This window comes from Grampus griseus, assembly GCF_964374135.1.
Source record: "Grampus griseus genome assembly, chromosome: 20".
Taxonomy (NCBI): domain Eukaryota; kingdom Metazoa; phylum Chordata; class Mammalia; order Artiodactyla; family Delphinidae; genus Grampus; species Grampus griseus.
The window spans coordinates 26,448,844-26,592,378 of record NC_139014.1 but is presented as its reverse complement, the minus strand read 5'-3'; the positions used below and the strand labels follow the sequence as shown (position 1 = coordinate 26,592,378).

The 143,535-nt window shown below is 44.5% G+C and overlaps 3 protein-coding genes across 5 annotated transcripts in view; 2 read left to right on the top strand and 1 right to left on the bottom strand.

The window, feature by feature from the left end:
• Positions 1 to 15,184: 15,184 nt before the first annotated feature.
• LHX1 (LIM homeobox 1) lies at positions 15,185 to 20,402 on the top strand (the record flags this gene model as incomplete). Its single annotated transcript, XM_082679090.1, has 5 exons — positions 15,185 to 15,354; positions 17,218 to 17,444; positions 17,541 to 17,818; positions 19,182 to 19,347; positions 19,743 to 20,402. The coding sequence occupies 5 exons, from the start codon at positions 15,185 to 15,187 to the stop codon at positions 20,120 to 20,122; spliced, it is 1,221 nt and encodes a 406-aa protein (XP_082535216.1). The 3' UTR covers positions 20,123 to 20,402.
• A 5,519-nt stretch (positions 20,403 to 25,921) lies between these two features.
• Positions 25,922 to 124,737, top strand: AATF (apoptosis antagonizing transcription factor). Of its 3 annotated transcripts, XM_082678956.1 has the most exons (13): positions 25,922 to 26,137; positions 27,154 to 27,345; positions 29,777 to 30,202; positions 30,656 to 30,793; positions 63,166 to 63,280; positions 64,828 to 65,032; positions 65,572 to 65,736; positions 67,754 to 67,837; positions 89,432 to 89,499; positions 91,731 to 91,811; positions 99,943 to 100,014; positions 111,302 to 111,351; positions 124,484 to 124,572. In XM_082678956.1, the coding sequence occupies exons 1-12, from the start codon at positions 26,047 to 26,049 to the stop codon at positions 111,330 to 111,332; spliced, it is 1,668 nt and encodes a 555-aa protein (XP_082535082.1). In that variant the 5' UTR covers positions 25,922 to 26,046; the 3' UTR covers positions 111,333 to 111,351; positions 124,484 to 124,572. The 3 variants fall into 3 exon arrangements, with proteins under 3 accessions (XP_082535082.1, XP_082535081.1, XP_082535080.1); XM_082678955.1 differs by lacking the exon at positions 111,302 to 111,351 and having other exon boundaries at positions 124,489 to 124,737; XM_082678954.1 differs by lacking the exon at positions 111,302 to 111,351 and having other exon boundaries at positions 124,484 to 124,737.
• Positions 124,738 to 142,421: 17,684 nt separating this feature from the next.
• Positions 142,422 to 143,535, bottom strand: part of ACACA (acetyl-CoA carboxylase alpha) — a 232,670-nt gene continuing 231,556 nt past the window's right edge. The window contains 1 exon segment of the mRNA XM_082678994.1: positions 142,422 to 143,535. This exon segment is cut by the window's right edge and continues 1,245 nt beyond it. The gene's annotated coding sequence lies outside the window, so the exon portion shown is untranslated.

The following is a 143,535-nucleotide window of genomic DNA, read 5'->3' as shown; positions in this document are numbered from 1 at the left end:
TCAGGTCTAATCCCAGTCTTACCACCAAATTGCTGTGTGACCTTGGGCAACCCAGCGCCCCTCTCTGAGCTTCAACTGCCTTATCTGCAAAATGGAGATAACATCTCTTTCAGAATTATTTTGAAGGTACTGGAAGAGCATCAAGCATAGCACCTGGTACATACTAGCTGCTCAAAAGGATGGTAGGAGCAGAATGGGAGGTGATTTTATTTCCTTTACCCGGAGCTGTGCCCATTCCCCGGAACAAGGGGCTCCAATGAGCATTCAAGCAACGGGTTCTTCCCACTGAGAGGGCAAATCCATCATGTTCAGCAACTAGAGGCCTCCCCCACCTGGTGTAAGGTTATTGGGGGGTCATGCCTCCACACCCTGTGTCCACTTTCTAGAAAGAGGCCCAAAGCCCGCCACCCTAGCCCTGTATGGCCCCTAGAGGCCTTTTGCTGAAAAAGGGGCCTTCTCTGACCTTCCCGATGGCCTATGTTCTTTCCAGCCAGAAAATTCTATGATCCTGTGACCCCTGAAAGCCCTGCCCTGCTAATGGTTTTATGATCTTCCCTATGGAATCCTCTCTTTGCCCTCCCTAACCCCCAGTCCCCTTTCAGTAGGTCCTAGTCAAAATAAACAACATTTATGACCAGAGCAGGATTCAAGGTCTGCACTGCAAACAAATGTGGAGCCCTTTGAAGGTGCCTGGGGAATCCATCACATCCTGGGGTGTGATGCTCCCCAGGCCCAATGGGAGGTGGGCCCTGGGAAGGGGCACAGGCGTGGGAAGCTGGGCTCTGGATCTAGATTTAGAATCCAAGGATCCTGAGCTGCGTCTGGGGCTCCCTCCTTGGCACCAAGTCCGGCCTCCCTGCGAGGGAAGGTGAGGAGAAGGGGGAAAGGACTGGGCAGGACCTGAGATGTCCACTGTGATCGGCAACATTTCTTGCCCTGTGTGCACGCCCCCCTTGGGGGCCGAGACCAGATTTGGTGTGTCGTCAGGGGAGAAAATGAAAGGAGACAAAATGAAGAAGACGGAAAAATCGAGGCAATTGAAAAAACAAGCATGAGCGGGTGAGAGGGTGAGAGCCCAAACCACAGGGCTCTCTGGGCCCATCACGGCCTCCAGTGCTCACCTGGACAGTAGAGCAACGGTAGGTGCATTGGGACAACTTTCCGGAGGAAGAAAACTAGTCCAAACGCCTTCAGGAGAAAGATCAACCCAGCCTGGCTTGCCTCCTGGGCCAGCCAGCAGAGCTACAGAGAGAGGGAGATTGTGGGAAAGAGCAAGAAGCAGAGAGTCTCTCCGGGAGACCCCTAACCCGGACTTGAGTGAACGACAGCACTGATGAAGGAGTAGGAGCTCTGCGTCCAGAATGAACACCTCCTCCTCCATCCCACCCAGGTGAAAGGCAGAGCCCCTCCCTTACGCTCTGTTAAGCATCCTCCAACTGAGAAAGGGGCCCACAGGCGGCAGCCCTTGTCGCCTCCTCTCTGCCTCCTGCTTGCCATGTGGCTGAGATGCCTCAGCTGGACTCCGCCTCTTCCAGCAGGTGTGGCTGTGAGCAGATTTGTTTTCGAGAGGGACTGGCTCTGCCTGGGGAGCTGTGGTTGCAGAATATTAAGGTAGGAGTCCCAAAGGCCCGAGTCTGAGAGCAGCTTTCTAGGACACGCAGCTCAAGGCTCAGCTAGCACACCAGCCTCCAGAACTGGGGCATGGGCCTAGGGGCTGGTGTTCTCTGACTCAGGGCTGGGGCAGGGGGACTTTCCCCAGGAGACCTGTGCCTCGTCACTTACCCTACTAAAAATACCATGCTACCTGACAGGTTGGGTGAGGAGCTAGACAGGAAATACGTGCAGTTAACAAGGTATCGATCACATTTATCAGGGACCCGCTTATACTATTTGCATCTATGGCAGATAATTAATATATGGAAGATTGGAACAAAGATGGAAGGGAACAAAGAGGGAGCTGGAAACGCAGTCCTGAGTTCTTCCAGCATAAATAGAATTTGTTCAAAAATTATCCTCTTCCTGGGCTTCCCTGGTGGTGCAGTGGTTGAGAGTCTGCCTGCCGATGCAGGGGACACGGGTTCGTGCACCGGTCCGGGAAGATCCCACGTGCCGCGGAGCGGCTACGCCCGTGAGCCATGGCCGCTGAGCCTGCGCATCCGGAGCCTGTGCTCCGCAACGGGAGAGGCCGCAACAGTGAGAGGCCCGCTTACCACAAAAAAAAAAAATTATCCTCTTCCTAAACAGAAAGAAGAATAATTTTAATGCCTTTTTATGATCTTATACAAGTGAATTAGAACTTTCGGCAGAGTACCCTGGTGCCCAGCACAGTGCTTTATAAATTAAATGGTCCTCCATGGCATAGAGTTTTAGGGCTAGAAGGACCTTGGAGAGCATCTAGGCCAGTGGATTCCAACATTGATTGAATATAGAATCACCTGGGGCACTTTTTTTTCTTTTTTTTTTTTCTGGCCGCACTGCTCGGCTTGTGGGATCTTAGTTCCCTGACCAGGGATTGAACCCGGGTCCCAGAAGCGAAAGCACCGAGTCCTAACCACTAGACCACCAGGGAATTCCCTGGGGTACTTTTTAAAAAATGAAATGCCAGGTACTCATCTCCGGAGATTCTGATCTAATTGGTCGGGGTGGAGCCCAGGTGTTTTATTTTGTAAACGCTCCCCAGATGTTTCTACTATGTAGGCAGGGTTGAGAACTACTGGTCTACGCCAATACTTCAATTAACAGATGTAGAAACTGAGGCCCAGCGAGCAGATTACCCAGGCTCACACAGATCACTGGCAGCAGAACCAGGACCACAGAAGCCAATCAGATATCTGCCTCATTTGTTAAATGAGCAAACAACAGATTGATCCTCTCTTGGAGGCATCTCTTTCTGCAGAGACCAGCTACCCAACCCCTTCATGCCAGCCCCACATTTTTGTATTATTTTCATCAGAGGCCGGGCGGGCTGGCATCTTAACCCTACTCCTCCTGGCCTCCCATCCTGAAGGCCTCAGGGCTCATCCAAGGCAAACACGCAATTCAGACAATGTCCACCAGGTCTGGAGAGGAACAGGGCAGCTGTGGCCCCTTGGCCATATGGAGTGTCAGTGTGTACCCAGGAGCAGGGGTGTGGGAGTGTGTGTGTGCAAATGTGCACATATACATAGATTCCCACTTATGTGGAGAGGACTCTCCTGCGTGCGGGCATGCGTCCTTCCAGGCATGTGTGCACTCTCACTGAGAACACTTGCATGTGGACATGTAACTATCCACGTGCGGGATGGTACACATGTTCACGTCAGCTTCTGTCTACGCAGCAGGGTGGTTGTGGGAGGAGATATGCGTAAACGTACCAGAGAGTCTAAAATGCTGGTGTATGTGTCTGTAATTGTGTACTAGTGTATAAAGCTGCATCTACGTTTACAGAACCTACATTTGCATTTCCTGGTGGAGGCCTGTCTATAACAATAGGTACGTGGCCAGCTGGCCATATGAGTATGTGTGACGGGCCGTCTGTGTGTTTGCGGTACAAGTTTATGTGGAGAGAAAAGGTTTCTGCTGTTTTCATCACAGTTCGCCTAAGGAATCACTGGGAAATGTATGTGTGGAAAAACTGTATCTTTCATGCTTAGATGTATCTGGCATATATAAACAAAACAGGATATTGTGCCAGCTGAGATGCTACACATTAACATCGTGAATCTATCATTGATAGAATTAAATAAGCCATGCAAAGCCCGGTAGCATTTCCTACAATTTTATTTAACACTGTTTCGGCCAAGCAGGTTTGGCAAACGCCACGTACACATTGTAGATTACCGCCACAAATTCATAATTTGTAGGATATAATATACAACATATGAGAAGTGTAACAGAGGGGCATCATCGAAGAATTCCAACAGTCCCCATCTTTCTTTGGGCTCAACTTAGTCCCCTTCCTTCCCCAAACCTGATTAAAACCCATCCCTTCACACTTCCCTAGGAGGTCTCTGCATTTGTGGTGAAGAGAGATAAAATGAAGGGTGAGGATTTGGGGTGGGGGAAGAGATAACACTCTAAGACCTGGTCTCTGGAATGTTTCTACTCCTCCCCAGTCTGTCAGAGGCAGGCTCAAGCCCCAGCATGTGTTAAAATAGGGAGGCCGAAGAAAGCATCTTTGTAGGTTTTGCAGCCCCTCGGGTGGACTGACGAAGTTATTCATTCAGAGTGAGTAAAAAGAGCATTGAACTTATCAAATTGGAAGTAAATCCTTCATTAAGAGATTCACAGAAGTGGTTCCCTGCTTCTCTCTCTTAAGGAGAAACAATATCCTCTCTTTAGCCCAAAGGAGAACAACCTTGCCCATAGTTACAGGCCCACCAGCTCCCCTTTAAAAACGTGGGCTGACTGATGGCCTAAAACGTCAGCTAAATTATGAATGGCCTGAGAGAAGAGAAAATCTCAAGAGCTGGGAAGGCTGGGGTCCAAACTAGAACATGAGCAAGAAAATGGGAGAACCACCACTGAGGAGCACCCAAGCGGGAAATGCTCCCTGCCCAGCCACTGGGCCATGAAAAGAGGTCAAGATCCCATGTGGAACCTCCAAGCCCTGTTCTCTGGGATCGCTTCTTACCCTCTGTGGGCTTCATTTTGGCTTGGCCCTACCAAGATTGAGACAAGGAACTCCCTACACCTGCCCTCCTGTGTTCTAAGTTTGTGTGACTTCCCTCCGACTGAGACTCCAGAGGCCTGTAAGGTAAAGACAAGTAGCCTAATTGGAACAGCGATTAGAACCGCCCCCCACCCCCCGCACTCCCCAAATCCTCTGCCACCTGCAGCAAAGCAGTCATCAGAACTATCTTTCCAGACAGCCCGCGGCCCCTCTCCGCCAGCAGTGATATCAGCCAACCTGCTTCAGTGCCAGCACCAAAGAGTACTGTATCATCTTCACACGCTGAAGTCTCCAGAGCCTGATGCTGTGGGCTGGCTCCTGAGTGAATATAGAAAAAAGAAAGTTTCCTAATGTTTGGATTAGAAGTAAGAATGGGGAAAAGCATCCATCAATGTGTGTGCCCCTCCACACACACACACACACACACACACACACGCACACACGTCCATGCAGACAAATCATGAATCATCTCCGTGGCTGAACACTTTAGCGTTTGGTAATATTCTCAGAGGCCCATGGTTTTCAGGCAAATCCCAGGTCTGTGCACAAGGATACCGCATAAATCCCTCCCCTTATGAAAGGCAAGTCTGAGCAGATGGGACCACTCTTAAGTACTGCAGAGCCCTCCCCATCTCTTGAGGAGCAGCAGGGGGCCAGCCCTACCAGCCCAGAGAGCAGAGATCAACAGAAGCTGCTCATTTTGAAGCTAATATTCACATCCCCAACTTATCTCTCTGAAGGAGGTGTCCTGTTTGACCACACAATCCTCCCTCCCCTCCCCCAAGGGGAAATCAGATCTTAAAGGGAGATTGGAGGAAACCACTGCAGACCAAGTGGTGGCCAGAGCTGGGAAAGCAAAGATGAGCATCAGAGAGCGATCCAGGGCTGGGAGGAGGTAAGAGGAAAAAGGGCCCCTCCAACCCAGTTTCTTTCCATGCTAAGTCTGGGGAAATAACCTCACAGCAACTCCACTTTCTGATAACCTGCCTCATTAATATTTATTCAACAACAGATATTTTTTTTAAGAAGAAGGAAGGGCCAGATAATTAAACACTCGGCAGAGGTCGAAGCTTCCACCCCGTTCTCTGCCCAGCGCCCCACCTGCAGCCTAGGCCAGATGTATATGCCACACCATCTACCACCCAGCCCCTACTCAGCTCCCCAGGTGTGTCAGAAAGAAAGAAGGCAGGTGGATGGAGAGAGAGAGACAGACCTGGGCACCCCAGGTGCTCCCCAGGAAATGCACGGACTGTGAAATTACACCAGGGCTGGACAACTTACCACCACCACGCTGGAACCCTTGGGGTACTGAAATAATTAACTTGCTAATCAGCTACACCTTGCTCTCCTTTCTTCCTGGAACAAACAATTGCAAATCGCCTTCACGTCAGGTTCCTATGTCAGTTACTTGGAGACAAAACTGATGCTTTGGAAGAAATACACTCTCTGCCTGCATTTAAACTGAAACGGGTCCTACCAAGGGAGGCCTCCTCTCCCTCCCCACCCCTTCCCACCAGGCCTGGGGGGTGGGAGTGCCTAGAGACAGAGGTTTTTTTTCTGTCCATGGCACAGAGCGTTTCCACCTCTGCTACGCGCTTTCTCGCTGTCGGTCCTCTTCAGCCTGCTTGCTGGCGCTAACCAGCCAAGATGCACGTGGAGAAAAGAGGATTGATTAGAATCGTAATAATAATCCCCGGCGTTCCTCCAGCTTTAGCGTTTACAAAATGTTTCCACACATTATCTCAGTGGGTCAGAGGAGGTCGGAGCTGGAAGGGACCTGAGCAATTATGTAGCCAAATTCCCTCGGATTACAGATGGGGAAACTGATGCCCCCAAAGGTTAAATGTATTCCCCAAAGGTCACGGCTAAGGACAGTGTGGCCAGATCCTCATGTTCACTGTCCAGAGACCCTGTGCTGCCCCTCCCATCCTCTGAAAAGAGGGAAATGGCATGATCACCTTTCTGCTCCACTGTGGATGTCAACCAAGAAAGCAAAACATTACAAGAGTAGGACATGAGAATGAGTAAAAGCTACTCTCACAAGAAATGGTCTGTGGAGGCTGGGAGTGGAGGAGACTAGTGAACATGCTTCCCCGCTGTCTTTGTCTCTTCGCTCCCCCTTCTCTCCAGGTTTACAAATATGAACATCATGCAGTTTGGCATCTAAGGCTTAATTCGGCCACAGGTCCCAGGGGAGGCGGCCGGGGTGGGAGGTGCTTTCCTTGGATTCATATCTGGTACCTACACTCCCAGGATTCACAGCACGGTGGGCTCATGTGTGCACACGTGTGTCCACTCAAGACATTGGATTTAGTGGTGAAAAACAGGCATCTTGATCCTTTCACAGATCAGATGATTTGCAAATTAATCGTTCTCCCCCCACTCCAGGCTCTGAGGAGGTGAAAAAAGATTTCTGGTGAAGGGAGAAACAAGAGTGGGAAAATATCAAATGGGACAAGGAAGCAAACCGACATTGGATTCTATAGGAGAATACTTCCCTGTGAATGGCACGTGTGTATTTCGACGTGGGTCCTGGCATTTCCACGGGGCTGCCTTGCCCCTGTTGGAAGGTAAGCGGTTCCTTTGTGTGTTCCGTTTATTACTAAGCCCAACTCTTTTCCCTCTAAGACTCCTTCTTTTCCCTGTTGAGCTGACCATGCTTCTGGATTTATGAAGAGAGATGTTTTAGCAGAAATCCCCCAGAGTGGCCCATCAGCCCTAAATCCCAGGCCCGCTCACCCCCACAAGACCCCATGACACACAGCATGCCAACACGGCTTCCTCTTGCTTATGCATCAGCCATCCATTGTGGCAACCTGACATCTCTCACACATAAAACCGTAAGAGAGAAATAAAATATCTGTCTCTTGGCGAAAATAAAGCTTTGCCTCCCTCCTGATGTATAGGATATAAAATAAAGCCACAGCTCCAATAGTGGCTTTTCCTTATGCCGGAGTTGCCTTTGCACACACGGAGACAATGAAGACGGATGGTTTGGGACTGAGGCCCAGCCTCCTGGGGCCGCCTTCACCCTGTTTTATTATCGTCTCTGCCCCCCACCTCTCTGTCTTTTTCTTTCTTCTTCACTTTCTTTCCTTTCTGCTCTGGATGTGCCTTTTATATGCCCTTCTCTTTCTTTCCTTTGGAACTTTATTCCTCTTGTTCACTTTCTTTCTAAAGCATGATGACAACAGGGAGAGAAGAGCCAAGTTTCTCACTTTCTCAACTACATGCCCGCCATCTCTCCCCACCTCCCTCTTCTCCAGACCCCCAACTCTCTCCGGACTGCCAGCCCCTAGAATGGATTTTGCTGTTACTGCTTGGGGATTTGCTTTGGTCAAATGTACAAATGTTCCCAAGGGACAATTAAAAATGTATTTAGTGGGGGGAGTGCATTTTTTTTCCCTGAGGAACAGCCCTCCCCCCTTTCCTCTCCCTAGACCGGGTGGTTTATGGATCTCAGCAATTATTTAGCCTCTAAGGAGCCAACAGAGCAAAGCTGCCACCCCGAAGGGGTGAGCGTTGACATTCACCTCCCACACCCAAGCCTCAAAGCTGCATCATCAGACAGACTGTGGGCCTCGGGCCCCTTCGGGCCAACTCAGCTACCAGAGGTCTCGTCCCAGTGCGACTCTCTCTCCCCTGCCTCTTTCCCCAGTCCTGAGAACTGAGGGTGCTGTGGGGAAAACAAGAGGGGCCCCCTCCCTGTGCTCACACAGAGAGACAGAACAGTCGCCCTCGTAGTCACAGACATGGTCACCTTCCTGCCCTCCCACACACTTGACACTCTCTCCCACGGTACATAGCGGCCACCTTTTTTCTCCTCTGTCCCCAGAGGCCCCACTCCTGCCAGGTGTGTGTCGCTCCCCTCTTGTGTCCCTCCACCCAAGTCTGAGTGGGTTTGTCCCCAGAAGCTTCTTACCATCCTTGCCCTGACTTCATCCCTCCTGCTGCTTCCTAACTCATTGGAAACCTCGCCTGCTCTGCTAGGGGCTGCAGGACACACCCCAGGTCGGGGAAGAGTAAGTAGTGACTGAAAGAAGGGGCTGCAGATCTGGGCTCCTGGGGGAACAACAGGGAGGGGGGAGCTTTGGTGTTGCCTGGAGGTAGGCGATGTCCAGCAGAGGGGCAGTGGGTGGTTTCAGCCTCTGAGACTGATGAAGGGGGTGTGTGTGTGTGTGTGTGTGTGTGTGTGTGTGTGTGTGTGTAGGGCTCCTGGGCACCCCTAATCTGAGGAGAGCTTTATTAATGCAAACATGGAGGAGCTGGTGAGGCAGCAACATCTATGGAACTCTGTCCCCCAAAAGGGGGGGCTTAGAGCTGCCAAGTCCAGAAAGAACTCAATCCCAGTCCCAAAGATGGTTAGCTTTGGGGTGTCTCTCTCTCTCTCTCCCCACCTGATGTCTCTCCAGATATCAGCAGTGACCACCACCATTAGGTAAGGGGAGAGAGTCAATTAGTGAGAGGATTAATTACTCGGCGGCACGAGCCCCGTTTGTCTTCCTTACCGGGTGTGAGTGTGTTCAGACAGAGGAACACGGGCACGCACCCAAATACACATTGTTGTCACGCTGTCTTAGACGTTTTATTTATTTGTTGGATTCCTGCCCAGAGCCGCTCACACGCTTTTCCACGGGCTCTGAGTCTCCCACCAAAAAGGCTGCCTCCTTTTCTCCTGCCCGCGATCCCGACTGTCACACACCAGACACCCTCCAGTCACTGCCAGGACCCGCCCGCAGCACCTGCTGGGTCCTGGGCTCTGAGCCTCTCCCCGCCGCCTTTTTTGTCGCTGGGTTTCTTTTCCTCCACTCCTCCACGCATTTCCCCCAGTATGTCTTTCCTCCTTTTATTTCCCGCTTACTTTTCCACAGTCCTTCTCTGTTTTCCTCTGGGTTTCTGCCCTTATTCGCTGTTCCCATCCCCCTGCCCTCACTTCTGTCTTTCTCTCTCTGTCCCGCCCAGACTCTCCGTCCCAGACTCTCCATGTCCTGTCTTTGCTCCGCGCGGCGGTGCTGACTTGCATCTGAGATCACCACGCTCGACCTGGCTCCCCCTTTCGTGCCCAGGGTGCCTCCAAGCCCTCGTGGGAAGCCTGGCGTTGTTTACCCAGCCCGAGCGCACACCGTGAAGGCCCGGCCGGATGCTGCCTTTTACCGGCCTCGAGGTCCCCCACCTCCCCCAACCCGGGCCTTGGAAACGTGGCCGGGCCAAGTACACAAAGGGGCAGGGTGACAAGACCCCCAAACTTCTCGCCTTCAGTAGCGCACTGACCCAGGAATCTCGGGCAAACCCCCTAACTTGGGTTTCTTCCCCGGGAGGGAGATAATACCGATCCCCCCTCTTACTATGTGATTCTGGGCAGGTTGCGATAAAAACTGTAAAGTGCTGCACGCAAGTAGATCATTTCCAGGAGAGAGTGTTGGAGTGAGATTAAGGCAACCCGAGGCAGGAGCAAATGAGAGAGGGCAAGGAGAGAGCGGGGAGAGGTCGGATCAGATCCCAGCTTCCTGCGTCGCACGTGTGGCGTCCTCACCGAGTCTGTGCGGAGTTTGCGTGGCCTCCGGTACTGCAAGGGTCCCGGACGCGCCCGGCTCGCTCCCACCTCCCTCTTCCTGGAAGGTGGCGGCTGGTTGCGCCCTATTGCTGCCGGCCCGGCGCAGGTACCCATCTAGAGCCCGCTCCGCCCCCAGGCGCCCCCTTTCGCGGCCTCACCGCCGGTTTCTGGAGGCCGCGGGCTGTACAGGAGCGCCCTGGGCGAGGAGGGAAGCGGCCGGGGCGGTGGGCGTTATCGGGACCAACAGCAGCCGACCTTGTCGGCAAGCTCGGGTCCTTGGGCCTCCCAAGCCACTCGTCGGGGAGGGTGGCCATGTAGGGCTCGGAATCAAGGAGGCGGCGGGAAGAAAGCGGGTGCAGGAGGGGGACCCTACAGCCCCCCAACTGCAGGGCGTCTGGGAAGAGCTGGCAGAACCCTCCCATGGCCCGTTTCCGGGCCAGGTCCCTCCTCTTGGGCTGATCCTCAAGGCGATTCTCATAGCAGAAACCTGTGATGTGAAAGCCGCTTCCAGGGCCCTCTGGGGTCTTTTCCAAGAGCGCCTGGGATGAGGTTCAGAGGATTCTGCGGCCACTGAGCGATGACTGGGCGGCAGATTGCCCCTCCCGGCACCCGGTGCAGGACTTACACCACCTGGCAGCCGGGCGCTGTGCGTGGTTGTGGGTGTGGGAGACGTGGAGAGCTCTGGGGAGAAAGCGCCTGCGGACTTCAGGACGCAGGCAGTAAGGGTGGCGGAGAGGGCGGGGAGGCAAGGCTGGTGCTCCTGGCTGAGCAGACATGGATTTAAAAGCAGAGCTGAGCTGAGAAGCTTCGGAGACGGTCAGTTTTCTCTCCATGTCTCTGCGACCAATTACATTTTAAAATAAAAGCTCAATGGAAATGGGGAAAAAAACATATTAATCTACTGTGCGGTCGCCTTGGAGGTGTTAAAATTGGACTCAAATTTCTAGAATCAGGAGCCAGGAGACGCACTTCGAGTTGCTCTCCCTGACGCCCTGCGAGACACCGGGGTTAGTTCCCGTGGACCCGTACACTGAGCCATCTGGACCTCGGAGCCCGATGGTCTAGAGTCCGCGTCCTGCCCTCGCCCTCAACTCCCTTACCGCGCTAGTCCGCCCGCAGGGGGGAACCCTCTTGTCCCCACATCGAGGTCCCCGCACCCCCAAACGGCTGCAGCAAACCTCCTCCAGCCCACTTGAAAGGAGGCGGCAGGCCTCGGGTTCAGGAAGGGCCGGCAGCCGGGTCCAGCTGTCGCCCCGTAAGTCCCCGCCGACTGCCCCCCACCCCCGCGGTCCCTCTGCTTTGCATGAGAAGGAGCCCAGCTGGGGCGGGGGCGGGGTGGAGCCACTCGGGACAGGGTCCGCTATAGATTCCAGAAAGGGGCGGTTGAGTTGAGGGCGCTGGCGGCGAGAACCAAGACAGCTGGGGGTGTGGGGGCGTGGTGGGGAGAGCGTGGAGACCGCTCACAGGACCACCCCCTTCTGCGGGCCTCACCCGGCGCGGCGGACTGGGGAGGTGCCTCCGGGTCAGGGTGGAGGAGGCGAGGACCCCGCGCCACGCAGCTCTTAGCGCCTCCCCGGGTCCTGGAGTGCGGGCTACGGGTCGGCTGGCTCCTGGAAATGCCGGGTCCGCGGGAGGAGCACAAAGCCAAGTCGCATCCTTCGAAGCCGGCCTGCTGGGTTGGAGAACCGCCCTCCGCATCCCCAGCTCTGCCCTGAGCCCCGGCCTGGGAGAGAGCCGCGTAGGGGGCTGTTGCAAGAGACAACCAGCCCCAACGCCGCCCTCCCCGCAGTGGGGAGCCAGAGGCCAGGTGTGTGTGGAGGGGGTGCGGAGAAGGCGAAAGGGCCCTCGCGCCCAGAGGTCAAGATGGGCGGAGCGCCAAAGAGCCTCACTGCCGGTCTTGGCTTCGGCTTCCAATGAAAAGGTGACGCGGGCGGCAAGGCGGGGGCTGCCGGCGGGCCTCGGGGGTGCAGGGCTGGGCGGGCGGAGGCTTAGAGGAGGGAAAAGCGTGTTGGCAGAGTCCTAAAATCCCAGTCCACGGAGCGCAAACCAAATTCGCTGTAGTGGCTAACCGGTTCGTTCGAAGAGGGTATTCCATTTTGCAAAGAACTGGCTTCCTTGCCCGCCACGTTCACAACAATTGCATTGCAGGGCGCATTTCCCCCAACTTAGCTCCGGCCCTGTGTGAGATGTCTGAACCCAGCACCGCGTGGGGGGTCAAAAGGCCATTCTCAAAATACCGGCTAGACCTTGCTGGCTGGCTGCCCATCCTTATTTCCTCCTACACTAGGGCCAAATGCGCCTTTCTAACACCCCTGTCCCCCCAAAACAAAAACAAGGAGCAAATGCGGGACTGCCCGGCCCTGCCACCTTCAGATTTCACTTGGGGAGAAGTCCCGGTTAGGCATAGAAATGGTGCTGTCGAAACGGAATTTGGTATTTGATGGGTGTGGGCCGCGGAACTAGAGTGACTCTTCGAGGCTAAGAGTCTCAGGACCCGGACCCGACCCTTACTTCTAGGAAAATCTGCCCCCGTGGGCAGTGGTCCCTAGTTTATACCCTGAGGAAAATTAGGGAAGTATAGGCTGCCTAAGACGTGAACTACCGGAGGTTGTTCTGCGCTTGTCCGGGGAAGCTGGTGCCAGCCCGGAGCCTGGAAAAGGGGACAGGGCGGCCAGGCCCGTACTCTGCACACCCCAATCCCCTGCAGCCTCGCCGTGGAGCCCCCAGGACGTCCCCGTTCCCACCGTCAGTAGCACCACCCCCCAGCCGCCGCTACTGCCCGCGGTTTCCCGCCTAGTCTTTTGTTTTTGTATGGAAAAGGTGTCTCCGGATCACAGTTTTCTCACAACTTCTCGCCGGGGTTGCAACTCCTCACCCGAGGCGCTTCCCCACCCACTCTTTTCCCCCGCCCCGGCGCCGCGCCTCCGGTCTCCCCCGCCCCACCAGGAAACCTCCGGAATCAACTTTCCAAGACTGCGCTGCGGGAAACAGACACCCAGATCTCCTAGAGACCCGGACCCTGTGGACTTTGGATGGATTGGAGGAGGGGGCACAGAAGGAGGGACCGGAGGAAGGAGATTCTGCTGCCAAACGCCCTCCCCCGCCCAACTCCCCCAAAGACAAGCGCTGCGCCCGGGGCAAACTTCTAGGCCAAGAAAGCAAGAGGAAAAAAAAAAAAAAAGCCAGCACCCGCTGAACTGCAAAGCCAAAGAGTGCACCTGGGCCGCCGAGGCTCCCGGACCCAGCTGCACCCCAACCTCCAACAAGGCTCGATCTTGGGTTACTGCCCCTCTCCAGCAGGCCTGCGCCTACTCCCGCGCGCTCTCAGTCTCTCCCACCGAAACCGACGCCTTACCGGAGCAGCAGGGGACCCGGGCACCTCGCTGCCCGCCGCCCGCACCGCGCCGGGCCGCGGTTGCCGCCGCCACTGATCCTCTAAACGCGGTCTCCCGGCACTCTCCCCAGCCGGGGGATGCAGAATGGTTTACAGAGGGACCGCGAGCCGCTGATTGGTCGCAGGCCGCCGTGACGTCGGCGGGCGCTGCATTAAGGCGAGGGGGCTTCCAGAGCCCAGCCAACAGCCAGGAGCAGTGACCGAGCCGCCGGAACTGGGGAGAGACGCGCCGGGGCGGCGGACTGGGCCAGGAGACCAGGGACAGAGGGACGCTTGTCCGGGGACAGCCTACAACGAACTGCGGCCCGGAAGGCGAGAGCGGCGGCCCGTGCCGAGCTGTTCCAGCCGCACAGAACTGTAGCCGCTGCACCAGGACGTTTTTTAAAAAGCTCTTCAAGCTACTCCCCTCCCCCCGACTCCTCCCGCTGCAAAAGAAAAGAAAAGAAAAAAAAAAAAGGAAGGAAGGAAAGAGGCTAGAAAGGAAACCCAGATTTGCCATCACAACGAAAAAAGAGGGGAAAAGGAAAAGAAAAGTCGAGAGACTGTGGGGTTGCACGCAGGCAGCTGGAGCGTGGGCCGAGCGATGTGGGGCTGCGCGCCCAGGCGGCCGCGAGTTGCTACTGGAGCCACGATGCACGGCCAGGCGCGGTGAGGAGCCAGACGGCACCCCCTCCCCGAAGGAGTCCAGGCGCAGGGAGGGCCGTCCCGAGGAGACGGAGGCCGCCAGGCAGGCCACGGGCCGAGGTGACGGGGCTGGGGCGGTGGGGAGCGGGCGCGCGCACCTGGCTGCGTCCGCCCGGAGTTGTCCCTCTCACTCTCGATTGACACAAACACTTCTCCAGAAGGGGGGAAACCTAAGCAACAACAACAATCAACAACGAGATCTTCCTCCTTTCCTCCCTCCCTCCCTTCCCCCGCGGCCTGCCCCCGCCCCCTCCCCCAGGCCCACCGCAGGCTCCCAGGGCGTCCCGCCCCGTTGCGCGAGGCCGACAGTTTAGGATCCAAAGCTTCCCTACTCGTTTGGTTCTTCTCTTTTTATGAAAAGAGGAGGGGAAATTCCGGTGACGGGCAGCCCTGCACACACACACACCCGCCCTCATACCCCGACAAAAGCAGATGCACTTTGACTTCTGACAGCTCTACCTCAAGCCCGAGAGAACTCAGCGGCGCTTTCCCTGCAAGCCGAGCTCGCCGTGTCGTCCTCTTCCTTCTCCGACTCCGTTTTATTTATTTGTTTCCGTTCCCGTCGCCGTTCTCGGTGACCTTCACTCCTTCGCGGGCTCTGGGCAGAAGAGTCGCTTTCTCGCCCGCCTGAGACTCTTTCCTCGCCCCAGGAGCGGCGGCGGCGCTGCTGTGCCCCGGGGCCCCGGGACTGTCGGGCTGCACACTCCACCGAGGCGCCCCCCGACCCCCATCAGCCTCCTCCCTCTCTCTGATTTTCCGGCGCGGGTTTCGGTTTGCACTGCCAAGTGTCTCTCCCCATTTTGGAGGGGCTGGGGAGTTCCTGCCGGTCGTCTTGGTGAATCATCCCCTCGGCTCTACCTGCGCTTCTCTCTCCGGGCCTCACCCGACCAAACCAAAGACCATGGTGCACTGTGCCGGCTGCAAAAGGCCCATCCTGGACCGCTTCCTCTTGAACGTGCTGGACAGGGCCTGGCACGTCAAGTGCGTCCAGTGCTGTGAATGTAAATGCAACCTGACCGAGAAGTGCTTCTCCCGGGAAGGCAAGCTCTACTGCAAAAACGACTTCTTCCGGTGAGTACTTACCTCGCGCGCCTCTGCTGCTCCTTCCCCGCGGGCCCTTCCCAGCCAGCTTCGGATCAGAGGTCAGCGTGGCCGCGGCGGCCGCGTTAGGAGCTGCCTTTGGAGAGGGCAGCCAAGTCCCGGGGGCTCCCGCCTCTTCACCAGCTGGCGCGCTGGGCTCCCCGGGACGCGGCCTGCTTTCGTCCTGGAAATTGTGGGTCCGGGCTTGGTTGCACGTGCCTGGGAAGAAAGGGTCTGAGCTCGCCTCTGAGCCAGAAGCCTCTCCAAGCTTGGAAAGAGGTAGCTCAGCCTCAGGAGGTGTAGCCCCGGCTCCTGCCTTTCCCCTCGCAGAGCTCTCCAGCGACTGCATCCTCCGGGCCTCCCGGCTTTGCTCGTCCTCCAGGCTGAGCTTAGAAGCCCAGGCTAGCTCCATGCCACTGTCTTTTCCGTCTTCGAGAAGTCTTGGCGGGAACCGCCGAGCCTTTTGCACGGAGTGTCTGAGTCGCCTGCGGTGGCAGCGGCAGGGAAGCGCTCGGCCATGGTGCCTATCCTGCACGCCCCAGAGTCTTCCTGAAATCCAGTTGGGCCTCCCAGCGCCGACCTGGGCACACTACTGCACGGTAGCCTAGACCTTGCCCGGCTGCCTGGGTTGGCGGGAGGTTCGGCCTCCGCCCAACGCCGACCTCAGCTCTGAGGCGCAGGCTCCGCTCGGAGCCCTCCCAGGCTCTGCCCGCCACAGCCCGCCACCTCCTTGCCGAAACCTGGGAAAAGCCGAGACCCGGGTCGTCGGTGCCGGGGGACTTCTCCCGACAACCCTCCTCCGTTTAGCATTTTAATTGAATCCTCTTAAAGTTACTATCTTGCCACCAAATCCACACAACACACAAGTCAACAGAGAACTGAAGCAAACTCGAATTGAAATTCCCTTGTGCCCGTTTGAAATCTCCCAGTTTACTTGGCTGACTTGGTCTCTGCTTTTCTCTGAGTTTGTGGTAACAGATCAAACTGGGGGACAGAGTGGGGGTTCGAAGCCACCCGGGTCGCTTTGCTCAGAGGCCTGGGACGCGCTGTCCCCAGCGCATCCCCGGGACGCGCGGCTCTGGTAGCGGCGGACCATGGAGCAAAGCTCTGTCCGCTGGTATTGCCGAGAGCAAGCGCAGGCTGAGCCTCTGGGCCTCGGCCGGTGCAGCCGGGCCTCCCGCTACTGGCGGGAGCCGAGCCAGGGAGCGGCGAACGGTGCCGACTGCCAGTGGGCCCCAGAAGCCTGGCTCCCGCGAAGCGCGGCCCGGCACCTAGAGCCCCCATGCGGTCTAGCTTGCGCCAACCTGCTGGGCTTTGGGCTTGAACGTGGCGACGGCCTGGCTGTGGCCATCCGGGCTCTCCGCGGCTGTTTGTTTACCCGCGGCTGGACCGGACCTTGCCAACCCCGAGCCCGTGTGCGCCTTCTTTTTCGACGAAGGAGAGGCAATATAGAGAAAAGCGGTGATCGAGACGCATTTGTATGGCGCTCTAATTTTGTTCTCTGAATCTAATCGGAAAATAGGTGCCTCCCTCTCCCTTCCCGTCGCCACCTTGCCGCCTTCGGCAGCGCTTTTTCCCTCTGGGACAACGTTGGGCGTGAGGCTAGGGGTGGAGGCAGCTTGAGCTCCTTACTCCATCATTCTAACCATGTGTATCTCCTCCCTGACTTTTCACTGGTGCCCCGCACTTTCTCCTGCCTTCTTGCCTGCTTAATCGGCATTCTGTCTCTCTTTTTGGCTCTCTCTCTCTTTCTACTTTTCCTCTTCCCTATTCTTCTTCCTCCACTTTCTTTCTCTATCGCCTTTCTCCCTGTTTCTGTCTTCCCTTGGCCCTCGCCAACCTGCCCGCCTGCAGGTGTTTCGGTACCAAATGCGCGGGCTGCGCGCAGGGCATCTCCCCTAGCGACCTGGTGCGGAGAGCCCGGAGCAAAGTGTTTCACCTGAACTGCTTCACCTGCATGATGTGTAACAAGCAGCTCTCCACCGGCGAGGAGCTCTACATCATCGATGAGAACAAGTTCGTCTGCAAAGAGGATTACCTAAGCAACAGCAGCGTCGCCAAAGAGAACAGCCTCCACTCAGGTGAGGCCCTAATTCCCGGCTCCTTAGGGGCGGGTGGGTCCTGGGGGAGGAAGGCCTGCCAAGGGTGCTGCTCACCTGTTCCTTCCCTCTCCCCAGCCACCACGGGCAGTGACCCCAGTTTGTCTCCGGACTCCCAAGACCCGTCGCAGGACGACGCCAAGGACTCGGAGAGCGCCAATGTGTCAGACAAGGAAGGCGGCAGCAATGAGAACGACGACCAGAACCTGGGGGCCAAGCGGAGAGGGCCGCGCACCACCATCAAAGCCAAGCAGCTGGAGACGCTGAAGGCCGCCTTTGCCGCTACACCCAAGCCCACGCGCCACATCCGCGAGCAGCTGGCTCAGGAGACTGGCCTCAACATGCGTGTCATTCAGGTCAGGGCCCGAGCGTGCCGCTCAGTTCTCTAGAGGCCCACACAGCTACTCCGTGCAGGCCGAGCTGGGGCCGGGGGCTGTTTTGAGGAGGAGAGTGAGTCCCTGTAGGCTGGCGGAGGGGGAGGGAGAGGCCCAGACACAACCCTACCCGGTTCGAACTTCAAAGCGTCGCCAGATGCGTAGAGCATCTGGAATTCCCTATACCTCCTCGTCTTCCTGGTCCAGCGCAGGTGAGAGTGGTGACGGTGGGGGAGGGACGGGGGAGCATGAGGCTGGAGGAGGGGACACTGTCGGACACTGCGACGGAGTTGGGACCTATCTGTCTGCACTGCCACTCCTGTTCGGGAGGAGCTAAGAGGTCACTGTGCCTCTCGGAATTAATCGGTTCCGCTGGCTTCTGCACAACGTGATCTCCCTCTGCGGGTCCCCACCCCCAACTTTGTGGGTCTCTTGCCCCAGTTAAACAAGCCCCAGAGCAGAGACTTCCCCTCCAAAGAGAGGTGGGCTGTCCAGGTTTGAAGGGAAGGTGGTCGGGGTGGGAGTCAGCTGTACCTCGGCCTGTCCAGAGTAGCATGGGATGGGAGGTGGCCATCCAGGCAGCTGCGCAGGTGCCCGCTGTGAGGTCTTGAGACTGCGTGTGAACCGGGCCCGAGTCTTGGGCCCAAGGTTAGGTGTCCGGTGCCTGGAGGCTCTGCGAGGGTATGGGTGGATGTGCCTGGGAGGCTGTGTGCATGGGCACACTATTCAGGCTGCCCTCCACGGGGGCCCTCTGCCTCTGAAAGGTTGTGCGATCTTGTGCGCAGGTGAAGGGGAGGCTGCATGTCTGTGCCACTACCAGTGAAAGGCTGTGGATAAGTACGTTTGGCACTGGGAGATTGTACGTGGGTGGGAAAGGAGACTGTGGGTTTTGGTGTCACTATCTTTGGGAGACTGAGTGTCAACAGGAGGCTGTTTGGATCTCTGTCACTATCATGCGGGGGAGGGGGCTGCCAGGGTCCCTGAAAGGGAAGCTATGTGTCTGATACTATTTGGGGAGGTTGAGCCTCGGTGTGTACAGCCCCCGGGAAACTGTAACTGTGTCGGTGGAATTATTAGAAACAACTCCAACTGCCTCATGTTGAGCAGGGCGGCTTGCCCAGTTCCTCTGACGGGAATCCTGTTCACCATGGGCTCAAGGGCCACCCTGCGCGGTCCTACTCAGAGACCGCGCCCCCCCCCGCCCCCATATACAACACACAGACACACCACACGGCCCGGAATCCGCGAGATAAGCGGTGAGGGGTCAGGTCCGGCCGCGCACCCGAAGTCGGAGGTGGAGGTGGCGTCTCCGGGGCCTCACCACCCCCCCGCGTGTGTGCTTCAGGTCTGGTTCCAGAACCGACGGTCCAAGGAACGGAGGATGAAGCAGCTAAGCGCGCTGGGCGCCAGGCGCCACGCCTTCTTCCGCAGTCCGCGCCGGATGCGGCCGCTCGTGGACCGCCTGGAGCCGGGCGAGCTCATCCCCAACGGGCCCTTCTCCTTCTATGGAGGTGGGTGCGCTGCCTAGGGGCAGGGCGCGGGCAGGGCGCGGGCGGGGCGGGCGGGTTTGGCTTCGTCGGAAGCGGGTGGCAGCGCGGAGGCGCTTCTGGCTTTCTATAAAGAAGTGGAGAGTAGGGAAGAGATGGGTGGAGGCTGGGGAGTAAATCGAGGGGGGGGTAGTGAGACCGGACCGAATTCCCGACCCTGAATGAGGCGAATGGGCAGGTAGGGAGCAGCTCCGGCGTTTGCACCCAGCCTTGTCCGTCCTTCCGGCCCGGCAGGGGAGCCGGGCGAGTGGCGACTTCCCCGAGTCGCCCTCCCCAGCCGGCTCGCAGGCACGCCTTCCCGCCCTGTCACCCTGCCCCACCCAGGGCCCCGCCCTGACAGCCTCCTCGCTGCTCCGCAGATTACCAGAGCGAGTACTACGCTCCCGGAGGCAACTACGACTTCTTCCCGCAAGGCCCCCCGTCCTCGCAGGCTCAGACGCCAGTAGACCTGCCCTTCGTGCCGTCGTCCGGGCCTTCCGGGACACCCCTGGGTGGCCTGGAGCACCCGCTGCCCGGCCACCACCCGTCGAGCGAGGCTCAGCGGTTCACCGACATCCTGGCGCATCCTCCCGGGGACTCGCCCAGCCCCGAGCCCAGCCTGCCCGGGCCTCTCCACTCAATGTCGGCCGAGGTCTTCGGGCCCAGCCCACCCTTCTCGTCGCTGTCGGTCAACGGCGGGGCGAGCTACGGAAACCACCTGTCTCACCCCCCCGAAATGAACGAGGCGGCCGTGTGGTAGCGGAGTCGCGCACGATACGCGGAGTTCGTGGTTGTACAGAAACGAACCTTTATTTAAGAAAAACAGAAAAAAAAAAGAAAAAAAACCATAAAAGCAAGTCATCCCCCCCACTTCCTCCAGCTTGGGGGGTCATTTTCCGTCTGGGGAGACCGGATGGGAAAAGGGAACACGAAATAGAATCCAAATCCGCCTGGAGGTAAAACTGGGATCCGTGCGCTGGCTGGCAAGGTGCAGAACTGGGGCTCCCGCAGGGAAACGCAGACCTCTCCCCACCTCCCACCTGGACCCGGATTCTTGGACAGACACCGCCGGCGTGAGCGAGAGCCCGGCGGGCTGCATAAAAACACCCACGGCAGCCGCGGGAGGCGGCCAGTCGGTGGTGACGCCAGGAGCCGCGGGGAGGGAGGCTGCGCCCGCAGCCGGTTGAGGACGGTGAAGCGGCCGGGGAGCTCCCGGGCCAGCCAGGAGGGTTCTGGCTCTGGGAAATTTATTAGTGTTGTCTCAGAGTTCAGCAACAGCGACAACAAACTTATAGCTTCAGAAACGCCGACCTGCTGTGCATCAGGTGGGACTATATATATATATATTTTTTGTCTCTCTGGGTTTTTTGGTTTTTTTGTTTTTGCCAAAATTGCAAAATTCTAAATGTAAAGCCCTCAGTATCAACTCTTCTACCTTCACAAAGCTCTACACACACACGCACACACACACACAATAGGATGGTCTCCAGCCAGACCTCTTAGTAAAATGACTTGAACATCAGCTGTACAAGAAAAGTATTCTACCTTCACACACACAAAATTAAAAAAAAAAAACTATTGAACTAAAAACAGTCAACTGTTTACGTATAACGTTAAATTCAGGAGTTCAGTGTTTTACTAATATATCCTGTTTTGAAACCTCTTGTTCAAAACAAAATGTTTTGAGCAATCAACCAAAATTGTTCATTTTCTTTTCCTGTAGATGTTCTGACAGATTTACAGGGCTTACAGCTCACTGTGCTAGTATGTAAAAAGGTGTTGTTTACACAAGGCAAAGAGAAAACGTGATATTCAGACACTTGCCAAATAGAGTAATTATAGCACAAATACTGTAAAGGTGCCTGGCACCGCAACCTGAAAAAGTGTTAAAAAAAAAAAAAAAGTGTTACAAGGTTTAAAAAAAAAACCATCTTTGCTAATTTTTAGTCCTGTTGAACATTCATGGAATTGTTAATATGACTTATATAGACCCACACAGGTTTTATTTTTGTGTCTTTAAAATAAAAGTCCAAAATATTTAAATTTTATGGTCAAATATGCAGTCAACAGCTGCTACTTTTTTCTTTATATATTAAATTTCTCGTATGTCTTTTATTGTTCTGATAAACCTAAGCTTGTGTGACCTCCAGTGCATATTAGACCATTCACTGTATGAAAGAAAACATGTTGAATAAATTTGTGAGTTTTTAATAAAAATAGAAAATCTGATGTTTAGATAACTGGTGTGTTATTTGATGTTTTAACAACTAGAATTGAGCTGTGACGGAGCCGAATGACCTCTCAGAAGCCAGGAGGAAGAGAGACAGGACTGGTGGATCTGTTTTTACCTTGGCTGTAGTTGAACCCCTTTGCTAATGCCAACCAAGCTTTTCTCTGTGCCTTCCTGCTGTTATTAACTACAGATTTGCATTCTGTGAATTTTAACGGATACAATTGAGGAGATGTTTGCTGATAAGTTAATATAGAACTGGAAATAGAAATCAAATTCATGGCTAAAAATGAGTGGTCCCAGTCTGTCATTAAGCATGAGACCCCATGCACTCTCTCCCTCTCCCCTCTAAACAGGCAAAACCAGATTTCTGAACGTCAGTTACCTATAAATAGGTAGTTAGAGGTGGTCCTTTTCTATTTCAGTTCATTTCCCATAGATAATCCTGCTTTCTAACTTGGTGGTTTGAAAGATAACATAAAATGAATGTACAGCACAGCTATAAATGAAATACTTTAATCCCTTTCACAGAACTGATGTGAAATAGTTGTTTTATAGTATTTGTTTCATTTGAAGTTTCCCAGAAGGAAAACGATTTTGCTTGGCACAAGATACATATTACTTTCTCTGAAAGAGGAGTAAAAATAACCAATATAGAAATCAGATTTCAACTGAGAGTTGCCATAAGGTTCTGAAAAGTAGTTCAGTCCCTTCCAAGTCTTCATTAAACATGGAAGGAATTTAAATATTTTATCTGCTGTGAAATACATGTGTGTGTTTTACTATCAGACACTACCACAGTTCCAGAATTTCTTTTCCATGTCACCTACATTTCAGTCTGGATTCTTTATTTCCTTTTTTTTTTTTTAAATCAAGGGTTTTACATGAAATGGTATGCAATTTCCAGTGTTGTTTTTATATTTTGTTAAGACACAACCAAGTGTATCTTTCTTGCTAAGAAGGGTTTAAAATAAATATTTCCCTGCATCCACATGACAGCTTATTCAATGGGGAGGACTATCGGGGTGGAATGTGACAGTGTTCTTTCAGAAATCCAAATTTATGAAATACTGGGGAGACTTTTGAAACTCCTAGCCTCTGCATGCAGCACATTTACCTGCTTTGTATGCAGATCGCCTTGTTTTTGCCCTTTTAGCATTTATATACGTTAAATCATAGCCAACTTATTCATTATAGCCAGCCTCCTTTAAAGACATTCATTTAACTGAACGTATGCTCATTGGGAAGCCACATTTTCCTATCAAGGCTGCTGAATTATTTAGCAGCCTTATTGTGGAATCCGGTACTTGATAAGCATTTTAGAGTTGGTTGCTCGGTGTGGACGCAGTTTTTCTCTCTGACTTCTCTCTGGCAGCAGCTCGGTCTTTCCCCTTGGAAGCTGTGTCCAGAGCCCTAACGAATCCCTGGACAGGTGGCAAACTTCAGCAGTCAAATGTGGAGTCGCCCGAGGCGGGGAGGTCTAGGGATGTCAGGGACTGTTCTTGTTCCCATCAGAGCTGTGCTGCCCACCTCTGGCCCTGAGGTACCGAGGAGCGCTGCACCATCGCACTGCGCCTGGGCGCTCCCCGGAGAGGCGTACGGGTGGGAGGGCAGCGCCCAGGCGGTCCCCTCCGACCCCCAACGCAGTCTCCTCTCCTGCCTGGGCTTGGCCGCCTGGTTTCTCCCCGCAGCCATCTCAAAGCTGCCACCTCTGTGCCTCTAGCCACCTGCCCTCAGGGTTCCAGCGACTGGGAGCTGCCATCTGCCCTGGACGAGGGAGGCATAGCTCACCCACCTCTCTTTTCCAGGATGGGGTAAAGTGGGAACTGCTTTAGGGCTAGACAAGGTGGGGGAGGGCGATGCGTGGAGAGCCAGGACAGGCATTGGAAAGGGCCTGGGACCCTTGATAGTATGTGAGAAGAGAGAAAGGTAAGAACATGGTTTCCCTAAACTCTTGAAACTCCTGGTCACCTGAACAGACAGGAGATTGGGACAATGGGGGGGGGGGTGGTATCCAATGTCACCCTTGCCTATCCTCTGCTCTTCCTACATCTGTGTGCCACTTTGCAGCCCTTAGGCAGAGGGACCATGAACTGGGAGACCTTCTGACCTTCTCTGGAGAGGACTGTTCTTTTCGGAGCATGCTCGCATTTATTCCCATCCCCCTCCTCATCTCATCTGCTCACATCACAAGGGCAGTCAGGGTTTACATTTCTTCTAAGAGGTAGAGTTTTTGAAATAGCCCCTCCCATAGTCCACCGTCCATCTCCACTCCCACTCCCATCAGGAAAACCCTCCTCCCTTCTCAAGAAACTAGAATCAAGTAGGGAGGACCCCCCAGAGAGGGGATTTAGGAGGTTGCTGCCTCCTGCCTCCACATCTCTGAGCTGCATCTTAAGTTCTAGAACTCTTTCTTCTTTCCTCCACTCCTGGAGGCCCCTCCCTACTCTCAGGATGGGGTGAGAAAGCCAGGGAAGCATTTTGGGGGCCCTGGGTTGTGTGCAACAGCAGTAGAGTGGTCTTGATTTCTTCCTCAAAAGGCTTCCCAAGTCAGTAGGTGCCTGGACAGAGACAGAAGAGTAGGGAAGCAGGCATTTTCTGCCCAGAATTATCCAGCAGTGTCCTGTTTGCATGACAGCTAGAGGTGCTCTCTGCCTTGCCTCACCTCCCGGCTCCTTTTCTCCCCTTTCTTTACCCCAAGGCTAGGTTCCTAAGCCTTATTAGTGTCCCAAATAGGAAGGGAAGAGGACCGGGGGAGGTAGTTTCCTAAATGTGGGGTGAGGGAAACATTTTTGTCCTTCAAAGCCCAGGGCCATGCCTGTCCCAGTCCGTGGAGCCTGCTTTTACTCTGGAGGCCCCAGACGGCAGGCACCAGACTGCAATTACAGGGGATATGGTTTGTTTCGTTTTGTTTTTGTTTTAAAGCTGTTTTCGACTGAATTCTATTGCAGGTGGTAAAAAGCAGTTTTCTTTGCCTCAGTGCCTTGCCTACGGTGCCACCATCCTAGCTGGAGTGCTTTCCCTTCCCAGTGTCTGTGGGCATCTACCCTGAGGGCTTCCTGCCGCCACCTAGGAAGGGGACATGGAACAAGTGGTCTCTTGTTGCTCTTGACGCTGGGGACGCGTATGGAGACTAGGGAATTCAGGGACCCTCATGTCCCTTGGGTTCCACAGGAGACACTGGAGAACTGAGGGTTCCCCAGGCTGTTCAACTGTGGTATCCAACTGGCCTGGGCTGTTCCCAGGAAGGGCACAGGGCACCCCTGACCCTGTTTCCTGGATCCATTTGAGGCAGTGTCCGTTTAGGGGCTTCTAGGTCTTTACAGGTGACCTCAAACAGATACTGGAAGGATAGACCACTTTCTGCTCTCCTGATCATCCCTTTTTGCAGTTTCTGTTCACATGTTTGTCTGCCCCCCTAGGCTGATCACTGCCAGAAGAGAATCTAACTTACTCATCTTTGTATCTCATTTAGCAGTGCCTGCCACATAGCAGGTAGTCAGGGAATGCTTGATGAAGGAAAGAGCATATAAAGGGATTGTATTTTTCTATGTGCCTGGGTGCAGTTAAATTGATCCTATTGGGTCTTTATATTTTGAGTCTACCTGTGCCCCTCTAACTGCAGACCTGAGTTTTCCCGCATTTGTGCACTACTTTCAAGTGTCTGAGTATGCCCTCATCCTTGAACAGCAAGGATATCAATACCGATGGGTGTGCAGTAGAGTAATCCCCACTCCACCTCTTTTCCCTGCACAGACAAAGCTACTTGCAGAAGCTACAGAATCGATCTTTATTTACGCACAGCTATAGCGCTTGCTAATTCCTATTAATAAAAATGCCAGCAGTGCACCACACACTTACACATGCCCATCCCTCAGGCACGATTTCCAAATCGTGGCCATCGCGGGGCCAGAGGCATGCGCCCGGCCCCAGACTCCTCCAAATTGTGAAATGCCAAACCTTCTTTTGGTCCCAGTCTGTGCGTGCCCTAAAGCACACGTAAGCTTCGAGACGCTTACCCTTTACTCCTCCTCCTTCCCAAATCAGCCACCACGGGTCACGGTTACACTACACTTTATTTCTAAGCAAATCTCGGACAAATCTTGTGACATACTTTATACAAGAGGACACAAGCTGCACGCAAGGATGTCTCGGTTCCGGGCCAGCGGCGATGCCGTGCCCTTGCGCGCTCCCGCGCTGCCCAACACACCCCCTCGGCGCACGCGCACGCGCACACGCGACAGCCTTCCGGGCGCTTCCGCCTTCATCTTAGCAACGCACGTAGGGACGCAAGCCCCGCCCCCTCCCGGGAGCCTCCCGGAAGTTGCCGGCCGGGAGCAGGGTGCACGGCTCCGGGCGTCCCTGGATGTGTTGGGGCTCAGTCTCTGGGCGAGAGGACTCGGAAGGGGGAGAGCGACATTCAGAAGCGCGGCGCAGGGCGAGACCTGGTGACCATGGCGGGGCCGCAGTCTTTAGCGCTGCAGCTAGAACAGTTGTTGAACCCGCGACCGCGCGAGGCGGATCCTGAGGCCGACCCGGAGGAGGGTGAGGCCTGTTGGGGGCAAGGCCACGTGCGGAGCCGTGGGCCGGGCCCAGTGCGGACCCGGGCGGTTTGTGAGGGGCCGGCAGCTGGGCCTCGCCGCCTAGCCTACTCTCCTTCCCCTTGCGCAGAGGAAAACTGCTTCCCGGGAGGGTGGCCCCCGGGGCAGGGGAGGAGGGCTTCGGAATCCTTCGGACGCGCGTTCTAGATTTGGTGCTCGGGTGGGCGGAGCGTCCGGAGGACTCAGGCTTGGGTTAACTGTTGATCCAGTGCTGTTGCGGGCAGCCAGAGTCTGGTAGCAGGTTGGAGGTTATCTTTCAGGATGCCCTTACTGGCATTGCGTTAGAAATGAGAAGAAAAATTCTCATCTTTTTTAAAAAAAACTCCGCCTGTCCCTGAGAACCTACTTGGAGGATGAAGGAAGAAGTAGGCTTCCATGGTGCCGTTTCAGCCTTTTCAGGCTTCAGCACACTTGCTTAGCGGCTGACGAATGATATTTCTGATCTGTAAGCTGATGTTCAAGGTCTAGTTGGGAGTAATCCTCCTTTAGGCTTGAGTCAGAGAAGTGTGAGGAAGGGAGAATACGGAGGAATAAATGTGAGTGTTGGACCGTTTCTTAGGAATAATTAGTTGAGGGAACTGGGGCTGTTTAGCCAGGATACGCAAAAAAAAAAAAAAAAAAAAAAAAACTCCCTGAGGGATGGGCTGGAGTGGGATAGAACATGATGATGGCTGACTTAAAATATTTGAGCTGACTGTCACACATGGAAGAGGGATTAGACTAGTTTTCTATGATCCAAGGCATGGAAATATATCCTTCTAGTAGATGCAGAGAGTCAGCTTTCTGTAGCAGCAAGGTAGCAAGTGGTCTGCCTTGGGAGGTGATGAGGTCCCTGTTCTTGGAAGTTGGTGGGTATTTTGTAGAGGACGTTCAAGCGTGAATTTAAAGGGCTGAACAGGGTTACCATTAAAGTATGTTCTAACCAGGAGATTCTGATTACTTTTCCCCCTCCCCCGACAGCCACTGCTGCCAAAGTGATTGACAGGTTTGATGAAGGGGAAGATGGGGAAGATGATTTCCTGGCGGTGGGTAGCATTAGAAAGCTGGCATCAGCCTCCCTCTTGGACACAGACAAGAGGTATTCTGGCAAGGCCACCTCTAGAAGAGCTTGGAAGGCAGACCATTGGGAGCAGACTCTGCCAGGTTCATCTGGTGAGTAGACGTATTTCCATGGTACTCTTTCTTTCCTGATTTTTTGGGGTAAAATTTTTTTTTTTTTTTTGATGCTCTCTGCAGAACTAGTCCAGATGCCCCACTTACTGTCTTAGGAGAAACCACTGATTTGACATTAGAAAGGGCCCTTTGAAGTACTGAATTTCACTTGGTAAGGAATCTGAAGTCTGGAGCTATTGAGTAGCTGTACTCCTAATGTTTGCACTAATGGCTCACCCTAAAATGGAGTGAGAGAAAAGGCCTTGCATATTTGGATTTTGGAGAGGGCTATGTGTTGAAAAAGCATTGTGTCTGATGAGCACGCTACTCATGGATTTTGACCCTTTTCCTTTGGTTTGTCAAGCCTTGCATCGAGTCACTGGATAATATTAATTTGTGACACTCATTTTTTTGCCACTGTAGAAATTTCATAGTCTTTCCCTGTTCCCTGCAACAGTTAGGAGGATGTGAGCTTATAGTTCTAAAGATTGTGAGTTTCTCAGAGTGGAAGAAGGGGCGGGGTATGGTGATTATTGAGTGGATGCTATTTGCTTTCCTTTAGAGAGGTCAGAGGGACCATGTTGAGAATCCACAGATAATATAAAAGAAACAATCACTCATGCTGTGATATCCATGGTTTAGTCCCTGATACAGTCCTTGGGGCTCCCAGATGATAAGCTCATTTCATATTCTTTGCTTAGAGAATGATAAACAGACCAGTCCTGGGACCAGTATAATATTTATTGAGCTCTCACCATGTGTCAGGCACTATGGTAAGTCCTTTAAATTCTAAGAGCCTGGTACATAGTAAGTCCTCAGAAAATGTTAACCACCATATCATTACATGTATTATCTCATTTAATCCTCCCAACAGCCCTGTGAGGTTGGTACTGTTTATCCCCATTTTACAGATAAGGAAATTGAGGGGCACATTGGTTAAGTAACTTGCTCAAGGTCATATATCAAGCAAGTGCAGGCTGGAACTCAAATAAGGCAGTCTGACTCTAAGATCTATACTTTAAACTACTACTCTGTGAATATTTCTTTATCTGAGAAATGGCATACATTTAAAGAACTTAAAGGATTATTTCTCTTTACTATTTGGCACTTAGTTTCTGTATATATGTTTTTGACAGCCTTCTCTGTCTTGAGTTTATATATTGTTACTTAAAGAAGTACTTAAGAGATCATGTTTTCATAAAAATCTTTATTTTATGAAGAAAGTTGTTGGTAACAGGTCCCTGTATGATTATGCTTCCTGTGTTCTACCATGAAAGAGATTGGATAATCACTAAAGACCTGTAAGTGTCAGGATACCCCAAGCATAAGTAAAATCAGGAGCCATAACTAATATTCCATTTACTGAAGGATCAAGTTCAGACTCCTCCCCGTGGAAGACAAGACCCCTCCTGATTTGGTCCCTGAGCAACTCTCTGGCCTCATATCCCAGCATTCTGTACCCCAGTGCACTTTTGTGTGCTGGACCTTTGCATCTGCTGCTTTTCCTTTCCTTCCCTCTTTTCTGTCTGATGACCTGTTACTTATGCTTAATAAGTAAAACTATAATGTGTCCTTCACATGAAGCCATCTCTCACCCTTCTCTATACACTGTACTAATGCTTTTGTAATGTAGTTATTGGTTATGCATATCCACCACTCCTAGCAGACTGTGAACCCGCCCCCACAGATATTACATTCTGTTTGTCAGTCTCTAGTTTTTATCCATGGCTGGTTCATAATAGGTACTTAATAAGTGTTTAATAGGCATCACTAGGGTGACAGAGATTGTGCATTTGGGACAGTTAGTGATAAACTCTGTTTTTTCAGATGCAGGTTTGGAGAAACCAGTAATTCCCTCACACCAGATGAAATTTGACCATTTTTCAAGGTCCAGGTCAAAGGCTGCCTTTTTCTTATAACCTTGCTTAAATTCACTTGCTCCACAGCTAAAATCTCTTCCTTCTCTTGATTACCAAAACTTTGTCAAAGTGCTTTTAATTCTTCTCTGTATTATAGTTTTTATGGGTCTGTCTTTCCCACTAGAGCCTTTCAGTAGGATAGGACCCATGTTTTTTTTTGTTTGTTTGTTTTTGTTTGTTTATTTTTTTTTGGCCGCGCCGTGTGGCACTCAGGATCTTAGTTCCCCAACCAGAGATCGAACCCGAGCCCCCTCCATTGGAAGCGCGGAGTCTTAACCACTGGACCGCCAGGGAAATCCCATAGGACCCATGTTTTATTCATTTTTGTTTCTCCCTTAGCATTTTAGAGATAGTAGATGTGTAATAAATATTTGTTGAGTTGCATTGAATACGGTAATACTTTTTTTTTTGGATAGGTGTCATGATACTTTAGTTAAAATGAAAGATATGGCCTAGTGTTTGTTTTAAGGTAACTTTTTTTTCTTTTTTTCCTTCTTCCCTCCCTTGTTTAGATAAAGAAATATCTGATGAGGAAGGGTCTGGAGATGGAGATTCAGAGGGTCTGGGCCTGGAGGAATCCGGTGAGGATGCCATGAGTGCTGAGGAACTGGAGTGTGCTGATGGTGACAGTAGCCTGGCCTGGAAAAAGAGGAGCAGAAGCCACTCCAGGAAGGCGTCAGGCTTCAGTGTCCAGAGCATCAGTGACTTTGAAAAGTTTACCGAGGGAATGGATGACCTCGGTAGCAGTGAGGACGAGGAAGACGAAGAGCAGGAGAGTGGTATGGAGGAAGGGGGTGGTGAGGAAGACTTTGAAGGTGAGAGTGAGGAAGACAAGGCCGAAGACAGGACCAGTGAGGACGACGGGGTGGTGATGACCTTCTCCGAGGTCAAAGTTTCCGAGGAAGTGGAGAAAGGCCAAGCTGTGAAGAACCAGATAGGTTTGTACACGGCTTGCTGTTTGCTTGTTTTGAGTGTCCACATTTGATCTCCTTTTTGTTTGTGGCTGTTTGCCGTCTCCTGTGTCCTTCCAATTAGTTGGTGACGTGCCCCACTTACCTAGAGGCCCAAAGCGCTGTTCCCCTGTGCTTGGCCTGCTGTTGCTTCACTCAGCTGCTTTGCTGGTTCTGCTCTAGTACTTCTGGCAGCTGTGGAAGGTTGAAGGGAAGGGCGGCGTCTCCTCTTGTTGGGCTGTAGCATTCTCTCTCTCATGTAGCAAGTCAATTTGCGTCCAGACACCGGATTTATTTCCTGTAATAAATAGAGTGTTTCCATGGCATGAAGCTGATAAAGGCATGCTGCTTAGGGACTGCTTTGATTTCCAGTCCCTCCCCCTCTCCCTGCCCCAGGAAGATTTTATTAACTGAGGAATGGAATTCTTTTTTCTTTCTCAGCACTGTGGGACCAGCTCTTGGAAGGAAGGATAAAGCTACAAAAAGCTCTGCTGACCACCAATCAGCTTCCTCAACCAGATGTTTTCCCTATTTTCAAGGACAAAGGTGGCCCAGAATTTGCCAGCGCCTTGAAAAACAGTAAGAATACTTATCGCGTATTGGGATGCTTAGAACCACTGGGGTTCATTGGGATATACTGGGATCGTATTCACAGCACCACAGAGTTGAGAAGACTTGGCTTTAGTCATAATATGGTATAAAATGGCGATTTTTAACTTAAAAAAAAATCGCAGTATAACCCTCTTATCAAATGAAGGCAACTTTGATCGAAACAGGTTGGGTGCTTGAGTCATGCCTGTTCCTCTTTTTTCCAGCCCTGCTCTCACTTTCCCCTCCCCCTCCTCTTGGCTTTCTGAGCTACTGCTTTAGTGCTCAGGGAAAAACCGCTGGCATAGAAGGAAAGGGAGACAGTGAATGACTAACCTCAGTTCGTTTAACTTGTATATCACGTGCTTAAAGGATGCCTTTCTTTGTTGGGTGGTTTCTAGAACAAAATGCTGAGATGACCTTACTCCTGTCTTCCTTTGGGTTACAGAGGGTGATGAAGGATGGTGACCGCAGAGGGAGGAAAAAGTTGTGAAAGAGAATTGCTGGGCTGTAAAGTCCAAGAATTTTAGAAGAGCAAAGGAATTTAGCAATTATTTGGCTCCCAACTCCCTCATTTTACAGAGGAGAGAGCCAAAGCCCAAAGAGAGTGAGTCGCCCAAAGTTAGAGAGCTCGATCATGCACGGCAGAGACAGCCTCCCCCAGCTTTTCTGCCTTACGATCTAGGGGCTGCCTCCTGGGTGCCCAGTGGCACCAGAGGACTGGGGCCGAGGAGAGAGATGCGGGGTGAGCGCACAGAGGCTGGAATCTCCATCCCTTACTTGCACGCTGAGACTTAGTGTTGTCATTTGCTCTTTCAAACTTGTTTTTATAATATCGTGGAGTTGGCCTGAGAAAGGGGCCTGAGGAGGACATCAGTCTGATTTGGCTCTGCCTCTTGGGTAGAATCACCTTAAACCACTTAAGATAAATGGGTAGGATTTCTAGGGTACGGAATTGTGTGAACCTTTCTTGACGGGGACTACTTGGTTTAATTAGGAATTACTTCCCAAGGGCCAGTCTTTAGGTTGTGTGTCTTGACACACTTGAAGTCAGGAACCCTGCAGTTACTGTGAGGGTGGGTCTTTTGTAGCCCCTCCTCCAGCTCTTCCCCGCTTCCTCCCTCAAATAAATGGTAGCTTGGTGGTTTTCAGCATTTTTGAGATTTTGGGGGCACTTCTCTGCTATTTTTAACGCCCTAGTGCCCTGATTTCCGGTATGCCTTTGGAATGAGACCTAGACCAAGACTACTCTAGATTAAATGTCTTAAATGTTTCACAATAAGGCCTTTTCCACTTTGTTACTCATTACTCTTCTTGCTTGAGCCAACCCTGTCCCCGCTTTTTTGGGGGTTCATCTCAAAATGTAGATATTTTAAGGTTTTATCAGTGCTCGGTATAAGGGACGCATTCTTACTCTTGGATACAGTTTAGTTATTTAGCTGTTTTAATGTTATTTAACTTTTATTTTGCAACAGTTCCGATCATTTTAAACACTTAAAAAAGAAACATTTTTATTTTATTTTATTTTTTTGACCGTGCCATGTGGCATGTGGGATCTTAGTTCTCCCACCAGGGATCTAACCCACGTGTCCTGCATTGGGAGCGCTGTGCCTTAACCACTGGACCGCCAGGGAATTCCCCCATCTCTTTTTGTACTTAACCAATTGCCTCTTTGCCTCGTTGATGAATTCCAGTTAATCTGACAGATGTCTCCTAATCTGACTAGGTGGGTTGCAGCGGAAGAGGGAGAAGAAAGGAATGTTTATTTGGTATCACATATTCTAAGGTGGGAGGGTGGAGAGTTTTCTTTTTTTTGAGATTTTTATTGGAGTATAGTTCATTTACAATGTTGTGTTAGTTTCAGGTGTACAGCAAAGTGAATCAGTTATACATATATCCATTCTTTTTTAGATTCTTTTTCCACATAGGCCATTGTGGAATTGAGTATTGAGTAGAGTTCCCTGTGCTATACAGTAGGTCCTTATTAGTTATCTAGGAGCGTTTTCTGGTTACCAGAATTTCTATGCATCTGAAGGGTAGCTAATTCTTGTTTCTACCTTTATGACAATATGATATAATATGTTGTGTATTTCCCTATCTTGGTGAGCAGAGTTTAAGAAAAACTTCTTGGTTACGTTACTGTGGATGAACAATTTATACTATGTTATATAGCTGGTGTGGAACATAGGCTGAATTTGTACTGACCCCAGAACAAACACTGGAACTTAATTTCTTTAATTAAATCTCTTTTCAGTGTGGTTGGTCTTACAGTAAGGTCAGACTGCCTGGGTTTAGATTCTATCTCAGCAGTGGATTAGCTGAGTGACCTGGAGCAAGTTACTTAACTTCACAGTAAGATGGGGATAATATGATTGTGAAGATTAAAGGACGTAATCGATATAAAGCATTAGCACAGTGTCTGGCACACTGCACACCACAAATGTTACGTACATGTGTTCTCCTCTTCTGCAGAAAGAGGCATTTGGCAGTGTTCAGCCCTGTGAATGACGGTCGTCACTGTAACTAACCACCGTTCCCACTGTCTCCAGTGTTTTTTGACTTTTTGTTAGTGTTCAGATTCCCTATATAATTTAAATTAACCATTTGTTCTGGAAAACGGGTAGTGTTATATTCTTTTATTATTATTATTTTAAAATAAATTTATTTGTTGACTTTTGGCTGCATTGGATCTTCATTGCTGTGCGCAGGCTTTCTTTAGGTGTGTTGAGCGGGGGCTACTCTTCATTGTGGTGCGCAGGCTTCTCGTTGCGGAGCATGGGCTCTAGGCATGTGGGCTTCAGTAGTTGTGGCATGCAGGCTCAGTAGTTGTGGCTCGCGGGCTCTAGAGCGCAGGCTCAGTAGTTGTGGTGCACGGGCTTAGTTGCTCCACGGGATGTGGGATCTTCCCGGACTAGGGCTCGCACCCGTGTCCTCTGCATTGGCAGGCGGGTTCTCAACGACTGCGCCACCAGGGAAGCCCAGTAGTGTTATATTCTAGTGTAATACTTAGAATTCAGCTTTGGCCTCTATGACTGTGAGAAGGTGATCAGAGATTTCCTTATTGCCAGACCCAGCTGCTGCCTCTGTGAAGCTTTCAACCTTTCCTTGAAAATTTTCCCTTAGATTTTGGCGCTACTGCATGTGATGTGTGGGTTCTCCTGCTTTTCTGACTCCTCTTTTATCCTCTCAGTGTCAGTTTCACTGCATTTAAGATCCTGTTCTCAGGCTGTGTTTTCTTGGCATATTCTCTCCTTGGCTCTGTCATTTACTCTCATAGTCCTAACAGTAGCCTCTAGAACAGAGCAGACTTCCAGCTGTATTTCAGCCACAGTTAAGTCCCGAGCAGCATGCCTTTGTACCCTAAGCACCTTAAACTCTACTTTTCAGAAACTAAACAAATATCTCCTTTCTTCCCCAACGCACTTAGTCCCCAAATCACCCTGATACTACATGTTGGATACCTCTCGATGTGAAATAATTTCAGAGGCATTTTTTGATATTTTAGTAGTTGCATAAGTGGTAAGTCATGAAGTAACCTTAGCAAAATTAAGGGATTTTCCATGCACAAAACCATTCCTCTGAAGAGATTAGCTTTTTCCTCTCTGATTTTCTTTTAAAAACTTCTGTAGTGTTAGGAGGCAGTTCTTTTATGTTGGTAGCAGCAGTATATAAGGAAAAAGGCATGTTATTTAAGGAAACCTCAGCATGAGTTGTTTAAAACTTTTCATTATGGAATATATCAAACCTATATAAAAGTAGAGAGAATTGTATAGTGAACCCATATACCTTTACCAGCTAAACACTTATCAAGTCACGGCGTATCTTATTTCATCTACTTATACTAACTCACCCCCTACTTCTGCTTTATTTTGAAGCAAACACCAGACATCCTATCATTTTATCAGTAAATCAGCATGGATCTCTAAGAGAAAAGCATTTAAAAAAAAATCACAATATCATCCCACACAAAAACACTAATAGTGATTTCTTAATAAACATAACTGGTTTGAATGGATGGGGAATTGAGGGAGCATTCCTGTAACAGGCGCTCTCTATTGTCTTTTCAGAGTTTGCTCTATAGCTTTAAATGAAATGATTAAAGGAAAGCCAAACTTCAGCCATAATAAGTTGACCTTTTAGTGAAGTGCATGTTATTAATGTATTTAATGAGATGCAGTACAGATTGCAGTGAGCACCATGTTTCATTATAGGTCTAAAATGCAATATCATTGAAGACCTTTAATAGAAACAATGGTTGACATTTTGATATTTCCTATAAGCAAAATCCCCCCAAGAACACAGTATAATGTAATATAAATATAGAGGAAATGTTGAGATTTTTTACTTGCTTAAGAGTATAAACACAAATTCCACTATTAAGAAGTTACGTTTTGTTTGTGCCCGCCCCCCATCTTCCCACTTCTAGTTCGAGTTCACCTTCTCATCCCTCTGTGGCCCTTCCCCCAGCCCCTCAACTATTTTGACTTGAATAGACTAAAAATTTTAATGCCAATTTGACCACAGCACTAATACACACCTTAAAGAACAACTTTTAAAATTTTGAGTAAGTCATGGCAATCGGAATCTTGATAGATAATGTTTCTGTTTTGTTTTTTAAATTTTATTTTTAAGTAGGCAGTGTATTCACATGGCTCAAAATTCAAAAGATGCTAATGACTCTGCAGAGAAAATCCTCCTTCCCACCCCGTACCCCTGCTACCCAGTCCCCTATCCCATAGGCAACCAATATTGTCAGGGAAATTCCCCCTTTGTTATTACTTAGTTGCCTTAGGTGACAAATCCATGAACATCTATTTCAGTGTTAGCTCGATTAACGCTTTGTGGGTTCATGACAGAGTTCTCACAAATGATCTGTAGAACCCTGGAATATCCGTAATTACTTGGGATAGGTTTAAGTATTGCTTGGGACGAAGGCACTTGCAAGCTTCTCCAAGTGTAGCATTGTGTAGGATTAAGGACTCTTATTACTGTAGACTTCATCTAGCCAGGATGGTGTGAGGAAGATTGATCTTTTTGTTTCAGCTGATGGCTATTATTTTTTTAAATAGCTTTACTCTTCTAATTATAAAATCATGTCATGCTTACTTCAGAAATTCAGAAAATACATAAGAGCATAAAGAAGAAAATAAGGATTACCTGTAATCTTACTACCCAGAGGTAACCAACAGTTGTCATTTTGATGAATATCCTTTCAGACCTTTTTCTGTGTTTACACACACATACACACACACACTTTTTTAAACAAACATGGACTCTTACAAGTATGTACTATTTTGTAAGCTTATTTTTTTCTACTTAACATATTTCATGTCAGTATATTTAGATGTACGTCAGCATTTTCAGTGGCTACAGAATATTCCATTTTATTGATTTACTGCAGTTTATTTAGCCAATCTGTATTGATGGATACTCAGGTTTATTTCAGCCTTTCACTTTTATAAAGCATGCTTTGATAAACACTCTTGTACATACATATTCGAGCATTTTGCCTAAAAGTAGCACTGTCCAGTATAAATATGGTTCAAGTCACATACGAATTTTAAATTTCCTAGTAATCAAATTTTTAGAAAATTGTAAAAAGAAACAGGTAAAATTAATTTTTGTAACATATTTTACTTAATGCAGTATATAAGAAATATTAAAAGTTTAACATATAGTCAATATTTAAATACTAATGAGATATCTTATGTATGTTTTTTCATGTCAAGTCTTTGAAATCCAGAGTGTATTCTACATTTACAGTTCATCTCGATTTGGGCTAACCACATTTCGAGTCCTCAGTAGCCACATGTGACTAGTGGATACTGAATTGGACAGCACAGATCTACGTTCCTGGAAATTCAGTTGCTGGGACAAAGGGATCGTACTTTTGTTTCTTTTTTAAGGCTTTTGGAAGATACTGCCAAGTTGGCCCTTAGAAGAATTATAACCATTTAATTCTCATCTGTAGCAGTTGTTTTCCTGGACTCCCACCACAGAGTATTATTGATCCTCTTATTTTTCCTAAACTGTAGGTGAGAAATGAAGGCAATCATTTCTTGATAACTTTCTGTTTGATATTTACATAATACCTCTTGACTTAGCTTTGAAATCTATGCTATGTTTGGTCAGCTTTGAAATCTATGCTATGTTTGGTCTGTTTCTTAGAGAATGAGTTCTATGTAGGAAGACTTTTGGTCCCTGTTGAGCTACTACCTAATTTGTCCAACAAATTTGTCCTAATTTGTGGTTAATTAGGCATTTATACTATGTAGAAAGTAAAGTAGGGTCAACAGAGCAAGTGCTTTTCCAAAGCAACTGAGTGGGGGACCCAGGAGGAGAGTGTCAGATTCTTTCACCCACTCTGAAAAGATGGGCCCTAGATGGCTCGCAGAGCTGTGGAAGCTTGAAAACTACCGCAGCCAGTCTCATCAGAACATTTGTTTTATTGTTTTGGGTTTCTTAGGAATTAAGGTTGTCTTCAGGCCTGAAACAATCTTTAATTGTGATGAGTTACATAAGGAAGCAACCTGGACTTGTAGTAGTACTAGTAGTAGGCAGTAGTAGTAGTAGGTAGTACTAGTAGTAAGTAGTAGTCGTCATCATCGTCGTAGTGGTAGTAGTAACATATGTAGTAGGATTGCCCTATCCGCTGGATTCACAGTGAAGTCATACACATCAGTGTATGTTGGAGTCTCTTTATATGGACATTTTATGAACTCACCTTTAACCATATATGCCTGGCCAAAAGAAAAAGAGGGAGAGAGAAACAGCTTAAGTAGCGCCAGTGATTCTGCCTGCCATCTTTTTCAGTGTGCTCATGCCCTGGAGTAAGCATGGGTGGCAGGTGGAATCTGTGGCTGCCGTAGTTATTCTTTGTTCCGGGTACCTCTCCAGTGAGCATCTCGTCAGACAGACTGCGAATCTAGTGGTTACAGTTACAGCCTGCAGTCTTTGTCCAGCACGGTCCCCAAATGTAATCATCTTGTGTTTAATCGACGAAGCGGCTGTAGTGTTTGAGGGGAGAAACTGACCATGTTGAACTGGCACGGAGACTGTGGTGCTGTAGTTTCTGGGCAATTTTCGGGATTTTTAAAGCAGTTTTGTGAGAACTTGATTTTTGCTTTATGCTCAGACTTTAGAACCTGACCACTGCAAAAAGATGCTACTCTATTATTGTTATTTGTGTCTTAACACTTATTCTTAAATCAATTTATTAAAATTATACATGAATATAAATAATACAGAAGCATTCAGGAAGACAACAGTCCTTTGCCTTACTTTCAGTCTCATTTTATTTCGTTTTCCTTTTATAATTTTAAATAATTTGTTTAGATCTCTATTTCTTGATTTCTTTATCCTCTGGTATGAAAGATGAGAATGCTACTGACAGGTTAAGATGAAGACTGAGTAGTGACCATTTCATTTAGCAACATGGTGGCCATCCTCTACCTTGATGAGCAGTTTTGGTAGGGTGAAAGGGATGCAGGCTTGACTGGGATGGGTTTGTGAGAGGACGGGAAAAAGGGATCTGAGGTAGTGAGTATAGCCAACTCTTTCTAGGAATGTTACTTTAGAAGGGAGCAGAGAAATGGGAGGTTAGATGGAGAAGGATGTGGAGTCAAGAGAAGTGTTTTGTTTTTGAGATGGGAGCAATAACAGCATGTTTGTATGTTGGCAAGAATGATGCAGCAGAAGGGAAATTGATGGTGATGGGGGTGGATATCTGTAGCAATGTCCTTGAGGAGGTATGTGAGATGGGACTAGGGCATCCTTAGGGAATGATGACCTTTGATAGTGGGGACAGTTTAATCGTAGTGACAGGTGGGAAGACAGTATGTGAGTAGACACAGATAGGTAGGAGTCTCTGAAAATTCTCTTTTCATCGTTCTGTTTTCTTTGAAATAGAAACCAAGGTCATAAATTGTGAATGAGGAGTAAGGAAGGAGGTGGTAGAAATTTGGGAGGAAGAGGTATGAGGTAGTCATTCCATTCTTCTTCCACTACGTTTTTACATTCTGCCCTGCAACTGCAACCAAGATTCCCATACTCTATCCATATGTTGACCCTGGGAGTTGAAAACCAGTCAACTGCATTTACAGTGTATTATTATCATGTAAATAAGGTGTAATACCAGGGCAGGGAGGGACTGGAAAATGCCTTTTTCTTTCCTGTGTGTTCAGAGGCCTGTCTGTAGGAGTATGTTCCTAGTTCAGTACAAGTGCCTAGTTCCTAGTTCAAGTAGATTTTTTATAACCCTCCATCGGTTGCTTAAAATCATGCTGTATTTTAGTTTGCTTCAGATTTGTTTTTTTCTTCTTTTTATTTTTTTGTGTTTTTTTTTCTTTTTTGTTTTTTGCTTCACATTTGAACTGTTTATCTATTATATCATTTTTTTCCTAGGTCTCTAGATATTCTTTTCTTCCCCTGGTGGCTCAGTTTTATCATCTCAATCCTTCTTCCCCCAAACTTTAAATCATGCGGTCTCTCCTCTTACATTCTCCCGGTTTGAGTGGGTTGTTCTCTGGGTCTGGCGCACTGGGTCCTCCTGGGACTTCCTTTCCTTGCTCTTCTAGGGTGGAGCTGTGTTCTGGCTCTTCCTGTATCTCAGTTTGTCAGTTTGGTGCCAAACATGGATGGGGAGTAAATGATCTGATTTTTTGCAGATTTAAAAATGCTCTGCCTCATTTGTCATTGATATCAATATATTCTTCATGGATTGGGTATAAATTTCTGGGTTGAAAATTACTTTCGCTCAGAACTTGAAAGTACTGCCCTGTATTAGTTTCCTATTGTTTTTTTAAAAATATTTAATTATTTATTTATTTATTTTGGCTGCACTAGGTCTTAGTTGCAGCATGCGGGATCTTTAGTTGTGGCATGCGAACTGTTAGTTGCGGCATGCATGCAGGATCTAGTTCCCCAACCAGGGGTTGAACCCGGGTCGCCTGCATTGGGAGCTTTGGAGTCTTACCCACTGGACCTCCAGGGAAGTCCCAGTTTCCAATTGTTACTACAACAAATTACCACAAACTTGGTGGCTTAAAACAGCAGAACTTTATTGTCTCACAGTTCTGGAGGCTAGAAATCCTAAAATCCAGGTGGTCAGCAGGGCTGTGCTCCTTCCAGAGACTCTGGGGGAGCATCTGTTTCCTTGCTTTTTCCAGCTTCTCGAGGCTGCCTGCATTCCTTGGCTCATGGCTCTTTTCCATCTTCAAAACCAGCAATCCCATCACACCAAGTGTTCCTTTTCTGACTGACCCTGTCGCCTCTCTCTTGTAAGGACTTCCTGTTTACATTGGGCCCACCTGGCTAACTCAGGATCCTCTCCCCATTGCAGAGCCTTAACTTAATCACACCTGTGAAGAAGTCCTTTTGCCTTGTAAAGTAAGGTATTCACAGGTTCTGGGGATTAGAATGGCATGTGGACCTCTTTGGGGACCATTGTTCAGCCTTCCACATGCTCTATTGTCTTCTGTCATCCAGATGTTGTCCAAGGTGGTTGCTGGTTTGAGTCTCATTCCTTTGTAGGTGACTTGTTTTTGTTCTCTGGAAATGTTTGGGATCTTCTGTTTATTCTTGGTTTTCTGAAATTGCCCGAAGCTATGTCTAGGTATGGGTCCTTTATTATTCATTGTGTTGAGTACTTACTGGGCCCTTTTAATCTTAAGATTGTGTGGTCTTTCAGTTTTGGGAAGATCTCTTCTAATATTTCTTTGCTAATTTCCTTCTCTCCATCATCTCTGCTCTCTTTTAGGTATTAAACTGGATTAGTGTTGTTTTTTCTCTGACATGTTCCATCTTTCTGTGATTTTCTGTATCTGTGTTCAGAAAAATTTTGAGTTTAATTTCCTAGTTCTTTTTTTTTTGTGTGTGGTACGCGGGCCTCTCACTGTTGTGGCCTCTCGCGTTGCGGAGCACAGGCTCTGGGGACACGCAGGCTCAGCAGCTGTGGCTCATGGACTCAGCCGCTCCGTGGCATGTGGGATCTTCCCGGACCCGGGCACGAACCCGTGTCCCCTGCATCAGCAGGCGGACTCTCAACCACTGCGCCACCAGGGAAGCCTGCAATCATATTTTTAATCTCTAAAAGATCTTTTGTTTTCTGAGTGTTCCTTTTCTATATAATTAATATACTTAGAGTATATTATGTACATTTAAAGTTCTTTTGCTTTTGTTTTATATTCACTTTAGTTCTTAGAAGTATCCCTATCTCCACCAGCTTTTGTTTACTCTGGACTTTTTTCCTCTCTTTTACATTTTTATCCAAGTTTAAACATGTATACAGTTTTTTTTTTTTTTTTTTTTTTTTGCGTTACGCGGGCCTCTCACTGTTGTGGCCTCTCCCGTTGCGGAGCACAGGCTCCGGATGTGCAGGCTCAGCGGCCATGGCTCACGGGCCCAGCCGCTCTGCGGCATGTGGGATCTTCCCGGACCGGGGCACGAGCCCGTATCCCCTGCATCGGTAGGTGGACTCTCAACCACTGCGCCACCAGGGAAGCACACATGTATACAATTTAAAGAGTCAAATAATTCTACAGAGCTTGTTATGAAAACTAGTGTATGCTGACTGTACACTCCACTACCTTGCCATACATAACCCACTCTCCTAAAGCAACAATTATATTTTAAATTATTACTATTATTTTTTGAATTCATGAATTTATCTCTGTATCTCTAAGTGACATGTTTCATTTCTACTATATTTTTCAGTTTTAGGCATTATTTATTGACTCCTCATTATGAAAATGAGGATTTAGCCCTTGTTCCTGCTACACTCATGCACACTTTCTGTCCCTTCCTGGTTATATTGTAATTTGGTTAGATCAGTAGTCAGTGTTTACATTATTATGTCTGTGTAAACACTGTTCACAGCTCAGCCGGGTAATATATATGCCATGATTATTTTTCCTTTCTCACACATCGTTTTGTTTTCTAGAGTTAATAACTGTTACTTTTTTGTTTATTTTGTTTTCTATGCTGTAATTCAAGCCTGAACTTTTCTCTAGTTGTCTAAATCTCCCCTCAAGATAATCAGTTGCATCAGCTCTTCTGCCAGCTTACCTTCCTAAAGAAGTCTCTCCCAGAACTTTTTTTAAAAAAAAATTATTTATTTATTTATGACTGCGTTGGGTCTTCGTTGCTGCGCGTGAGCTTTCTCTAGTTGTGGCAAGCGGGGGCTACTCTTCATTGTGGTGCACGGGCTTCTCATGGCGGTGGCTTCTCTTGTTGCGGAGCACGGGCTCTAGGTGCGTGGGCTTCAGTAGTTGTGGCACACAGGCTCAGTACTTGTGGCTCGTGGGCTCTAGAGCACAGGCTTCAGTAGTTGTGGCGCACAGGCTTAGTTGCTCCGCGGCATGTGGGATCTTCCCGGACCAGGGCTTGAACCTGTGTCCCCTGCATTGGCAGGTGGATTCTTAACCACTGTGCCACCAGGGAAGCCCCGTCTCCCAGAACCTTTTGGCCTGCTCTAATCTGGACTGTTAACCCTTCTCTGGTGCCCGGCCGTCATGCTGGGATCTCCCTGCACCACCATCCTAGGGATTACCTTCACTTCCCACTTGTGTGGATCTCCTTGTCAGGATCTTTCTTGGCTTATTCCCTTATTTTGGTGAAGCACACCCTCTAATAGCTTGCTGAGGAAGGATACATGAGAGGGAAACTTTTTTAGACCTTGATTGTCTGAAAGTACCTTTACTCTATCATCACAATTGATTGACTCGCCGACTGTGTATAAAAGTCTATAGAATATTCCTTTGCTTTCCACCTTCTGAAGTTGCTGTTGGTGAGTCAGAAGCCATTCTGATCCCTGATCTTAATGTTTTTTCCTCCCTGTTTTGAATTCTTTGTCCAAAGAATTCTGGAATTTCATGATGCTGCACCTTGTTGTGGATGTGTTTCATCATTGTGCAGAGTGTCTGCAGGCCTTTTCAGGCTGGAGACTCGTATCTTTCAGTCCTCGGAAATTTTCTTGAAATTATTTTGTTAGTGATTTTTCTACCCTCTCTTTTCTTTTCTTTTTCTGCAAGGCCTATCATTTGGTGTTAGACTTTTCGTCTGATTTTCTTCTTTTTTTTTCTCTTCAGTTTTCCAGTTCTTTCTCTCTGTCTTTTTTTTCTTTTCTCTCCCCCCCCCCCCGCCACCACTTCCTAAGACATTTCCTCAGCTTTATTTTCTCATCTGTTGAGTATTTTTATTTCTTGTCATACATTTTATTTCTCTGGGGATATACCTGGTGTATATATGTATGTATAGTCTTAAGAGTTCTTCCTGAGTAGTCTGTTTCCTCCACGCTGCTTTCTTTTCTTTTGTTTTAACCTGGGTGTAATATGTTAGATGCTTTCTTCAAATATTTGGTGCTCTCTTGTCCACTGTTGACTTTCAAGAGTGGGGTACTCAGAAGCTGATTAGCAGCTTTGTATGTTTGGATGAGGCTCTTTGTGGTTTCCATTGTAAAGTGCTCTATCTGGGCCATGTGGGGAAACCCCCATGTCAGTATTTTTAGATCTTTGTTCTTTATGGGATCTTAGTTGCTAGAGAACTTCTAATCTCCTGCCTGGCTGCCAGCATCGTAGGAGGTGGGTAGGCTGGGGGTCTCAGCATTCAGTCTGTGAACTTCTGCTTATTCCCCGTTTCGAGAACTATGCCCTTGCCTCAGCTGTGTCTGGTGTCCCCCTGTCCAGAGACCCTATGTTTAACTCTCTTCAAGGGATAAACCTCTAAACGTCTGCCTGAGTAAAGAGGTGTGTTGACTGTTTGTAGCCCTACCTTCCTCTCCTCTCCTAGAGGTGCCTGGCACTGCTAGTTCTTGAAGCTTCTGGGGTTGTATTTGCGGACCGTGAGGGGATTGCTTCTTTTTCTTCACTGCCAGCACCAAGGTCAACTAGCTCAGGTTTGCTAAGTCAGTTATTTGTCCATCTGCTTAAAAAAAAAAAAAAAACTGGTTTATTGAGCTATAATTGACATACAGTAACCTGCATATAGGTCCCATTTCTGTAACCCTAACCCTGTAAACAGCATCCCTGGAAAGAGTTGTCTGTACTCACTGTCTTGAATCCCTTTCTCTTCTCTCATGAACGCATTCCAGTCAAGCCTGTATCCCTCTTGCTCCACCAAAACTGCTCCTCAGGGTCACAGATGACCACCATGTTGCTGAGTTAAATGGTCAGTTCTCAGTCCTCATCTTACTTCACCTGTCAGCAGCATCTGTACAATTTGACCTCTGTGTACACACGTGAAACCATCACCACAGTGAAGATGACGAACATATTCCTCATCCCCAGAAGTTCCTCAGCCTCTTTGTAATCTCTGTCTCTGTCCCTCCCCATTCCTCGGCAACCACTAATTACTCTCTGTCACTGTAGATTAGTTTGCATTTTCTAGAGTTTTATATAAATGGAATCATGCAGTTTGTACTCTTCTCGTCTGTCTTTCACTCAGTGTAATTATTTTGAGATTCAGCCATGTTTTTGCCTATATCAGCAGTTCATTGCTGAGTAGTAGTAGTAGTAGTATATGGATATAGCACATTTGCTTTGTTTTGTTTCTGGTTTTTAGCTGTTATGGATAAAGCTGCCGTGAACATTTGTGTGCATGCTTTTGTATGGACATATACTTCATGCCTCCTGAAGAACTAAGAACGGAATGGCTGGGTCACATGGTAAATATGTTTAGTTTTCATAGAAACTGCCAAGCTGTTTTCTAAAGTGGTTATACCATTTTATAATCCTCCCAGCAGTGTATAAAAGTTCCACTTGCTTCACATCCTTATTAACACTTGGCATGGTCAGTCTTTTTAATTTCAGACATTCTAATAACCGTGTAGTCATTGGCTTTTTAGCTTACAAAACTTAGTTTCTGTCATCTCTCTTATCCAGGTATACCTCAGAGATATTGCAGGTTCATTTCCAAACCACTGCAATAAAGCGAATATCTCAATAAAGTGACTCACATGACTGTTTTTGTTTCCCAGTGCATATAAAAGTTATGGCTGCACTATACTATTAAGTGTATAATAGCAATAGCATTATGTCTAAAAAAAATCTGCATACCTTAATTAAAAAATGCTTTAGTGCTACAAAATGCTAACTGTCATCTGAGCCTTCAGTGAGTTGTAATCTTTTGGCCGGTGGAGGGTCTTGCCTTGATGTTGATGGCTGCTGACTGATTGCGGGGAGGCAGCGGGGTGGTGGGGGTGTTGGGGGCGTGGGGGGTGGTGTTTGCTGGAGGCGGGGGGCGGTGAAGTTTGCCGCAGTGATTGTTCCTTTCATGAATGATTTCTCTGTCGCAGGTGATGCTGTTTGATAGTGTTTTACTCACAGTAGAACCTTTTTCAAAATTGGAGTCAGTCGTCTCAAACCCTCCCACTGCTTTATCAGCTAAGTTCATGTAATGTTCTAAATCCTTTGTTGTCATTTCAACAATCAGTTTTGAGTTCACTGTCTTATATGGGCATGGTTTGTGGCACCCCGAGATAGTCACAACTGTAACATCAGACATCACTGATCACAGATCACCGAAACAGATATGATAATAATGGAAATGTTTGAAATATTGTGAGACTAACTAAACTGTGACACAGAGACATGAAGTGAGCAAATGCGTTGGGAAATGGTGCCTATAGACTCGCTCGATACAGGGTTGCCAGAAACCTTCAATTTGTAAAACACAGGGTATCTGCGAAGTGCGATGAAACAAGGTATGCTTGTACTTTGTCCTTCCTTTGTGGGTTTATTCCTTTTAAATTTATTTTAGCTAGTGGAATAAAATAGAGAGTTCAGAAATAGATTCTCACAAATATAGGCAATTGGCTTTTCACAAAGGTGCAGAGGTAGTGGAGAAAGATAGTCTTTTCAACAAATGGTGCTAGTACAATAGTACATTCATTTGCAAAAAAAGTGAACTTCAACTTACAGCTCATACTTCATACAAAAATTAACAAAATACTTCATCAACTTGAATGTTAAGCATAAAACTATAAAGTGTTTTGAAGAACACATGGGAGAAAAATCTCCATGACCTTTGGTTAGAGAGAGTTCTTAGATCATCAAAAGCATAATCCTTAAAAGAACAAACTGATGATTGGACTAAATCAGAAGGAAATCTTTTGCTCTGTGAAAGACGCATTAACAGAATGAAAAGAAGAGCTACAGACTGAAAGAAAATATTTGCAAATCACTCATCTGACAAAGGATTTGTGTCCAGGATATATGAAGAACTCTTAAAACCCAACAATAAAAAATACCCTTTAAAAAAAAAGGGCAAAATACTTGAACAGAAACTTTACCAAGGAAGATATATGATGACAAATAAGCACATGAAAAGATGTTTATTTAACATAATCATTAGTGTTGATGGAAATGCAAATTAAAACCACAAGGAGATGCCCCTATATACCTATTAGAATGACCAAAAACAAACACCTGACAACATCAAGTGTCAGCAAGGGTGCAGAGCAACTGGAGCTTCCATGCATTGCTGGTGGGAATGCAAAATGGTATAGCCACTGTGGAAGAAAGCTAGTTTTTTTATAAAGTTAAACGTATATTTACGAGATGATCCAGCAGTCCTACTTTTAGATATTTTCCCTAGAGAAATGAAAACATATGTCCGCACAAAGACTTGTATGTGTGTGTTTATAGCAGCATTAATCATAATCACCAAAAACTGGAAACAGCTCAAATGTCCTTCAGTAGACAAACAGATAAATTGTGGTACATTACTCAGCAATAAAAAGGAGCAAAATATTGATAAATGCAGAATCACTGATGAATCTCAAAGGTATTATGCTAGTGAAAGATGCCAGTCTCAAAATATTATATGTATACTTTAACATTCCATTTATATGACATTTTGGAAAAAGTAAAACTAAAGGGATGGAGAATAGATCAGTGGCTGGCAGAGGTTAGGGGTGGGGGAAGGGTTTGACTACAAAGGGGCAGCCCTGCTTTCTTCTTTGTTTCCTGTAAGTTTCTATTTTCCTCTTCGGTAGACTCATTTCCTTGGAGTGTTTCATCCCTAAATTTTGTCCGCTGGCTTGCCTCTGAACCCTTCCGCTTGGCTTGATTGTGAACATTTTGCTTAGATTGAGGGAGGGGTGTAAATAGTTATGTGGTTATTCCCACATAACTCTGGGAATATTTCTTATGGTAATGGGTACATGATACAGTACTTCTAGGGATGGAGGAATGGGCTACATCAACCTATAGTGTCATTTTTGCTTGAAAAATATATCTCTGGTACTAAAACCTTACCCAGAAGAGAATAATAGATTATGCAGAGCTTCTAGATTTTGATGTGGGTTAGAACTGAAAAATGAGATGTCTTTAAACTCCTTTTCCTTCTCTCTTTGATAAGTGATATAATGTGGTTTGGACACTCAGAGATTCCTGAGATTCCAGGTTCTGGTTGATGATTTACTGCAAAATTGCTTATAAATTGAAGTAGAAAATGTTTTGCAGACCTGGCAGCTTTCTGGCTTCACACCCATTTGTCACCCAGCATTTCCCTTTGTATATAGAACAAGAATTAATTAGACTGCACTGCAGGAAAAGTTTATGGCTATAATTTATATAGGATGAATTTCTTTTTAAAGAGACAGCACTGTTTTGTTAGACCTATATACATATAAGTGTGTGTATATATAAAGGGTTTTTTTTTCATTAAAGCAGTGTCTGTGAGCTTCTGGAGTGAACAGTCATTTTTCTGCTTAATGCTAGATGTTGGTGGAATAGACGCTTTTATGGTGATTGCTTTCTGATTAAACTGTTGAGGTTTTTGTTTCTTGTTTTTAAATTCATTGTGTACTAGTGAGCAGGCCTCAGTTTTAGGTTTACATTTTACACATTGGTCAGACTTGTCTGGTTTCCAGAGCTTTGTATTCTTTTGGTCTCTTTGAAGACTTAGGATTGTGTCTTTTTTTTAGGGTCTTGCTCATTCAATTAATGTTTTCATAATCAATGCAAGTCAGAACTTGCAATTTGTTCCTGATTTGCACATTAAAGAGCTCCATTAATTAAGAATCTTGGTGTTTGGCATGTTCCTGCAGGATCTGTGCCTTATTTACATGGTAAGAGTGCAAGATGCAAGTTTCTCCGTTGTAGTGGCAATTGCAGTTAATCCTGCTTTTTCTTTCTTTCTTCTTCTTCTTTTTTTTCGGCTTGTGAATGACAATTAATTCACAACTCATTGAAACTACTTAGGGATACATTGTACCAAAGTAGGAAAGAGGGATCCAAATGTAGGGGGCCACAGGAAGAGCAGAAAGTAAATCCTTTGTTTAAAGGGGAAAAAACCTCTGAAAGACATAGAGAATTTATGTGTGTGGTTTTTGTTGGTTGTTTCACTTGGCTAAATGTAGGAGGCCTAATTCTGTTTACTCTGAATTTGCAGATTTTTTTTTCCTCTTGGTAATAGTAGTTGTACTGATAAATGAGGTTGCCTTTCATAATCCAAATAACCCCAGACATCTAGAAGAACATACACCTGTGCTTATGTCAAGTATGCTGTTTCATAATATTCCTTTTGTGAGTTTCCTTTTCATGAAATGACTTTCCAAAGTGTTTGGGTTGTTACCATTTCTTTTGGACGCCTTGGTCAAAGCTGGAGGTGGTCTCCATCTTGATATGTTAGATGGTATAAAAGCAGTTGGAAATGTGAAATCAGATCACTGGTTTAGCAGGTTCCTGCTTTCCAGTTTCAACCATGGCTAATGCTTACCTACTTATAATGTATTTTCCCAACAGTAGCTAGTCCATCTTTAAAAATACCATGAGAAGCTGCAAAGCATTTTTCGAAAGAGTGGTGACCTTTTTTCCCCTGATATTTATGAAACTTGCTAGGGCTTTTATGGGACTTAATTTAATTTGTCCTTATACTCTTCCATTACAATATATATGTAAAATCTTTACATATATCTTTATATATAAAGGTATATATAAAATCTTCACGGTAAAAAAAATACATAAACAGTAGAGATGTATGTGAAAGTTCTTCCACTTTCCCAAATTCCCATACCTCCTTCTCAGAGAAAACAATGGAAGTGTATTCTTCCAGATATTTTAATATATTTAATATATATTTTCTTCCACTATATATATTTTTCCATTAAGCTTTTTTTTTTTTTTTTTTTGGGCGGTACGCGGGCCTCTCACTGTTGTGGCCTCTCCCATTGTGGAGCACAGGCTCCGGAAACGCAGGCTCAGCGGCCACGGCTCATGGGCCCAGCCACTCCACGGCATGTGGGATCTTCCCGGACCGGGGCACGAACCTGTGTCCCTTGCATTGGCAGGCGGACTCTCAACCACTGCGCCACCAGGGAAGCCCTCCATTAAGCTTTAATGGAAGTTTGACAAGGAGAGGAGATTGGGAGGTGTGGGGAATAAAAGCAAAGGCTATTATTATGTTAGTTATAAATTATCTTAGAGAAAGTCAGTATGTCATGATACCTTTAGACAATTCTCTCTTGATTATTATAATTATTAAATTTATTACCTGTCCCCAAATAAATTTGCCCATATTACTTGCTTTGAAAGTTTGTTGTGCTTGGACTACACTTTCGTTTGAGTTCTTTGGTAATTTTTCATTTGCTCTCATGTAATATTGATTGTTTTGCTTGGTGTTTAGTCTCAAATCTCCCAGATTCTGTTTTTCTTGAGGCAGTTGAATAAATTTGCTTCTGTATAAGTCCAAAATGCTACTATTTTGAGAAGAGTTTTTACTAGCTATTCATATTGTTTCATGCAAGGAAAATTTTTATAGGTAGAGGGGCTGTTCAGATAATCTTAAAGATTCTTTCGTCCTTAAGATGGCACATAATCTATGCTACGTGAATGTCAGCAGTGGTGGGGGTTTGGAAGAGGGCAGAGACAAATGTGCTAACTCGAGTGATTAGAAAGCATTTCCCGTGTCCTCAGTAAGGCTCATGCGGTAGAAGAACACGAGGGAAAAGAAATCAGAAGTGACCTTTTGAGAATCGGGTTGGTTAATTTACTTCTATCTTGGTATTTTATTGAGCAAGTACAATGCAGGATGCCACTATCCTCTAAAAATAATAAAAATAGCTCCCATTTGTTAGTTGGCACTACTCCCCATGCACTGTATTAAGTTTTTACGAATGTCTCATTTAGTTCTCATGGCAGCCTGTGAAATAGGGGCTGGCTGATAACTATGTTGTACAGAAGAGGAAATCAAGTCTTAGGTTAAGTAACCTGGTTAAGGCCACACAGTTAGAGGCAAGGCCAGTATGACGTCTGCTTTGCTTCAGAACCACTGCTCTAGACCATCACTATGCACATAGTCTGAACTACTCTAATCTGTGTTTTTTTTTTTTTAATCTTCCCTTTAAAGAAAGTATGAGGGAATAAAGAAATGGAATAAATGCCAAAGCTTAAAGGAATGAAGGCAGGAGAGAGATGGAGATGAATTTGTTGTAAAACAGAAGGCTTAGAGTGTGAATCGTAAATGTATCCTTCAGTTTTTCTAAAGATCATTCCTTCGTACTGCTTTTTCAGTAAGAGAGCTAGAAGGGCCCTTGGGGGATCAGATGATCTAGTCCCTCCCCTAGGCAGGCAAGACTTTTTTTAAGTGATAAAGAAAAAGATAAAAATGTGTTTTTCTTATTATAAATGTGCTACATATTCATTATATAAAATTTAGAAAATGGCCAAGGGAAAGTAAGGAAATAATCTTCCTCAATCTCAGCAGCTGGAGTTATGTACTTTTAATATTTTGGTATATGGTATAAATATTTTCTGGTTTTCTTTCCCTCTGTGGGTGTGTAGTTAGAACAAAAATGGAACCATATTCTATATTCTGTTTTGCAGTGTGCTTTTTTCTACTTAACAGAGATCATGAATATTTTTCCATGTCATTAAATATTGTTCTACAGCATTATTTTTAATGGCAGCAGAGACTTTCCATCATATGGGTAGTTTAACTAGTTCTTTATTGTTGGACATTTGGATTGTTTCCAGTTTTTCATTTTTATAAATAATGCAGTAAACATTATTGTTACTAAATCTTTACTCACATCTGTGATAACTTTGTTTCATAAAATAAATTTCTAGGTGTGGAATTAGTATGTGTTCTAAGGATATGCACAATTTTAAGGCATTTGATCTGTATGGCCAAGTCGCCCTCCAGAAAAGCTGAATCAGTTTACATTTTCATCTTCTTTATATGAATGTCAGTTTCCCTTATCGTTGTCAACCCTGGATATTATAATTTTGTTTCATCTTTGTCACTTTGATAGGTGGAAAATGGTTTCTGCTTCTTTTAATTTGCATTTTTTAAAAATTTACATTCCCCAGTGTTTAACGAGGGTAAACATTTTTTCCTTACATTTATTGGTCTTTCATATTTCTTTTGTGACCATACAGGGAAAATTTTAAATTAGTTCTAGGGATGGGTGATCTTCTTGTCAATCAAATGTATGGCTACTTCTAATTTCTCCTGCTTTTATTTTAATCTGTCTTTTTGTTTGATTATTCTGTTGACAGGAAGAATTATATCTACTTCAGAAGACCTCTCTGTGTACTTGAATATATTTATTTAATCTTAATCAGCTTTTTAAAAAAATTATTAAAGTGAAGTTTGTAGTAAAAAAAAATTCTTTTTCAAACAGTACTAATTATCCCCCTCCCCCGACCTAATCCTGAAATATGTAACATGGATGGTGAAAGTCCTCTTTTTCCTTTCTATTAATAGTGCTCTTCAGAGAGAACTCTCTCTAGCAGTTTGGTGTATATTCTTCTAGGTATTTATGTCAATTTAACCTTTTTTTAAACTGTAAATGAGATCATAAGGATACGTTGAACTAAAACCATCTTCCCACGTTAATAAATATGTCTTACCTGTTATTTTTTTTTTAGGGAAAGATTTTTTAAAAATTTATTTATTTAGTTTTGGCTGTGTTGGGTCTTTGTTTCGTGCGAGGGCTTTCTCTAGTTGCGGCAAGCGGGGGCCACTCTTCATCGCGGTGCGGGGGCCTTTCACTATCACGGTCTCTCTTGTTGCGGAGCACAGGCTCCTGACGCGCAGGCTCAGTAGTTGTGGCTCACGGGCCCAGTTGCTCTGTGGCATGTGGGATCTTCCCAGACCAGGGCCCGAACCCACATCCCCCGCATTGGCAGGCAGATTCTCAACCACTACGCCACCAGGGAAGCCCACCTGTTCTTTCTTTAAAAAAAATACTATGCTATCTTTGTTTTCATTTTTTTTCCTGAAGTATTTTAAAGTACTCATCATCATGTCATTTTGCCTCTAAATACTTCTATAAATAGCTCTAAAAAGTAAGAGTGTTTCCTATGTAACACTGTCATCTCCTCTAACCAAATCAATACTTCCTAACAGTCCTAAGTAATATGTCCACTCCATACTCAGATTACTTCAGTTATCCCCCAAAGTATTTATGGTTTAGTGTATTCAGACCAAATTCTGTTTATACTTATCCTTTTCAACAGCTGCCCAGAAAGTTATTTGACTAAATACCTTATAAATGGGCACTTAAGATGTTTGCTGTTTTTACCTATTATAAATAATGCTAAAAATTAATGTTTTTGTAGCCACCTCTTTGCTTTCTTATCTGATTATTTCTCTAGAATTAATTTCTAGAAGTGGAATAGTAGGGTCAGGAGGCATGCGTTTGTAAAACTTTGATACTTTTTGCCAGATTGCTTTCAGGATCCGTTGAGCTAATTAACTCTTATCAGTTGTGTATGGAGAGTGCCCCTTCACATTCTTGCCAGCATCAAGCACTATCAGAAAAGTATCACATTGCTTTAATTTTTTTTTTTTTAAGTAAGGCTAAGCATCTTTTTTTGGATGTATTTGGCCATTTGAATTTTGGAGACTATTAATCCATTTCTTAACATTTTCTTTTTCGGGTTAAGCAAATATTCTTTTATCTTGTCTTACAGGACCTGCCTTCCATCCGTATGATTTGGGCTTTCTTTAATTTCTCCACTTTGTTTTTTCAAGTGTGAGGACCAAATTTAGATATAGCATTTTAACAGAAACTCACTACTGTTTTTTGTTTGTTTGTTTTTTAAATTATTTATTTATTTGGCTGTGCTGGGTCTTAGTTGCAGCATGCGGGATCTAGTTCCCTGACCAGGGATCGAACCCGGGCCCCCTGCATTGGGAGCATGGAGTCTTAACCACTGGACCACCAGGGAAGTCCCCTCACTAGTGCTTTTTATTGTGTCATGGTATTGAGGAGGGCAGTTTTGTCATTTTTTTGGAATTGAAAATTTCATTTCGTTTTCCAGGTAGTTTTGATACATATCCCATAAAGGTACATTGATCTAGAAAATGAAAAACGTGCAGTTTTTTTTTAAAGCTTGTAGTAGTGTTTCATTTTCTTCATCTGTATAACGGTGATATAATAATAGTATGTACCTGAAAGGATTGTTGTGAGGATTTAAATGAGTTACTACATGAAAAGTGCTCAGGCTAGTGTCTGGTACTTAGTAGGTCCTTGATAAGTGTTAGCTATTAATCTTAATAGTGGTAATAGTTTTTTTCTTAGGCTATAGCTCTGTGGCCACAGTATTTGTTTCCCTCTTCTTAAAGGGGTTATATAAATAAATACTGGTACTATACTTATAGTTAGTTCTTTGGAGATTTGAAATGCACACACAAAAAGCGCATGCCAGGAAGAATATTAGGATGTCATTTTTATTCAGTTATTCATTCAACAGTGTGGAGTCTGCCGTTTGCCAACACCCAGTATACCAAGGTGAGCGGTTCAGTCCCTGCCTCAGGATGCTCACAGCAAGGTGTGGAGATAGGTAAACCACTTTTTAAGCATCATTTAAATGTTTTTACATGAAAGCAGCATCTCAACATGTTTCATTTTTGGGTTGATGAATAAGCAGTGCTTACCTTCGCTAATATTAAAAGGAACGCAAATAAAATAATCTTTTATTTTCTGAGCCTCAGTTTATCCAAGTGGCGATAATGACTTTTCATGAGAATGCATTGTAACATGCCTAACAAAAATTGTTAATTATTTTCATGTTTGTAAGTTCTTAAATCTGATACAGTGGTTTTGAGACTCTTAGGAGTAGCCTATACATCTTATAGTTGGCGTGTTCAAATAAGGAAAAAGTTAAGCTTGATTACCTTGCTTCTGTTAACAAAAGGTCAGTTTGTTGAGGATACACAGTTGTTGAAGGTAGCAGATAGGGAGTCCACATTTTGTTTGCTTGTCAGCATTTAGATTTGGAAATGATAGTGTAGTTAGATGTTCTGTCATGTGACTTGGGCATCAATTCTCTGCAACTGAAATATTTGTAGAGTACTTTTTATGGCCCAAATGATGTGTTGGCTGCTAGAGTGGCAGGACAAGGTCTGTGTCTCAAGCTGCTTACAACATGCACAGTACAATATGTGTTGTAGCAATGCTGTGAAGGATACTGAGAGAGGAAGGATTAACTGCATGGGAACCCCCATTTCCAGACCCATACTGTATAGAGAATTTGGGCACTTGGTTCGGGACAGTTCACTACCTGTTTATTTAAAGGCTTTTTAATATGAAAGGATCAGACTATTTTATATGAAACAGAAGGTTACTTGGATTGTGGTTTTAATTTTATTTTTAACAAGTTCCCTTACTTCAGAGTTTAAACTTTATAGCATTTAATATTTAACTTTATAGCATTTAATATGTGCTTATAAAATATTCAAACAGTTCAAAAGTATATCAAATAAAAATGAAAGTATCTCCACTCTCCCAGGGTAACTCCTATATTAGACAGTTTAAGCAATTACTGTGGTAAATAAACTTGGATTTTAAGTACCTCAGTGCTCTGAGCATTTACCCTTTCTGTTTAAAGGGGAAAAATAAATTTCCCTTTTCAGGTAAGTACTCTGGAACAATGGAGGTTGTCTAGGAACTGTGAAACGGAAGGTAGCTAGTGGATTTCGGAAAGTACATTGATCAGTTAGATTGCTGTGTCCTGTAGGGCTTTTTAAGGATTTATTGACACACTTCATCAAGGTATTTGAGAGAGTGTTCAGGGAAACCTAAGAAATTCTGCACTTCTTTTCCCTTCCTTACACATTCATACCTGGTCAGAAATTACAGCTTGAGTGGGATGTCCCTCCACAGAACTCAAATGCACACTATCTATCATGTTACTTAGTGCGACAGTAATGTAAAATGGGAAGGATTTTTCCTTTTGGTTTCTTTCTGTGAGGGGGCTCACCCCACATATTTTATCCTATGTCTCTTCACCTCGCCCTTATTTCAACTTCCACTTACTCCCCAATTCCCTACATCATTCTCTTAAGAGAAAAAATAAGTTTTGTCCACTGAGTCCTCTTTCTTACTTGATTTAATATGTCTTAGGCTGAATGTTTCTCACAAAAATACTTTGCATTCAGAATTAGCCCATCAAATCATTTCCTCATAGACCCCTGCACAGACTGCATGCCTTCTACCATGGGGCTCCCTGAGGTCGGAAAACCCAAGTCTGCTTTTGGATTAGTTGTCATGATTTTAGAATATAAGTCCCCACACTCTGCTTTGGAAAAGTTATCCTGGTGGTGATTTTGTACCATTAAAAAAAAAAGATCCTACTTTTGGTTCACAGAACCAACCAACAGAGTGGGACAGAACTACTTCTACTGTTCCAGTCGAAATATGGTCCTCCTAAGAGTACATCTGTTTCTCTAATAAATCGGGGGGTTATATACATGCCCACACCTGTGTATGTGTATACCTACATGGATATATAAAAATTCTAGTTGCACCCACACTGGAAATGATAGCGACTCATCCACACAGTGGGTGTTAAGGAATTTGTAACCTGCAGTGCTCTTTCTTACTGGTAACGCCATCCTGCTTGGGGAATATAGAACAAGCCCAAACAGTAATACTGACAGAATTCGGAATTATGATACAGTGCAGCCTTCACGTAATTCTTTGTTGAAGAAGTTAGGGCCTAAATGTTAAGGCTTATTGTTATTCCGAGTTGATAATCTCTGCCTTGCTTTAATAATTTTTCCTCATGCCTGGGTAGCCCGCGAGTTGCACAATAATCACTCACACAGCTTTGTAATCAATGCCCAAAGTAATAGGATTCCTCTGGCCACCGGCAATTAATAAATTTGTGTCTTTTTTAAAACACTAGCAAGTCGGGCCTGAAATACGACTGACTGGCTCTCCTCATTTGCATATTTATTGCAGTGGAAAAATTCTTACCAGATGATTGATGCTGAGCCTGCCTCTTGAATTCCAAGCAGCACATTATTATGAAATGAAAAATGCCGGCCATACAGTTGATTAAAGTTGAAGACAGTGGAATCGGTGTTTTTTAAGATTGTGGGAGAATTAAAGGCATATTTTAATGGATGTTGACAAGAAGTGAACTAACAAAAGCAAAGCAAAGGATTTGCTTGAAAAGATTTAATCAAACGTCTTTCTTGGGGGATTAATTGCCGGGGATGACTGCTGCAAGTGGCAGGCTTGTATGGATTTGAATGAAAAGTATTGTTCTCAGGCCAGTATATCGTGTGTCCTTTTGACCTATAGTTTAGCTGCAGTCCTAGAGTTACTTTAGAAGGAGGAAAGAAAAAAAAAATGCTCTTGCGATCTGTATATTCTACCTCAATGTATATATCTGGGGTAATAGGAATGTGGGAGTTTATATTACTTGCACATACATAATTGTATGCTTGCATATTTACTTAAAAAATAATGGTGTGGATATTTAAAAACTGATAAGGTGAGCTTTATTTTACTTCATACATTTGCTCTTCCCGTTGCCCTCCATCCCCTTGCCAGAAGTTTTACTTATTGGCTTATAATCTAATTAATGAACTGTGTGCCCATGTCCACACTTATTCTCTGCCTACAGTTTTGTTTACATCGAACAGCCTAGATGAATCAGGGAAAAAAATAAAGCTGTTAAGTGAAAATGGTTTTTAGATTGGTGACATTTTATATATAGAATGCTTGCATATGGGTAGTGTGTAAATGAATACTTAATATAGGAATGTATGAATATACTAGTTCAGTCCTATTGCTGTAGATCAGAACAGGCAGAGCTAGAGATTTTCACCATGTGAAAGACGCTGATTTTGTGATAGTAATGTACTTTCTCTTTCTACAGCATTAAAAAAATTGGCAGAATACCTTAATATATAAAAGCATTTGCTATTTTTCACCTTAATTCTGTAAGATAAGCAGGCAAAGGATTATCTACATTTTATAGATGAGACCATTGGGACTTGAAGAGATTAAATTGGTCCACTCAGTGGAAAATGACTAGTTGGTGATAGTGTCAGTTAGGATACAGGGCTCCTGACCCTTAGTAAAGTACTCTTTCTTTTTATTCTCTACTTGGGAAATTATTCCTAAAGCCAGTGCCCAGGTGCTTGGGTTGAATCTTGGTAATAAGGTGAGGCATAGGTCCTTCTTAATCTCCTCTTAAGGGAAAAGCCTCTGGAAATGGACCATGTAAGACAAAATAAGCATATATGTCCTTGACGGTCGCCATTTGTTTTGTGGCCAGGTGCCCTAACTTCTTCAACAAAGAACTACGTGAAGGCTCCACTGTATCATAATTCCGAATTCTGTCAGTATTACTGTTTGGGCTTGTTCGTTTGAACAAGAAGAAAGTATCTGCAGCTTTTGTTAATTTTTAACTCTGACGCTAATTGGGAGAAAAGCTAGAGGTGAACTAGAAAATGTTGATTCCATTCCCTTTCACATTCATAGGGTTGAACAAATAGAATTCAGCCCTATATGAATGCTAAAGAGAGTTGCTTGTTTTGGTTTGGTTTTTGGCTGCGAAGAATTCACTATTGGATTTGAGCCTCTGGGAGAGAGTCTTTCCTCATCCTCGTCAGCTGTGGCTTCCAGGAGACCTACTGCGACCAGCAGAGGATTGCTCATCGTCTCTTCAGGTTTTACATAAAATTTTACTAGAAGGAGATGTGGCCCTAATATCACAGAGAAACAAGAATTGGGCTCTGGCTTCTAAATCTCTTCGCAGGAGGTTGTCCATGTGTTGGCCACTGGTGACTTGACTTTGATAAACTTTTTTTTTTTTTTTTTTTTGGTGGTTAACAGCACAGAATTGCAGATTTCACCTCTGGTAGGTCTCTTGACACTTTGATGCATGGTGGTGCTATCCCTGAATGGAGCTTAAATACTTTAGGGCTACTTTCTGACTGGGTGAAGGGGTGTATAAAATGAGAACATATGAGAGAGTATTAACAGAAAGGCACACTTTGATTTACTGATATTGGCTCTCTGCTTTCTTGTTGGATTGATATGCTGTCTAATATATCTGCGATGGATTTTTAAAAACTGACTTGAACCAAAAAAAAGGGCTTGTGTAGCTACTTGAAAGTGGCCCTTAAAAGTAGTAGTCTTTTTGTTGGACGTTTTCAGAATTCTTGGTTATGTTACATTAGAGAGTCAAATTATGACTTGCTTGTTGGGGGCAAGCAGCCATAAACATTATGAACTGCTTTGCAGCTTCTTCCCTGCATGGTTCTTGATCTCATATTTTAGATCATGGACACATGGTACTAGAGGAAGTAAGGGACAGGCACTTGATTTTCCTGTTCTTATAATTTTTTATTGTAAAAAGACACGTAACATGAAATTTACTATCCTGTTTTAAGTGTACAGTTCAGTAGTACTAAATATATTCACATTGTTGTGCAGCCAGTCTCCAGAACTTTTTGATTTTGCAGAACTAAAACTCTATACCCATTAAAGAACAAATCTCCATTTCCCTCTTGCCCCAGCCCCTGGCAAGCACCGTTTCTGTTGCTATGAATTGGACTACTCTAGGTACCTCATATAAGTGGGATGATACAGGATTTGTCCTTCTGTGACTGGCTTATTTCACTTAGCATAATGTCCTCAAGGTTCATCCATGTGGTAACATGTGTCAGAATTCCTCTCCTTTTTTTTTTTTTTCCTTGCGGTACGTGGGCCTCTCACTGTTGTGGCCTCTCCCGTTGCGGAGCCTGTGCTCCAGACGCGCAGGCTCAGCAGCCATGGCTCACGGACCCAGCCGCTCCGCAGCATCTGGGATTCTCCCGGACCGGGGCACGAACCCGTGTCCCCTGCATCGGCAGGCGGACTCTCAACCACTGCGCCACCAGGGAAGCCCACCTCTCCATTTTTTTTTTTTTTTTTTTCCTCCTCTCCATTTTAAGGCTGAATAATATTCCATTGTTCTTTTGGACTAGGCTCCAGGTTGAAGGAATGTAGACGATTTTTTTCTGTAGAGAGATAGACTGGGATGGTAGAATTATTACTACTTTGGTCTTAGGGTTTTTTTAAGGTGTTTTTAAAAATTGTGGTAAAATAGATATGACATAAAATTTACCATTTTTAACCATTTTAAAGTGTACAGTTCAGTAGCCAGTACATTTGCATTGTTATGCAACCATTACCACTGTCCATTTCAAAACCTTTTTCATCATCCCAAATTGAAACTCTGTGTCCATTAAACAATAAGTCCCCATTCCCACCTCTTCCCAGCCCTTGGTAACCACCCTTCTATTTTCTGTTTGACCATTTTTTTAGATATCTCATATAAGTGTAATCACACAATATCTGTCCTTTTGCAACTGACTTATTTCACATAGCCTAATATTTTCAAGGTTTAGGCTTGGGAATTTTGAAGACTACTTTGCAAATGCAAAATTGATTTGTAGTTTCACTTTGGAGAACATGGGCTCTCTTAAGATGTAGCTGTTTCTAGAAAAGGAGGTAAAAACAATGGTTCATATTTGCACAGAATTTGGATGAGAGGAGATTTCGGCGTTTTCATGGGCTTCCTTCCAAGTATTAGTGTCTCTTCTATTTTCTTAAGGTTCTGGCTGTAACATAACTTTCAGAACCTTAGCTATATGGAATCTCTGTTTATAATATTCAGCTCTTTTCATAGATGATCATTTGTGGTAACCTAATATTTGTAGTTATTTGTATTCTCTGCTTTCCTCATTACTTTAAAAATTTACATGTTTATATACATAATTTTGCATTATCCTAGTTACACACTTAGCACATTTAAAGTAATTCTTCTCTTTTAAAATTATTATATCTTTATTCTTTTTATTCTTCTTGCCTACTTCTCATCTTGTTTGTGCCTAATCCATTTCCCCAAAACTGTCCGAAGAATAATTCTGTGATACTTTTTTCTTCTTCATGAGAGTAACTTTTTATTTTTATATTTGGTGGAAAAGTTTTTTTGTTTGTTTGTTTTGTTAAGATTCAGAGTAACAGGTGGAGAACCTGGGTTTAGAACACAAGGCATTTTGGATTTTTTTCAGGTAATATTTAGGTATTGCAGGTCCTCCCAAGTGGTGTGGATATGTACTGATTATAAAAGTATTAGAATGTGGAATTTAGAAAAGATGTGGTCAAGGATCTTCTGTTACATTTAAATAAGCAAGTTGTATTTATATAGTCCTTTTTTTTTTTTTTTGCGGTATGCGGGCCTCTCACTGTTGTGGCCTCTCCCGTTGCAGTCCCGTTGCGAAGCACAGCCTCCGGACGCGCAGGCTCAGCAGCCATGGCTCACGGGCCCAGCTGCTCCGCAGCATGTGGGATCTTCCCACACCCAGGGCACAAACCCATGTCCCCTGCATTGGCAGGCGGACTCTCAACCACTGTGCCACCAGGGAAGCCCCAGTCCTTTTTTTTTTGGCTACAAGAACAATATTTTATTTTATTATTTTTATTAATTAATTTATTTTTTTTGGCTGCATTAGGTCTTTTTTTTTTCTTTTTTTGGCTGCGTTGGGTCTTCGTTGCTGCGTGCGGGCTTCTCATTGCGGTGGCTTCTCTTGTTACGGAGCACGGGCTCTAGGAGCGTAGGCTTCAGTAGTTGTGGCATGCAGGCTCAATAGTTGTGGCTTGCAGGCTCTAGAGTGCAGGCTCAGTAGTTATGGTGCATGGACTTAGTTGCTCCACGGCATGTGGGATCTTCCCGGACCAGGGATTGAACCCGTGTCCCCTGCATTGGCAGGTGGATTCTTTTTTTTTTTTTTTTTTTTTTTTGCGGTACGCGGGCCTCTCATTGTTGTGGCCTCTCCCGCTGCGGAGCGCAGGCTCAGCGGCTCACGGGCCCAGCCACTCCGCGGCATGCGGGATCCTCCCGGACCAGGGCATGAACCCGCGTCCCCTGCATCGGCAGGCAGACTCCTAACCACTGCGCCACCAGGGAAGCCCGGCAGGTGGATTCTTAACCACTGTGCTACCAGGGAAGTCCCTGTGACGGGTCTTATTTGTGGCATGCGGGATCTTTCATTGTGGCTCACGGGCTTCTCTAGTTACAGCGCTCAGGCTTCTCTCTAGTTGTGGCGTGTGGCCTCCAGGGCATGCAGGCTTGGTAGTTGCAGCGCGCAGGCTTACTTGCCTCGAGGCCTGTGGGATCTTAGTTCCCTGACCAGGGATCGAACCCAGGTCCACTGCATTGGAAGGCGGATTCTTAACCACTGGACCACCAGGGAAGTCCCTGTATAGTCTTATACGGAGATTATTGGAGGAATGCAAAGTAACTGTTGGGTTATTGAGTTCCTTCTGACCAATCTGCAGAGGCTTTCTCAGGTAAGCTCTTAGCCGTATGTTGAAATGGAATGCTGCAGTGTGATCTGTTTGGAGAACTTGTCTGAGTCATGTGTTGGTGTCCCATTGATGAAATAGGTTGAGATGTAAAATAGTGAGGAAGCTACTCATGCTGCGCAAGGTAGAAGCCGAAGAGACAGAATCAAATTCATAAAAATCACTTAAACTGAAGTTCGTGTGGGCTGAGGTTAGTCTAGAATATAAAATAAAAATGAATGTAGGGATTGCTAAATGAGAGTAAGGATGCTTGTGAGAAGATTACAGTTACTTAAAGGAAAGTGGGAAGGAGTGATCGAAGCATAGCCAGAGACAGATGGACAACTGTTAGTGATAGGAAGTATGGAAACCACAGGATTTAGCAACTGACTGAACATATTGAATAAGGGCTCCAAAATGTCAGTGATCTCCTGTGAAAACATTAGACAGAGGTGAGAGAATCAGACAAAGGAGAAGTATTAGGTTGGAAGAAAAAAGTTTTGTTTCTGACATGGTGTTTGAGGGAGTGATGGGGCATCCATGTGAAGATTTTCTTGGCAGTTGCTGGAAATGGGAAAGTTTTGATTATAAAGCGAGATGTCTGAGTGCTGTCAAAACTTAACTAGTAGTTATCCACGTCTATTTAGCCCCTTTAGTAGGATTTTGCTGATAAAGAAGGTAAGAGTTTGGTTCTCAGCGGGCCAGATTTTATTCTGAAAGTTCTTGGTCATAGACTTTAAACTTAATCCTGACCAGCTTTATTACACGTGCATCCTTTTGGTCGTGAGGAGAATCAGGTGAGAACATATTCTTGGTGTGCAGAATTTTAATACACAGTTCAGTACAATGGAACCTCCATATCCTTGGGTTCCGCATCCGTGGATTCAACCAATTTTGGATCAGAAATACTTGGAAAGAAAAAATGTCAGAACGTTCCAAAAAGCAAAACTTGAATTTGCAGCACTCTAGCAACTATTTACATAGTATTCACAACGATTTTTATAGCATTTACATTGTACTAGTTGTACGTAATCTAGAGATGATTTAAAGTATGTGGGAGGATGCGTGTAGGTTACATGCAAATGCTAGGCCCTTTCATATAGGGAACTTGAGCATCCATGGGTTTCGTTATCCTGGGGAAGAGCTCCTAGAACCAATCCCCTGAGGATACCGAGGGCTGACTGTACTGCAAACAGAAAGTCATTAACTTGGGTTTCTATTCGTGAACTGGAACCTTCCTTAAGGGTATGTGTTGGGAGATTGAATGAATGAGGTGGTAGCTCACACCAGAGGCAAAGGAGATCTCCTGGGGGAGGGTGTGGTGGTGGTGGTGGTGGTAGGGACCCCAGGACTAAGCTGTGCTCTTCAGAAGAGAAGGAATTGCTTAAGGAGTTGATCAGTAAAGGGATAATCCAAGAGGTCAATGGGTAACCTGTAGAAAAATATCTGAGAAAGAAACACCAAAGGAAAAAAATTATTGGTTATGATGACAGGCAGGGAAGGAGTGTGTCAAACTTATTAAATTTAAGAACTCACAGTTTACTGCAGACGCTCTTCTAAGTACCTTACACATTGTTACCCTGCTTGTTCCTCACAACGACCCTATGAGGTAGGCACTGTTATTATTTCCTTTCAGGAATTCTGTATTTCGGAGAGTTTTCAGTCCCGGCGTACCCTGTGCGCACCCCCTCAGCCAGTACTGCTCAGGAGTCCAGCGTCATAGGCATCACCTACTTTGGAGAACTGTAGATAATTAACTGTTCCTTCCCTCTGCTTTATTTCCCAGGTCACAAGGCACTTAAAGCATTGTTGAGGTCATTGGTAGATCTTCAGGAAGAGTTGCTTTTCCAGTATCCAGACACTAGATATCTAGTAGATGGGACAAAGCCCAAAGCAGAAAGGTAAGGAGGGAATGGAACTATGGAATTGCTTATTTTCTTTTCATCTGAATGGTTTCCCATTATTTATGAAAAAGAAAGTCACGTCCTTTCCAGGCAGATACCGGACTTAATGTTAGTAAAATAGAAAGAGCCTCTTATGTTTAATTGGTGGCCAGGATGACACATAAATTGGGAATTAGGTTTTGGATTTTTATGCATAGTTGTGCCTAAGCTTCTTTGTAAGCTTCTGCAAAAATCTTGCCTTCTTTTTAGATCTAGTGAGATTATAGGTGAAAGCACATTTTTAACATGAACGCTTAATTAATGTTTATGAAGCACTTTGTTGCCCATACATGGAATTACCAGTCACAACTGTCGACTTTTCAGTGAAGGAAGAAGCAGTTATTGCGAAGGGTGGAAAAATTTCAGGAAATAGTAGAAGAAAACATTTTTTCCCTTCCTGAAATTATCACAGTTGATGAAGGTTCTCTTCTACCTCCCCCCTTTGTTTGAGCCTGCTGCATAGGGTACCTGCCTGCTGTTTTCCGTTGGGCTTCCCCTCTGCTCCATACCTTTCTGCTGAATTAGTTGGAATGACAAAGGAGAGGAGCTCACATTTAGTAAGCACTTCCTGTGCGCTGGGGTCGGTAGTGCAGGCAGTGTAGCTGGCTCCGTAGCTGTAGGCTCTAGTGCTCTCTCACACAGTTGAGGATATTACAGCCTAGCTTGGATTCTGTGGCCTACCCCTTTGAGTTTTCTTCACATTCTGCTTCTCTTCGTTTGGTTCAACCAATATTACTCAGCTTTCCTGAGTAGTTGGTTACAGGGAGACATAGTTCCCTTATTGATTTGGGGATTGAGGTCATAAAAGTATGATTATATGTTTAATTTTTAAAGACCCTCCTGTAGCAGTATAGGCCTGGTTCATGTGCATTTCTAATAATGTTTTTAACAACCTCATTTATTTTTATAGTTGGCTTACTTTTTAAAAAATATTTTGAAACCATCTATTTTTATATTTATTTTAAAAGATACACGAGTTTTTGTTTGACCTCACGAACGTTTTCTTCCAACAGCAACAAAAAAGCCGTCCTCACGTCTCCCGTGCTATTTAAGATGCAGACAGCATAGGGAAAGCCCAAATACTCTTGACTGCATGTGGGCCTAGGCTTTTTTTGTTTTTGTTTTTTTAAAATTAATTAATTAATTTTATTTTTGGCTGCATTGGGCCTTCGTTGCGTGTGGGCTTTCTCTAGTTGCAGTTGCATGGGCTTCTCATTGCAGTGGCTTCTTGTTGCGGAGCGTGGGCTCTAGGTGCGTGGGCTTCAGTAGTTGTGGCACAAGGGCTCAGTAGTTGTGGCTCGTGGGCTCCAGAGTGCAGGCTCAGTAGTTGTGGCGCACTGGCTTAGTTGCTCTGTGGGATCTTCCCAGTCCAGGGCTCGAACCCGTGTCCCCTGCATTGGCAGGCAGATTCTTAACCACTGCACTACCAGGGAAGTCCCACGCCTAAGTTTTTATTTAGGTAACGTTTATTTACATTGGACTCAGTGTTCTTACTGGTTTTCCAGTGAGGAGGAGATTTCCAGTGAAGATGAAGAGCTCGTAGAAGAGAAGCAGCAGCAGCAGAGGAGGGCCCCAGCAAAGAGGAAGCTGGAGACTGAGGACTACCCCAGCTTCATAGCGAAGCGCTTCGCCGACTTCACCGTCTACAGGAACCGTACGCTCCAGAAGTGGCATGATAAGACCAAGCTGGCTTCTGGAAAACTGGGGAAGGCAAGTGTGTGCACTCATGTGTGTAAGGCAGGTCATGGCAACCTGAAGCAGCTGTGAGAAATTGGAAGTACAGCTCCCTTATATGGATGATGCCTCAGTGTCATAGTAATCAGTCATTTCTGTAGAAAAATTTACTGAACCCTAACGCTAACCCTAACCCAAATCCATTGGGGTTTATACCATTCAGGCATGGGATTTCAACTTTATTAGAAAAAGTATTTTATTCTAGAAGTTGTGGTCTTGTAAGTGTTGGAAGTACAAATACTTTAAAGAAATGGACTTTAAGACAATTATTATTAAAGGAGCAGAGGTTAATCTCTGGGTATAGGAAACTAATATGACCTGCTTAGGGACTAATTTTTTTTTTTTTTTTTTCTGAGAACAGTTAGAGCCATTCACAAACTCGGTCTTTAACAGAAAGTCCCTCCTGGAAGGAGGATTGTCTGTTTCTCTGCTGACACAGAAAAATAGGGAAACCAACGTAGCTGCCTTCAGCAGAGACTTTCCATGTTATCTGACACTGGTTAATGTTGTTGCAGGGTTTTGGTGCCTTTGAACGTTCAATCTTGACTCAGATTGATCATATTCTGATGGACAAAGAAAGATTACTTCGAAGGACACAGACCAAGCGCTCTATCTACCGAGTTCTTGGCAAACCTGAGCCGGCAGCCCAGCCTGTCCCAGAGAGTTTGCCAGGACAGCCGGTAAGAACTGTGATGCATGGTGATTATGGGAGCAGTTTCTAGGAGGCTAATTAACTGAAAAATCTTATCATCTCCTTGTAGGTATTCCTCTGGGTATAAGAAGTCAGTGAAAGAAAGGGAAAAAAGCACTATTTTCCTAGATTGTTGAGAAACTGAGGATATGTGGGAGGGGAAAGTTTTTTAAAAATGAAGCTATTATTGTGTGTAGCCTTCTCTTAATTTTGAGTTTGATCTGAGTCTGGTCATGGAAGCATTTATAATCCAATTTTTTTAAAAAAATAAATTTATATTTTTTTAAAATTTATTTTTGGCTGTGTTGGGTCTTTGTTGCTGTACACGGGCTTTCTCTCGTTGTGGTGATCGGGGGCTACTCTTCGTTGCAGTGCGCGGGCTTCTCATTGCAGTGGCTTCTCTTGTTGCAGAGCACAGGCTCTAGGAATGTGGGCTTCAGTAGTCATGGCTCACGGGCTCTGGAGTGCAGGCTCACTAGTTGTGGCTCACGGGCTTAGTTGCTCCGCGGCATGTGGGATCTTCCCGGACCAGGGCTCGAACTCGTGTCCCCTGCGTTGGCAGGCGGATTCTTAACCACTGTGCCACCAGGGGAGCCCTGTAATCCAATTTTTTAAATTCAGTTTTAAAGTTTTTTCTTTAGAAATGCCAGTATCGAAGCAAGCGTGTACTTTAGGCTTTCCTTTGGATGTTTAGATGCTCCAGAAGAGGATCCAGAATTGAAATAGGCAGATTCTTCTGTCTAAAGGAAACTCTTTTATTTATAGTAGGAATATATAGTTAATATATTTTTTAAGTTCAGAAGAATTTAAAATGAAAAGTAAAATTCCCCCTAGTCTAAAAACTCCACTCCTCAGGTTTAACCAGTGTTCATAGTTGTAACACACTTTCAGGTATTTTCTGTTTATATATATAAATACACACACACACACACACGCATGCATATAACACGTACGCACTTACAAAAATATGGTTGTCTTTTTTTAACTAAATGGGTTGGATATATATATGTGTGTGTGTATAAATATATAAAATGTTATAAACTATATGTAAAATCTTACAACTTTCTAAATTATTCTAGATACTTTTCCATGTCATTACATGGAGATCTACCTCATTTTTCCTAATGGCTAGAGTATTCCATTGTATGGATGTGTACTATAATTTATTTGAACAGTGGATATTTATGTTGTCTCTAGTTTTAGAAACAGTGCTATAGGAAACATTCCTGAGCATTTTTATTTTTGTATTTGTGTGAACATATGGATAGACTTCTAGAAGTGGAAATGTTAAATCAAAGAGAATATGCATTTTAAATCCTGATAGATGTAAAATTGCCTCAAAAAGTCTGCGTTAATTTCCAATCCTACCAGCTGTGTTTTCCTACTGAAGATTGCCAGTTCTAGAGGTGAAAAATGGTGTCTTCTCATTTTAATTTGCATGTATTTAATTAGAATTAGATTAAACATATTTTTATATAACTGTTGACTGCTTGTGTTTTTTTTCTGTCAGGTGCCTATTAATGTTTTGCCCATTTTTCAATTGCATTGTTTTTGTTCTTCAATTTTTTTAAATTAATTAATTTATTTATTTTTGGTTGCATTGGGTCTTCATTGCTGTGCGCAGGCTTTCTCTAGTTGTGGCGAGCGGGGACTACTCTTTGTTGTGGTGCGTGGGCTTCTCATTGCGGTGGCTTCTCTTGTTGTGGAGCACGGGCTCTAGGCACATGGGCTTCAGTAGTTGTGGCATGAGGGCTCAGTAGTTGTGGTGCACGGGCTTAGTTGCTCTGTGGCATGTGGGAGTTTCCCAGACCAGGGCTTGAACCCATGTCCCCTGCATTGGCAGGTGGATTCTTAACCACTGCACCACTAGGGAAGTCCTTGTTCTTTAATTTGAAGAGCTCTTTATATCTTAAGGAAAATAGTGCTTTGACTGTTATACACATTATTTATAGTAGCTGCATTACTTTGGTAACCTCATTGGGATTCACTCCTTCTCATTGATATAGGAGATCCTTCCTCAAGCCCCTGCCAGTGCCCACCTGAAGGACCTGGATGAAGAAATCTTTGATGATGATGACTTTTACCACCAGGTATGATTTTTACACTCTTTTCTTTTGTTATAAATCAGGCTTTAGCATTTTAAAACAGCTGATAGAATTCTCTGACCAAAAGGTAGCTTACTTTGGAAGGATAGAGTCAGATAGGGAGTTAGAACTCTAGTGTTCAGAATTGACTTACTGTGTAGTTCTGGATTTATTGCTTTACTTTTATATTTTTCCTTTTGAAATGAATATAGCTACAGCTATGTTGTTAGTTGATGCAGAGTGTGAATTATTTGTAAAACAGTTTCAACTTCTTTGCATCAGGTGGTTTATTCTCTCTCAGCAGCTTTTGATGATGTTAATGGAGGATTTTGTTTGGTTGGTTGGTTTCTTGTCCTATTACTATTAGATAAGGATATGGAGCTGAAGGGCTGGGATCCCAGAATTCTTGAACTGCACTTCTGGTTCTATTAACCTATTAAGTCTATTCTCTTAAAACTTCTGTGTATGTGTGCATGTTCACATCAGTTAAGTATTTATATTTATTGAGATTGTCTGCCACTGTTGATTATAATAATAGTGTAGTGCTTTGAAGACAGAAAGAATTGCTAGAGGTTGAAATCTAGTCCCGTTCTCAATATCTCTTCACAAACATTTCCCCCGTTCTTTCCCTGACGCTGTGATCTGCTGTCGTGCTGCTCTTTTTGATGATGGTGGTGACCGTTAAGGTAGACTAAACATCTGGGCTGTTCTAAAGAACTAAAATAATTTCCTGTAATCCTGGGTCTCTTGTTAAGTCATACTTCTTAATGAAATGTGCTTCAGGATGTACCCTCTCTAGCTCTGGAGAGTTGAGGATGCTGCTCAGCAGTGATAAACCAGTTTTGATTGAGCCATTATTTTATCAAGGTGAATTTTTTTTTCCTCTGCTGAATTTTTAGTGTTAACTTTTGCCGAAGAATTTACAGGTGCTTGTTGGAGGTTTAGCTATGATGACAGTACTGTGTAGTATATGGAATACGAAGGAAGGAACTTAGGAAAATTACCCTGTGAAGCAAGTAGGACAAGTGATTCTATATTGGGGATGCCTCTGGTTTTGCCCTAAAAAAAAAAAAAGAGAGACTTTTTATTAATCTTGCTATTCACTCTGTGATGTTCAATAAAATTATTGCTGTAAGTCTCAAAAGTAATGATGAGAGGGTATAGGAAAGAGGATTGATGTGGCCCCAGGTGTTCCTAGTCAGAGGTCCTGATTCTTTTTTCCTTTTCTTCTCTTATTATATCCATTTGTCAGAAGAGTAGGGGATTCTGTTTTGTTCTAGAGTGTCTTAAGGAAGTACCTGATATGGGATATTAATGCTGTATAATTGTGGGAGATCATGGGAGACAATCAAAAATATTCCAGTCTTCATTAATTGAAGTGTACGTTGTTCAATGGGAAGTACATCATAAATTAAATAGGCTTAATAAAATAAACTGAAATTACTGGGGGGGGAAGTTGCTTCTACTGGCAATCCTTAGTCTGAAAGATATATATATTTACATATATATATATATTTTAGGCCTGGAGGTCTGCTGAAAAAGAAATAGCATTACTTGATTGGCCCTTCATCCCAATTAATAATTTTAACTTTGATAAATTCTGATTTCAGTTATGACTAGTCACATCTTAGCTTTTACCCTTGCTGGTTAATTGGGGTGCTGGGGTTAATCTAAATTAAAACTTAAACTAATAGAGGTCAGCAAGGCAGCTGAAACACCTGAGTGAAACAAATGGGGCTGCCAGGTGCAACTTTATCTTGGCTGTTTCCCAAGAGGGAAGTGGCAGCAAATTGGAGTTGTTTCAGCCTTCTGTAAAGGTGAATGATGGGTGACACTTGTTAATGTACAGCATCTCCGGAAGCATTCCAGATTGCTTTGCTGCCGCACCAACTGCTGCCATCCATGCACAGTCAGTAGGAACTGGACCAGTTGCCAACATCTGGCAGCACAGCAAGGAATGGGTGCAAGTCTCGAAACCCTGCAGATTCTAAATATGGTGCTTAGAAGTGTGCAGGCTTTAATCACTTACCACTCTCTGGCAGCAGGCTACGACAGCTTATCCTAGCCTCGTACATCACATCCCGACATCTGCTGAGCCGCAAGGCAGCTGCACATTCATTTTCTTTTCTTGCCTTTTCTCTTTGCCTCCTATTCCTCTTCTTCCCACTACCATCCCCCCTGCCCCGACCCTGCCTTCCTCCCTTCAGTTTTTCTCCCCCTCCCCAGTATGCTTCTTGGGAGAGATGATCTGTAAAGATTACTGCTTCATTGTGTGCAAGTAATTGTGGTGATGCCAGGCCCTTGACAGACACAACGTAGCACCTGTTCTGCTGACCTGGTTAATTTCTTCTGTTGAGTGGGATTTGCCAGAGATTGGAGCTGAAGCCAGTTCAATGATAAGGCTGAAGAAAATGGCTGTATGTTTTCTGTCACCTCCCAATTAAATTGGCTTCATAAAATGCTTTCCTTTATTTGTCAGGGTAGTAAGCCTGAGCTAAGTGTTGCATTCAGAAGTGGTACAATGTATTACAATGGGCCTGTGAGTTTTCATTTGTGTTTTTTATGTGGTCATAGGGAAGAGCTGGGTGGTGAATATAATACATCTGCCTTTTTTTTTTTTTTTTTGAAACCATACTTGAAGCCAGACTCTTTGGGTCCATGTTTTGTAAGGAAGAGATTATAGCCACATTGAATTTTAATGTTTCATTGTAAGGGTTTAAAGGCTTACTTGGTTAATTCAGGTGTCACAAGGCTTTGTAAATGCCCTCACCATTGAGAATGGTATTCAGGGTCAGAACACCCAACACGAACACACTCTCTTTGTTTCACAGTGGGCCTTAAGTTACTACAACTTAAAAAATATGTCTGCATTATTTAATAAAGGTACATGTATATGTGTATGTGTGTGTAAGCATATACATAGAGAGAGAGGGGGCACTGAGGAGTATCAGATATTGTAAGTAATCATACCGCTTTTGAGCTGAAAAGAACCACACAAGAACCTGAGTCCCTGAGACATTAAGTAACTTCCTGCAAGTCATATAGTAAATGGCAGCACTAGTACTTGACCTCAAGACTGCTTAGGCCAAGTCCTGTTCTTCACATACCTTTATTTCTTAAACGTTTCATTCGTGAGCCATAAAAGACTTCACTATAGTATTACAGTTTTCAGTTCGTAAATAACTAAGCTTCATTTTCTTAGAACTAGAAGAAATATTATGTGTGTTAGAAAGTAATTTTTTTCCCTTTGAAGGCAAATGATTTATTAAACTCCTGGTTTCTTAACAATTCTAATGAAAAAATTAGCCTTCTAGTTGTGTTACTGGTTTGTTTGGAAACTGGAGTTGTTGAAAGCCCGAAGTGTGCCCAGCGGTGAGGGTTTCAGGAGGGAAACTTCACTGGCTGCAAACGTTGCCAAGTCTCACCCCCTGATGGAATCAGTTTGCATCTGGCTTAGCTCTTGTCAGAGCTCATCCCTGAAGATGATTTCACAAAATATGAAGGTTGCAAATGACCATGAAGGATGAGCCATTCAGAAATGTTTTCAGTATCTATTTTTCATTTTCACAATCCCATTTGCTACTTTTTTAACATTAAGTGCTTTTTTTTTTTTTTTTTTTTTTTTTTTGCGGTACGCGGGCCTCTCACTGTTGTGGCCTCTCCCGTTGCGGAGCACAGGCTCCAGATGCGCAGGCTCAGCAGCCATGGCTCACGGGCCCAGCTGCTCCGCGGCATGTGGGATCTTCCCGGACCCGGGGCACAAACCCATGTCCCCTGCATTGGCAGGCAGACTCTCAACCACTGTGCCACCAGGGAAGCCCACATTAAGTGCTTTTAAGATGTGTTGTCTATATCTCCATTTAAAGTTTTTGTTTGTTTTGATTTGCTTTTTTTAAACCATCCATTGATTTTGACTTGATAGGCCTGAGTTCTTAAAGGATCGAGGAAGGACTAACGTTTACTGAACACTAGTTATGTGCCAGCTTCTGGACTGAGTAGACAGGTACTTGACTCACGTCTTTATTTAATCCTCCCAAGATCTCCATGTTGAGGTACGACTGCACTTAGCAATATTCTGTGCAGTAAAGTGCCCGGTTTTATTCTTTTCATAGCCAAGACCTCAAACTAGTTTCTTGTTACCTCGTGAGGTATTTTGTTCTGAAAGGACTAATTGAGCTTAGATATTGACAGATTGATTCCTGGATTTCTGAGGGTTCATTAGGATTTTGTATGTTGCTTCTAGCTCTGTTTAGTTTTGATCTGGTTTGTCCTGTCACTTTGAATTTAACCAGGAGCGTCTGGAGAAAGGCATAATAGGTTCTGTTCTTTAGATGGCCACTTTGATGGGTTAAATCTCTCCTTTCATTTGCCATCAGGACATGTCTGTAACTGACCCTGCCACACGCTGGACTTTTGTGTCCAAGACATTTGATAATGCCATAAATAAGTAATTACTAATTCAGTGAACTATTAAAAGTCAATAATGTTAAGAAATAGAGAAGAGGCAAGCTTTCTGACAAGCTGGTTTACTTTAATTAAATTGGTGAGTGATTAATATGGACGGCTGATGTCGTGGCTTTAATAGTATGCATTTAGGTCGTAGTGTGAATAAGGGATGTGTGAAGCCATTCCTACGGTTAAGGCAATACTGTGTTCTTGTTGGCATGTATCTTTCCAGTGGTTCAATTGATGGCTAAGAGTATGCTTTAAAGTTTGATTTAAACCTCCTACTTTTAATTTGTTGTTGGAAAACAGATTCCTTCTGTTCAGAGCAGTATTTCATTTTTAGGTTGATTTTGAAATGTTGCTGTTATTTGAGATGTGGATGATGTTTCTGAAAATTTTGATAACATTTATTACATATAGACCTTTATGGTGACTTTAGAGAGGACGTGAATGTGAAGTACACAAATTTGAAGATTGAAGTTACAGTTAAAGTTATAGGAGAGAGGGACTTCCCTGGTGGCGCAGTGTTTAAGAATCCTCCTGCCAATGCAGGGGACACAGGTTCGATCCCTGGTCCAGGAAGATCCCACATGCCGCAGAGCAACTAAGCCCGTGCGCCACAACTACTGAGCCTGCGCGCCTAGAGCCCACGAGCCACAACTACTGAAGGCCGCACATCTAGAGCCCATGCTCCGCAACAAGAGAAGCCATCACAATGAGAAGCCTGTGCACCACAATGAAGAGTAGCCCCCGCTCGCTGCAACTAGAGAAAGCCCGCGTGCAGCAACAAAGACCCAATGCAGCCAAAAAAAAAAAAAAAAGTTACAGAAGAGAGTTAATCAGTTAGATTTCTTAAGACATAATAAAGGTGTTAAACAAACTCCAAACCAATATCAATGTCCAATTAAACCTCAGTTTTAATAATTACAAGATTATTTTTGACCATGTGTAAGAATTTTATTTGAGATGCATTCTAGTTCCTGTGCTGCTGTTGTTGATCTGTCAATGTTTAGACCCAATACAGCATCAGCATTGGCATTGGATGGCATTGGATGGCATTGGATTGTCAGCGTGGGCTCACTGTTGTGCAGGCTGCACAGAACAGGAGCCCAAAAGTCACATTTTAAATGCAAAGTCGAGAAATTTCATCACACGGCAGCGTCAGGGGAAGGCACACACGACTGGCCCTGATTTCTTTCAGTTTCCTTGCTTTAAAAAACACCAGAGCCTGACTTCAGTACTACTGCTTCATTTAGACAAAGGTAAAAAAACCTCAGAACAAAGCCTAAAATAGTTCATTTGATGGAGCCAGCTAGGAAAGAGATAAGAATTGGCTTAGAACTCTCGAAGAAACTTTTCGAACACAAGGGGTACCTTGGCAGTTTACTAGGCAAATATGTGGCCAGAATTGCCTTTGCTGTACTACTAATAAGCCCAATATCAGCTGGCTGGGTGTAAATTAAACACAGCACTCTAGCAGCATTTTAGTAGACCCAAGTAAAGAATTTAGCACTTTAGAAATGGGGAACACTACGTGTTTACTAAAGTGGGCATGAAGTCTCCTTGTGAAATTATATTCAATGTATAGCTCCTTTAAAGTAAATTATATGGACCATGACTTAGCATAGAAAGGGGAAGTTAATAAGCATCTTAAAATATGTATGTGTATTGTAGATCTAGAATAGAACCTAGTTGCTGTAAAGTTAGATAGCGTCTTTGAAAATCATCAATGCCAAACTGACTTTTTACCAACTAGGGCCTAGAGGAAGTAAGTGACTAGGATACGATCACCTCATTTAGGACATTGAAACCCATGTGCTCTTGTTCCCAGTTTGATTTTCTTTCTAGCGTATTTTGCCGCCTTTTGATCTGACACACTTAAAAATCCACTTGAGCGTTTCCTTTTCAGATTTGTATCTGTTTAGGAAATTGGAGATCCAGTGTATCTGTTTGCATTCTGACAGTTCACATGTTACCACTTTTGTGCAATTATGAACTTCATTCACTTAACAACTGCTGTACCAGATGCTAGGTTTACAAAGACTAATAAGAGAAAACCCCTGCCCAAGGAATTTGTGTCATCTAACAAGAGCAAGATTCTCCTCAATTTTGTATAGTCACACAGCTCCTCTTGAAAAGTATGACTTTGGTAAAATTTAAGTGGAGAAAATAAATGGTGCAAGAGAGCAATCAGGTCCTTGATATAAAAACGTACATGTAGTTGCCTAGTGTTGTCTTATCACAAATGTGCCTCAGACATTCGTTAGCACACAGGTTTTTCCCTCAACAGACACATGATCTAATTCCTAAAGTCATGTCTCAATAACCTGTAAAAGACTCTAAGAGATGCTGTTAGATATAAACTCTGGATAATAGTATAAATTCACTATTTTCCAGGCATATAGTCATTGTTAGAAGCCAGTATTGAGATGCAGGTATCCACTGAAACCTATTTCAGATTAGAAGAGCATTCAGGGGACTTCCCTGGAGGTCCAGTGGGTTAGACTCCGTGCTTCCAATGCAGGGGGCCCGGGTTCGATCCCTGGTCGGCAAACTAGATCCCGCAGGCCGCAACTAAGCAGTCCGCACACCGCAACTGAGGCCTGGCACAGCCAAAATAAATAAATAAATATTAAAAGAAGAAGAAGAGCATTCAGGGAGACACTGCTTTGGGAAAGATCCCTGGTCTTCTCCTTACTTGCTGCAAGTAATAATAAATCCTTCCTTCTTCCCCCCCAAAAAAAGAAAAAAAAAAAAAACATATTCAGGTTGGTGATGGGTATTTGAGGGTTCATTTTGCTGTAGCCAACTTTTGTGTAGTTTTGAAGTTTTCTGTAATAAAAAGTTAAGGAGAAGAAAAGCCTTCAGATTTCTTTCTTCCATTAATTGATTCAGCAAATATGTGAGTACCTACTGTATATTTATTGAGTAACTGTTGTTCTAGGCTGTGCTGCCTAATGCAGTAGCCACTAGCCACGTGTAACTACTTAAATTGTAGTTAATTAATTAAAGTAAAGTTGAAAATGCAGTTTGTCAGTCATGCTAGCCACATTTCAAGTGCTGCAGCCACATGTGCTAGTGGCTACTTCAGTGGACAGTGCAAACACTGAGCATTCCCAGCGTCACAGGAAGGTCTCTTGGAGCTCTTTTAGGGGCTGGAACAAAGCCAAGTCCTGCCCTCATGAGCATTCATTCTAGCTTAGAGACAGGATGATAGTGTGACCCTGCAGTGGAAAACGGTGAAAGAAGGGGGTCTAGGGTGGGGATGGGATGGTTACTGTTTTCACATAGGGTGGTCCGGGGATAAGGTGATATTTGAGCAGAGCCGGGAGGGCAGCGAGCAACAGAACCATGTAGGTATTGGGGGGAAGAGCGTTGGGGACAAAGGGAATGGCAAGTGCCAAGTCTCTGAGACATTGCAGAGGCTAGCATGTTCCAGGAAAATCGGGGAGGCCAGTGCCACTGGGGTGAGTAGGTAAGAAAGAGTGGGATAGGAGAGGAAGTCAGAGAGGTAATGGGAGGCCAGGTTCTGAAGGACCTCGTAGGCCACTGTAAGGCATTGGCTTTCACTGTGATTGAGATGGGAAGCCACTAGAGGGTTTTGAACAGAGGAGTGACAAGATTGGACTAATATTTTTAAAGAATCACTCTGAGGACTGTGTTGAGAATAAACTCTAAGGAGGCAGGGTGGCAAACAGGAAATAGGAGACCCTCATGATAGTCTGGGTAAGGGATGGTGGTAGCTGGAACTAGGATGCTTTGGAGGGACTGCTGAGAAGTGGTTGGACTCAGAATTTATGCTGAAAGTTGAACTGACAGGATTGGTTGATGGATTGTGTGTGGAGTGTGGAAAGAGGTGTCCAGGACTTTAAGGTTTTTGGTTTGAGCAATTGGATGGATGAAGTTGCTGTTTACTGAGATGGGGAAAAACAGTGAGAGAAGCTAGTTTGGAGGAGAAATCTGGAACTCAGCTTTGGTTATACTAGGTTTTTTTCCCCCCATGGACTGTGTTGTCTTTATTTATTTTTTTTTGGTTTTTTTTTTTTGTTTGTTTGTTTTTGTTTTTGTTTTTTGCCGTACGCGGGCCTCTCACTGTTGTGGCCTCTCCCGCTGCGGAGCACAGGCTCTGGAGGCGCAGACTCAGCGGCCATGGCTCACGGGCCCAGTCGCTCCGCGGCATGTGGGATCTTCCCGGACCGGGGCACGAACTCGTGTCCCCTGCATCGGCAGGCAGACTCTCAACCACTGCGCCACCAGGGAAGCCCCATGCATAAATATATTAATGTGTTTGACTTCGGGTTGCTGCCCCAGGCTTCACTGGGACGTTTATGGTATATACACTGTATCACCTTCCCCCAAATCGAAAAAGTTCTGGATTCCAAGACACATCAATCCTCAAGGGATTGCGAATCTGTATGACAAAGGGACAGCATGCAGGGGAGTCAAGGATGTTGACCAGGAGTGACTATCCTGATGGACTGTGGAATCACGTGCACCTGAGTAAGGAGAGAAGGGAGCATGTGAGGAGAGGAGGAGGCATGTGAAAAGGTGGCAGGATCAATGGGTTATCGATCCTGGTGGGGCTGAAGAATTATTGGAGTCTGAATCCCGGAAAGAGAGGTTGAGGTTTGTTTCAGCTGGGCTTTTAATCCTTAAAGGGCATAATTACAGAATACAAGTTAGTACTGCCCTTTTGGTTTCTTACTTGTGAATCCTTTTTAGTAAGATCTTCTCTAGTTCTGAATGACTCCCTCTTTATTCTTTCGGTACAAACGATATATTGTTTGTATTCTTTCATTAAAACAATCATTGCCAAAGAATGTCCAGAAATAGTGATTGAGCTGGTGTCCCAAAGGATATATAAGCCCTCGCCTCACCTTTTTTATAGATAGAATAAATATATATATATACACACACCAGGACATCTGCCTGGTGACCAAGGGACAGAATACTGGAAATGGGGGCTGTTGGAAGTTCTAAACAATAGCACTCCTGGCACATTGTTACTTTTGGTATAGATTAGGAAGAGTGGCTTAATGCAGTCACTTAGTCCTTGTACAATTCTTTCTATGTGTAGGAAAAAGAAAGGAAAAGCAAATTGGCAAAAAGAAGTTCTTTAGCAGTCGAATTGCCTAATTCTCACTCTGTCTTCACACATTAGAGCCTAATACTGATAGTGATTTACTTACACTTCTAGTTAATAATTAGACATTGGAAGACACTATATATCACACCTAATGGAACGTATGGGGTCTGATGAGAAAGTTTTCTGTTTCGACTAATACATTTTAACCCAAATGGCCAAGCCAAGTGAAATATCATGGCCTTTGAAATATCTTAGAACTGTGCTGAGAAAACAGTGTGACTTTATTCAGTGGATGGATTTATCATCCCTTCCAAATCACAGGCCTTAGCTCCAGCTCTGGAGTGGAGGCACGAGGCAACACTGAATCAGAAAGTGGAAAAACTAATCAAATCCTTAGAGACCAAGGACAGTGAGGCGGAGTTAGGCTGACTTTTTCAGTGGTAGCCTCTAGCTGTACATTTTCTGATTTTAGTAAGCAAAGGTGGGTTATCTATAACTTCAGTAGTAAGATGCACTTGGGTTTTATTCATACACCCTGATTTCCCTCCATTCTTCCCTGTGTTATTATTCTGGTAAATATTGTACTTGCCACTGCAGAAGTTGGGTGCTTTTCATCTTTGATCACAATATCTAGAACTCAACTCTTTCCTTTTAGAAATATCATTGAATAGTCACTGTGTACAAGGCTGTGCGCGGAGTTCTGTGGGAGGAGAGAATTTGAGTGAGAGCGTACCCTGCTTACAAGACACTTACAACCAAGCAAGGGAGACGACATGAACATAGACAACCAGAGTGCTTGGCCAGGGAGTGATAAAGAATTTAGGAGAGGGAGAGATTAATAACAGTCTGGGAGAATTAGAGAAGGCTGCCGGGAGGAGATGGCGTTTGATCCAGGCCCTTGCAAAAGGATAGAGAGGGTGATCTGGAGGGTGAGGTTGAGGGGCAGGCTGAGGAGGAGGGGATTGTGGGAGCAGGGGTGGGGGTGTGGTCACAGGTCATGGAAAGGGAAGAGCAGTTAGTTGTCCTAATAGAATAAATGATAAGGGAGAGCATCGCTTTTGCCCCAATTTAGCATGGCCTAGTTTGGGAAAGCTCTGCAAGTAATAGCCTACTTTGCAAGTATTGACTCACTATTTTTTGTGAATCTTCTGTGCTTTTTACATTTTCTTCCTTCCACTCTGCTTTTCCTTCATTTCATATCTTATTTGTTATCCACTGTTGACAACCAGTAGAAAGAAACATTGAATTACTGTACTTGTTCATTGTTGTTGTTAGCAGCTGTCGTGATTCAGCTCTGGAAGGTGTTGAATTTTTTTGTCCCAAATTGCATTTTGTGATTATCTGATGAGTATTGTTATCTGATGTTGACAGTATTTCTCTTTATTGAAATACTTACATTTTGCTAAGGGCTTTACTTTTATCATCTTTTAAAATCACAAATCAACTTTGTTGAGGTACAGTTATTATGAGGAAACTGAGTGTCACTCAGAGAGGTCATATAACTTGTCCCAAACTACGCAGCTAGTAACGGGCATAGCTGGAATTCGGAACCCAGATGTGTCAGACTCCAAAGCCCTGGCGTTTTACGGACTCATTGGCAAATGTTTACAGTTACATTGAACCATGGGGCGCACTCACTCACGGAATTGAAAGCTCATATCCGGAAGCATGAGATCTTAGAAAATGGGAGATGGAAACCTGCAACTGAGATTTGACAAACCTATTTCACAGATAAAAGATATTTAAATAGAAAACACTATACTGAAATTAATTCAGATCTTTATTATAAAGATGTCAAGACACCTTTCTTGTAGTAAAAAACCAACTTGAAGATACTACAGGAAGGGGTCAGGGTGTGGGGGAGTGGTTAGAGGAAGCACAAAAGATCTGTTTCCTCTCTTCTCTTCCCGAGAAGAACCAAGTTTTTCCTTTGGGAAATGAGACCCAAGAGGGAGGCTAGATCTACATCATTTTAACAGTAAAATAATGAGAGGTGTTTAAGATCTTTCCATTCATTTGGATTAAATAGTTTTTTGTTTTTGTTAATTCAGGTACTCTTGGGATGGTTAAAAAAAGGGTAATTCCTACCCACTTAAACCACCCAGTTCTCTAGGCCCTGTGTGAGTTGTGAGAGAAGGAGAATATTGTTTCAGGAGGAGGAGGTGCTGGTAATCGGTAGTGATAAAAACAAGGAGTTTCCTCAGTTGCTTGGGTAGGTAGTGGTGCTCTGGATTAGAGGCAGGGTATTTCTTTTGTTTAAAAACAAAAGGAGTGTGTGTGTGTGTGTGTGTGGTAAATAAACAAAAATTTGGTATTTTCTGCCAGAAGCAATTTTCCCCCTCTGTGTGTATGTATATTTATTGAGCTCCTTCTATGGCCAGTGGACAGGATAGAGTGGTGAGCAGTCAGATACATTCTCTGCTCTGTGAGGTAGACAGTCGGCCAGTGGAGGAAATAGACAATAGGCACGTAATCCGCTAGTAAAATGTAAATTAAGTACAGCAAGAGCATCATGTGAATGTGTATAGAGGGGTGCAGTTAAGATAGGCTTTCCTGAGGAAAAGGTGGTTGAGCTGAGAATTAGCGAATGAGGAGAGAAGGTGGGATGTAAGCTGGTTAATGGCTAGGGAAGCATGTTCCAAGCAGTTGCAGGTCCAAAAAAGGGCTGCATGGTGGGAGCAAGCCTGGGAGCGTTTCAGGTACAAAAGGAGTGCTGGTGGGACTGGAGCACCGAGGTGGAAGCTTAGGCTGGAGAGGTAGGTAAAGGGGCCTTTAGGCTGCAATAAGAATTGTATACTCTGGCGTACGTGCATTTTGAAAACATTACTCTGACTGTACAGAGCAGAACAAAATGAAGGAGGGGCAGGTGCAGATGCCAGGAGCCCGCTACACTAACTCAGGTGAGAGCGTGTCTGTTTCATTCTTCATTGCTTCCCCAGTGTGCTAAATGTTTATGGAGTGAATGAAGATGATAACAGCCTATACTAGGGTACAGGCAATGGAGACAGAGAAAAATAGACAGGTTCATGAATTGGTGGATCACATATATAAATCTCGGAGATAGATTAGATATTGAGTGTAAGGGAAAAGGAATTCCAGGGATAACTCTTAGGTCATTGAAGCCTTGAAAATAGAATGAAATTCTTGGCGGGGAGCATATGGAGTGAGAAGAAAAGAAAGCTTGGGACTTCCCTGGTGGCGCAGTGGTTAGGAATCCACCTGCCAATGCAGGGGACACAGGTTCAAGCCCTGGTCCGGGAGGATCCCACATGCTGCGGAGCAACGGAGCCTGTGAGCCACAACTACTGAGCCTGCGTGCGACAGCTACTGAAGCCTAGCCTGTGCTCCACAACAAGAGAGGCCACCGCAATGAGAAGCCCGCGTACCACAATGAAGAGTAGGCCCTGGTCACTGCAACCAGAGAAAGCCTGCGCAGAGCAACGAAGACCCAGCACGGCCAAAAATAAATAAGTAAATTAATTAATTAAAAAAAGAAAGAAAGCTTGGAACTGAGTCTTGAGGGATGTTAGCATTTAATGTTTGGGTAGAGGAGCTGGCTGAATATGGCGTAAAACGAAGGAGGTGCCTCAAAGATGCCAAGAAAAGGGTGTTTCAGGAAGGTGAGAATGTCCAGCGTCACTTGCTGCTTCAAGAAGTCTAGAAGGTTGAGTCGTGACAGATGTTCATTAGACACGGGCATCTTGAGACCTGGGCCTGAGGTGTTTCAGTAGAATAATGGAGCCAGAACTGTTGGGTGGTGCAGAGTTGGTTGAGGAGTGAGTGGGCAATGTGCAAAGGGGACAGAGAAAAAATAGTTACCTACGGACAGTGGGTCACCTTGTGGCGATTTTATACTATAGGTGTGGACAATATAGTATATGTGGATTTATCTTTTGTATGCTTCAAATATAGTATGAAAATTGCAAATGACTCCTTTTGGGTATAATTTGAAAGACTGGAGATCTGAGAACTAAAAAAAAAACGGGTAGTAAAGCAGGAGTTAGAGCAGAAATATTTCTTCACTAAGAATTCTTGTGGGAGCTAGAGAGGAAGCTGAGGGGAGAGTAAACCCAAGCCTTATGAAGCCACTTTTTATATCTATCATTAAGGGAGGGGCTGAAACACATGTAAGAGGGGTTGACTGCCCTTCTTTCATGTGCTCTCTATGTATTGGGGAGGGAGTTTGAAAAATCCTGACTCGACGAGGCTAAGTAAGTTACATACAGGGTTGCCCCAAGCTTTTTTCCATCCCAAGCATCTGTGGCTATGAACCATGGAAACCTGAGAGGTAGGAGTCAGTAACTGTGTTACAAATTCAGAAAGCCAGGGAATATGAGGCTATAAAACCAAATGCTTTAAAAATTACTTGGATTTTTGATAAGGGTGCCAAAACAATTCAATGGGGAAAAGAATAGTCTTTGAAGGGACTTCCCTGGTGGCGCAGTAGTTAAGAATCCGCCTGCCAATGCAGGGGACATGGGTTCCATCCCTGATCTGGGCAGATCCCACGTGCTGCGGAGCAGCTAAGCCCGTGCGCCACAGCTCCTGAGCCTGCGTTCTAGAGCCCGTGCTCCGCAACAAGAGAAGCCACTGCAATGAGAAGCCCACGCACCACAACGAAGAGTAGCCCCCGCTTGCCGCAACTAGAGAAAGCCCATGCACAGCGATGAAGACCCAACGCAGACAAAAAGAAAGCACAAAAAACAATGTATTCAAATAAAAGTAAATCTATAAAAAAAAATAAAGCTGTTTAAAAAAAAAAAAGAATAGTCTTTGAACAAGTGGTGCATTTTGGATATCCACATGCAATAGAATGAAGTCAGACCCCAACCTCATACCACACGTAAAAGTTAACTCAAACTGTACCCTAGATCTAAATATAAGAACTAAAATTATAAAGCTCTTAGAAGAAAACATGGGAGTAAATCTTCATGACCTTGGGTTAGGCAGTGGCTTCTTAGATACAATACCAAATACACCAATGACAAAAGAAAAAATTGGACCACATCAAAGTTAAAAACTTCGATGACAGTCCACAGAATGGGCGTTAATAAGGGACTGGTATCCAGAGTATATAAAGAACTCTTAAAACTCAATCATAAAAAGACAACCTAATTAAAGAATGGGCAAAGCATCTGAATAGACATTTCTCCAAAGAAGATATGCAAATGGCCAGGAAACACAGAACGATGATTAACTTCATTTGCCATCAGGGAAATGCAAATCAAAACCACAATGAGATAATACTTTACACCCACTAGGGTGGCTATAATGAAAAAGGCAGGTAATAGCAAGTGCTGGCAAGGATGTGGAGAAGTTGGACCCCTCGTATGCTGGTAGTGGGAAGGTAAAGTGATGCAGCATTTTTGGAAGACTGTCTGGCAGTTCCTCAAAATGTTAAACGTAGAGTTAACTGCATGAGCTAGCAATTCTCCTCTTAAGTATAAACCCAAGAGAGATGGAAGCATATGTCCGCGCAAAGAGTAGTACGTGAATGTTCATAGCAGCATTATTCATAATAGCCATAAAGTGGAAGTAACCCAAGTGTCCCTCAATGGTGAATGGCTAAACATAATGTGGTATATACATACAAAGGAATATTTTTTTATGCACATCATACAAAAATACTCTGATCAATTTTATTACAAACATGAAATTTTAAAGAATTTTTATTGGAGTATAGTTGATTTACAATGTTGTATTAGTTTCAGCAAAGTGATTCAGTCATACATATACATCTATCCACTCTTTTTTTAGATTCTTTTCCCGTATAGGCCATTACAGAGTATTGAGTAGAGTTCCCTGTGCTATACAGTTGGTCCTTATTAGTTATCTGCTTTATATATAGTAGTGCGTATGTGTCATTCCCAGTCTCCCAGTTTATCCCCCACCCCCCGCTTATCGTGACCGTAAGCTTGTTTTCTGCATCTGTGGCTCCATGCAGCGATGGACGATGCCACAGCATCCACGAAGGAATGTTACTCAGCCATAAAAAGGAAGGAAGTACCAACATATGCTACAATGTGAATAAAGCTTGAAAATCTGTTAAGTGAAATAAGCCAGTCATAAAAGGCCATATATTATATGATCCTCTTTATATGAGATGTCCAGAATGGGCATGTCTATAAAGACAGAAGGATTAGTGGTTGCTTAGGGCTACTGGGGGTATGTGGCTGGTGGATACTGGGGATGACAGCTAGTATGGGGTTTCTTTTAGGTGGGATGAAAGTGTTCTAAAATTAAATATGATTGCACAGTTCTGAATTTACTAGAAAGTGCTGAATTATATACACTCTGGGTGAATTGTATGGTAAGTGAATTATAGCTCAATAAAGTTATAAACAGTTGTTTGGCATTATCTGCAGCAAATCAAAATAAATGTTATTTGTATTATTTCTAGTATGTTTTCATGTTTTATTTTACGGAACAGAAAAATATTCGTAAGAGATTTTTTTTAAAAATAAATTTATTTGTTTATTTTTTGGCTGTGTTGAGTCTTTGTTGCTGCACGTGGGCTTTCTCTAGCTGTGGCGAGCAGGGGCTACTCTTCATTGCGGTGCACGGGCTTCTCATTGCGGCGGCTTTTCTTGTTGCGGAGCACGGGCTCTAGGCGTGCAGGCTTCAGTAGTTGTGGCACACGGGCTCAGTCGTTGTGGCTCGCGGGCTCTAGAGCGCAGGCTCAGTAGTTGTGGCGCATGGGCTTAGTTGCTCCGCGGCATGTGGGATCTTCCCGGACCAGGGCTTGAACCCGTGTCCCCTGCACTGGCAGGCGGACTCTTAACCACTGCGCCACCAGGGAAGTCCTACTTGCATGGTTTTTTTTTTTTTTTTTTTTTTTGGCATGGTTTTAAATAACGTGTTTATATGACTGTTGATTTATTGATGTCCATCATTTTTGAAATCCTCTCTTGATTTCCCATTGTGGTAGTGAGGCCCTGCTCCCTCCTCACTCCCAATACTTCAGTTCTCCATTCTTCTCTTGTACTTATTGTCGCAGTTTTGTGAAAACAATTGTTTCCAATATATGATTAAATAAATGTTCACAAGTGATGTACTGTGATTACATTTCCTTACAAATTTGTTTTTTCCTAGAGCGAATAATACCCGCTTTTAAAAGATGTACTTAACCTATCATTTTCCCCCTTTCTCCTGGAGCGCTTGCTCCTGGAGCTCCCTGGACTCTTCCTTTCTGGAACAGGCTCTCTGGGGCTGTGCCATCTGTAGTCCTGGGACTTGCCTCACTTCTTTCCTGAGGTAGACCTGTTTTCTAACATCTCCTGTCTTCGTCCTTCTTGCCGTGTGCTCTCATTTTACTGAGGCACATCTTCCTGTGAAAGAGCGTGTGGAAAGTAAATTGTTGAGTCCTTGCCTATGTGAAATGCTTTATGTAACTCTCATACTTGGTTAATATTTTGGCTGTGTATGGAACTTGAGGTTGAAAGTTATTTTCCTCAGAATTTTGAAGGCCTTGCTCTGCTGTCCTCTGGCATCTGTTATTGCTATTGAGATGTCTAATCCCATTTAGATTTACAGTCCTTAATATTTAGGGTGACTGTATAATTCATTGTCAAAACTAGAACCCTTGAGGTGCTAACCTGAAAGAATAGCAGGACAGCAGGCATTAACCAGGACTCTCTGGGGTAGCTGGGGCCATGTGGTCACCCTCTTTACATGTGACCTATTTTTCCTCTAACCATTTAGGATCTTCTCTTTGCTTCTGGAGTTCCCCATTTCATGATGATGTATCTTACAAAAGGTCCTTTTTCATTGCACTAGGTTGCACTAGGTTGTGGTGGGTTCATTCTTGTCCTTCGATTTGGGGAAGTTTTTAAAATTATTTCATTAATAATTTTCTCCCAGCCTTTGTTAGGCAGGTGTTTGACATTCTGGATTATCCTCTAAGTTTCTTTCTTTTCTCACAAATAATCAAGGGGATATCATCTTTGGGCCTTCTTGTTTTATATCTAAGAGATTTTTGTACATTTATCTTCCAGTTATTCTATTGAAATTTTTAAACATTTCTGTTTTGCGTTTAATTTCTTGTTTTACTCTTTTCTCATAGCATCCCGTTCTTGTGGAAATGTGTCTTCTCTCACTTCTCTGAGGTCATCCATCGTGAGTTCTTTTCTCTTTCTTTTCTTTTTCTTTCTTCTTTTTTTTTGTGTGCGTTTGTTTCGTTTGTTCTCTGCGTTGCTTTCTTGAGTCCCTTTTTTTTCTGTTTGTTTTGGTCTGTGTCTGAGGCTTTCCTCAGATGTTGGTGATCCTTAACTGTCCCTTCGTGTTTCAGAGTAAGGCATTCAAAAGTATCTCTGGAACCTGGGCAGAGCTTTTTGGCTCCTTTATATATAATTTTGCTGTGAACTAATGTCTTGGTTGTTAGAACTTGGAAATCTTATTTTCCGGGGAGACAGGGGGCGACCATGCAGTTTCTCCAGAAAAGGCTCCTCTCCTCTCCTGCCTTGGAAATTTTACACATGATGCTAGTGTTCTGTGTAGAGGGTGGGGGAAGGAGACAGAAGGTCCTAGAGTTGAGCATCGAGCCTTTCCCTTATGCCCCATCTCAGCCTTCCGTGCCTCACATCTCTCAGTTTGGAACTTTTGTGGCTCAGTTTTTGCAGAGAATAAAGCTTCTTTTCTCCCTGTGGGGTAGTCACTTGGTTGTGTGGGATAATGGAGAAGGCCCATGGTTCTGCCCCCTTCCCCTTCTCCACCTTTCAGGGTAACTGCCCGCCAAGAGCTCATCTCACAGGGATTCTGTGGGCCTCACTAGCTCCACCCTCACCTTTATTCCCTCTGGACATTTGGGTGATAACTTCCTTTTACTCCTTCATCTCCTGACTGTCTTTGAAAATTTTGTGAAAAGCTACTCTCCTTAGCTCTCCCTTTTCTCTTCTTTCTTGCGGGTTAATACATTTATTTTTTTCCCTCTACTGTCTTGTAGAGGAGTTGAGAAAGGAGAAGAGATAGACTAATGTGTTCAAACTGCCATTTTTAACTGATTCTGGCGTGCATTTTTCCAGGCAGAGTATTATAAATGTTGATTCGATTCTGAATAGTACTGTCGGTGCCATTCCTCACATATGTTGTTATGGGTTAAATAGGTTTTTGTGGGCTGGCCTGGAAACCCAACTACATCTATGATTTTCCCCTAGAACTAGAGAAACAATCAAGCCTTTCTGAATTGACTCTCTGGAGGAATTATAACAGACTGGAACAAAAATATTTCATATATCTCTCCATTTTCCAAATCACATAGAAAATTAGGACTATTGTATCATTATTGTTGAAATAAAAAGCTCCAGAAACTAACAGAAACTGGAATTTTAATGGAAAAGTTTGGTCATAAAGTTAAGCTTTGAAAATTGAACTGAGAAGCAAAGCTAAGTTCTTCAGCAGTATCCCTAAAACTTCATTATTCGGCAACTTTTTTGAAAGCATTTTTCCTAATTAAATTTAAGCCCAGTGATAGAGCTGTGGGGAATAGCAATAGCCACGAGGAGCATTTGTTTACTTATTTTCTTGCTACTTTCTTATTCTTGCCTTGCACACAACAGGGTCTTCTGAAACATTGGACTGAATAAACTAGACTCGGCCAGATAGACCAATAAAACTCTCTTCCTAACCATGAATGACTAAGAATAGCTGTGAGACACTTGGGTAGTGAAAATGCAACCCAGAATATGTAAAGTACACAGGGTGCTTGAGAGTAAATGCTGCACCAGCTTGGTGTTGGAACTGCAGAGACCACTGCGAGTGTAACAGACCCACTGCGGTCATGCGGCTCCCGTTTCCAGCCTCCCACGTTGTGCTGGGGCAGCCTTCCCTGAGCGCTCCTTCCCAGTGGCCGTGATGGCCCCAGTCTCAAGGGATCAGAGATCATTAGGTAAACCAGGAATCGTGGCTGTTATCTCTTACGTGGCTGGAACAAGGTAAGGGCAATGAGATGTAGTGATCCCATTATTTTCCTTCTTTTTTATTTTGTTTTCTCTTCTTTTTTATTAAAAGAAGAAAAGATTCTTTTTGTTAACCTCTCCCCGCCCCCCCCCCACCCCCCCGCCTCCCCTAACCTTGCTTTTGACAGGATGCTGACTAGGAACCAGAGCCCATTTTGGCTTAGCCTTAAGGGCAGCTGTTTACAGAGTAGCGGTGTTACATAGGGTTCCTGTGTCGTATGTCTGTGTAACACTGGATTTGGATCTTGTATTTAGCTGCCAGAAGTGACTGTGATGAAGTAGGGGAGATAAACTGATAGATTGGCTGCCAGAAAGATGTTGGGAGTCAATCAGATAAACAGGGCAGAGAAATAGCTTGCTGTTTTCTAGTGATAATAAACCAGAGGCCTCTGGTCCCCGCATTTTTAAATGTAATTGCCATTGTAGTAATAATGTCTAAAATAAGCAAATGAGAAAACATCACAGGAGGTTTTTTATTTGCGATTGAGATATCCTTTTCCCTTTTGCAATAAAGGTTCGTCCTATATGGAAATGAGTATTTTTACAAATTTGTTGTGCTTCTTCCAGTGCCTACTTACATAAACAAATGACAATTAGAGAGTGAACTACTTTCGTAGGAATTTATCCCTCCTTCGTTATCCTCCCACAGACTTTGGCTGTTTAACTTGATGAACTATCTGTATTGCTCCCATGCCTTACCTACAAAATGATTACTTATTTTTGTGAAGAAACAAGTTTTAAAGTCAAACCTGTGTTATTGACAGGTGATAAGCAGGAAGGAGTTTATTTTAGTGTCTTCCCTTGGATTTCTCTCAGAAGATTATTTATTTATTTATTTATTTATTTTTGGCTGCGTTGGGTCTTCGTTGCTGTGCGCAGGCTTTCTCTAGTTGCGGTGGGGGGGGCTACTCTTCATTGCGGTGCGCGGGCTTCTCATTGCGGTGGCTCCTCTTGCGGGGCGTGGGCTCTAGACGCGTGGGCTTCAGTAGTTGTGGCACGAGGGCTCAGTAGCTGTGGCTCGCAGGATCTAGAGTGCAGGCTCAGTAGTTGTGGCGTACAGGCTTAGCTGCTCTGAGGCATGTGGGATCTTCCCAGACCAGGACTTGAACCCGTGTCCCCTGCATTGGCAGATGGATTCTTAACCACTGTGCCACCAGGGAAGTCCCTCTCAGAAGATTTTTGGAATTTTAATCTCTGTTGGCTGTTTCCCTGTATATAGCACTTGTGTAGGAGAGATGATATCTAGTTTTATTATTGTAATTTAAAATTCTCCTTCTTTAGTGTTTAACTTTTAAATCCATTGCTTCTTCTCACGTGGGACTTTAAGATCCAATGCAAATTCTTCAGTCTGTGTGTAAGATACAGATTTAGGCTTTGATTGCATGCGGTGGGATACCCAGTATTAAGAGGAGAGTAGGAGAGTGATTTAGAGTTCCCGTGGAATTAATTGTGGGGCTGAGAGACTGGCTGTCTGTGTTGTGGTTCCAGTATGCACATACGACTTTCTTTAGGTTCCTTATTAAAGTTGTTGTGGCTGTGAATGTGTTGGTGTCATATATGGTTAAGTTATTTATTAGTAAGCATGCTAGGGTACCAGCTGTGGAAAGCAAGAGAGTGAAGTCCACACTTTCAGTTATATCTAATAAAGGCTTTTTGCCTAAGGAAGACCTTCCTGACTGCCGGAGGTTATAGGTCAGAAGTTAACCATGTACCATTATCCTGTTGGTGAGAAGCTGATGCGTGTTCCTCTTTGCCACCCAGCCCTTCCCACCTGACCTTTTATAGATTCTCCACTGATATCGATGAGGTGGACAAAACTAATCATAAAAACAATGAAGGGAATGTTGCATACTCATTGATCCATTTGAAATGAACTGCAGTACAATAAGTCTTTCAAATGGACTTTGTTCTCAGCTATTGCTTATAGCTCTTTTTAAAGATATATAAATATGAAAGGGTTAATGGGAATTCAGTCATGCTCTTGCCACTGAGTTGTCCCTTATTGATTGTAGTTTAGAGCTGTCACTGTGCCGTTCAGAATTCCTCCTGTGCCCTTTTAAAGTCAGTTGGTGCTGGGAGATGATAAATAAATCACTTGCTTTCCTTTTTCCCCAGCTCCTTCGAGAACTCATAGAACGGAAGACCAGCTCCTTGGATCCCAATGATCAGGTGGCCATGGGAAGGTAATTTAGATATGGCTTTCTATTCATGCAAGTAGCCTGTATAATAGTTTCTCCCTCTGAATCTCCTTAATTCAGCCTCCAAGGCAACGATTGGTCCTATAATTATAAAAGTTGAGAGTTCCCTGGTGGCCTAGTGGTTAGGATTCCGGGCTTTCACTGCTGTGGACCGGGTTCAGTCCCTAGTCAGGGAACTGAGATCCTACAAGTCATGCCGCACAGCCAAATTAAAAAAAAAAAAGTTAAGCAAGATAACAAGAACTAGACAGGCAGAGTGATGGAAATTGTTTACCCTACCTACATTGCCTTAAGTGCAGTTTGAATAAGAGATTATAAAATGCCTATAGGTGTTTATTTTAGGGTTTGTTTCACAAAGTCCCTCTTAATCTCTTTGCTCTCTGGATTGGGCTGTGATTTTATCTGTATCAATCTCTGACCAGTGGGTAAAAAGCATCCACCCAGATGCATGCTCTCCGCTGTCAGGACGTGGCACTGTGCACAACAGGTTCCTTGCTCTGGGAGAGTGTGCCCTAATTTAGACCTCCACCCCTTCAGTGAAAGCTGTGGCACAATTAGAAATGGAACGTGGCGGCATTACCCAGATGTCAGGGTAGAATGGAAAGTAGTGAAGGAAGGCCCTTGTGTATGCTTCATCCTGTGGCTGGAAAATAAAAAGGACGTTGAGAGTGCTACCTAATGAATAGTGTACATTTAAATAGCCATGAGCCATAATTTGCAAAAGCATGAAAGGAAACAAAAGCTGCAAGTATCAGAATGGGATTCTGGGGCAGAGCAGCATTTTGAGATCACAATGAAAAATTTGTGTTGATGAGATAATTTTATGTGAGTAAAACATGAATTTTAGGGTAGGATGTTGATATTTTGTATATCTCTGGAATGCTATAGAGAGCTGTTCACCATAAATTTAATGTGATAGAGCAAATTGCATTTAAGTGATGATTATATTGTACATTTATCTGACTTTACAATAAAATAGATTATGGTAATTAAGATTATATTAAGATTACAGTAATTGGATTTCCCTGGATTTTTTTTTTTTGATGTTAAATTTTCATTGTGTAAATCAGGTAAGATGAGTAGCTGCTGCTGTTTTTCCTTTTTGCCCCCGCACATTTGTTCATATGAGCAATATATGAAGATTTTCTTAGCCCAGTATCTTTTATTTGAAAAATTAATTTCTTTTAATCTAAAACGACTGCAGACTACCAAATGTAAAATAGATAGCTAGTGGGAAGCGGCTGCATAGCACAGGGAGATCAACTCGGTGCTTTGTGATCACCCAGAGGGGTGGGATAGGGAGGGTGGGAGGGAGAATCAAGAGGGGGGATATGGGGATATATGTATACATATAGCTGATTCACTTTGTTATACAGCAGAAACTAACACAACATTGTAAAGCAATTATACTCCAATAAAGATGTTAAAAAAATAAAAGTAAAATAAAATGACTGCAGAATATATGAATCTTGTTTGGATCCTGATTCAAGCAAACTAACTGTAAAGTTGAGACGACCTCGGAAATTTAGAGTAAATATTTGATAGTAAAGAATTATTGTCAACTTTTTTTAGGTGTGACAGTGGTATTGAGATTATATTGGGGCTCTTGGTATTGAGATTATATTGCGGGAAAAAAAGCCCTTACCTTTGAACAACACATTCTGAAATATTATAGCTGAAATGCAAATTAAATAAATAAAATGACTGTAACACTAGTATCAATAGTGGATAATTCTTAACACTTAGCAAAAAGTGGAAAGCAGAGGAAAAAGCAGTTGGGCATTAACAATGGGAAAATTAGATTTAAAGAATTCACGTGCTCAAACCAAACAGCAGCTGCAATATTAGTCATAGAACAGGCCGCACAGCTAAAACATTAAAAGCAAACCCAAGCAGCTATACTCAGTTTGATGGGTTTTCCTGCAGACTGGTAGATTTAGTGCTTGTCACAGTAACTCCAAATACTAAGGAGCATTGTTAACCAAATTTGCTGTAGAATTTCCCAGCTGCCATTTGTTTTTGTTTTTGTTTCTTTAAGCCATTGCACAAATCCTCGTCTGTTGATTAGTCTCTGTGGCCCCAGACTGTCTTGAGGAAGTTGATGTAGGTTGATGATTTCTTTCTGCAGTGTTGTTAGTGAGAAAAATTCCGATTTGTCGATACATGTAACTATTTCCATTAGTGATGATGCATAACATCGCTTGTGAATTTCCTAGGCAGTGGCTTGCAATCCAGAAGTTAAGAAGCAAAATCCACAAGAAAGTAGATAGGAAAGCCAGCAAAGGAAGGAAACTTCGGTGAGTTACTTTTTAGAAAAAATGTTAATCTTGTGTGTTGTTATCCTTATCTCTTCTCTTGCATGTTGGCTATTACATCATTTTTCTATTTCTTTTGATGATTCTGTTTTTCAGGAGCAGAAAAATAACTAAAGCAATATTTGAGGCTTTTTTTTGAGACTCCGGTTTTTTTTTTACTCTGTAATGGAAAGATAGTTACTTCTTGTTCTACTGTTGTGAATGGATGGGTTAAATGATATTTGCATTTCCCTGAAAGAGAAATAATAAGGAAATAAGACAAGATCGTTGAAATTGCCTTAGTTTTAAAAAATGATTTCTTTAGAACAATATAAAAATTGTATTTTGGAGTCTTGTTTAGACATAGAATTATATTGGTCCATTTTCATGATGCCATACATGTACGCAATATGCTAAAAAGGTAAAAATGAAGGATTCCAGAGAATGTTAACACTGCTTAAATGAGATGAGGAATATAATTTGTATGAGAACAGAGGGACATTTCTGAGTGTAGGAAAGCCCTCAACCCTGTGAGCCCTTGAAGGAGTCTTAAAAGTATGGAGACAAAAGATGGGGCAAGAGTAGAATTGACATTGCTCTGCTTTCAGACTTAGATTCCTTGTAACTATTTTTATATATTACATAATATCACTCTCACAGGGCCTCAGTGTCAAAGAAACTACTTGTAATTCAGGTGCACACTGAAAAAAAAATGTTAAACTCATTGTGTTAGGACAGTTTTAGGCAGATAGCTAATCCCACATCCTTATTAGAGCCTGCCTGTCATTAAATTCCCTTTAGACAAATGTGGATCTGTCTCATTTTTAAATATCTTCAGAGAAGCAGATTTCACTACTTCAATTAACCTGTTTTAGTATTTAACAAAACTCATCAGGAAATGCTTATTTTTCTTTAACTTTGCAGAAGTGCAAAGTAGCTTTTCATCATCTTGTGCTTGAAAGTCACTTTCTTAAATCTTAGGTTAAATTGTTATAATTTGTTTATGTTTTTTCATATGTTGAAGTTTCCAAGTCTTCATACTTCTCCAAGTTTGTTTTCAGTGTACTGGTTAAGAGCATGGTCTCAAGAGCCTGACTGCCTGAGTTTGAATCCCAGCTTTGACAGTGTGGGATATGACACTCTAGTAGTTACTCCGAGCAAGACCCTTAAACTCTCTGTGCTAGTTTCTTCATCTGTAGAATGGGGATGATAATAGTACAAGACTTGTAGGGTTGCTGTGAGGTTTAAATGAGTAAGTATATATACAGCTTTTAGAACAGTGCCAGGGACACAGCAAGCACTATATACGTGTCTGTTGCCATCATTCCTATCATTATTATTGCTGTTATTATTCCAAGACTGGATCAGTCTCCTCCTGGAACGTTCATTTACTTACTCACTCACATACATGCCTCTTTTGTACCTGTCTCTTCTGTACCCCCCTCCACCCGGAAGGATTTAAAGAAGAATGTTATTACTAGTACTTTGTAATTGACCAGGCTGATTAAATACCTACTCTTTAATTTTGAGATTAGACTTTTCTCCAGTACGGTGCTTTTAAAATTATAGCTTTGAGAAAGACAAATACTCTATGTTATCACTTGCATGTGGAATCTAAAAAATGAAACAAACGAATGTACCTAACACAACAGAAACAGGCTCACAGATACAGAGAACAAACCAGTGCTTACCAGTGGGGAGAGGGAAGGAGGGAGGGGCGAGATAAGGGTATGGGATTAAGAGACACAAACTACTGTATATAAAATAAATAAGGAGCAAGCATATATTATACAGCACAGGGAATATAACCATTATTTTATAATAACTTTAGATGGAGTATAATCTATAAAAATATTGAATCACTGTGTTGTACACCTGAAACTAATAATATTGTAGATCAACTGTACTTCTAATTAATTAATTTAATAGCTTTGTGAGGCTTTAAATGTTCTCTAGAGGGAGGAGCCCGGGATTTCAGATCAGGAGACTGGCTCTGTCTGGCTCTATGATTTTGGTTGCTCTTTATTCTCTGAGCCTCACTTTTCTCATTTAATAAGTGGAGATACTAATCCCTACTTTATAGATTTGGTTTGAGGATTAAAACAAGGTGAATATGTCTGGTACGTAGGAAGCATTCGAAAATATTAGTTTCTTTGGTTTCTTGTGTTTATCTGTTGACGTTGCTGTTGCAAATATACGCTCTTCAAAAGAACTGAGAGTGGCCAAAAATGCCTTCTTTACATTATCATATGTTTATGAGTTTTAAAACTGTTAGGGCAAGTAGCTATAATCGTGTGTCCCTTGAGGGCAAGTATTGCACTGTTTTTTCAAGACAGTTCCAACCTTAACCGTCTACCGTAGTGCCTCGTAGACATGTTTTTGGATGATTATAACAGTAAAATTAACACGCTTGTCAGGTAAGACTTTCTGTAAGATGCAGCATCCACACTTCACAGTGTGAAGTGAGCAGACTAGGAAGAGTGAGCCTAGGGAAAGGCCACAAAGAATAATGTTTGCCAAAATACAGACCTGAGAGTGTACACGTCCGTTTTGGGAACTGCATTTGTTTTGACAGAGACTTAAACTGAGTATGGGGGAATGGCAGGAGATGAGGCTGTATGAATAAGTGAGCGCTAGATTGTGGTCAAGCTCAGAATTCAGACTTTAAAGACTGTAGCAAGTCATTGAAAAATAAGGAAGCCTGAGCACCTGTCACAGATTGGAGGAGACTTAAGGAGACACCACAATTAGGTGCAATGTGGGGTCCTAGGTTGGATCCTGGAAAAGAAAAAGGACACTAGGGTAAAAATGGGTGAAGTTTGAATAAGGTCTATGGTTTAGTTAATAGTATTGTACCAATGTTAATTTCCTAATTTTGATAATTACACTGTACTTGTGTAAGCTGTTAACATTAGAGGAAGCTAGGTGAGGATATACATGAGTTCTCTGCACTATTTTTGCAACTTTTCTATAAGCCTAAAATTACTGCCAAATAAGAAGTAAAAAGAAAAGTAATAAATAAGGTCATGTGCTTTGAATTGTTTTGCAGTTTTATCATCAGTATTCACCTGGCTCTCTTTGTGAACATCAGTGTGCGGGATGTGGTCAGAATCAGAGTGATCTTGTTAGCAATAGCAACAACTAACATTTATAAAACTCTGTTGGGCACTGCAAAGCAATTTACATGCTGAGGTAGAAAAGGCATAGGCTCTGATGCTAAACTGTCTGGGTTTGAAATCTGACACTTCACTTACTGGCCTTTAGACCTTGGGCAAGATACTTTACATCTTTGTGCTTCAGTTTCCTCATCTGTCAACCTAGCATGGTGATAAAAGGCACATCTCATAGGATTGTTATGCAGATTGAATTAGCTAATTCATGTAAAGTAGTTCGGAAGGTAAGTAGCTCGCCCAGGTTACAGAACTAGCAAGCACAAACTTGGATTTGAGCTAATTGGTCTGATTCCAGAGCCCATGCTTCTAACCTGTGGCTATTGAGTTGTTTCTCTGGCCAGGACCTTTGCAGACACCAAAATGGTACCTTGGCTACATTAGAATTCTGCCATGATGGATTTAACAAGGGGCCCAGGCTAGATGAGAATAGCATAAATAACTTCCTTAAATTAGACCCCCAGAAGAGCTGGTGGGATGTGCCAACTGTCATCACTGGTACTAGATTCCACCAGTGAGCAAGCTTTGCTTTGTGTGATATGGTTGGAGAGAGAAGAAATGTCCTAGCAAAGATGAACATCACCTTGTGGAAACCTTAGTTTAAATGGTAGCAGGTCAGTGGCATGATCCTGGTCAGACTGGGTGTGGCAATTTGCTAGTTGGATGCTGGAAAATAACTTATAAAAAAAAGAAATGTTTTGGTTTTGGGAAGTAATTATAATTATTGACTATCAGTCTTTTACTCAGCATTATCTGTAAGTGGATTTGATCATGATTTAAGCAGAATTCATAATGTAAATGAATGAAGCTCTCGGGTCTTTAATAATGAGGTGTCATACTGTGTTTTGTGTTTGTCTATTTTTCTGCAACAAAATTATATTTATCTCTTCTTAGTATGGTTGGTAAAAGGTATTTTAATACTAAAACATGCATCCATCCTCAGTAGCACTGAGATTAGGTAAAATGCATTGTATTAAGTACACATTACTAAATCTGATTACTTCTTAAAGCCTGTCTTTCATCATGCAGCTAATAGTTATTGAATATATTTTACTAAAGTGTAAAGGTATTCCACAGAGCAGTGCCATCCAATAAAAATGTCTTTACCTGCGTAATTTTAAATGTTCTAGTAGCCACAATTGAAAAGGGGAAAAAATGAAACAAGTGAACTTAATAATATATTTCACGTAACCCAATATATAAAAAATATTATTTCAACAATTTATTGTTTTAAAAATTATTAGTGATATATTTTACATTTTTTGCATCTCAAGTTTTCAAAATCTGGAGCACATCTCAGTTTGGCACATTTCAGGTGCTCAGTAGCCACGTGTGGCCAGTGACTCCCGGATTGGACAACACAACTATAAGGTGTAGTTCATAGTCTTTGTCTAGACAGTAAATTAAACCTGTATTTGGACACAGCCAAGAACAGTTTTCATTTTTTCAGATGAACAGTGAAGTTTGGCGAAGCCTAAAGACATTAAAATACATTTATTAATTGTACTTACACTTTATACTTAAATAAAAAGGTTATGTAAATAATTATATTCTTGTACATTAACGTAACCTTTGGGGAGGGCATTTAGCTTACTTTTTCAATTTTAAATATGCATACTTTTCGATTCACCAGCAAAGCAAGTCCACATCTCAAAATTTATCCCATAGAAATGTGTGAACAAACATACAATAATTTATATATAAGAATCTTCGGGCTTCCCTGGTGGCGCAGTGGTTGAGAGTCCGCCTGTCGAAGTAGGGGACACGGGTTCGTGCCCCGGTCCGGGAAGATGCCACATGCCGTGGAGCGGCTGGGCCCGTGAGCCATGGCCGCTGAGCCTGCTCATCCGGAACCTGTGCTCCACAACGGGAGAGGCCACAACAGTGAGAGGCCTGCGTACCACAAAAAAAAAAAAAAAGAATCTTCACTTTAGCTAAGTCAGAAAGAGAAAGACAAATACCATGTGATATCTCTTATATGTGGAATGTAAACTATGACACAAATGAACTACAAAACAGACACAGACATAGAGAACAGACTTGTGGTTGCCAAATGGGGGGCAGTGGGGGAGGGATGGACTGGGAGTTTGGGATTAGCAGTTGCAGACTAGTATATATAGAATGCATAAACAACAAGGTCCTACTGTATAACACAGAGAATTATATTCAATATCCTGCGATAAACCATAATGGAAAAGAATATGAATAGGAATGTGTGTGTGTGTGTAACTGAATCACTTTGCTATGCAGCAGAAATTAACACAATTTTGTAAATCAACTATGTGTCAATAAAATAAATTTCTAAAAGTTTTGAAAAGTCTTCACTTTCGCACTGTTTAATATGGTTTTTAAAGGGGATAGGCTGTATAATGCCTATCAGTAGGAGGTTTAATAAATTATATTGGCACGACAGAATATCCTGTAACTATTTAAAAGAATAGAATATGACAAAGTGGAAAAAAGCATAATGCAGAATATTAAGTATCTTACAGTCTCATTTTTATGTGAAAATATATAAAGTTTATATTTGTCTTATATATGGAGAATGCCACAGACAAACTTAACAATGATTAACAGTGATTTAATTAACAGTGATTATTTCTGGGGTATAGGACTACAGGGAACTTGTCAGCTCTCTATACATTTTGGAATTTGAAATTTTATATTATTTTTTATAATTAGGAGATAGGGACATTAAAAAATGTACAGTGAACAGATATTTTGTTGCATCTTATAAAAAGTGAAGAATTGGAAGCAATATGAATGTTCAAGTATATGAAAATATAGTTATGGTACTTCCATTCCTGGAATTTTGTATATAGCTTTGAGATACAATGCTAAGTGAAAAAAAAAGATATGAAATTATGTGTGTGTATGGATTTCTGTATAAAATGAACATAATTGGGCTTCCCTGGTGGCGCAGTGGTTGAGAGTCCGCCTGCCGATGCAGGGGACACGGGTTCATGCCCCGGTCTGGGAAGATCCCATATGCCCCGGAGCGGCTGGGCCCATCAGCCATGGCCACTGAGCCTGCGCGTCCAGAGCCTGTGCTCCACAACAGGAGAGGCCACAACAGTGAGAGGCCCGTGTACTGCAAAAAAAAAAAAAAAAAAAATTAATTAATCAATTAAATAAATAAAATGAACATAATTAACCAAAATATTAAACTCATAATAATAATAAATATTAATAACAGTTCTTCTCTAGGTGGAAGAACTATGTATGTTATTATTATTATTTTTTTTTGCTGTATGCGGGCCTCTCCCTGCTGTGGCCTCTCCCGTTGTGGAGCACAGGCTCCGGACGCGCAGGCTCAGCGGCCATGGCTCACGGGCCCAGCCGCTCCGCGGCACGCGGGATCCTCTCAGACCGGGGCACAAACCCGTGTCCCCTGCATCGGCAGGAGGACTCCCAACCACTGCGCCACCAGGGAAGCCCCTATGTGTGTATTTTTGTGTGTGCCCAGTTGGTTTGTTTTCTAAATTTTCTGTAATGAATTATGCTTTTTGTATTACTCTTATAATGGGAAAAATCTCATCATTATTATTCTTTTAAATTCATTTGTTAAAAAAGTGAGTGAAATTTGGGAGGCTTGGCTATTGGTGGTGTAGTAGAGAATCAAATTCTTTGATGTGTGTAAAAATGTTTTTAAAACTGTAAAACATTACACATGTGAAAATATTTATATCATATTTTTTTGTGGATAGTGTTTTGCCCAAGAACAAGTTTTTCTGGTTAGAATTTTATTGGGCTGGGCTAAAAGTTCATTTGGGTTTTCCGTAACATGGAAAAACCCAAATGAACTTTTTGGCCAACAAATATACTGTGCATATTGTCCTTCAGCTTCTCCTTTTATAATGAACAGAAAGGGATACCTTCTTTGAATTCTCTTTGGTGTAATTTCTTCTGTATAAGGTCAAATATTTGTTCAGCCCCCCTTCACCAGAGGATCTCAAAGCACTTTGTACAAAAATACCCTTTTTTTCTATTGGTGGGAGATGGAGGTGACATAACTTAAATTTCTGTAACACCTTGACTGAAGATCTAAGGATCAGACTTCTTATGTACTCAGTTGCATGTGTCATTTGAAGATGGGTGAGGGGCTTCCCCGGTGGCGCAGTGGTTAGGAATCCACCTGCCAATGCAGGGGACACGTGTTCGAGCCCTGCTCCGGGAAGATCCCACATGCCGCGGAGCAACTAAGCCCGTGTGCCACGACTACTGAGCCTGCGTTCTAGAGCCCGTGAGCCACAACTACTGAGCCCATGTGCTGCAACTACTGAAGCCCGCGCGCCTAGAGCCCGTGCTCCGCAACAAGAGAAGCCACTGCAGTGAGAAGCCTGCGCACCGCAGTGAAGAGTAGCCCCCGCTCGCCGCAACTAGAGAAAGCCCGCGTGCAGCAACGAAGACCCAATGCAGCCAAAAAAAAAAAAAGGGGGAAATGAAAGACCTGGTGGAGCTAGTGAGTGAAGGTGATTCTAGAAGCCTTTTCTGACTCAGGGAGCTAGTGAGTGATGGTGGTGGTGAGGTGTTCCATTTGAATGTTATGCCACTACCTGTGCTACTGCCAGTAGGTAGCTTTAATGACACTGAAAAATGATTAAGATGTGTGTAGAGGAGGGAAGATGAGGTAGTCATCTCCTCATTGTCTTTGTCTGGAGTGATGTTTAAGGGCTAGTAGATTGCTCAAGGGCACAGGTCTATCTACTCATTTTTTGGGCGTTGGAGCTCTGTTGAGCTACTGTCATTCACAATGTGCTTTTATCACACTTTTCTCCTGTAGTCTTAAGGAAAAAGTGTTTTTATGGTCGTGAGTGGTTCGTGCCTATGAATTGTTCCCTGTTGCACTCTGGAGCCAGGTATACCTGTGATCAGTTCTGGAGTTTGTTACCTGGTAGGGTGTATTTCCTTTTCTAGGTTAATAGTTACTGATGTTGCTGCCTGTTTGTTTCCTACTTTATTAGGTTTCACGTCCTTAGCAGGCTTCTGAGCTTCATGGCACCTATTGACCATACCACAATGAATGATGATGCCAGGTGAGTAATAGATTTAATTATATGTCTCAAATGGCTTCATGACAGCCCGATATTGACCTGTTCTACAGCCTGTCGCCCTCTCCATTTCTTCTTATCAGTGAACCATTTGTCATTGGCATCATAGCAAGGGTCCTCGTCACATCTCTTCACTCCCATCATTACTGTAAGACCAAAACAAAATTCCCGTAAATCTCAGTGCTGCCTCTGGTGGGTTTTTTGTTTGTTTTTGCTGTTTTGTTTTGTTTTTAACTTTAGCCACCTGCCTAGGACATCGGAGCTCTTCTCTAGACAGATGGGTTAGGACAGCACACACACTTGCTTCATGTGTTTGGGGGTTTTATGCATATGTTCTCCTTTTAAAAATGGGTCTAGAGATTGCTCTAGAGATCTGCATTATGTTGTGTTTGTTCAGGCTGCTGTTGAGGTTTTTTTTATTTTGAGTATTTTTACAAAAGAAGTACATGCTCATTTTACAAAGCTGAAACTAGAAATGTGTACAGAAGAAAATGTATACGTGTACTCAATTCGGAGATAACCACTTTTTAAAGAATCATTCCTTTTGTATTTATTAGTTGGCATTCTACTACATCATAATATTTTTATAATATTATTTATCTATCCATATTCCTTCTCCTTGATTTGTTTAGCATTTATTTATTCATTTATATCAGTATGGATTCATGCTCTCCTATTTTATTCAAGTTAATTATGATCTGTTACTGTCATTATTTATTTTGATTTAAAATTATCTCAGGTTAACAGAAGCCCCTTCAAGCTGGCTTGCATCTTTTTGAGATGTCCCCAATTATTCCTTGAGTGCTTCCTTACTTTCCACCACAGCTAGGTGTTCTAGGCTCATCTTATATTTTCTCTATTCCAGCCCTGGAGTCAGTCTTTCTCCAGGGAGTTCTCACTCTTTTTAGTGAACTGTGGTTTTTAGAACCTAAGGTCTGGGTGCTGGGGTGCTCATTGTTCTGGGTGTCATTGTTCATAGGCTCTCTCAGCGTATAGAGGTTGGAAATGTGTGTATATACACATACCCATACATAGGAGACAACCACTTTTAGTATCTCAGAATATTTCCTTTCAGTCTTTGAGTCCCCTTTTAGTATGTTCTTGTTTTTATTTTTATATAATTAAAATTATATTCAACAATATAGAATTATATTCTGTATTGTGATTTTTTCTTTAAATATTTTGTATACTGTGACCATTTCATGTCATTAAAATTATTCAAAAATTTAAGTGACTGTGTAATATTTTTATATTACCTATTGAGCCATTCACTAATTGTTGGAAATTTAAATTGTTTTTAATTATCATTGTTGTAATGCTGTGATAGACACTTTAAAACATAAGTCTTCACCAAGTGAAATTATTGGTCATAATGTAGGCACATGTGGGTTTTGCCAGCTTTATCCCTCAAGCTACATTCAACCTTTTTATTTGAGAGTATTTAGTTTGCTAATAAACCCCATCAGATTTCCCCCCTTGCTTGAAAAGTAGTAGATGTGCAAGTTTAGTTGAACACGATGATTATCTATTTTTTGTTTGCATTTGTTCAGTGCTTTGAGTACAAAATAGCTTACGGGTGGCGCTGAGTCCATTTATACGCATATCTTTGTGACTTCCTGCACTCTCCTGTGCTTTGCAAATGAATGCCTTTGTCTGGCTGGGTTTTGTTTGTTTGTTTTTCCATTTATTTCTGGGTCTGATCTGTTTTTAAAAATAATAGAGTGAGGGACTTCCCTGGTGGTGCAGTGGTTAAGAATCCGCCTGCCAATGCAGGGGACACAGGTTCAGAGCCCTGGTCCAGGAAGATCCTACATGCCACAGAGCAACTAAACCCGTGCACCACAGCTACTGAGCCTGTGCTCTAGAGCCCAAGAGCCACAACTGCTGAGTCCCTGCTCCACAACTACTGAAGCCTGTGGGTCCTAGAGCCCATGCACCACAACTACTGAGCCCACACGCCGCAACTATTGAGCCCACGCGCCACAACTACTGAAGCCCATGCCCTCTAGGGCCCACATGCCGCAACTACTGAGCCCGCATACTGCAACTACTGAGGCCTGTGCGCCTAGAGCACATGCTCCGCAACAAGAGAAGCCACCGAGAAGCCACCACAACGAGAGGCCCGTGCACCACAACGAAGAGTAGCCCCCGCTTGCCGCAACTAGAGAAAGCCCGTGCAGCAACGAAGACCCAGCGCAGCCAATAAATAAGTAAATAAGTATATAAATAAAAGCAAGAGAAAAAACAAATTAAAAAAATAATAGAGTAAAATGAATGCTTCTTAGGTTCTCTGTCAGGATGACATGAAAAAATTACTTCAATAGAAAAGGAAAACTAGGCACTTAAAAACTAAAATCCATTAAGGTAACATTATTATCCCAGGCATAAAGTGAAATCTAATTTAAGTATTGGTGGCATCTTTTGAATATAGTACTACTAGATCATTTAGAAATCGATTGTCATTCCTAGCTGGGATTTTTCTTGAATCACCTGATACCCCCGGACACTTAGTTTCCCAGAATCTTGTTTATTCACTCATAGTTTTTAAGGGTCTGCTATATGCTAGACATAAAGTTTATTTGAAAACGACTTTATTATTTAGGATTATGTTGGGCTTGGTCTGCAAGAAACATAAAATATGACTACAGAGGTATAAGCAAATGGGAGTTTATTTTTCTAACAGAATATTCCTAGGGGTGGCAGGTAATTACTGGCAATGGCTTTTCCCTTCTCAGTAGTATTAAGGCCAACATACCTTGGTCTTCCCCCTGTGGTTGCAAGGTGGTTGCTGCAGCTTTAGCCATCAAGTATGCATTCCAGGCAGGAAGAAGAGGAAAGGAGTGGTGTCAGCCATACTGATTTTCTTTTAGCAGAATGCCCTCCAAAAACAACTTCTCATATCTCATTGGTCATAACTCTGTTATGTTGCCACTTCAGGTAGAGCAGGCAAGGGAGGAGGGGTTGGGAATGTGTTTGCTGGGTAACTGTGTGGCATTTGGTGTTAGTGGGGGAAAAAGCTATCCCTTGTAGACGCTGCTAATTATCAGCATTGTTCTCCCGCTGGTTTAGCCACTTTGTAACAAGGAATTTAATAAGAGTGTTAGAGCTGGAGAACTGAGCATTTGTTTTTACCAAGTACGCTCCCTTTGCATTGTGTTTCTTAAGGACACAGAGGCAGACATCCACGTTACTGCTTGTGCTCCAGAGTCTGAATAGGCCAGACTAACTATAGACAGAGTAAGTGAGTATTAGCTCTTTCTGCTTCTGGTATCAAATATTCCAGGGCCCATAGGTAGTGTTAGGTAGTATCTTTTTTTTAAAACTATATCTTTTAAGAAGGAGCCCGTCATAGCTTGGCCTGTTTTGTTTTTTGTTTAGGTAATTCCATAACTGGAAATAATCTAGCACTGTTCTATTTGGTTTCTCACTTTGTATGCCACAAAATTTGAGGAATGGGAAACTTTCATTTCAGCATCAGTGCATACTATTGATACTTTTCTCCAAGTGAATAGTTCTGGTTTTGATAAGTTACAGATATATCATTCTTTTTTTTTTTTTTTAAACAATGATATAGATTTATTGAAGGTAAACTTCTGGGAAAATTCAACCCATTTTTATAGTTGCATCTATGGTAGAGTAGAACAAAGTTACAGATATGTCATTCTTGGTGTGCATGTATGAATAGAGAATTCTTTATGATTTTGAAGTAGAGAAAGGCTTTGTAAGCATGACACGAAGGCCAGAAGCCACGGGGAAAGTACTAGTAGCTATGACTACATAAGAGTCACAGTGAAAAAGATACCAAAAACAAAGTTATAAGTAAATGACAAACTGGGAAGAAAAAGTTCAATGTAACATTACTGTGTAAGAATGCTATGGAAAGAGTTTTTACAGATCTCTAAGAATATCCCAATAAAAATAATGGGTAAAGCGTGTCAACAAGCAAACTTAGAGATCGTAAAAGAAAAATTGCAAATGGCCAAAAAATATAAAGACTGTCAATCTCGTTAATCAAATAAATGGATATTAAAATAATGAGATTTCATTTTTTTCTTATTAAATTGGAAAACATTAAAAGAGTGATAATCACTAATGTCGATGGTGTGAGGAAACAGATGCTTTCATTTACTGTTGTTAGGAATGTAAATGGCAAAATCATTTTGGAGGGCTATTTGGCAATGTTTTTCAAAATTTTAAATGTAAATGTATCTGTTGACCCAGAGAAATCTCACTTTTAGGAATTGACCTAAGGAGACCTAAGGAAATAGCAAGTTAGCAAATATTTTTGTATCAAGGATCTTTATTGCAACATTGTTTATAATGGGGAAAAATAAGAAACAATCCAAATGGCCATCAATAGGGAACTAGTTAAAATAAAATCACAGAAAATCATTCATTGAAGTTATAAGCAACTGTTAAAGGAGGAAGTGGAGCTGTACGTATTAACATAATGTTTAATGTAATAAGTAGGCTGCAGAATACTATATCATAATCCTACTTTTGAGTAAATAAACGTGTACGATTGAAGAAAAAGTGGTGCCTTACAAAAAAATATATTATACTGTCATGGCAAGATCTCCAGGTTATTTTGTTAACTAGAAAAAGAAACATCCATTTATGTAATATCCATTTATGTTTTTAAAATAAATATTAAACAGCTGTGTATGTATACGTATGTATGGATATGTTACACATCAGTAATATTTAAAATGTTTACCTACAGGGAAGGGACTGGGAGGAGGAAGGGGCAAAGGGAGATTTCCACCTTTTTTTGTTTCTCATACTTCTGTTTTGCTCTAATTTCCTGCCATGAGGATGCATTCATATTAAGTGTCACTAAAAAAAATAAGAAGCTCTGAAACAGTGTACACCAAACTCTTCACATGTTTATTGCTGGGCAGGGTGGAGTAGAAGACACATTTTATTTTCTAGTCTATTATTTCTGTAGTATTTGATTTTTTTTTTTACAATAAATTTGTATTGCTTTTTATCAACAGAATAGGACATGTTCATTTTGAAAATTATATCTATAATATAAAGAGGAGGTGGGAAGGTCCTGATTTTCTCTATTGAAGTATTACATAAATGAAAGAGCTTCTTTGCCTTAAGGCTTCTGCCCTGTGAGCCATTTGGATAAAACTGGCTTTTGAATACCCAAGTAGCTTCTGTCCCAGCCCACCCCTCCCCTTTTTTAATCATGATGAAAAATTACATAACAAAATTTCCAGCCCTTTTTTTTTTTTTTTTCCGGTACGTGGGCCTGCCACTGCTGTGGCCTCTCCCGTTGCGGAGCACAGGCTCCGGACATGCAGGCTCAGCAGCCATGACTCACGGGCCAAGCCACTCCGCGGCATGTGGGATCTTCCTGGACGGGGCACGAACCTGTGTCCCCTGCATCAGCAGGTGGACTCTCAACCACTGCGCCACCAGGGAAGCCCCTCCAGCCCTTTTGATTTCTTATTCTCAGAGGCCACTCTACCTGTGGTTCCTAACATACCCAGGTCTGGAGAGAGAAGCCCTTCTCTTTCTGTGTCTTGGGTCCAATTTGTTGTTCCACGCATGTGCCTAAGTTGGATTAATACCCAGTATTAATAAAGAGAGGAGAAGGGGGGAATCCCAGTATGGTTACTCATCCTTGAATCCCCCATGTCCATTGTCCAGTTTGAGCTCAAATTTGGACTTGGTCAAATTGAATTGAGACTGGAACATAGCTCTTATTAAGGGAGAGAGAGCAGAGGTCTTTAACACAGGGTATTAAAATACCCTTAGTGGAGGAAGAAGTACTGTCTGTAAAAGGATCTTTAGAAAGGTAGTGGCATCTTCATATTTCTGCTGATACATATTCTTTTCTCATGCTAGGAAATTTTCTCTTCAAGCAATCTATGTTTTAAAAAGTCTTTTTAAATGCAGAGTAGCCCAGTTTGCTCCTGTATTACAGATTTCCCTTTGGGGCGTCTCTAGGTAAGCTTTGCATACGGATTTAAATGCCTTTACAGGCCCTCAGGTTTCCTTTGCTAGTGAAAGTCTCACGTGACCCCTGACACTTTTGCTGGTCTGGTATTAGGAGGTAGGCAGGTGGTTTCTATTGCAGGCCTGATGAACACTCCCAGTACTGGGAGGAGAGGGGTTTGTGGTATGGTGGTTAGCATAGCTGCCTTTCAGTACTGGGAGGAAAGAAAAGAAATTCAACTTTGCCCCTGTATCATGTGTTGCGTGCGAGAGAGGGGTTACCACGAGTCTACAAAGGATTGCTGGCTTTGCTGGACCCTCAGGTACTCTTGGCACGGGGCAGCACATCTCCCAGAGCAGCTCCTGTTTGCCCTTCAGAGTCATCTGTGCGAAGAGGGCAGAAGTGTCATGTGATGCTGTAGAGGCAGAGTTATCAGTGGGCTGAGGAGGACAAAGGGCTTGATGTCTCATTGGCAGAGAATCCCTCTAAGCATATTGTCACCACTGAGAACAGGTCAGTGTGTTACTTGCATGATTTACAGGATTGCTGTTCACTTCTCTGACTATTGAAGTTATTCTAAGCTTACCAAGGACATTTTAGAAGCAGAGCTCACTTTACATGGTGTGAAAGCCCTGGAGTGCTGTTAGACTAGAGGGAGGGTGAAGTGAAAATCCAGGTGATCTTTTATTATGGTTCTAACAAAATGAATTTGTCGTTGTGGAAATAATCATCTGGGGTTTTGCCTCTGTTTTTGAAAGACCCTCTGAGGCAGACTTTTAAAGAAGTTCGTTCTTTTTCGTTTGCTGGGTAGATGTAGGTCAGATAATAAAATGCTAGTGTGACAAGTAGGAGAAGTAAATTCTGAGTAAGACTCTGAGACAGGTCGAGATGTGTTCCTCAAAACTGGCCACCACCCCAGATTTGGGATGGGGAATGCTTACTCTGTCAGCGTGGGTTTTGTAGTCAGCACAGAACAGGTCTAAGTGGCAGCAGTCAGCCTGGTGCCTAAGAAAATTGGTGTTTGCCTTGCATTTACTGCTGCTTCAGAGAGCATTTATTAGATAAACCCAGTTCTGGTACTGTTCATTGAAAGGGTAGGTTATTGTATTTTCTTTCCTAAGAAGCTTTTTTTCTTATTACAAAAATGATAGCAATATCAACATTTTGTAGGTACTCCATTCCTTTGCAAAGAACTTAAATTCTCAGTAGGAACAGCAAAAATTTTCATTTTAACCCCCACTCTCTGCCCCCAGATAAAAAACCACTTTCCCCTCTCCTTTTGTAAAGCTACTGGCTTTAGAAAGAACAAGGAGAGAATCCTTTAATGATAACTGCTAAGCACCAAATACATTATTGTTTTACATCTGGAGTTTTAGAAATGTACAAATGTAATCCAGCCTTGTAAAGTGCTTTGTCAACATCACTGCCACGTTGTTCTTGAAGTGCCGCGGTATAATAGAATTTGTACAGGCAATTTATCTTCCGCGTGCCATTTTTGTGTGTGGGTCTGTACCCTAAGTATGGGCACATTCTACCACTCTCCTGATGGTGTTCTGTTCTCCCTAATTGGTAATCCAGAGGTTACTTAGACCATTTTTGATTCCCCGTTACCTACTTTACCGCCCTCCCCCACACACGCTTTTTTATTAGCCATAATGCACTGAATCGTGGTGAAATATTCTGAGGAAGTTTGCTCAGCATTTGAGAGCACATCAGCTAATAACCCCAGAAATACCCTCCACAGAGCATTTTTCGTTGGTTAAAAACTTGAGAGCAAGAATGGTTAAGATATAGATGTTTTCTCTGAGGCTTCTTATCTCCTAAAAAGACACAGGTTGTTCTGACAGGTGAAACAAGCCCGAGCAAATATGCAACATTGATCTAATCAGCAGGAACGAACTGGAAACTTGCACTGGTGCTGTCTTTCCCCAGCGTCATTAAAGGCTCCCATTACTCTTTTATTAGAGGTTCCCTCTCTTCCTTATCAGATTACAGAATGAACATAACTCATGGCAGTGATTTGATCTCTTGTTAAAGAGGATTACAGCTTTGCATTAACTCGGATTGACACAGTTTATAATTTGCTTGTTGATGCTCGGGAGGGCGGCATCACACGTTTGACCCCCCAGCAGTGCTGAAGGGAGAGGACCCCATATATCATCATTAAAGATGGCGTCCAGCACGGAGCGAGGGGGCCTGGGGCCTTCCTCCTCCAGAAACGTCAGAAAGGACAAAGAGAACGTTCTCAAGTTCAAACCTGACACTTGGGCCAGAGTTTTAAAATTTGATTGCAAAGAAAGCACTGCTCTCGTTTCTTCCATATTTCCTGGTTCGCTGGTTTGCAGTCCTCATACAGTTCTGAAGAATTTGCATTCTCAAATTCAAGGCTTGGTTCCAAGCAGGTTGTAGAGAGAGAAAAGCACATTTTCTAGAAAGAGATTGTAGATGCTGAACAGATAAATCTTTCCTCAGAATAGGGTTTCTTAACTACAGTGCTCATTTCTGCAGGCAAATTCCCATCATTTCTTCAAAAGATTGTGAATCTTATTCTTCTCCCAAAGGGATATTTCACATTCATTAAAGTGAGTGTAAATGTTTCTCTTAAGGAATTATTATTTTTAAGTTTTTGTATTCTATTATTATTGTCTTTTAAAATGTAATATCTTATACTGTATTAGTCACAATGAAGTAACTTGCAAGGAGGTAGGCAGCAGCTAATGTTTTTCACCTGAATTTAGATTAGTTGTCTATTCATATTATGAATACATTTCCCACAGTGCTCACTGAGCCACCTGAGCAGCTTGGGTTGCTAAGATGTGCAGATCATCTCAGTTTTTGTGTCCATCCTTTGCTCTGATTTATCCACCCTAAGTCTGCCACCCTATTTCTGATTGGCAGTGAAATGGCATGGAATGATAACTTCATATTCCACTTATTATTATTTTATTTTTTATTTATTTATTTTTGCGGTACACGGGCCTCTCACTGTTGTGGCCTCTCCCGCTGCGGAGCACAGGCTCCAGACGCGCAGGCTCAGCGGCCATGGCTCACGGGCCCAGCCGCTCCGCAGCATGTGGGATCTTCCCGGACCGGGGCACGAACCCGTGTCCCCTGCATCGGCAGGTGGACTCTCAACCACTGCGCCATCAGGGAAGCCCTATTATTAGTTTTTTGAATCTCAGTTCCTTGACCAGGGATTGAACTCGGGCCACAGCAGTGAAAGCCCGGAATCCTGACTACTAGGCCACCAGGGAACTCCCTCAGATTCCACTTACTGAACGTTTACTGTACGTCAGACACTGTTCTAAACTCTTCATATGTATTTTCATTCGGTCCTATGAGAAACCACTAAAGTGGTTGACATTATCTGTGTTCTATGATAAGAATAATGAGGCAGAAAGCAATTGAGTAATTTGCCCAAGACAAACAGCAAGTTTGTAGGGGAGCTGGTTTATGCATCTGGGAGTGTGGCTTCTGACCCCTGCCCCTGTTTTCAAGAAATCAGCAAGCTTATTTATTTTATTTATTTTTGGCTGTGTTGAGTCTTTGTCGCTGCGCGCGGGCTTTCTCTAGTTGTGCTGAGCGGGAGCTACTCTTTGTTGCGGTGCACGGGCTTCTCATTATGGTGGCTTCTCTTGTTGCGGAGCACGGGCTCTAGGCTCGCAGGCTTCAGTAGTTGTGGCTTGCAGGCTCAGTAGTTGTGGCTCGCGGGCTCTAGAGCGCAGGCTTTGTAGTTGTGGAGCACGGGGCTAGTGTGAATCACTGAATTTCCAGGCCTGCTCTTATGGTTACACCATTCTTTGATTACAAAGACCCTAAACCTCATAATTAGCTTTGAAACCTGGTCCAGTGTATTCAGTCCATTTGCTCTTGACAGTTCTCTTTCTTCCGGGTTCAGGTGCCTGTCACCTTCTTTCCTTAGAGACTACATTTTTCCCGTATAATAAAAACAAAAGGGACTTCCCTGGCAGTCCAGGGGTTAAGACTTCGCCTTCCAGTGCAGGGAATGTGGGTTCGATCCTTGGTTGGGGAGCTAAGATCCCACATTACCTCAAGGCCAAAAAACCAAAGCATAAATCAGAAGCAATATTGTAACAAATTCGATAAAGACTTTAAAATGGTCCACATCAAAAAAAAGAAAAAAAAAATCTTGGGCTTCCCTGGTGGCGCAGTGGTTAAGAATCCACCTGCCAATGCAGGGAACACGGGTTCGAGCCCTGATCCGGGAAGATCCCACATGCTGCAGAGCAGCTAAGCCCGTGCGCCACAACTACTGAGCCTGCGCTCTAGAGCCCGCAAGCCACAACTACTGAGCCCATGCTCCTAGAGCCCGTACTCCGCAACAACAGAAGCCACCGCAATGAGAAGCCTACACATCACAACGAAGAGAGTAGCCCGTGCTCTCCACGACTAGAAAAAGCCCGCGTGCAGCAACAAAGACCCAATGCAGCGAAAAATGAATAAATAAATACATTTATTTTAAAAAAATCTTAAAAACAAAATCTTATGGAAGAAAATTTGGAAAATACTGAAAGTGCAAAGGAAATTCATGTTATCTGCTACTGGGAATTGAATATTATTACTACTACTAATATATTTTCTTACAGAACTTTTTATGTGTATATTTTTTAAAGATAGATTCATATATGTTTGAATCCCTTTTTCCAGTTAACTTTATATTATAAGCATTTTAATACCATTAAATATTTTAAAGACATCTTAATGACTTTATAATATTCAGTTATGGAATATGTATTCTTGGATGTTTAGGTTATTTCTGATTGTTTTTATTTCTCTTTAAGGAATGCTGCAGTGAACATATTTGTATGGAAATCCATGTTTTAGGTTTTGCTTGTATCTTTAGAATAGGTTCTAAGGAGTAGAAGGGTAATCCTGGGTCAAAGGCAAAAACTTAAAAAAAAATTTTTTTTTATTGCAGTATAGTTGTTTTACAATGTGTTAGTTTCTGGTGTATAGCAAAGTGATTCAGTTATATATGTACTTTCAGTGGTTCGTGATAGGTTGTACTGATTTACATCCCCCCTCCCCCACCTGAGGCTCATGTCATTTACCTTTGCTGATATGGAGAGTTCAATAACAGTGACCCTTTACTGAGGCCCTACAGTGTGCTAGGCACTGGGCTAAGCATCTAATGTTTATTTTCGCATTTAATCATAGCCTTGAAGAGTCTGTATATTTATTAGTCATTTGTATTGCTGTTTTTATCCTTTGTCCCATTTTTTCTTTGGGTTTAATTTTTCTTTGCAGTTTGTGTGAATTTTACATATTATGATTATATACCATATTTCCTATTTTTTGTAGCTCTCCCCGTTTGCTCACCTGTTGGTATTAACGATCTTTATTGGTCATATGTAAGTTTTACTTTTTATGTGATCTAATGTATAACACCTGTTTCTTAGGAGTGTTTTTCATTGCTTTTATGCTTAGGCACTCCCTCCTGGATCCCAGGATGAGCTGTTCGCTGATACTTTCTCCTGCTTTTTTCTGATTTCTTACTTTTGGTCTGCTTGGCACTTTATTTTCGTATATCATTCAGTGGTCTCTACTCTCCAGTCCTACGGCTTCTTTGTGAGCCCAGATTTTTTTTCTTCCCACATAGACTGTTAACACCAACAGCCTCTTGACCGCCCCCCCCACCCCCCGTCTGATTTAATTAGTTCTGTGCATCATTGCCAGATTGCGCCTTCCTAAAATACCACTTAGGAAGTGCTATTCCTTGTCGCCTACAGCGTAAAAGCCATACTCGAACCTGCCACTCAAGGCCTGCAGTGATTTGTCACCCTGCTACCTTTCTCTCCTCATCACCTGGTTTGGTGTGCACTTTCTTTGTGCTGTCCTGCCGGCCCCTGAGGTCCCAGGACACACTCCCTCCTCCTCCCGCTTGTGTCTCTTAATTCTGCTCATGGGAACTGGAGCATCTCCTCACCCCTGCCCTGTCTGCATCCTTTCCTGTTGCAGGGTTTGTAGTCCTTGGTACACATCAGCCTTTTCAGAGAGCCTTTAATGGTTCCCTACCCCCGACTGAGGTGTGGTTCTTTTGTCCTTGAACCCCCCCCCTTTTTTTTTTTTTGGCGGTACACGGGCCTCTCACTGTTGTGGCCTCTCCCATTGCGGAGCACAGGCTCCAGACGCACAGGCTCAGCAGCCATGGCTCACGGGCCCAGCCGCTCCGTAGCATGTGGGGTCTTCCCGGACCAGGGCACGAACCCGTGTCCCCTGCCTCAGCAGGCGGACTCTCAACCACTGTGCCACCAGGGAACCCCTGTTTATTTGTTACTCTCTAACAGTACTTATTACATTTCACAAAAACACTTATTCGGGTTTTTTTCTTGCTAAGAATGCTTCATTTATATGTCAAAGTACAATAGTATGCGTATGTTTACTATAATCCTGTGTTTGGTATTATCGAGTTAGATGACTTGGAGAGATTTTAGTAAAAATGTATAGTATTATACTCATACATTTGCGATAATATATTTTGATTCCAATTGAATCCTGCCTTACTTACTGTATAGCATTTTTGTAGCAGAAGTTCTATTTGCAAAACAATTTAAGTCTTTTCCCAGTTGATGTCAGCCTTCTCTGGGCTAGAGAACTGACTCGGGATCCTTGAGCACCTGTTCTGCCCCAGCTCACAGACAATGTGACCTTGAAGAAATCTTGTCTCTGGGCCTTGGTTTCCTTCTTTATAAAGTGAAAATAGTTCTTGCTCATTAGATTCTTGAGAATGAAATGTTCTTTGTAATTTTTTTGTTTCTGAGAAGGACTGTTTTAATGATATCTGTACAAATAGGTAAGTAAACAAAATTTACATTTTCCCATGTGTACATATTATGTCATTGTCCCTTTGCCTGCAACGCAGACATACCCATTTCTGTGCAAACCTGAGAAGAGTTGGCTGTAGGTCTCCTGTCTGAAGTGCCTTTAAAGACCTTCAGCTTATGAGTCTGTTGCTTATAAGCAATTTGCTGGTAAGATTATTTTTGCAAACAATTCCTATAAGATGAATGAACAAAGGCTTCTTGCCTCTTTTACTAAAATCTCTCCAAGTCATCTAACTCTAATATACAGATCTTCATCGATTTACAGTGGGGTTACATCTCGATAAACCCATTGCAGGTTGAAAATAACGTAAGTCGAAAATGCATTAAATACACCTAAGCTACTGACATCACGCCTGACCCTCGCCCACCGTAACCGTGCTCAGAACACTCACATTAGCCTACAGTTGGGCAGAATCATCCAACACAAAGCCTATTTCATAATAAAGTGTTGAGTGTCTCATGTCATTGATCGAATACTGTACTGAGAGTGAACAACGGGAGGGCTGTCTGGGCACAGAGTGGTTGTCCACCTCTGTGATCGTGTGGCTGACCGGGGGCTGCCCTGTCCAGCATCACAAGAGGGGATCTGCCGCACATCCCCGGCCCGGGAAGAGAGAAGTCACAGTTCAAAACTGGAAGTACAGTTTCTAATAAGTGCACATTGCTTTTGCACCATCGTAAAGTGGAAACATCTTGAGTCGAGCCTTTGTAAGTCAGGGACCGTCCGCACTTTGCTCTGTTCCCACGGCACTCTGTACACGGTAGTTCACCGGCAGTGCAGACCCTAATCGATTACTCTGCGGGCTCTGTCTCCACGCGAGGATGTCGCACCGCCTGAGAGCCGGTGCCATAGTTTGTTCTTCACTCCTGGCCACGTTGGAAAAGCCCTAGAAATAAGTAGAGTCCAGCTCCGGGACTTGTCATGCCCAATCCTTTACTTACAGAGTTTTGGAGGTCTTTTAACTTAGGATGAACCCTGGGAAAAGGTCTTTCAAGAACACTCTTGTATTGCAGTTGCTCCCAAGAGTGTACGCCACAAACTTGTATCATACTGTCGGTTTTCTCCTGCCCATCTTGGCTGTGATAACCATACCGGGTTTGGTTTCTGGTGCCCCTTCTACAAAGTTTTAGTTACTGTGGAAACATGGAGTGTTCAGACAGGGCTCTGTGATGACCAGTTCTCATTGTAGGTCAGCATTTTTGGAATGCTCTCAGGATTTGTTTGGTTTAAGAAGAAGACATTTCTGGAATGGCTCCTGTCTGTGCATTAACAAGGCATAATAGTCCGTGATTTCCTTTTGTTATTTTTAGTGTTGGTATTAAGTGTCACAGCAAAAAAGGATATTTAGATAAAGGGCATTGCCTGAGTGTACTTTGAGTTCCAGGTGCTAGGAAGCGGGGCATTTGTAATGGGAAGCTGTTACTAACTACCCTGGAAAGGAGGTCTTGAATGAGCCAACCACACCTTGTGTTTTATCCATTGTCTTCCTCTGGAGAGCAGAACACTTTGTAAACATTAACTCTTTTACCCTCTGGGCACCTCCACTTAAAAGGTAAATAAGACTGAAGGCTCTTTCTTCTCCAATATAGATGAGGAAACGTCAGCCCAGAGAGGGAAATTACTGGATCCGAGGAAGGGGAGGCGTTCTGGCCTGGGGTGTTGGGAGTCCGCACCATGGACCAGGCAGCCTAGCGGCCGCTGGCACCCAGGAGCCACCCCTTTCTGCTTCCCGGAGGCGGGTGGGGGTTGGGCCTTCTGTGGCGCGTGTAATGTGAAAGGCTGCAGAGAGGAGCAGCTGTTCTTCAACGCTCCGTGCTCCTCTAAAAGGAGGGACAAATCAATACACATTTTCTCCTGCCGGCGCTGGCGGCGCTCAGCCTCCTCGTCCTCGCCCAGCTCTCCATCCTGCAGGGGAGGCACAGCCGGGCAGCAAAACAGAGTCACCAGCTTCCAGGGGCAGAAACGCAAACCACTCGTTTTGCACAGAGCAGTCAGGCTTTTAAAAACCAGTCCCATAACTGGCTGAGGTCATCAGATTGCTGACTTAAGCGACTCTGGTGAACCGAGGTGCGTGGGTGGGGGGTGGCCCTGTTGCAGACACCCGGAAGCTGAGGGCTCCTGGGCACTCCTCCTGGGGACAGGTGCCCTGGCAGGTGTCTGGGAGAAACCTTTTTTCCAAATTTCTCTCCTCTGATTTACGGTGGAGAGGAGGAAGTTCTTTGAAGGAAACCATTAAAAACCAAGAAAGAGTGACAGATGGAGGGCATCAGTTTGCATTCTGTCAATTAATGTAAGTGAACTGTCCAAACAAGATCCCTATCTCAGGGAGGATTTTATTTTTTAATCAGAAAATGTGATGTTGGTACCTGTAACTTTGTAGCTTCCTGCCATTAAACAGTTAAGTGTTGGACATGGAAGATAGAGAATCTGCTGCCATGATTAACAAAGGTAGTTTAGGCGGCAGAACCGCCCTGCAGGGCCTGGTGCTGTCAGTGGCCAGTTTACTGGAGTTGGATGCAGTGCCAAGGTGGGGACGTGGGCACTCCGGCTGTAGGCGGCTTTTGCACCCAGGAGACGGGCAGGGCTGAGAGCGTGGATGAGTTGGCCAGGGGCGGGGTCGAGAGAGAAGGGAGGAGGGCCTAGAACAGAACCCAGGACAAGGGCTATGGGAGGAAGATAAAAAAGACCAAGAGGGCAGAACAGAAACAGAACAGGGGCGGTCGCACCCTGGGGGGAGCGTGTGGATGGTGGCCTTTGTGTCCTGCAGGCTGAGCCCAGCCCGGGGCGCGGCCGCCCAGAGGTACTGCCAGTGTTTGTGTGCTCGGTAGTTGCTGCTTTTATGTTCGGATTAGGACTGGGTATTTTTGGTAAAGTTAGTCCTCCAATATATCACCAGAAGTAATGGAATGCCTTGCTGAAACTCTGTGGGTTGAGGACAGATATCCTTGTTGATTTCTGTGTGTTTTGACCCCCTCGGAGTAGCCTTAAACTGGAGCTGAGAGAAGCGTCATACGCCCGCTCCCGCCCGGCCCTGCGTCGTTGGGCAGAGGTCCTGATAAGGATACAAATGTAACTCAGTGTCAGCCTCCCTTTCCCTGGGGTTGAAGGAAGTGATTCACGTCTAAGCAGCGAAGCATCCCCTGGCTTTTAACAGGAGCTGTTAGAGGGGCTGCTGTTTGGACAAGGAGCTTCATCTTCCTGAAGCCAGCAGTCACAAAGCCACAAACACAACATGGGCCAACTCTATTGCCAGCATCGCGGGGGCTTGGCGTTAATATTAAACATCGCCAGCAAGGCAGAGAGCTCCACAGCCCAGCCACAGAATAAAAATAAATAAAAGTAAAGAGAAGACCTCGCTAAAAGCGGTGAGATGATTTGTCGTCTTTCCTTTGTGAGGCCATTTGTCTTCTCTCGCGTCAAATCTGTTATAAAACAGTCAAACTGTGAAAGTGGAAATCATCCCAGGAATATGGAATATTAATGCACAGGAGAGGAGGCGACATCCCTTTTGTCAGCAGTCCCTCCCACCCCCCTCCACTTTTTTGCAAGTCCCACCAAGGTAAATTATTTTTCTTTAAAAGAATTTGAAAGACTTGAAACTAGTGGTAGGGATGATGGAAGTTTCAAGTGTTTTTCTTCCTTGTGTAAGTGGAGTGAATTTGTTAACTGGCTTGGGAGCAAGGAGGGAGCGCAAGTGGGGAGCAAACCTTTACAGATTCACCCCTCGCTCCCTCTCACCTCTCCTTCCTCCTCCCAGCCGTTCAGTTCCTTTGTTTGGGGCCTGAACCTGCATCTTTGAACATTTATAAATCTTGAGTCGGTCTGATCTTTAGGAGACGGGCCAGAGGCCGTGTCATCATCTGTAATTTAAAGCTGTAGGGCTAAAAGCATTTGCAGAGGTTTGAAGGACCTGGTTCTGACCTGACCAAAGGAGCGAAATGGAACAGACCCTCCCGAGTCTCCTTCAAGCACTGGGGAGGATGGCGAGGAGAGCAGACACTAGGTAATTTATGGCCACAGTTTGCTGGGAGCCTTGCTAGTTGCCTGGTCCACTGAGAAATGCATCGTGTGCTGCCACCTTGTGGCAGATTTGGGCAGCTGCGGTGGGCTGCCTTGGAGCTTGTGAAGAGTTGAGCCTGGTTCTGATGGGAGATTTGCCTTGCGTCCAGATTTAGGTAATTAGTGATAGGTGAGGGCATTCTCTGAGTCACTATTACTTTGCTAACTTGATCCTGTTAAGAAATAAGACCTCAGTAAGAGAAGGTCGCTTTCTTCTCTTTTCACGTTTCTTGGTTGTGTGTGTGTGTGTGTGTGTGTGATTTTTTGGTATGCAGTTGTGCCGGCGTTTCGGGAGAGAAGCCCGAGAGCCACTTATTGTTAAGTGCTGGCCTTTCGGCTGCATTCAAGAATTCTGAGTCTTCCACTCGTAGTTTTTTTTTTTTTTTTACGTCATCCTATGTGATGCTCCCTCCTTACAGGACGTATTTCTGTCCCTTCGCCTGCATTGTCTTCCTCACAACGCAGGCTTCCTGAGAGATGAAGGCCCGGAGTGGGGGGCCCTGCCTCTGATCCCGCTGCTGTGATGTGCATGCGGCCGCCAGGAGCGCAGGGCAGCCTCCTGCCACCTGGACCAATGTAGTTCCCCTCTTAGGTCATAGAAACAGTTCTCAGGCATGTTTCTCTCGCCTGTAAAGTCTCTGATACAGAGTAGAATGGATTGGGGTCAGAGGAAGCAGAAGGAATGAAAGATTAAGGGAGGTGCTGTCCCATCTCTAGTATTTGGGGAGCAGACCTCAAAGCAGCCAGAAGGTTAGGTTGGGAGGACCCCTTGCTTTGGTGCCAAGTGATGACTGGCAAGATATCTTTTTCAGTTGGCAGTTGGGATGCCCTGGGCACGTTGGCAGGCAGAACAGAGAGACTGGAAGCTCTGTGAGGGCAGGAAAGGACGGGCTGAGAACAGAGGAGGTGGTAGAGCTCGCCCCGCGCACCTGGACCACCTGGACCGTCCAGACACGTGGGTGTGGGCTCGGAGAGCGAGGGCCTCCCTGTCAGCTCTTTGGCAACCTGGAGGGCTCCGAGGGGTTCCGCCGGGCCAGCAGGAGAACTCCAGCTCGGTCATAGCGGGAATGGAGTGAACTGTTTCTTTTCACCCGGAAGAGACCAGATTTAGTCAGGGGAAGGCAGCAGTGGTTGAAATGCTGCCACGGGGAGGATCAAGGAGCTGTCCGTCCTAACTCTGGAGGACTGGGCTGTGGGAGGGGTCCCAGAGCAGCAGAGGGGTGCCCGGCGAGAGGGAGGACACTGCCACCTCTCCGAGCGGAGGGGGCTGTCCAGACAGAGTTAACTGATACGTTCACCTTCCCCACGCAGGTTCTGCCGCGTCATTCTTGTCTCTATAAACCTACGAAAACCTAGCACAGCAAATAGGCATTCCTGTGTATTTTATGAATTTATTATACCTTTGTGTTATACTTTGAGGCCAGGGACCATCCTCACCTAATACACATATATAAGCTTCTACAGCACTAATAAGTAAAATGTTTTCCAAACACGAACGTGAAAAAAAGCATGCATCAGTAACATTGCCAGTGATTTTTAAAAGTGCATTTGCAAGGCTTCCCTGGTGGCTCAGTGGTTGAGAGTCCGCCTGCCGATGCAGGGGACACGGGTTCGTGCCCCGGTCCGGGAAGATCCCACATGCCGCGGAGCGTCTGGGCCCGTGAGCCATGGCCACTGGGCCTGCGCGTCCAGAGCCTGTGCTCCACAACGGGAGAGGCCACAATAGTGAGAGGCCCGCGTACCGGAAAAAAAAAAACAAAAACAAAAGTACATCTGCAGTCGGCAACCACAGTGGTCAGTGTGAGTTTCTGTTCTTGCTGTGTCTGTACTGACTCCCAGGTATTCGGGTTTCGTCAAGGTTCTGCTGGACACGAGTGCTGCTGGAATTGGAGCCCTTAGTCTCACTTTCCCTCTGTGTGTTTCGTCACCCTTGGATTCTCAAATGTATGTCTAAGACATCAAGTTCCACAGAAGCACGCAGCACAGGGCCCTCGGGTGTGCAGGGAAGGGGAGGGGATTATGGGGGAGGGAGGCCCCTCCCCCCGCACACTCTGGGATGCGTCTTGTATATTTAGGGAGGACAAACCCCCTCCCCCAGTGAAGCAACTAATGAACAATCTCAAATTAATCAAGGACAAATTCTGTGTATAGTTTTAATCAGGAAAGCAGCGATATTGTTTCTTCGGGCACACGCTGAAATCCCTGCATATCGTACTTGCTTGGAGAATGGGATGTACTTTTGGAGGCTGTGCAGGTTTCTTTAGGGAGCGGTGGCCTGGCTGCTTTCTCCCTGCTGTCTGCTCGCCTTTGGCCACAGGGCCAGGTGGGTGCAGTGTGGGGGTGTCCGGGCCAGAGGAGGGGGAGGAGGAGTGGGGTGTCTGGGGCGAGGCCTGCGCGGCTCCTTCAGTCCCATGCCCCCCGCACAGGTCCTCTGCAGGGTTCAGGTGCTGCTTTGTAGTGTCTGCCCCGATGATGGCGTGAAAGCCCCTGGTCTGTGTCGCGGTCAGTGAGGAGTGCGCGTGGCTGGACGGCACCGTGACACACGTCCACCGCGTTTCGTTTAGGGCTGCTTCAAACCTCGCCCACCACTCAAGTGATGGCATCTCACAGCCAGCTCTACTGGGCGCGCTTAAGTCTCTTCACAAGAGTCACATAATAAATAAGCTGAATCCCAGTACACACACACACACACACACACACACACACACACACACACACACACACACACACACACACACACACACACACACACACACACACACACACACACACACACACACTCTGTCTTTATGGAAGATGGCTGCTAATCCATGATCATTTTTTTCCAAAAACAGGTTTTATGATAATATAGTAAAAATATTAAATTAGAAAATGCCTCACTAAGGGTTATAAAACCTTACTACATTAGAGATAGGTAATTATCCCCTCTATAGCCTAAATGACAGTTTAAAAGAAATAAAAATGTTAGTGCTCATTACTTGCTTTTGTAGGTTGCAATAAAGGGTAAGTTAAATTTTAATTCAAGGAAGAGCCCCTGCTATCGACCTTCTACCTTAGGTCCAAGTCCTGTTAATTACTCTGTAGGTTATTCTCCCGCATGATACCCACATTAATACATTTTCTACATTGAGGCCAGGAGTGTGGGGGGAGGGTGACGGGTGGGGGGGAGGCCTTTCAGCTCAGTGATTCAAATCTTGATTCTTAATGTGATAGGGAGCAGGAATTATATATTTAGAAAACCAACTTCATTATGCATAGCCTTAAGGGCACCTCAGGTATTAAACTGTACACTTACACTGGAGAATCGGATGGAGATGAGGTTAACCTGAAGGACTGATAGTTTAGCTTCTCTGGGTGGCTCGATCCCGGTTAGGAAGGGTGCTGCAGGGAGAATGCTTTGTGCAGCAGAAGGCAGTCCGACCCTCTGTCCCATGGTGGCTTCTCATTACCTAGTTCTGTTTTTAGTTTTGTGTTCCTGCCTTGGGATGGGATAGGGATATGGACGCATCCTGTTTCTTTCCAGGTGCCTCCCTCTCCCCTGAGCACTGACCCCAGGTCTAGCATCTGTCTGGGTTTGGGGCAACGCTCAGGACGCCCTCCGCCTCAGTCTTCCTCCTGGGCCGTGCAGAGATCTTCCTACCGGAAAGGAGACACAGAGAGGCGGCAGGAATCAAATTTCCAGCTCTTTGCTGAGAGGCTCTCAGCAGCCCTGCCTGAGAGCCTGCCCGAGCTGGAGCTGCCAGCTCTCCTTCTCCCTCGCCTTTCAGGTTGTCCTCTCCAGACACGAAGCCCCTCCTTACCCTGACATGGGACGTTACTCTGGAGTGGGGAACCTCACAGAAGGACCGGTCAAAATACGGTGTAGGGATTGCGACCGGCCGTGACCCAGGACTGGGTAACAGAGCCCTGCCGGTCAGGTGGCTTCCAGGTCTTTATTCTCAGCAAAATTGCAGGAGAACCTAATTGAGTTGTAAGCTGGTAGATCATTAAAACTAAGTTTTGGTGGTAGATCACTCTGTGATGGGGGGGGGTGGTTAATTCAGAAGGAATTAAAAGCATTGAGTATCATTGCTATAACAAAACTCTCCCATTCCCACGTCTGCTTGTTTGTGTGGCAAGGTTTCTCATCACTTCTGTCTACAAGAACTAAAAAATAGGAATAGAATTGGTGCTGAACCTCTTTCATTCTAGCAATAAATTATATTCACCCATGGAATGGGAATGGAGGGGAAAGCCTCATCCATATCATTGAGAGATAATTTCCAGTAACATTTTACATATTCATGTATATTAAAATTGTACCAAAATTATACTACACTTTATTATATTGTTATTGTATATATCAGTTGTATCCTAATAATAATTGTAATGATAACACAGTCCAGAAGTAATTTTTAAAAATTACTTAGAGCCTTATGGTCCCAAGAAATTAAAATATTTCAACTTTTCAAATTTCAAAAAGTGTTTCAATTTGCATACTTATTTTTGTGGCCAAGAAGTATGATAGTGTGATCAATAAAAGACTTTCAAGCATAAAACAATTATATTAGGACAGAAATCTGTAGGGAAAAATCAAATGGAAATACAAGTTTAAAAAGAGAAAGATGCTATAAATTTTCCAAATTAAAGAGTTTGTTTATGTGTTGTTTAAGTGAGTGATGACGGGTATCAGGTCAGTATGGCATATAGATTCCATTGAGTGTATTACAAAAGGGATGTAAGAGTTATTTTAAAAGCTGGTATTCACAGATTTGTGGTAATTATATCCTTTGTGACTATTAACTTCATCAAGAAAAATTTCATATATCAACTTAAAAATGTGTGCAGGGGCTGCGGGATTTTGTAGAGTTCTGTTAGGGGGTACGCAGAGAGGCTCGAGGACCAGACCCTGGACCCCACCCTTCGTGGCCATGGTTTTCCCAGCTCTGTCCCCGGCGGGTCCTCCGCAGGGAAAAAGAGGGGCTGGGGCCTAGCTGAGCAGCCGGAGTCTGGGGGTCTTCATCCTGGTGGTGCTCCTGGACCCCAGGAGGGTCTGCTTTGTCCATCTCTAGAGTCCTTAGAGTTGGGGCTGAGGGGGATGGAGGCGGGGGAAGAGGGGACGGGAACGGAAAAGTCGCTTAGGAGGCTGGCACTGCATTCTGGGTGAGAGATGGTAAGATCTGAAATAATGGAGCCTGGAGGAGCAGGCAAGTTTGAGATACTTTGAAGGTAAAAACGGTCACTGATTGGTGGTCATGGATGAGGAAGACTTCAAGTTGAAATTGCTTGGGGATTCTTAGATTGGAATAATCCCTTACTCATATTCTCTCTCTTCTGTAAAGCTACTTTAAGAACGCAGACCACTCGGCTTTCCAGGTTGCTTTGCCATGAACAGCTGCATCTTTGTCAGCTTTGCCCACCTGAGTGTGAAATGATGTTCTATCAAAACATGGGTTTCAGCATTTCCCTCTCTGCTCCCGACACGTGAACCCTGCTGCGGGCAGTAACTGCCGCCTCAGCCCAGGTGGTTTGCTGATGTCACCGCGCGGAGAGGAAGCATTTGCTCAGTGGTAATGATGGGCTCTGGTGCAGGCGAGCACGGCGAGGCTGGGAAGGGATGATTGTGAAGGGCTAAATGGCATGGTGCCTCTGCAGCTCCCTCTCATCAGATGTCGCAGCCTTAAAGCCACACTGTCCTCTTTGTCATGGCGACTCTCCCCTTAACACCATTTAATTTCTTTGTGGAAATGGCTAGAGAGACTTGTACTTTTTGGCAAGTAGGCGGGCCATCGCGTGATAAAGTCCTTTATGTGATGGGGCTGGTGATTTGGCAGCCACTGCCTCTGGAAGGGACGCTGCCTGCCTCTGATTTGCATGTGGTCTGAAGCTGCCTTCCGCCTTAGTACGCGCGTGTCCGGGGCCTGGCCAAGGCCGAGCCAGGCAGATGTGTACAGCTCAGGAACAAAAGAGACCCTGGAGCTCCGGGTGAACCTGCATCCTTTGTTTATAGGTCCAGGGGCACCATGGTCGGCTGAGGGCACCAGCAAATTCTTGCAATAAAATTCCTGTAATAATACAGGAGACCCACTGTCTTCTGGCTGCACGTTCCCTGCCTGCCACGTGGTCCCCAGCATGATAAGGTTTGTTTATATCCATGGCTTCTGCGGTTCCTTCTTTAAGACTTTTCCCTTTCAAAAAGTTTTAATATGCTATTCCTATTGCTGGGTTTTCTAATTATAATGTCTCTTTTGGTACACACCACTATAGTAAGGTGACTTCAAAAACAGACTTGTAAGTGTTTGTGTTCGAGTCTGGCTGGACCAAAAATAGCTGTTTGAAGGGTGGGGTTTTTTTGTCTTCTGTTTTGTTTTGAAAATCAGATTTGCTGCTGATGACTCTCAGATGATGAGAGCGGTTCTGTTAGGAAAAGCCTGTTTCCCTGACAAGGAGGGCAGGCTGTGGATCTTGAAAACATAAGCAGAGCAGGCACAGCTTTCTCCGAGGAGGTCGTTTACTCGTTTACTCGCTGGTCCATGGCCTTCGCCCAGGTGCCTGCCCTCCTTCCCCGAGGGCACGGGCGTGGTCCCCGCCTCCCTGTGGGTTTGACCTGCTTGGACCCTCCTGGCTCCTGGCATCTCCGCAGGGAGACTGCCCTCCATCCAGAGAAGTGCTCTGGAGCTGCGGGCTCGGTGCTGGTGCTGGGAGGGCCTCTCCCGCCCCGACAGGTGCCTTTGGCCAGGTGGTGGTGGAAACAGAGGTGGCAGGTGGTCATTTACTTCATTTTCAGGGACGCAAGACCCTGGCGTGTTAGGGTTTTTTTTTTTTAGTGTCAAACCCAGCTTTAGAAATAAATTAGCCAATCGAATTATTTATTAGATGGAGAATAGCGGAAGGGCCGGGGCGTGGGGAAGACCCTTGGCGCCCGAGCAGCTGCACGTGTGCTGGTAATTGGAATCTTGTTGCTGGTCATTTTCATTGTTTTTCAAGTACTGCCAAGTGCAAGAAAATGTATGAAAACTGAATAATATCCCCTACATCCCATGTCTGATTGAATCCTCCTCATGTGGCAGTCTCATACATCCTATTAAAATATTCAATCTTGTTTTCTTACTTGAAGAGCCTGTGTGTAAAGGGCAAACTTATAGAAAACTCGTTCCCTGGAGACAGGGTATCCAGCCACTCTGGACTATTTACATATTCTGCTGTTTGGCCGCTTCTGGGTTCCTGCCCTCCTTCGTATTTGCGAATAAGAGCTGTGGGATGCATTTTTAATTATGTGGCTGTGTTTCCAATTGAAGAATCAGACTGGGGTATTTCCCAGCTTCTTGGTTCTTTATTTTGTTTGTTTGTTTGTTTGTTTGTTTGTTTGCGGTACGTGGGCCTCTCACTGTTGTGGCCTCTCCCGTTGCGGAGCACAGGCTCTGGATGCGCAGGCTCAGCGGCCATGGCTCATGGGCCCAGCCGCTCCGCGGCATGTGGGATCTTCCCAGACCGGGGCACGAACCCGTGTCCCCTGCATCGGCAGGCGGACTCTCAACCACTGCGCCACCAGGGAAGCCCCTTTTTTAACCTTGAAAAGTTAACCAACGTGTTAACCGGTTTGTTTTGTTTGTCTTCCAGGACAGAGCTGTATCGATCTCTTTTTGGCCAACTCAACCCCCCTGACGAAGGCCACGGGGACTGACGGTGCCCATCTCCCTGTGGCCCGGGGCCTGAGGCGGGACCTCCGCACACCCAGCCCCACATAGAGGAACTCGGGAAATCCCGGGAACGTGTGCTGTTCAGAACACGGGCCTGACGAGCGCCCGGAAACCTGGAATCCAGCATCTGTGTCACCGGTGCGTCCGTTTGCAAAGGGCTCGCCCCCCACGGCCTTGAACCACCACAAATAAAGAGTGTTTTTACTGTCGCCGCCGCTGCCACACTCGATTCCTTAAGCAGCACAGAGTGAGTGATGTAGCGTTCCCACAGGGTGACAGGTTCTTTGGGAGGGTTTTCATTGTTTTCCCAGCCAAATGGCCGCCTTTCACAATATAAAATACTTCATGGAAGGAATAATCCTAGGGTAGATGTGGCTTTCGGGGTGAGTCGTGTTTAGCGACTGATCGCAGCTGTGAGGAGCAGGGAGCCCCCCCAAAACCTGTCAGCTGCGCCCCAGAGGCGTTGGAGCTTGGAGGCATCTGCCTATTTGTTGCTAAATACAGATCTCTGACTTTTTGTTTCCTCTTTTCACCCATAAAGATTCTTCCAGAGTCCTTTTCCATTCTCACCATTCCTAAATCACTTTATTGAGATTAGCTGTGGTGTAAATCTAGCAGGGGGAAAGGATTCACTTGTTTTTCATCCGAAAGGTCAAAAGCTGGAAATTAAATCCCCATAAGGGGGATTTATTGGCCTGCTGTGGTCAGTATGCAATGAGATGATCTTGCATAAGTAATGTGTGCGTGCCCGCACTCAAGGCCGACCGTCTCCCGGGTCCTTTGCCCAAATCTGTATTTTGAGCTATGGAATTAAAGGAATGTTGCGTACAGGCATCTGAGGGCAGTTGTAGTTAATAACTAGTCATTGTTTTTAGAGGCAGGTTTTGGTATTGTTTTAAAATGTCAAAACCAAGTGACAGATTTTTGTGCCCAGGAATCCCACGTGTCATTGACGTGGTGTCTGTGGACTGCGACACAGCGCCCAGAGGCTGGGTTCCAAACGAAGTGAGTCTGGAATGTAATCTGCATCACAGTTTAGTATTAACATCTGAGTGTGTCTGCTGGGCTCGGATGGGGCAAATGGGGGGAGGAGGATTTCTCCATCTCACACTAATTGGACCTTGGTACATCCTGCTCTGTTTTTCTTGTCTTGGTAAGTTAACCTCTTGGGCTTGTCAGGGAAACGTTTAATTTTCAGTGTGTCTCCAGTTACCTAAAAGATCACTCAACAGAAATAGAAGATTTCCCCTACAGTCACTCGAATATAGACCATCCAACCCCATCCATCTAGCCTGAGGATCCCAGATAAACCCACGTTAGAACAGCAAGTAAGTAACCTCTTAACGCGGCACTTCCCGTGAGCATGATGCAGACCCACGATTCCTAAAGAGATGGAACCTTTGTCACAGTCACTCTCTACCTGATGAAAAAATTTAAGCAGGTACTTCAAAATATTTGGAGTCCATCATGTTTAATTAAAATGAATTAAAATCAGGAGAGATGAGAAAGAACGGATAGAATTTTCAGTAAAGGGAGGCTTGCATTTTAAAATTCAGAGGACCACCCTCCTTCCAGCCAAGAGTAAATTGGAAACTATTTTAATTGACACGGATACTGCAATTCAACTGTTACTAGAAAGACAGATTAGTTGATTGATTTGCATTTTAATAAAACGAGTACTTTACATTTTGGTGGCTAATGCTGATTTTGAAATGAGTTGAGAACTGTTATCAAGAGTTTCAATCCAGGGCCCTTTTTCAGTGTTGACTGAAGCATTCCTCCCTTTTGTGCGGAGTTGGCTTATTTTCTTTTTGTCCAGTTGACTCCTTCACGCATGACCCTCCTAAACCACAGCCCCTGAAGACACCATCAGAGCAGTGAGGAAACCGCAGGGCCCACCCAGCCCAGGTTTGCACCCGGGGCCGGAAGCAGGCCGTGGGCTTTGCCCTTCGGGATAGAGAAGTTAAGGCTGGCTTCTCATCTTAGTTTATTTTACGTCAAAAATTAATTACAGAAAAGTGGAAGGAACAAATGGAAATAAGACTTGGCTGTAACTCCACCACTTAGAAAGATCCCCTTCTCGTAGTTAACCTGTATTCCTTCGTAGCCTTCTTCAGTGTAGATGCTGTGATACCCAGTAGACTCCTCTCTGGCGGGAGGGCCCAGGGAGCAGTGCAGGTGGAAGACTTCGTTTTTCCTTCTGGACTGTTTGAAATGTTACCCTTTTAAAAACAGTAAAAACAAAATGTCCGTGCAGCATGTCCCCCTCCGCATAACACACGTATACCACCCGTTGAGAACCAGTGGTACGTTGTATTCTGCATTTTAATACTAATAGTAGAGGGGAAGGTTGTTTCCACGTTTTTGCAGATCTCATTGAAGCATTTTAACTGCTAACTGATAATTCCATTGGGGGCGTGTCTCTTCAGTACTGAACCAGATCCCCTCTTGTTGAACACTTAAATTGTTATAATTATTTGCTATTATGAATAATGTTATAGGAAAATATTTGTGCATAAAGCTTGTTTGTTGTCTTTTAAAATTATTGGGTTTTTTGGCATAGATTTTGGGGAGTAAAGTGAACCGAGTGAAAGAGTCCAAATATTTCAAAGGCTCTTGGTCCCTATGACGGAGGCTTGTTTTAGGGCCCGTACACTTCTCACCTGCCCTAGGCAGGACCATCTGCAACAAAGGGTGTTAAAAGGCAGAGAGGAGGTTGGCCCTGGAGTCTGATCCTGTGGTTTATTTCTTGCTCCCCAGGGAACCCTTCAAATCAGCATCCTCCTCTGGGAGGATTAAAGAGCTGCTGCCTGTAATGTGCTTTGAGATGCTCCAATGAAAGGTGGTGGACAAATAGGAAGTGACACCATCCTCTCCCTCCCCGACCCTCCTGTCTGTTTTCTGGCTGCTAGATCGCATATCATTTTCTCTCCACCCTCCCCACTGGTTTTCATGCTCTTGCTGCTTTCCGTGCCTTCATCCTGGGGATCTCTCCGGTGGGTTTTCCTTGCCTTGTATGGGTTTATGTTTCTCCCCATATTGTCTTTGGTGCGTAGCCATTCTTTCCAGGTCACCGACCAAGAACGCTTGTTGAGCATCATTTGGAAACCCTGAGAGCCAACAGAACACCAGGGAAAGCCAGCTCCGACCAGTTCAGCAACAGACACTGCACCTCCAGTTTAGAAAAGTAGTTTCCTTTCAGTGGTTGATTCTCCTGGTCTCCGCATATGACTTCTCCAAGGTTATTGCCTCTTTATCTCTTACCATTTCATCCGAAGGGAGCTGAGTTTGAGGCTCAATGGATCCAAATGGGACATTCGTCAACCTTCACCACCATGGAGGGGTCACTGTGTATGTGGGACACCAAGATCTGTGTCTCCCTGGGCCAGGCTCACAGGTGAGGCAGCTGCGTCTCAGCAGAACTATAGAGAGTAGAGGTGAAGGGTGTCATGGAGAAGCCTGAGGCTGCGGCTGCAGAAATGTGGGTGTTCTATGCCAGGGCAGCTGGCGCCCGTCTGCTGATACCCTGATAGGCTACCCTGTGCACATGGCGTTTAAGAAAGGCAAATACAAGCAGTGAGCCTTGTCTAAAGTGAATGAACCTTGTTTTCTGCATCTGAGTTTGTGTTTTTACTTTTTGATTTATGTGTGTGTTTGTGTACCAGGGTGGGGGGGGCGGTTGTGCTAGGCATTAAGTTGAGTTTGCCTTGGTCATTCATTTTTTGTTTGTTTAAATCTTATCTACCTCATTTCCTTTCTTTCTTTCTTTTTTTTTTTTTTGCTTTGTCTTTCTTCATAACATTTCAAAAATAATTGCCAGTAATTTGGTAAGTTAACTAATTCTTACCTCCAGGGGATCCATATCGCCCCGCTGATTTGCATATGTTCAGTTTGTCCAGCAGCTGTATTGATGAAGCCCTCGTTACCTGCTCCTTGTCTGGAGAGGAGGGGAATGGTGCAAATGCAGAGTGAGTATGCCTTACCTAACTTCGTTTTTCTTGCATATCTGTAGATTTCCTTTACCGGGCCTTCCTTGCCCATCGTGTGGGGTCTGTTAATAAGGTCATCGCCTCAGCGGCATTTATATTCCTGAGAAGTTTGCTTGGTTTATTTCCTTGGTTCAGGGTTTTCATTTCATTTGTTGAGGTCAAGGACACTGAATTCTCAGAAAAGAGAATTTAAAAGAATGTAGAGAAAAAAAAAAACCAAAACAATCCCACATTACCGATAGGGTAGAAAAAGAATATAAGGTCCCCAATAGGCACGGTGACAGTAACACATTAAGATTCCTGCCCACCCTCCTCCATCCCTGTCTTCCTCTTTATGGCTGGGCTGGAAATGAGCTCAGGCTGCCCTGGGCCGGCAGGCTCCCCACCACGTGGTGCTGGCTGCTTCTGCCGCCCTCATCTACCCTCCCCGAGGTGTTTAGGGGTGTGTTACCCGGCTCTCACAGAGACTTGGGGGCACAGAATTCATCCTTGAGGGGGCTGATGTGACATTCTGAGTCAAGGACAGATTTGAACAGAAGGTGGCGTAGTGGCAAGAACCTTGGATCAGAAATGAGACCTGCCAGGGTGTGTGACCTTGAGGAAGTCTTTTGACGTCTGGGGCTCAGAGGTCCTCCTCAGTACTGTGAGGGTCAGCCACGCTGGTTCCTGAGGACCTCCTCGTCCTAAAGCAGCTGTTTCTATGGAAAGGCAGCTTGGGTCTAGCACCGATGCAGGAATGTTTTTCCCATCCATTCATTCAGGTATGTGTTGACCTCCTGCTGTGTGGCAGGCGCTGGGGGAGGTTTACAGAGCACAGGGTTGTTTGGGCAGGTGACCTGGTCTCTAGTGGGGCTCTGTGCCCCTCTTCAGTCGAGTGAGTCCTGAATCCTCTTACTTCGGTCTGATCAGGCCCATTACCTGCGCTGGAGTTGCCTCTGTTAGTCCTGGCGGGAGTCCTGGCAGCCCAGGCTGTGGCCGTTTTTCAGGCTCAGCATCACTCTCCCAGGGCTCCGGTTCTACAGGGCGAGAGCTCGGCCTGGCAGGAGGGCAGCAGCCCTGGTGCTCGTGGGCTTCCAAGAGCCCGCCGACCCCGGGATGGCCAGGGGCGTTAGTACGCAGGTGGGGTTGACGCTGAGCGCCCCGCACCTAGGCCGCTTCTCGGTGGCTCCCGCGCCTCCACGGCGAGGGCGGCTCCGGGCTCTAGGGCTGCCCTCGTGGCCAGCTGCCTTCCCCTCTTACCCTCCTGGGGAGCCTCTTCTAACCCCACGCGCGTCCAGAGGGTCTAAGACCACAGCTGTCCAGTAGCACTTCCGGGGATGATGGGAGCCCAATCTAGTCAGTATTTCACCAGCCACGTGTGGCTTCTGAGCCCTTGCAGCGTGGCTGGTGGCTACCGGATTGGCTAGATGAGGTCGATGCGGGTACTTCCTAGCCCTTCACAAGTCACAGCAAACGGCAGAGCTGGAGCCGGGTAAGTGCTAACAGGTGGGGCGGCGAGAGCTGCCGCTGTCCCGAGGCCGAGGGGCCCAGCCGGGTCGGGGGCCCTGTTCCAGGCTCGGGCGGCGGCCGAGAGTGTGACCTGGGGCTCACGAGGGGGCAGGAAGCGAGGGGTTTCCCGCCTCGGTGCCCAGCGTGGCCGAGGGGAGCCTGGGAGCGAACCCGCCCCGCTCTCCTCCTGAGGGTTTAGGCCGGGAACGGACCCCCTGAGGCCATAAAATTATTTTCCAGTTTGACTCTTGTGTCCTTTAAAGTTGTAGCGCACTGCACTTGGTTTCAAGAGCTAAACGTAAGCCTAATGCGGAACACTTTCCATGTGATAACTCCGAGTTCATATTGTTGGGGGAGATAAGCCGTAGGAGCAGGTGCTTTTGAATTCACTTATCGGCGTTCGCGCAGCCTCCGCGCCGCCTCGCCCCCCACCTGGGCGCTGTGATGTTCCGGGAGGGTCTAGGCAGCGGAGGCTTTTCATCTGCTGACCTCGCTGCTAAGGTCAGGCCTTTGTTCGCGGCGGGAGCGCGGGCCCAGGTGTGCGCCTGCCGGAGGGGAGGGTAGGCGAAGCGAGGGGAGGGGAGCGCAGCCTTGCGGAGAGCCTGCGTGTGAAGCTCACATCCTGGTCTTCGTGGAGGAGGGTAAGGGGACGAATGCAATGCCTAGTTCTCAGTTATGTAATTAAACCGAGATGTGCCTTTCTGAAGGAACAAAAAGAGGCCAAGGACAGCTTAATTGAAACCTTAAGATTGCTTCTCCAGGAGTGGCCCGAGCAAGCGGGCCGAGGCAGACTGTCACCGGCTGGCTGGCGGGCCACGTGACCTCGCAGGTGCCGTCCACGCCGGGGGTGGGGGGAGCGGCGTTCGCTTGGCACCAGAGCCTCCGCTTCCTGGGAGGATGAGCTTTTGGTTCCTCGGGTCCCAACGGGGAGGTTCACACGGGAACTGGCCGCGCTGATGCCGCCTGGGCTCGGCGCTGACCCTCCTGTCGCCCTGTGGGTCTCTAAATAGCAGTGCCTTGCCGCTCCCCCCGACCGGTCTCGAGGGCCTTTAAAAGGCACGCCTCTCTCAGCGAGGCCGTCGGCCAGGCCGGCTGTTACGAAGTCGTTCATTACCACATAAGTGACGGCGAAACAGTGGCGCTTTATTAACTGTAGACAGGGCTGCTCCTGAGAACCCAGGCGTGCGCTCTTGATACCTGTTTATCTACTTGCTCCGGACTGGAAGGACTCTCCTCTCTCTCCTTCCCTCTCCCCCACCCCCAGAAGAGAATTTCAACTTTAAGACAAACAACTTCATTTACAAGTGTGTCTCTAATTAGCTGCAGAATTAGGAAAGCTGAGTTTTCCCCCATAGATCGGCTAAACCCTCGAGGGAGACTGGTGGGATAGAGAGAATCGCATTTCCAATTATTTTGTTGAATTGCTAATTTAGTTATTGTGCCTGGTGTAATTGTGATGGGTATTGGGTGTGCAATTCAATTTGTTTTAAATATTTGTGGGAAGGCTGATCAGTAATGGAGCTGACCTATTTTGTGGCCCAAACTGAGAAAAAAAAAGCCTAAAACACAACACCCACAAAGATACCGTTTGTTTCCATTTTTATTCTGATCTCTCTCATCCTCTTAAGACCATTGATGCAACAAAAGGATTAAATTAAAAGATGACAGCACTTTGATCTTCTCCCTTTGAAAGCTTAACTGTCCTTGGTCGTTTAACATGCAGGTATTTTAGGGTGGAGTTTCAGACGCAAGGCTGGAGTTGAGAGGTTTCTGCCTCCCATAATTGCGCTTTTGTGTGTGCCTAGACGTGGTTTGGGTGGCTGACTTTTGTATGCGCGTGTATCAGGCGGTGGAGGTAGTGTTTGCAGCACCGAGGGCCAAATCAGTCCAGCTCCTGGGGCTGGGAGACCCTGTGGGAAGGCAGGCACCTTCCCTCCAGGCAGCGCCGCTCACAGGGGTCGGCGACCCGGGCAGTGTTTGCACCTGCTCTGCCCCAGGTAGGCCCCGCTGGTGGTTAGTTGAGCCTGTGCGCTTGTGACCCAGGGTTAGGTGTGAAGTCCCCTCATTGCTGGTTGTGATGCCAGGCGAAGCTCCCTGACGGCCGGCCAAGCCCGAATTTCCCTCTTCAGGGTCTCCCCACCACTCAGCCAGCGTCTGGACAAGCAGGAGTACCTGTGATGTAATACTGTTTACATGCCTGTCGGGTGCTGAGTAAATCAATCCAGCCTGGGCCTGGAGCAGGGCTGTGGCTTGTAGGGAAGAGCATCAGCTAGGGCTCTGCTGGGACTTGAGGTCACAGAAACAAAGTGCAGGACTCTGCCTGGTTATTGTGAAACGTGCATGTGAGTACCAGGTTTTGTGACGGCCAAGTTGCTTGCAGGTGACTGGAGCCCTCACCCCCGGTGTCATCCTGCTGGGCCCCTGCCGGGTCCCAGCAAGGCCTTCTCAGACACAGGCAGGGCTTGGTTGGGTGAGATCAGAGGGTGGTAGACCAGAATGGATTTGGAGGAAAAGTAGTAATAAAATGGGTCATAGAAGCAATATGATCCTAAAAAGATCATTTTGTAACTCGATTAACTTAGAAAGGTACCAGGGTCAGTCTCGGTGTTTAGCTGCTGAATAGAAGTTTAAACTTTATTCCTGCATGAGAGATCACCAGGGGTCTTGCTTTCTCTCAACAAGACTTTCTCAAGGAACTGGGAGGGAAGAGCTAGTGGGCACAGCTCTGGACCTGGAGGAGGATCTGCATCCTATGGGAGGGTAGACAGGAAGACAGTCATTGCACAAGCGATTTTGTGAGCTGAATATAAACCACTCCCTGGGGAGTCTGCGAGGGTCTCCGCACAGAGAACAGTGGGTGTCGGAAGAGGGGTTTGTGGAAACAGCAGCAGAGGCAGGAGGGCAGGCTGTTGGGTGTTGGTGGTAAGGTTAGTGCACTCCTACTCCTTGCTGGTTACAGTTTTTTGCAGCTTTGATATTGAGGTGTAATTTACTTAACATAAAATTCACTCATTGTAAATGTACAATTCCAGGATTTTTTTTTAAATTTAATTAATTTATTTATGGCTGTGTTGGGTCCTCGTTTCTGTGCGAGGGCTTTCTCCAGTTGTGGCAAGCGGGGGCCACTCTTCATCGCGGTGCACGGGGTGCACGGGCCTCTCACTATCGCGGCCTCTCTTGTTGCGGAGCACAGGCTCCAGACGCGCAGGCTCAGTAGTTGTGGCGCACGGGCTTAGTTGCTCTGCGGCATGTGGGATCCTCCCAGACCAGGGCTCGAACCCATGTCCCCTGCATCGGCAGGCAGACTCTCAACCACAGCGCCACCAGGGAAGCCCCATTCCAGGATTTTTAGTAAGTTTGTAGAGCTGTGCTACCATCAACACACTCCATTTTTAGAACATTTCATCACCCCAGCAAATAACTTTGTGCTGGTTTGCAGTCCATCCTCCATCCCATCCCCTCCCCAGGGCAATGGCTGATCTGCTTTCTGTAGCTATAGATTTGTCTTTTCTGGATGTTTCATTTAAATAAGACCATATTGTACAATATGTAGTCTTTGTGTGCGGCTTCTTTCACTGAGCTTAAGGCTCATCCGGCAGAGCATATGTGGTTAATTTGTTTCTTTTTGTTGCTGACTGGCACCCAGTGTATGGATACACCATATTTTATCTGTCTCTTTGCCTATTGATGACCATTTGGGTTGTTTCCAGATTTGGGCCATTGTGTATAAAGCTGATATAAACAATCACAAGTCTTTGTGGAACATGTTTTCATTTCTCTTGGCTGGATACCTAGGTGTGGAATTTTTTTTTTTTTAATTGGGGTATAGTTGCTTTACAGTGTTGTGTTTGTTTCTGAATTGCTGGGTCATATGGTAAGTTTATGTTTAAGCTTTTGAGAAACGGCCAAAATGTTTTCCACAGTGGCTGCACCACTTTACACTCCCACCAGCAATGTGAGAGTTCCAGTTGCTTCACAGCCTCACTCCTTATTGTCTGTATTGTGATTATAGCCATTCTAGTGAGCAGTGGGCTCTCATTGTGGCTTTAATTTCTATTTGCTTAATGGCTAGTGATGTGGAACAGCTTTTCATGTGTTTATTAGCCATTCATGTATCTGCCTTCTTTGGTGAAACGTCTTTTCAGATCTTTGGCTCGTTTTTAATTGAGTTGCTTGTCTTATTACATCGTAAGAATTCTTTATATATTCTAAATACAGATTTCTTATCAGAAAATGATTTACAAATATTTTCTCCCAGTCTATAGTGAGCCTTTTTATTTTCTTAATGTTGTCTTTTGAATCACAGACATTTAAAGTTTTGATGTTCTAATTTATCAGTTGTTTTTTCTTTTATGGATTGTTTTTGGTATCAGATCTAAAAAATCTTTGCGTGACCCAAGGTCATAAAGATTTTTCTCCTGTTTTCCTCAGAAGTTTTATAGTTTCAACTCTTACATTTAGGTTTATAATCCATTTTGAGTTAATTTTTGCATATGATGTGAGGGTCTAAAAATATAATTTTGCATGTGCACGTCCAATTGTCCCAGTATCATTTGTTGGAAAGGCTATTTTTCCCCTTGTTGAACTGCCTTAACTCCTCTGTAGAAAATCAATTGACCATAAACGTGAGGATTCTATTTGCCTGTTTTTACACCAGCGAAAGTTTTGTAATTGGATAGTTTCAGTCCTCCAAATTTTTATCAAAATCATTTTGGCTATTCTGGGTCCACTGTATTTCCATGTACATTTTGGGATACATTTGTTAATTTCTGTAACAATGCCGGCTGGGATTTTCATAGGGATTACATTGAATCTATAGATCAATTTAAGGAGAACTGCCATCTTAACAATGTTGTCTTCCAATCCATGAACATGGAATATCTCCTCATTTATTTATATTCAGTTTCTCTCAGCAGTGTTTTATAATTTTCAGTGTACAAATCTTGCAGTACTTTTGTCAAATTTATTCCTAAGTATTTTATTGTTTTTGATGATATTGTCAATGAAATGTTTTTCCTTAATTTCATTTTTGGATTGTTTCTTGCTAGTACATAGAAATGCAGTTGATTTTTTTGGTGGTTCTAGTTTTAAAAAATGGATTCCTCCCACAGGATCATTTCATCTGTGAATAAAGACAGTTTTAATCCTTTCTTTCCAATATATAAGCCTTTAATTTTTATTTATTTAGTCTATTGCACTGGCTAGAACCTCTGATACAATGCTGAGTAGAAGTGGCAAGCGTTAATATTCTTGCCTTATTCCTGATCTTAAGAGGAAAAACATTCAGTCTTTCACCATTAAGTATGACATTAGTTGAGGTTTTTCATAGATACCCTTTGTCAGGTTGAGGAAATTCCTTTCTCTTCATAGTTTGTCGAAATTTTTTTTTTTTTTTTAAATAGTGTGCTTGGGGCACACTATCACCTATTCTGCCCTTTTAAAAATTAATTTTATTTATTTATTTTTGCTGTGTTGGGTCTTCGTTTCTGTGCGAGGGCTTTCTCCAGTTGTGGCAAGTGGGGGCCACTCTTCATTGCGGCGCGCGGGCCTCTCACTATCGTGGCCTCTCTTGTTGCGGAGCACAGGCTCCAGACGTGCAGGCTCAGTAGTTGTGGCGCACGGGGCCTAGTTGCTCCGCGGCATGTGGGATCCTCCCAGACCAGGGCTCAAACCCATGTCCCCTGCATTAGCAGGCAGATTCTCAACCACTGCGCCACCAGGGAAGCCCAGAAAATTTTTATCTGGAATGGCTGTTGGATTTTACGAAATGGTTTTTCTGCATCTATGGAGATGATCGTGTGGTTTTTGCCCTTTATTCTATTAATATGGTGTATTACATTAATTCATTTGGATATTTTAACACACTTTGCAGTCCTTGGACAAATCTCACCTGGCTGTGGTGTATAATTTTTTTAAAATATGTTGCTGGGTTCAATTTGCTAGTATTTGCTAAGGATTTTTCTGTCTATCTTCATGAGAGATATTGGTCTATAGTTTTCCTTTCTGCGATGTCTTTGTTGGCTTTGGTATCAGGATAATACTGGTCTCTAGAATGAATTGGAAAATGTTCTTTTCTGTTCTCCGAAAAAGTTTGTGAAAGATTGGTATTTCTTCCTTAAATATTTGATAGCAAATTCAGCAGTGAAATCTTCCAGGACTGGGCTTTTCTTTCTGAGAAGGGTTTTTTTTTTTTTTTTTTTGCGGTACGCGGGCCTCTCACTGTTGTGGCCTCTCTTGTCGCAGAGCACAGGCTCCGGACGCGCAGGCTCAGCGGCCATGGCTCACAGGCCCAGCCGCTCCGCGGCATGTGGGATCTTCCCGGACCGGGGCATGAGCCCGTGTCCCCTGCATTGGCAGGCGGACTCCCAACCACTGCGCCAGCAAGGAAGCCCTGTGAGAAGGTTTTTAATTACTAATTTTTTTTTTTAATTTAACGTTAAAGGTCTATTCAGATTTTCTGTTTCTTCTCAAGTCAGTTTTGGAAAATTTGTGTCTTTCTAGGACATTTTATTTAAGTTGTCTAATTTGTTGACATAGAGTGGCTTATAAAATTCCTTTATAATCCTTTTAATTTCAGTACAAGGTCAATAGTAGGGTCTCCTCTTTCGTTTCTGATTTTGGAAATTTTGTCTTCTCTCTTTTCATCTTGCTTGTCAATTAAAAAAATTCTTTTCAAAGCACTGACTTTTGGTTTTATTAATTTTTCTCTTTTTTGTTTTTTATGTCATCCGTTACCACTCTAGTCCTTATTTTTTCATTAATTCTACTCGCTTTGGGTTAAGTTTGTTCTTTTTTTCCCCCCAGTTTCTTAGGATGGAAGTTATTGATCCAGAGGCCTGTTATTATTGAATTGTCTATTTATTCTTTTTTTTTTTTTTCTGGCTGCGTTGGGTCTTTCTTGCTGCGCGCGGGCTTTCTCTAGTTGTGGCGAGCGGGGGCTGCTCTTTGTTGTGGTGCACAGGCTTCTCACTGCAGTGGCTTCTCGTTGCAGACCACGGGCTCTAGGCACACGGGCTTCAGTAGTTGCAGTACACGGGCTCAATAGTTGGGGCTCGTGGGCTCTGGAGCGCAGGCTCAGTAGTTGTGGCACACGGGCTTAGTTGCTCCGTGGCATGTGGGATCTTCCTGGACCAGGGATCGAACCTGTGTCCCCGGCATTGGCAGGCAGATTCTTAACCACTGCGCCACCAGGGGAGTCCTATTCTTTCATTTACTTCTGTTAATTTCTCCCTTATGTATTTTGGGGCTCTGTTTTTAGGTGTGTATACATTTATAATTGTTGTAGCTCCTAACAAATTGATGCTTTAATCATTATAATTTTTCCTGTCTCTAGTGATATTTATCTTAATATATATTTTCTCTAATGTTAATGTAGTCACTTCAGCTTTCCTATGGTTACTGTTTATATGGTATATGGTTTTCTATACGTTGTCTTTGAATCTATAGTGTGTTTCTTGTAGACAGCATAGAGTTGAGTTTTTTGTATCTCGTCTGACAGTCTCTGCCCTTTTTTTTTTTTTTGCGGTACGCGGGCCTCTCGCTGTTGTGGCCTCTCCCGTTGCGGAGCACAGGCTCCGGACACGCAGGCTTAGCGGCCATGGCTCACGGACCCAGCCGCTCCACGGCATGTGGGAACCTCCCGGACCGGGGCACAAACCCGTGTCCCCTGCATTGGCAGGAGGACTCTCAACCACTGCGCCACCAGGGAAGCCCTAAGTCTCTGCCTTTTGATTGGAGTGTTTAGTCCTTTCAAACTTAGTTTAGTTACTGATAAGTTTTTTGTCCATTTGTTCCTCCTTTTATTGCCTTCTTTTGTGTTAAGTAGTATGCCATTTTAATTCCATTGTTGTATTTACTATGTATTCCTTTTAAAAAATAGTGGTAAAATACTTAAAATTTACTATCTTAACCATTTTAAAGTGTACAGTTCAGTAATGCTCAGTATATTCCCATTGTTGTGCAACAGATCTCCAGAACTTACTCATTTTGCAAAAACTGAAACTCTATACCCATTAAGCAATAACTCCCCATTTTCCTCTCCCTCAGCCCCTGGTAACCACCATTGTACTTCTTTTTCATGCATTTTGACTACTTTATTTTTTATTTAAAAAAAAATTTTGGCCACACCATGCGTCATGCAGGATCTTAGTTCCCCGACCAGGGATTGAGCCCATGACCGCTACATTGGAAGGGCAGAGTGTTACCCACTGGACTACCAGGGCAATCCCTTGACTACTTGAGATATCTCATATAAATGGAATCATACTGTATTTGTCTTTTTTGTGACTGGCTTATTTCACAAAGCATAATGTTCTCTGCTTTCAATTCTTTTGGATATATATCTAGAATTGGGATTGTTGGGTCATACGGTAATTCTATTTTTAATTATTTTGAGGAATTGCCATACTGTTTTCCATAGTGGTTGCACCATTTTACAATTTCACCAACAGTGCAAAGCGTTCTAATTTCTCTACATTTTTGCCAACACTATTTTCTGGTTTTTTGATAGAAGCCATCCTGATGGGTGTGGGGTGATATCTCATTGTGATTGGTTTGCATTTCTCTAAAGATTAGTGATGCTGAGCATCTTTTCATGTGCTTTTTGGCCATTTGTATATAATCTTAAGAGAAATGTCTATTCAAGTTGTATGCCCATTTTAAAATCAAGTTATTTGGGTTTTTCTGTTGTTGAATTGTAGAAGTTCTTTATATATTCTGCATATTAACCCCCTATTAGATATATCATTTGCATTTACTATATATTTTTAAGTTATTTTCTTAGTGGTTGTTCTAGGGATTACATTACAATCTATTTGAGATAAATACTAACTTCTGGTAAAATATAGGAATTTGTTTTTGATATAGCTCAATTTTTCTTCCCCTTTGTCTAATTATCATATCACATTTATATATGCTATAGACCCCCAAAATATAGCAGTATAATTATAGTTTTACATAATTTTATTTCTTTTACAAAGTTAAAAGAGAACACACACACACACACAGTCTTTTATATTTACTCATATATTTACCTTTTCAAGTGCCTCCATATCTTTGTGTAGATTCAAATTGCCATCTGGAATCATCTGAATGATTGCCTTTAATTCTTATAAAGCAAATTTTCTATCACTGAATTCTTCCCCTTTGGTGGTGGTGGTGGGGGATATCTTTATTTCATCTTTGTTTTGCTGGATGTAGGATTTTTGGTTGACAGTTGTTTGTTTAAATTCTTGTAGCATTTTGAATATATCAGCCCACTGCCTTCTGGCTTCCATTGCTGTTATCTGTTATTTATTATTTGTTTTGTTGTTCCGCTATATATGATGAGTTGTTTTTCTCTAGCTTTTTTCAAGACTTTCTTTGTCTTTTAACAGGTTGGCTATGAAGTGTCTAGGTATAGATCTTTTTGTATTTATCCTCCTTGGGATCTGTTGAGCTTCTTGGATCTGCAGGTTGTCTTCCATCATATTTGGAAGGTTTCAGCCATGATTTCTTCAAATATTTTTCCTGTCCCTTTCTCTACTCTCCTTCTGGCATTCCCACTGCACATCAATTGTTATACCTGATGTTGTATGGATCTCTGAGGCTCTGTTCATTTTTCATTCTTTCTTCTTTCTGTTCTTCATGTTGGATACTTTCTATTGCTCTATCTTCAAGTTCACAGATTCTTTCTTCTACCTTCCTGAGTCTACTCTTTAGTCCCTCTAGTTAATTTTTCATTTGTTATTGTACTTTACAACTCCAGAATTTCTTTTTTTTAACTGTGGTAAAATATACGTAAACTTTACCATTTTAACAGTTTTTAAGTGCACAGTTCAGTAGTATTAAGTACACTTTGTTGTGCAACCATCACCACTGTCCATCTCCAGAACTTTTTCATCATCCCAAACTGAAACCCTACACCCATTAAACAATAACTCCCCATTTCCTCCTCCCTACAGCCCCTAGTAACCCCTATTCTACTTTCTGTCTCTGTGAATTTGATAATTCTCCATACCTCATATAAGTGGAATTGCCCAATATTTCCCATTTTGTATCTGGCATAATGTGTCACTTGCATAATGTCTTCAAGGGTGAAAGCTCTCTTCTAGGTTGCGTTCATCTTGTTGTATCCCCACGTGGCTACAAAAGTACTTGTTAGTATGGGCAAAAATGCTGTTAGCTTTTTCCTAATTCAGGGCCTGGATGTCTTTGTTTCCATCTCTCTTCACCCCAATCCTTCCTGGTCACGCCAGAAGGCCAGTCATAGAATCAGGGGATTCTGGGATTAGGCCCATCGTCCGACCATCTTTCTCATCTCCTTACAGTTCCTAATGGGCTGAGCTCACTGGGTGGGTCCAAGTCCCCTCAGAGCTGAGGCTCCGTAACTATTCCACCCCTCCACCAACCACAGGGAATCCCGTGTTTTGGAAGATTTTGCTTGCTGAAATACCGCATTTATGAAGATGTCCTGTTTTCATTATTTATTAGTATTAACTGCCCACTGGAGCTTTTGGCCAGCATGAGGAAGCCAGTACCACCTCCTGGGTAGGTAAATGTCTTAGTTACCGGAAAAACAACAGCATGGTGAGCCTTTGCCACCTGACTGAGGCATATGTAGGATCTGTGGAGTATTGAAAATAGTGGACAGTCGCCCATTACTATTTCTGTGCCTCCTGGGGTGGCCTGGGCTTACTCTCCTGGGTGACCCCTGCAGCTCAGGGACATACACATGTGGAGCTAAGCTTGGAGCCAGATTTCTTGGTACCCAAGGTTGTGCTCTTTTCATTTAATTAGGCTGATTTCTAAACCTTTTTACCCAATCTTCCCATGCCCCCAAACCATCAAAGGTGACCCACTCTTTTCAGGAACATACCTTGTCTCCTGGCCGAGCACTTAAAGCTCATCATGCTCTGTTGCCTACTTGCCTTTTCACGCTTCATTGTCCCTCCTCTCCCAGATGACTGCTGTGCTCTTAGCCAACATTCCTACTGTCTCTTGAATAACTGCAGATGCGAGTGCTTGACTGGGGGCACCTGCCTTACTCTCCCAGCTGGAAGCCTCTCTGCCCATAGGCTTCAGTCCTTCACTGTCTGCACACTCGTGTGGTCCTTAGCACCCTCCGCCTCACCATGTGGATCAGGGCAGGCCTGGGTTTTACCCTTCTTGTGCCCAAGCTGAGGAGCCAGCATTTGAATGCAGGTTCACCTCCAGCTCAGCACCTCTCCAGGCCTCTCGCCATGCGAACGGTCCTCCCTGTCATGGTCATGAGGCACTGGCATTTGTCACTGTGTTCTTGTTTTTCAGTTGGGGAAAGATGTGTGGGCCCAGCTTAAATCCCATTTCCCAAAAGATTGAACCCTCGCTGTTCAATCTTTTCCTTATTACCCCAAAGTAATACTAATGAAAGCTTTAAACTTTCTTTTATTAAAAAGACTGATGAAGGAAATGGCATTCCCCAACAACAGATGAAAGCACTGTACGTATCAGGCAAGTTCCCAGAGGCAGCAGTGGAATCTTCCCATTAATCCTGCTGACCTTCCTGAGAACCACCAACGGGTGCTGGCCGAGAGTAGGGATAGTGCCAAGTTTACACTTGGGGTCTGGTTCTCGGCTGCCTGCTTAGCGGGGAGAGAAGGCCCAAGGCCTTTGTGCCACCCAGCATCCCCCGCCCATGGAGAGCAGCGGCTGGAGGCAAAAAGCGGGACCTTCCCCTGGATCCTGTATCTCCCTTCCTGCTCCCCTTTCTAGAACATCTAGCTTAGGGTGATTCAAACTGATAAATATTTTGTAAATTGCCAAAAGCCACCCTTTGCTTTGCTGTACATCCTAAAGAGAGACGGACACAGCACCAAGTTTAATAGTCAGCAAAGGCCGGTGCTTCCCCTCCCTCCTCTCTTGTGGCCCGAGCCTTTCTTTGCAGATGTTATTCCTGCTTCAACCATATGGATTCATAGAAACTGAGGCAGAGGGTTGACTGCCCCCAGTGCCTTTTTGTGCCCTAAGTTAGCGTTCAAAAGCCATGAAGTAGCTAAATTATTCAGAGGATCTAAAACCTCTCCATAAAGGGGGCGCGAAGTGGTCTCTGAAAATGGTTTGCTATTCACTTGACCCGGAAAATGCCACAAATCATGCAAACCCAGAGGTTCATACCTTCCTGTTCACTTCAAGACCCATGAAACTGCCCAGCCCATCAAGGGTATGTGGACCTGAAAACTGCCCAGGCTGGGAACGGCATCGTTTGCAGAAGCACCGTGCACCACGGTCCTTACACTGGCTCTACTTTCGGCAGGGGCAGGTCTCACCCTCACAAAGCTCCCCTACTCAGAGTGGAACCAGAGTGAGGTGCTGGGCGTGGGCTGAAGTGACACACAGTGACTCATCTACAAACGTGGAGGTTTATTTTAACAAAACATGAAAAGAATACATTTGACTGACGCTCCTTGCTCATCAGGCTGTGCGTACATCGAATGCTCAGTAAGACAAGTGAAGGCTGCTTTGTGACCGAAGTGAGCGGACAACATGGTGATCCTAGCTCAGGCGAGTCTCAGCTGATACATCGCTCACCCTCCTCCTGCCTTGGTGACCTCGTGTGTGTGATGGGCTGTGTCTCTTCCTGACTTCTCCATAGGAAAGGGCCCTGTCCAGGTAAGACCTAAAGTGGGGCGCCCTGGGGATGGGGGGTGGTGAGCATGGCCGAGTTCTAGAGACTAAATGTATTCCTTTAATGTGTCATAATTTTGTTGGGGGCTGGGGGGAGGTAAACCAGTGTCACCCGCCAGGGCAAGCACAGGACCCCACACCACCTGCAGGTGTGTGGAAGTTTATTTATTGTAAAAAGTGTAGAGGAGTCATCTGCTCACAGGTGAACCCACGCTTACCGGGTAAGCGAACACCAGCAACAGTGGACGTGCTTCCTGGGCTGAAGATTGTTCCCCACCTTCTCCCGCCCTTCCTGGCTTGGATGGCGCCGAACCCCCGCAGCAGGGCAGCCGGGCCGAGGCTCCAGGCTCCTGGGGGCAGGTGGCAACCCATCCAGCCGCACGGTGCCCATCTGCACAAACAGTTCCCGAGGAGAGGAGTGGAGCTCTTTCTTGTGCGTGAACTGTAGGGTTAAGGCTCAGAACCGTAGCTCGTACGGAAGTGTTCATACTGCTGCTTCTCAGACGTCTTAGTGATTTCCCCCTTGGTCATCAGTGACAAATGCTGCTAAATGCAATTAGCTGCACTGTAGGAACCGGATGCTGCACTGGGGTAGCCGGATGCTACCCCAGCCCTGATCACCTGCCACTCTTGCTTTAGGAACACTGACGGGGGGGATCAGTAAGCTCTCTCCTTGAATAAACTGGTTGTTGAAAATAAACTCTCCATCACCCATGAGGAGGCCAGGGAGGGACCCGTGGGCCTGGAAGACAGCAGCACCATGATGGGGTTGTGGATAACCTTAAGGTCACATGGATTCTGTGTTCCCTGGAAGCCTCCCCAAAGCGGGGAAGGCCAGTTCCCAGCGCCGAGA

What these genes read in the sequence shown, in the direction of transcription:
- AATF (XM_082678954.1), top strand. Translation starts at nt 26,047, where the DNA reads ATGGCGGGGCCGCAGTCTTTAGCGCTGCAGCTAGAACAGTTGTTGAAC. An exon ending in TGAGGCCGACCCGGAGGAGG is followed by an intron (nt 26,138 to 27,153) that starts GTGAGGCCTGTT and finishes CTCCCCCGACAG; the next exon opens with CCACTGCTGCCAAAGTGATT. An exon ending in AGCTGTGAAGAACCAGATAG is followed by an intron (nt 30,203 to 30,655) that starts GTTTGTACACGG and finishes TTTCTTTCTCAG; the next exon opens with CACTGTGGGACCAGCTCTTG.